The 104206-nt window shown below is 40.2% G+C and overlaps 2 protein-coding genes and 1 pseudogene across 9 annotated transcripts; 1 reads left to right on the top strand and 2 right to left on the bottom strand.

Annotated features, from left to right (window-relative positions):
- Nucleotides 1-29296: 29296 nt before the first annotated feature.
- On the bottom strand, nt 29297-51589 carry kcnj5 (potassium inwardly rectifying channel subfamily J member 5). The gene is made up of 4 exons (XM_085379696.1): nt 51401-51589; nt 41467-41546; nt 38476-39349; nt 29297-29682 (listed from the first exon to the last, which is right to left on the bottom strand). The coding sequence occupies exons 2-4, from the start codon at nt 41527-41529 to the stop codon at nt 29297-29299; spliced, it is 1323 nt and encodes a 440-aa protein (XP_085235822.1). The 5' UTR covers nt 41530-41546; nt 51401-51589.
- A 7775-nt stretch (nt 51590-59364) lies between these two features.
- On the top strand, nt 59365-62506 carry LOC146653886 (ATP-sensitive inward rectifier potassium channel 1 pseudogene; annotated as a pseudogene). The gene is made up of 2 exons (XR_014907164.1): nt 59365-59487; nt 61107-62506. The product of XR_014907164.1 is annotated as an ATP-sensitive inward rectifier potassium channel 1 pseudogene (transcript).
- A 2770-nt stretch (nt 62507-65276) lies between these two features.
- Nucleotides 65277-95730, bottom strand: fli1 (Fli-1 proto-oncogene, ETS transcription factor). Of its 7 annotated transcripts, none has more exons than XM_085429270.1 (10): nt 95506-95728; nt 93721-93807; nt 84468-84679; nt 83589-83740; nt 82523-82726; nt 75874-75942; nt 70075-70134; nt 69617-69676; nt 68728-68775; nt 65277-68573 (listed from the first exon to the last, which is right to left on the bottom strand). In XM_085429270.1, the coding sequence occupies exons 2-10, from the start codon at nt 93757-93759 to the stop codon at nt 68044-68046; spliced, it is 1374 nt and encodes a 457-aa protein (XP_085285396.1). In that variant the 5' UTR covers nt 93760-93807; nt 95506-95728; the 3' UTR covers nt 65277-68043. The 7 variants fall into 7 exon arrangements, with proteins under 7 accessions (XP_085285396.1, XP_085285394.1, XP_085285395.1 ...); XM_085429268.1 differs by having other exon boundaries at nt 83589-83743; nt 95506-95727; XM_085429269.1 differs by lacking the exon at nt 95506-95728 and adding an exon at nt 95156-95307 and having other exon boundaries at nt 83589-83743.
- Nucleotides 95731-104206: the final 8476 nt, after the last annotated feature.

Raw genomic sequence — 104206 nt, 5'->3', positions numbered from 1 at the left:
TGTGCACTGTTGCCATAATTAAGAACATCCTGTCTCAGGATGATGCAGAAAAACTAGTCTGTGCATTTATGTATTTTATGCTAGACTGCTCTCATTCCTTACAATTGGGTTTTCCTAAAAGCTCACTGAAAAGCTTGATCCAAAATGCTAATGCATGAGTACAAACAGGAACAAGAAAGGGAGGTTATATTTGTCTAACATTAGCTTCTCTTCGACTTCAGTAAATTTAGAATTCAGTTTAAAATTCTCTATTCTCACATATAAAACCTTGAATGATCAGGCCCCATTATATCTTAAAAAAACTCATAGAGCACTTCTCTGTCAGACAGCGTGCTTGCGGTTCTTAGTTACCAAAAGAAGAATGGGAGACAGACTCCTGTCCTGTGGAGCATGCTCACAGTTTGGGTTTTGGAGACAGACATCTTCTTTACTTTCAAAATTAAAGTTAAAACTTTCCTCTTCTTATAAAACTTTTATCAGCAATTTATCAGCTGACCCTGAATCATCCCTTAGCTTCCATGGTTCCATGATCACGATGCTTTTACATTCCAGTATGTCAACAACCATTCTCCTCTCTCTTCTGTAGTTTTCCTTGTGAATGGTGCTACTTTCCGTTTTTTTATCTCCCTTTGCTCCACTTTTTTTTTTAAAATCTCCTCTTTCCTCCCTCTGTCCAACTACTTGTGACAGATGGCTACCCTTTCCTGAGCTCAGGACTTTGAGTGTTTAAAGGAAGCCCTTCTTTCCCATCACTGACAAGTGTTTTTCCTCATAGGTTATCATCAGAAGTTACAGAGTGAATAGAGCACATCATCCTTCATCCTTCACCCTTAGATTTGCTCAAACCAACTCACATTCATGATTGTTTACATAATTACACACCATATGTTTAATCTCAAATGCAGAAGAACTTTTTCACATGTAACTGCTTCACATGGATCTGTTTATTTTGAGAATAAACAGATATCTGTTTGAATTAATGCTTTTCACAGAATTTCAGAGTTCATTAAAGAATGAGCCCCATCACACTCGATGGGGTATGCATGCTTACACAACAGGGGGTTACATAACTGAACAAGGTTTGTGTGACTCCTTGTGTGCGGGCTGTTTATATGACAGCTGCAAATCAGGTCAGACTTTTCATGAGACTGTATACGATGAACACTTTTAAACATCCGGTGCCACAGTGTATTACACATACAGTGAGTTAGTAAACTTTTTTGCATGACGTAAACTCCTAACCCTGTTACTAATGACACTGCGCCGCACCAACTGAGCCCTGCAAGCTCACCTGTGCATGTAATGTTGACCTAATGAACCCAAAAGTTGTACTAAACTAACAAAATGCATGTACAATGCACAGCTTTGAACTTTCATGCAGACTCCCAGGACATCTTGATCACAAATGCATTAACTTGTAGTTCACAATGCATCTGTTTCGGAATAAAGACGCGGTGGGGGATGATTGCTATGCCACTGTCTAAGCACGGTCTCATACAGGCCAACGCGCTGACAGTGTGGTTATTACCATATATCTCATTACACCATCTGCTCAAGTCACTGTGCTTTCAGCCTGCACAAGCAACATCTTACTTTAGCGCAGTTGTTTTCTAATTAGATGTCCTTAAACAAAAAATTTTGCACATGCTGCACACTAGCAGTATAACACAAATTGTTTTTTTTTTTTTTTACATTTTAGAAGTAAGCAATGTGATTAAAAAAAAAAAAACAAGAGAGAGAGAGAAAAGCAGATTTTAGTGTTTTATGCTTGTGAGTTTTAAGGGTTGGAAATTTGTACCAAACTATAAAAAACACACTAGACTTAATGTGAGGTACATAGTAGCCTACTGAAGACTCCTATGGCCTACATTTTTCTCAGCATTGTTGCAAAATGAACGCACACACAAAAAAGAAGAAAAAAAAAACACTGCAGAACTCTAATTCTTACTTGTGTATTGCATATTTAGTGTGGGATGGTATAACCTGCGATATGTCGTCTATATTCTATTTATTATATGGACTGTTAAGGGGAAAGGAAAATGAAGTATTTGTCAAAAAGTCACTTGAAAATGACGTTAACCATTTAAAGCTCTCTGCACAGCTGACCATGAAAAAAGATGAAATGAAGCTTGTGTGTAATTTCAGTAAGGAAGATTTACCATCGCTCATCTGCATCCTGGGTATTTGGCTGCTTTTCTGTTCTTTACATGACTTTACATGACTACTGCTTTTCCACTCTGTCAATACTGACACCAGTGTTTTACTGTCTGTTGAACAGCAGGTATCACTACCAAGAAAAAAAATGGAGTTCAGCAGTATGTGATATTTTCCTTTTTTTCCTATTTCACAAACAGTAAGGCACAGCATCGATGCACAATGTGTCTGTGTGAGGAGGCCAGTGGACCGTTAAAGTGGGAAGAGGTGGAAGATGTACAGTATGTAGCTGGCTACCTAGTGAGAGGGCATCTGGCTTGGCTTGGTGATCCTGTAACACCCCCACAGCCCGGAGAGCTGCCGTGAGTCAGGTGCTCAAACATTACACTACCATGGGAACTGCGAGAATGAGCAGGAAATAAGACGAGTGAGGTAGAAAAAAAAAAAAGATAAGCAGCTTTTCTACAGCGTCAGTTTTGCTATTTGTTCATCTTTTTTCAAAAAGCTCCATTTCCTGTTTTCAAATGACCCCAAACCAACTGATTTCCCTTCCTACAGAAAGGCAATGCACAGTTTTCTTAGGTAACTGACAACAACAGATCTCAAAAATTGCAAACAGACTGAGAAAGCGATAAAAAAAAAATAGAAATAGACTCATTCACAACACTTTATGCTAAGTGTTTCCTTGTATCTGCTGCACAGCCCGAAAGGTCAGCCAGCTCAGCTGATTTAAAGGCTAACACGGTGTCATTGTTTCCTAACAGGCAGCCAGAAAGAGCATTTTATGTTCGTGCCTCTTTTGTTTTTATCTCATTATAAATTATGCAATATTATGAGTTCAGTGCAAAAGCTCTGCAGATAAGCAAGTTTGAAAGAAAATAAATTCATGGATGGTAAAATATCTGTGAAGGTCATCTTGTACTCCAAAGAGCTGATCATGCACTGATCAGCTGCGGGATATTAGGATTTTTTTTGTTGTTGCACAAAACACATTTAGGTCTTTTTTTTAAAAAACTATTTTAATACTTTGTATATTCAATGTGTATTACATATAAACATAACTGAGGAGGTTTCATGATAATATCCTGTTGTGAAATGTTTTCACTATAAAATTGGGTGACCATATTTTGATTTCCAAAAAGGAGGACACTTTGCCCAGTCATGAAGAACTTTAATAATACTGTTTGCTTAAAGAAAATCTTAACATATTTAAACGATGCCTCTCTGTGCGGTTAATGAAAAAAAAATGTGATATAGGCTTTTACAAGTCAACAAGGGGAAAAAAAATAACTTCAAAACCTCTGGAATTAAATAATGGTACAGAAATAAGGCCTCAACTGTATAAGAAAAATTACCAGTACCGGTATGGTACGGGGGAATTTTTTTTTCGCAGTTTGTCTGAAAAGCTGCAGTTGTGCTTTGGCATCTTTTAAACATCACTAGGCGCTGCTGCACGCTATCTGTCCCGTCTGTGAGCGCAGAACAACCACTCACAAAGCAGCTGCTCGGGGATGAAGTCACACATATGGGTCCACTGTACGAAAATCCAGACATTTTCATTAATCTCGAAAATCCCCCCGGACGCCCCGGACAGAACGTGAAAAGTGGACATGTCCGGGGAAAAGAGGATGGTTGGTCACCCTACTATAAAAGGTCATTGGGGCAACGCTAATAGAATTTTTCATCGATTTAAAAAAGAAAAATGTTGTTCTTCAATGTGACATCTCTAATGGAAGGATGTCAAGCTCATATACAACCCACTTTGATTTTAAGGGGGGTGAGCTATTGCTATTAAAAAAAGCTGTTAAACATATAAAAATAAAGTTAAAAGTCCAGTTTATGCCCCCTTTACCATTTTTCTAAAGCAATCCAGTGAGCCAGATCACAGTCTTTGCCCCCCCCCCCCTCCATAAGGGGGTCGTATGTTTGACACCCCCTTAATGTATATTAATGGACTTTTACTTTTTAAATTTGCACCTGAGATACAAAAAATAATCACGTATCTACAGCTTTTCCTAGGAAAATGAATCAGCTCCAGTACCTTCTTCTAAAAAGGCCAACAGCTGAAAGCTGGAAGATATTACATGTGCACTGCTTAAGAACACACAATGGTTTATATAATATATCTAGAAAAAAAAAACAGTGTTTGTTCTTTTCACAAGATCTTGCTTCTCAGATTTGTGTATTGGCGTGACGAGGCAAAATAAACCCGTAGGCTCAGCCATCTCTGCTTCAGCAGGGAAATAGTCGGAATGTGGCTCGGATATACACAGTTGTAAGATGGTTATCTTATATGATGGCTTTGTCTTAGATCATTTTACAAGTAATGGAACATTAACCATAAATAACAAGAAACTATTTAGGCAACAGATAAAATAAATAAACATCGCCTGTCTCGTTCTAAAACTTGGCTGAATAGGCAGAATAGGGCAAGTAAGGCAGCCCCTATGTGTCTTTAAACAACTGCCAGAATAGGCTTTTTTCTGAATGACCTTCACATCCAAACTGTGTGTTTGGATGCACCAGTGTGCTCTGGCTCCATTTCCATGTTTTCTATGTTATCCCAATCTGCACATTGAGTGTGGCTTCAGCAATCCTGTTCTCCTGTTATTGTGCCAAAGAAGGTGGAGTTTTTATCCTGGCACCACTCTGTCTGACAGTCTGCTGGTACATCTGTCTGCTGGTCCCGGAGCACTGAAGGCATCAGGGTGTGCTTCTCGTCCATAACGTAGGACCTATTTTGTTTCATCAGACAGAGCCTCACATGTGCTGCATGACCTGAAAGCTGCAGCGGGCAACCTTGCACTGCAGTGGCAGAGTAGAGTGGGAATATTTTTGGGGTGAGTGCTCTGAGTACTCACCCCCTCCAATACTGAAAATCTAAAAAGTGCATGAACAGAATGCGAAACAGAATGCAGCCTGTACTGTTAATCTATCCTTTAACTCTATTTCAAATCTTTTGCATATTTCAATGATGGTTAGTATTCAGCTATTCCTGTGGCTATTTATGGCATGCCCCACATTTGCTGAGCAAATATTAGCAGTTCAGAGTTTAAAATATGCACCAACGACAAAAGCGAAGGCAGATGGAAGCTCTGCTCTCCTAAGGCAGCTGAAGAACTTGGGTAATGCTATCAGTTACAGTAACAACCAAACTTGCAGCAAACATCAGAGAAATGAGAAAAAAGAAGAGTCCAGAGCTAACCCGTGGAGAGTAAAAACAACAGACGCTCTTGTGATGGTACAGGATTTTTCTCACCACTTCACAGAAGCTGATTCAGTGCAGGGTGAGGCCTGTGGAGATCAGTGAGCTTACTGTTCACCACCTCTGGGCTTGAGTCTACTGAAACCCTCAAAGACCACCTAACCATTTGGTGATAGTGTTCCAGTGCACTGTGATCTTATCCAGAAGATGGTGTAAGAAACTGTGCATGTAAAATTCTTAATGCCAAGAAATATCACTCAAAAGACCTTTGAACAAGTTGTTTCATAATATCCATCCATCCATCCATCCAGCTTCCGTCTCTTCCAGGATTCACACTTATGCATCTATAGTTTCTATAGTTCACTAAAGAGTTTACGTTTTTGGTTTTGTTTGCGTGCATCTGTGCGTGCCTTTCTGTCTGTAAATCTGCTAAGTCTTAATGTAGTGAATAAATTTCTTGTAAAACTTTATTGGTCAAAAATGGACAAAAAGCCAAATAACTCTGGCTTTTTTTTTCAATTGGTGTTTAAAAAGTGCCATATAAAGATTTAAAACATCAAGTCACATTTGACCTCCGACCTCTCCTTCATGGTCAATAGAATGATCTGAAGGTCCAAGTGATAATAATGCTATATAGAGCTATTAAAAATGATAGTTCTTACTGGTTCTCACCACCACCCAGTGGTGGCAGAAGGCTGCCCTTACCTGAGCCTAGTTCTGGTGGAGGTTTTCCAGTTAAAGGGGAGTTTTTCTTCCTATTGTTGCCAAGTATTGGCTCATATAGGGTTCATCTGAATGTTGTAGGTTTCTCTGTATTATTGTTTTTATTTGGCGCAATATAAATAAAACTAAATTGAACTGAATTCTTACTCCCATTGTTTGTATTGGCAACATACAGGTATACAGGGTTTCATATATGGGGATTCACATTACTTTGGACCTTTGACCTTGAAAGCCCTTTAAATACATACACATTTATATACATATATAATGTTGATGAAGTATAATTTTTGTTTGGAAAGCAAATAAACTTTTTTCACTTGATACTTATTACTAAACAGTTAAACAGATATTAATACACAGTGAAATGCATGTTTAACATGTACTATATGAACATAAATAAAAATAATAAAAACAATAATACTCCAAAGTATGTCAAATATAAAATAAGTTTCAAATAGCAAAAGTCTGAACTTGTTTTTACTGCACTACAAACTTCCTAAAGTAATTTGAAAAAAACAAAGAAAACAAAGTGTATATGCTAAAACAAACTTAATACAAAGAGTGAACTGCTTTGGTGGAGGTTTACACTCTCGGAGTGTTTCATGATTATAGTGAAAGATTCCTCCTGCATTAGTAAAAACTATGGCTTTTATGGATGACTTGCTACATCTCATATTATTACTTGTTGGCAAATTTCTAATGCAAAAGCCTCACAGACAGAGCCTCACATGTGCTGCACGGCCATATTTAATCTTAAGAAAAGTGGTTCTGGTGAATCTCTAATTTGTACCAGCTATTAATCATCAAGTGCCATGTGCCCACACCGTGTAGTATTAGCATTCTTTCATGAACCCCAGTCAACTGTTGAGTCAAAAGAAATGGGTGACCTTTTCTTCTGGAACTAGCCTCTTCAAATGAGTGAGATAAGCACAGAGAAAATAGAAACACAAAAATCTCTCACATGAAGCAACCAAACAAAGGATGAGTGTGTCTGAATGGGTTACACTGTTGTCCATTCAGATGAAAAAAACTAAAGAGGATCAATGAATGAAAAAATGAATGGCTGTTCAGAAGTGCAGAAAACTTTTAAACTTTCGTCTGCAGCGATAAACTGGCAATAAAACCAGACATTTAAAGATCTAAGACATACCCAGATAATTCAGAGCTTTCAGCGTATAGACCCAACACCTCCATGGTAAAAAAAATTCTCATTAGATCTGCTGCAGAACACCTGGCACGTTGTGGGACAGATGTTACCTCACTTGGTAAAAAAGAAAAATGGAGAAAGACAGTGATGGGAACACACGGTTTGATTTGCACTCGTAATTTATCATATCTAGTTTAATACAGGACCTCATTATAGCTCATCAGATTTGACAGCAGAGTAGCTATTTTAAAAGATCAGACATTTTTAGGGATTATCCACCTTTCTTCCCTCCCCACTCCCTAATATATATATATGCATATATATATATATTTTGTTTTACCACTGAATACTTCTGCAATATAACTGTACACATAATGACTATGTTTTGGATGTGACATTACCAGCACTACATGGCAGAGATAGTTATTTATGTTTCTTGTTCTTTTATGGCACACTAAGAGTATATGTTATTGAATAAAAATATTTGCAGACACATGGGAGCATTTCAGTCATCAGTCCTTGTTGACTGTAAATCAAGACGAATGGTTTGAGGATACTGCTCATGGGATGTGTCACGTGGTGCCTGATCTTACTGTTATTATAATATACAGATAAATAAAAGTCTGCATCTGTGCAAATGTTGTTAGCTTTTCAGTTTTTTTTCCAACTTTTCTCTCTCTGTGTTTCTCTCTAAACCACTCTCAGACTTGCTATCTATAATTGCACTGCCCGTTATGCTTATGGGGATTTGTCTCGTAATATGCACTTACATAAGAATGTGATGTCTCTTTTTCGACATTCAATAGACTTTTTTGGAGTGAACTGAAGCCTTTGTTACCTGTCAACCACCTCTCAACGCGGTAATGCCCTCCCACGATATCAAGAGGTCAATTCTCTCTTTCTCCTCTCCCTGTCTGTTTGACTAATGACCGTACGAAACAATGTAAAAATACAACCAGAAGTGGAGTGTTTCATAATGCCTTAAATCCGCCCTCCTGTCTAAATGATATTCACAAGCCAATCTGCTGACTTCTGTAAAAGAGGTACTTTGGAGAAGCCACTCTGTTACGTTAAAGGGTGTGTGTCTATTTTGCAAACGGGTTTTTCAGCTGTTTTAAAGTGTGAAAGTGAAAAAGTCAAATGTCACAACACTTTTTTGTTCCAGTTTTAACTGATGCCACGTTAAAAAAGCGAGTATTCGCAAGACTGCTCAAAAAGCACATAATGAAAATTTAGTAATGCTGAAATGTGGTAAGCTTTCCACTTTTGAGCAACTGAGATTTCAGCAGACTATTTTCCATATTCCTGTATTTTTTTTGCCCTATATGCACACGAGAGCAAAACTCTGTCAGAACTGTAAGCCCAGCTTCTGCCATCTGGGGCTAACTTGAGAAGGGTTCAAGCTTTTTTCCTCCCCGAGCTTTCGAATGACAGTGATGGATGATTCTGTCATTAGAAGCTGTGGAGCTCATCTACTGACCCTATTTGCTGACTTCTGTTAACCGCTTGTTTTCAGCCTACCCACAAAAGGTGCTATCATTTGTGAAGAAGAGGTCAAGGTCAATCTATCTTTTGTTTTATTCCAGTGCTGCGTCACAATTGGAATACATATTTTTTGTTGAACGTCTTAGCCAGACCATAAAATAAAACCAAGGGTGCAGCGGGTGAAATTCAAGCTGGAAACCACTGCAATGAAATAATGAAGCCCATGTTAAAATGTCTGACTTTCCAGCATGGTATGAGTGATGGTGGATAAACATAATTCCTCTTGCAATGCATCACATTTTAGTTGCTCCTTTGACTTAAAAAAAAAAAATACAAACGAACAAAAGATGTTTGTTTAAAATGCAAATCCAGAGAATGGTAATGCCATGATGACCATGCCCATCCTTTATTTACACTACAGTGTCTGGTTGGCCTAAACATATGCGAAAGAGCGATGGCCACGTATGTTAAGCTTGGACAAGCAGTTCTTTGTCTTTTCAGTAGCTCATTCTACCATTGCACATGGTATTCAGAGAGAGAGATCATATCTGACACACCTTATTTTATTTAGTCCTGATCACTGCAGAGAGGAAGTGCTGTACTAAGCAGAGGAGATGACCTTGATTAGCTGGCCCTATGCCAAAACCTGCTTGCCCTTTTGAAAAGGACCTCTGTGAGTGATCACCCCTCCCCTTTTTATAAAGGGAAACTACCTGTAGATGAGAGAGAGTTGGGGCGGGGGTTGCGGTGGTGGTGGTGGTGGTGGTACTGGGGGTTCCTAAAAGAAACTTTGCGAACCCTCAGTATGTTAATACAATCTGAAAGCTCTCTAATGCTATGTACTGTGTCAAGGAAACAACAATAATGCATGCCATGTTTATCGACAAAATAGCTTTTGCTTACAGTGTGATTCTGGGTCATGTCATGATGCACATGAAGGATAACTTTCTCTTGTCAGTGCACATGTATTTTGACCTAACACTACACTGTATTGTCCTCCATAAATACATATTTTACATTTGACAAATGTCTGTTTGATAAAAGCCTGTCTCCAAAACATACTTTTCTCTGTAATATTTTCCCTCACTGTTTTGTATAATATGTATGCCATGTATCAGAGAGTATAAAAACAGTGGGTATCCTGCTCTTGCCATGTATTTCCTTCCCTGAATGAAAAAGAAAATGAGCAACTGAGATTGTGCAGACTAGCATGTTTAACCACTCTAAAGGCAGAAACAAACTCGCCTGGACTCAATTTCTTCCATATCCAGTTGTCAAAAAATGCCTTCAGGTGTCATCTGTTAGTCCCGCCATTATCACAGTAATATCAGTTTCAAAAGACATTTTTAAAGTCACTAGAACAGTGGGGCTGAATTACAACCTCCAAAGAGGCTCCATGCAGGAAGCAGGCTTATGCAAATTACAGTGTGTGGCAGCTGTAGGTATTTTATCTATTTTATAACGAAGACTTCAATATATAAATATATACAAATATAAGAAAAACTTTCTGATGAGCACCTTGCAACAGGAGATGAGGAACTGGGGGGATTTAGGGTAGAGAAAAAGAAATGCTTAGAGTCTTGTGGAAAAGAAAGTACACAATTTTTAAATTGTATGACTTTACCAGGTCATAATAACAAGTCATCTGGTCCCTACCAGGTCTTAAAATTAGGTAAGTGCCTGAGTTGGACATTACACCATTTCATTATTTATGTAACAAATATCAAGCCAAAATGCTGAAACAGTGTAGGGAGCACAACGGAAACTCTAGCTTACACAGGATTTTGGAAGGATAAGTAATAAGGATTGACGTGGCTAATTACATCCATTTGAGTAACTGATCATCATTAAGGGTGAGCACATGTATAAAAGGATAAGTTTTGACTATTTACTGGTCCAAAGCATTCAGGAGTTAGAACAATTCTGTTGTGGTAAAGTTGTGCTAAAACGATGTTATGCTAACACTTAATATGCTAACAAAGGTACAAATGGAAAAAGAATAAAGAGTTATGCATTGTTTGGAAGGATTGCCAAGAGAACCACAAGACATCTGGAACATGTCCTTTGGACCGAGTTGACCTGTTTGGCCATAAAACAAAGCATATGAGCACAGACGCCTCATACCAACTGTTAAGCACGGTGGTGGAAGGGTGATGAGCTTTCCACCCACAGGTCCTGGAAACCTTGCAGTGATTGAGTTGACCATGAACTCTGTATGCCAGAGTTTCCAGAGTCAGTGTGAGATCATCAGTCCGATGATGTGAAGTTTCACCGAAACTGGGTCACGCAACATGACAAGAAGGTTTGCTAATAAAACCACACAAGATCAGAAACTATTTAATAATCAGTCTGGCAGAATATCTCTAATTCTGATCTCTTTTACTAATAGAAAATTACAGTTTCACAAAACGATCAGCAACATAAACAAGAAAGAACAACTTTTTTTTATTAAATAAAAACAAATAAACAAAAAACAAACAAATAACTGTAACCCTCAATGATTTAACAAGAGTGAAAACATGTCTAGTGTGATGCTATGTCTTATGTTACCATGACTGGGTGCAAGGAAACGATAAATCATGCCGTGTTTGTCGACAAAATAGCTTTTGCTTACAGTGCGATTCTGTGTTACGTCCTGATGGACATGAAGGGTGACTTTCTCTTGTCAGTGGACATGTCTTTGCGTTTTGACCTGCCACTAGAATAACAACATTGTCCTACAGGGGTCTAAATACATATTTTACAGTTCGGGAAATGAGTAAAACATCAAAAGCCCATCTCTGCGAAAAATCTTTGTGCTTAATTTGTTTTACTGTTAAATGTACAACGTTATACATTAAAAATATGAAATGCAAATCCAGAACACCATATGGTCCCCTCACTTGCATGTCTTTGGTCCTCATATTGAGAGTTCTAGTGAACAGCACCTGCGATCAGCTGCAGATCTTTTATATGTTTAATGTCTTATGTAATTATAAGGAAACAGGCCCCACCAGGTCTCACCATGAAGCTTCTTCTATCTATCTATCTATCTATCTATCTATCTATCTATCTATCTATCTATCTATCTATCTATCTATCTATCTATCTATCTATCTATCTATCTATCTATCTGTCTATCTGTCTATCTGTCTGTCTGTCTGTCTGTCTGTCTGTCTATCTAAAAGCAAGTATTCACGTCAATGAAACTGCCAGTGTCATCAAAATGAGAAGTGTTGACACCATCTTGATGAACAAGATAGTCAAGTGGCTTTGTCACGTTTCCATTATGACAGTGTACAGTATTCTTTCAGTGTTTTCCAATGCAAAAAAAGGTCAGAACTCAGTGACACTACCTGAAAATGCTCAAGACAGCACTATACACTTTTTGTACAGTCGTGTACAGTAAAATTACAGTAATGTACACTAAACATGAGATATTATGAGATGTTGGATTACTGTCCAATACTATACATACCTGTTCTCCCTACGAAATGTTTGACTGATTGATTTCACAGTGTTCTTCCAACATTTGTTTGCAGCATCATCCATTGTGAGGCCGTAATTGACAACATGGTCGACAAGTGTTGCCCTAATTTCATTAGGGATCTGCCTATGTTTTTGCTGTCTTTTCCCTCTGCTGTTTTGCCCCCCCCCGCATCCTCACCCCTCTTCCACAATGCTGACCTTGTAGAAATGGTACACACTATGTCCTGCTCGGTTCATATATGCTTGCCAATTGAGGGTTCATGGGATTAATCCATGAGTGACTGTGAACAAGTGGCTTGTCATTGGTTACAACTAATACTTCACACACCTCCTTGTCAGTGAAAGCTGAAGTTCACCTGAGAGAAATTGTTCAATTTGGGGGACATTTCCAGGAAAAAATAATAAAAAAGGTATAACATTTGCTGGACAGCATTTGAAAACTAATTCACCAGTTTTGTATGTGATGACTCGAGCAATGAAATGAAGGCTATTAGTTTTATTGGGAACGACTATTCAGCATCCAAAAGTATAGTTCATTTTGACTGACATGACATAAGCAAATGATAATGTTGTAGACGGTAGAGAATTGTATGAAAGCAACTGATACATGTCCAAGAGCATTTGCATTTGACGTCTAAAGTGGAGAAAATTGCAAAAACCCAAAGTTTCCTCTAGACCTCTAAATAATTATTCCAAAATAACAGTGAATGCTGTACATGTATTGTCTTCAAACAACATTACAAAACTTTTTTTCCATACTGCTCCACAAATGAGGACAGGCTGTTATTAGTAATAGTAACCCAGCACCAGTTCTACAGCCTGACTCGTTGTGTGAGCAGTGTTGGAAATGATGAGCACATCGGCTCATGCTATCTGCGTCATTTCTTCTTCTGTGCCATTTGTTTTGTTCTATATGTTTCTTTCCCTTTTATCTATCAAACAACTCAGATGCCTGCCAGTGTGTATTACAGCAGTGTCCTAGTTTACTTTCCCCCAGCATTCTAGCCTTGGCACAGTCAGTGCTGTAAAAATCAGCCAGTGTATACAAAGCAGAAAGGATAAGTAAGGTATTTTCCTAGACTGTCCTCTAGCAGGTAGGCCTGAAATGATTACTGCAGAAGGCAAACATGAATTTCAATTTTATGCTTGGGTCCAACTAAATATTGCCAACACGTTCATTTGAAGTCTTCAGATGAGAAAGATGTTTAAAATGTATTATCTTAAGGCAGCGTGTTTGATCATCTTATACTTTGCAGTAAATAACAGAGGATTAGTGCATAATATTCAGGATTAATATTGGTGTTGCATACATTTGCAACTGTGTTAGACTGACAGAAAAAAAGAGTTGTGTTCTTCTTACTTCAAATGCATTTTCTTTTTCTCCGTCTCAGTTACTTTCCAGGTTTATATAGCTATAGGATGCATTTAGAGGAAACCAAGTGTAACTGATGGGAAGAATTGGCAGTGATGCACAATTTCACTCCCATATTTCTGGCTCAATATAAACTGCCATCTGTCTGCATTTGACTGACAGCTGTCGCAGAAAGAACACACTACTGGGAGAGACAGAGAGAAGGGCTCAGGGTGTAATAAGACATACTACGGTAAAACCAGGCAGTAGATGAAAATAGGGAAAGTATATATTGACTATCAACTGGTGAGGTGTGTGAGATTTGGGTGGAGTGAAGGGTGGAATCAGAGCTATTAGACAGGCTATCCACGTTCAGCTTGCTAAATGAAAACGCTGGCTAATAAAAACTCAGCCACAGGGCCGTATTTTATTCTGCTAGCCTCACATCAAAAGGTGGCTGTCTAACTTTGTTAGAGGGTGATTGGTGTAGAAAAAGTGAATGAGTTAAAGCTCCAGTCCAGATAATGATGGTGTCACAGAGAGTTAGACTGTTCAGCACTACAGCTCAACTTTGGTAGCATGTTTGTTGGAAGGTATCCAAGTTGTAAATTATCTTTACACACACACACACACACACACACACACACACACACACACACACACACACACACACACACACACACACACACACACACACACACGAAACAGGTACTTTCAGCTATCAAATTCATTGTTCAAACATTTGGACACATCTCAAACACAGCTGTCAGAGTAAAGGCAAGAGACTGACAGTTACTCTGAAATAGGAGCGTGCCACACTGTGCACAGGGAGCCACACAAGACTCACTGTGATTGCCAGTAGACACTTTACACAATAGTTCCTTCTGAAACATCTCTCCCCCCAACTTTTACCTAATATTTTAGTTAATTTGCATTTTTCACATTTTCTCAAGCACACACAAGCGGATAAAATGTACCTTCCATTAGGGGAAACTGTATTCAGGCTTTTATGTTTTAAGAAGAGAAAAAAGAGAAGAAAGAAAATTGCCTTACTGCAAGTAATCATCCTCATCTCAAGCACCACAGGTTCCCCAGAAAAGAAGGGAAAACGGGCTTAAGGCCAGTATATGAAATTTTTAATACTCACCCAGCATAATCTCTTTGCCACCTCTTACTCAAGTTGAGGCCTCAGCATGTGTCATAATAGGATGCAGGAACACTTGAGGCTGAAACCGCAAGGTGGGCAGTGCAGGCCAGTCCTCACAGATTATGGGCTTGGAGATGTTTTCTAAATTAGGCCTCTCATCTGCATCATTTCCACAACCACCCTTTCCCTTCCTTTACTCTCATACCATACCCTAAAAGGAGAATAAAACATTGGTACCACAAGGCAGTAAATCTTACATCAAATCCTGGGTGAGCAAATACATTTACTCTCCATCCATCAAATTCAGTCTTGACAGTTGCATTAATCAGAGTTTGGGCCAGCATTAATTAAAGGCTGTGTTACCTGTAGCTCCTCATCTTTGGCGTATTACTTTGCCTGTCATACCTGCTGCTTCACATATTTTCATTTGCTAATTTCCTCCCTGCTACCTTCATTTTCTTTGATGCAATTATGTTACTACAGTGTTATTCATCCACATCATTTTCACAGCGACATCCAGACGTAGGCCACAAGATGACAAGTTGAAATCTGTTTTCAATATATATGTAAATATGCATGTATGCATTGTATCGTCACCGATATCAGTCAGTGAGGCCAATAAGTTGTTGCACTCAATTTAAGGGTCAATTGGAAATCTTTGGTGTTTTAATGAGAATCAGTGATAATAACTGGTGTTGCCTCTCTGGTAGGTTATTAATCATTTGGTGCATGTAGATGTCATGTTTAAAAAACCTGGTACAATTTTTGTAGTCAGTGAAAGAAACATCTGAAAAAACTGGCTGGGAATTTGTATTTCTTGCACAGCTGATCTTAGCCAAAGCAGCTCACATAACTGCTGTAAGTGGGCAGGAATTTCAGCCATTTAGATCTGGCACGCTGAGCAAAACAGACTGCTCTGATGAAGAATATTACCTTTTCAGCTGGAAGGAGACGAGACAGTTATTTGGTGATTCTGTCTGTGCCAGCAGGGAAGTGTCTAGTCGAGTCTCTGATCAGCTAAGAAACAGTTTACAAACACAAACCCACGGGAAGAGATTTATGTCATAATACTGAGTACTTGTTTAAACTATTTATGAATGGGTTTCATGTTGATTGCTGTTGAAAGCGCCACGATTATACACTGTGGTTGGCAGTAATTTTAGTACCATACTTTAAAAACAACACTTGCTGAGAGAAAAAGAAAAGCACTAACAGACAAATAAGTACAAGCATAAAAAACAACTGTGATCTAAATAAAGAAAACACAGGCGGAAACATTTCATTTAAACATTTCATTTCTCTGTTCCTTATAGAAGCTGCTTTTCACAGTACAGCACTGCACAGTACGTGTCACCAGGGTCTCATAGGAACTCATCAAGTCATATGACATTGTCCTGATTACGCTGTCACACTGCAGATGGCTGACATCTCCTTCACCCGTAACATCTACCCAGTGGGAATATGCGTGGATTTAGAATGACATTAACAGAAGCCATCAAAAGACATCTGTCAGATGGCACATTAGTGTTTTTCAAACTACCAAATCATGTGAAGCGATTGTTGCTTTGTCATCATTCTGAATGCCACCGCCATGGAGGACACAAGCTAAAGCAATTAAAGGCATTTGTGAGAGAGATTAGTTTTTAAATCTAGTTAAACAGCAAAAACACAACTTAACACCTAACATAAGTCCACACTATACAGCATAACAACAGAGATAAATATGAGACCTATTGTCTTTGATGAATAAATATAATGATGGCAGAAATATTAAAGAAAAAACAAAAACAAATAACTACCCCCCACCCAGTTGTCCATGTCTAATTTAGGGAACCTTTTCCCACTGGAGATCTGCCACTGTGATAACTAACAATAATGCATGAAGCCATCCAATCCTAATTAAAACCTTTTACAGCTGAGTCCTCACAAAAAACAGACATGCACAAACAAACACCAGTACACACATGCAAACACCAGCAAGAACAGTGCTGGCAGCCATGGGTGCCACACATCTGCAATGGCTAGAAATGGAAACACACAAAGACGAACACACGCAAAGACAAACCATAGTGAATTTTGTGTTTAGAGTTTAATATCTAAATTAATACTTTGACACATTTCTTGTCAAGAGTTAAGAGACAGCTTTAACAAAAACGGAAGATGCAGAGAAGACATGGCTAGCTCTGTCAAAAGGTAACAAACCCTGATTAATCAGCACCTCCAAAGGTCATCCAATAATAATTAGTATTATCTTTATTTTATTTTTTTAAACAAGCAGAAACCAAATTCTGATGGGATGGGATGGCAGTGCTGGAAATGATGAGCATGTCACTGCTGTGGTAGCCATGGTGGTTCAGTGTGCCTTCAGTTTTGAATAAATCCCTAACAGTGTCACCAGCAAAGCGCCCCCACACCATCACACCTCCTCCGTGCTCCATGGTGGGAACCATGCATTTAGAGACCATCCATTCACCTTTTCCACATTGCACAAAGAGACAGCGGGTGGAACCAAAAACCTCAAATTTAGACTGCTCAGACCAAAGTACAGATTTTCATTGGTCCAGTGTCCATTCCTAGACATTTGACCATAAAAGCCTCATTTGCGCAGTCTCCTCTGATCAGTTGATACAGAGATGTGTTGGAACTGTGGCATTCATCTGGGCTATAATCTGAGGTGCTGTTAACATGTGATTTCTGAGGCTGGTGATGCGATCGAATTCATCCTCAGCAGCAGAGGAGATTCTTGGTCTTCCTTTCCAGGTGCAGTCCTCATATGAGTTTTGTCGTAGCGCTTCATGGTTTCTGCAACTACACTTCGGGACACATTCAAAGTTTTAAAACTTCAGCTTTTAAATTAATGATGAACTGTCATTTCTCTTTACTTAGCTGACTGATTTTTGCCATTATATAAATTCTAACAGCTGTCAAATAGGGTTGTCAGATGTGCACCAACCTAACTTCTGCACAGGTTTCTGTTGGTGTGTGGGACTGTAGTATAGGTTTATATTTTAGATGGTAATTATGAGACAGTGCGTGCCAGGTAATGCAACGAGTAGTGTAATCAATTACTTTTTCCTGGGAGATAGTACTGCATTAATTGTAAGAAAGGTTTTCCCTGTATTATATATAATACATTGCTTTTTTTGAGTAATGACCCCAACATCACAACAAAGAGAGGAAATACTTCCATCATGCACAAGCATTTCACCTCACGACATGCAATTAATTTGCACAAATGTGATGTCTTTGATATGCTGCCTAGTGATGGTGGCGACCCTCATTCATTTCAAAGCGGAGCCAGTGAGATCCCAATGAGAATCAGTGAGCAGATCGAAAAGGAATCACACTGATAAGTGATATCAATAATGGAATCGGAATTGCTAAATTTGTATCAATTCTGAAAACTGCACATTTACGTGGATACTAAAAGACGACACAACTTTCAACATTTTGCTTTAGGTCAGACACTTTGACCCTCATATTGATATCAACGATAGAGGCTTTTGATGGCAAGAATAGAAATTAAGATTGAAATGATGGAAAAGGCAATGTAGTACTGTCATGCCAGTGTTTTGAGTTTTGGGCATGTTTGGAAGTTTTCTTGTTTGTTATCCGTTCACTGTATTTAGTCAGTCTGAGTGTGCCTGTGTTTTCAATGTGACCGTGATTTCTGTCTGTTTCCTGTTTTATTCTAATAGTCATTTGTCCTGTTTGCGTCATGTTGAGTTTTGCTTTGTGTCTTGTCAGTCAGAATATGTCCAGCCTTGTTCCCCAGGTGTTACCTCTCTGCCCTGATTCCCTGTGTGTATAAATTGGCTGCATTTCCCTCTGTTCCTTGTTGTGCTCTCCTTCGTCCTCTGGCTGTGTTCTGTCTGTTAAGTATATCTCAGTCTAGGTTCCTTGTGACTTCCTTGGTAAATGTATTCGATAATTCAGCAACAAAGGTGCATTTAAGTTTAGTTTTACCTGTAAGTCCTGCACCTATGGGTTCCTTCCTGCCTTACACAGAAAAGACAAATACTTGGTAAGGCAAGGTGATATTTCATGGAATGAATGGCCACACCCACCTTTTATGTCAATCATGGTTCTTTGCATGTAGCATTCAAATGTCAGAGAAACTGCCCTTTCTCTGAATGTATTTTGACCATCTTTCAGCCTCAGTTAATGGTATAGAGGCATAACGGCATGCCCGATCAGGAATAAAAACATGCCCATTCTTAAAATGTGACAGACATGAGAATGTTATGTGGACAGTTATGTTCATTTATGTATGTAAAAATGGCATGCGTTCCAAATTGGCATCATTCAGGCATACAAACATATGATCATTGCAGTAGGACAATAACAAATAAGAGGTTTAATGCATATTTGCCGTTTCTCACAGTTTTCTTTAATGTTTTCAAATCTGAATTTGATTGTGCAGATAAATATGCTGTGAATGGATGCAATGATGAAAATCAGGTTAACATGAATTCAAAATGACCAGCCACCAGCTTTATAGTTAAAATAGCGATTCTACAAGAAAACTTTAAATCATATTGCACCTTGACTCATCAGCAGTAGAGAGGTTAATCAAAACAGCAGCCCATTATAGTATCACAAGAAGCTGATTTCACAGCCCATCACAGTTTAGTAGCACGTTAATAAGAGGCACATCAGTGGACTGAAGGATTTACTAAACATTATTCATCATCTCCTGAGAGCCATCGAAAGTCTGCTATCATGGGATATCTGCTTGATTAGGTGATGTGGAGTGCGTGCACATGAGATACGAGGGATGAGGTTTTATTATGCAAATGATGAAAACTTCGAGCACCATGTCTTGATGAGCCAACATCCGCCTTAATCTGCTGAGCCACGGGGAAATGACCAGTGAGGATTTTTAAGAGCTTTAAAACATAAATTTGATCCATCCCGGTTAAGGTTCAGGAATATAAATTGCACTGCACCGCCATGGAGATTTTTAAAGTTGTCAGACTGCGTCCATCAAGAATCAATACCCAGATATCACTGCCTGCAGCGAAGAGCAATCTGTAAAACCACAGAAATCCCAAAGCGTCTCGTGGTGAAGGTTTATTTGTTAAACGAGTTGGTAAATTGCGTTAAGCTTTAAAATGTAACATATCTGGATGTATTCTGTGGTGTAAAACAAACAAACAAACAAACAAAAACTAGTAACTTGGTATTTCATTATTTGTAAGGGAGAGTGTGATGAATCCAATTTACTAATATTTTCCCAGACAAGTCAATCAATTATAGCTTCAAAATTACAAACCTACGGATAAAAGACAGTTTTCAGAATTTGCACATGCTATAGATTTACTTGTCCACATAACTGTTTCAACATATACAGCATGGTTTTGGTAAATGGTTAATTAATCATTGTAACATAGAAAAGGTGTTTGCTGCTCGTTTTTGTAGTTTTTCCTAGACTTTTAATAGTTTACATTTCCCAAAATGTGTCTTCTAATATCAGTGCAGATGGCTACAAAAATCAATACATGTGGTTTAAAAGCTTCCTGAAAATAACTTCCATTGATTTCAAGAAAACTGAGTGCTGCTTAATTAGAAACAGTAAGCAGTGCTTTATTTCTTCCCTCAAACAACACTTCACATCAATATAAGATTTAAATCAATGATGTTTGTCGGGTTGATGATTGTCCTTGCTTTTTTGAGTGTATCTGTTAGTCTAGATAGCAAAATTAGCCTGATCATTTATTTTTTAAAATGAAACTGAAAAATAATTTGGGTTTGGTGAAGGCTGCAGTGTTACTTTTGTCTACTGGTGGATAACATGACCTGACAAGCTAATTTAGATCGCAAAATTAATATAAAAAGGTACACGTGTGTGTGTGTGTGATTCACCAGGCTACTCAGCTCTGGCTGGACAGGGGTCACAGTTCTAACTGCTATCTGAGAAAGCACAGTTACGCAACAGTTTTCTTTCCTCCTGTCCTGTCCAACAGTGTAGCAATCAGAATTGTTGTCTTAAGGCCAAAACATGCCAAACAGATTTACTTTCACAAGTGCAGCATTAAGGCACCTGCTATAATGATCCACTCGATAGTCGTATTTTATCAGAACTTTATGAGGATTTTTTTTAATTTTGGGTTATTACAGCCACAACAGAAAAGATTGAAGGGCAGAAAAGAAAAAATAAGTAAGAATGTGAAGCTGGTGAGAAAGTTAACAGAAACAAACACTGCGAATCTGCTTCAACACTTGCTGAGAAAATAAAAGAAAACAGCAAAGAAACATCAGCAACAACCAACATATGCATAAACAACAGTGAAGACCCAGGCCCCACCACCCCACCGACATCCAGGCCCTGCTGGGAGCTGGCTATGTCAGAGCAGACCGAGCTCCGGCCACGGAGACCTGAGACCCAAGGACACCCGACAGAGCCTGTGGGCCTGGGTCCCGCTATGGAGCCGCTGGGAGTAAGCCAGTACACACCCGAGCACCCAGCCCCTGACACTGGCAGATGGGGATACCAGCCACTGGCCACTGGTTTTCTTTCACAGGGGAGGTCTGCTGTCTGTCAAATTAAGATGAATTTCACCAACCAATAAACATCCTGCCACCCTGTGCACCCATGTCAACCTTATCTCATGCAAATGCTTAAGCATTTTAACAACAAGACGAGTGAAGAACAAAAAAAAGAAAAGAAAAGAAAAAAGAACAGTGATAAAGATTCTGGATTTGGCAGAGTGTGGTGGAAGCTGTCAGATATGCCTTCCAGAAACTAGGTGCTCATTAGCATACTTCATTGGGCTAAATATAGTCCTAATCCAATGCTGAAGGGCAAACAAACAAATCGCATACAGCATGCGAGTGTGTGTTTGGTGGGTGAGGCATTTAACAAATTCTTCACCTCTAAAGTATTTTGGCATGACAGCACAGTTTGTGTAAAAAAAGAAAAGAAAAGAAAATCACCTCTGATGGTTGACATACAGTTTATGACCCTTTTGGAAACGTTTACTATGCTGCCTATGACAGTGCACACTGCAAATGACTGCAGGCCTCAGTGATGCCAAGGGAATCTGTTAAAAGGTCACAGGCAAAACAAGTAGCTTGGCTGGAGGGAGGACATGCAGTGACAAGGAAGCACGTGTCGAAGATGCATAAAGCTTCTGGGACTTCAAGAGTCTTTGAGACTCATTGGCTTAGTTTGCACAAAAGGACTAAGATGTACGCAGCGTTTCCCTCAGCGGTGCGCTCTGAGTGGCATTCTGTCAGCGCATGTGAAACAGGAGCAAAGGATGTGTGGTGAGGTATATGCTTGATGTGATTATAGTGTGACTCACAGAGGGTGGCTGGCTTATGCGTGAAGAGATATATGACAGAGCAGTTCACAGATGCATGTTAATGCCAGGACCCAAAGGAGACAATAGGCCCGGTTGAAAATGCTTCAGTTTAGTACAATTTGCTGCAGCTTGGTTTTGTCACATCTATAAATATTTGATGTTTCTCTCCTAAACCGAAACCAACCCACAGCTGAAGTGACTTTGCACTACACAAGTGATGTTATTTGGTGGTGTGAGTAATAAATGAGCATGTTTTATAAGAGGCAAGGATTTGCCCAGCACACTCTCACACTGTCAGCTGGTTGAGTTGCATATTTGTGATACAGTCCTTAAGGAAAAGCATTAAGCAGAACTTTCTAGTGCTAATCTGGTAATTGAAAATTTTGTTGCAATCTTCTGCATCAGCCAAAACATATAAGCAATCATCTACAGGCAGGCAAAAACTGGACAGCTCTCTTTCCTGTTCTAGTACTGTTTTGCTGCGTAGGAGGGAGAGGAATCATGAAGGTTACCAACTCAATGAGCAGGAGCAATGGATAAAGAGAGCGAGAGAAAGAACGAGGGAGAGAGAAATAGAAAGATAAATTTAGAATACAAGCTCATCTCTGCATGAGGTAATTCGGTTTCCCACAGTTGCCTCTTTCAGATGCTGGTGAACTGTGCATTATACAGTCAAGCATTATTTTACGATTTGCAGTGCTTGTTTTTCCAGCACTGCAAGTCTTTGACACACAGTGCCATCTTTATTGAGAGCACACAAAACTTTTTGCACTCTTGCGCTCTTGCAATGTTACTATTTTCTCAGGTAAAATCACACTTTGTTTTGTTGCTGCATAATGTACGGAGTATTGGACACATGAATAAGCTTGCTGTAATTTAATCTGTATGATTCACAGGAGGAGGCTTCTTCATTGGTTTAGGAATTTAATCAAACACTGTTTGTCACTAATTTGCTATCTGTTTTTATTGTCTTCTCTTATTTGCTTTCACAACACACATAAAGAGGTTTCACATGAATGGCAGTCAGCCTACTACTTTAAACATGACTGCTTGAAGTCAAAAAAAGGGCTTTTTTTAAGGCTTGATATCCTTTTAAAACAAAGTGCTTCTTGGTAGCCGAGTTCTCAGAGAAAGACAACCCATGCATTCATTTGAAGCCATTGTGTGGAAGTATTGATGTTATCTCTATCACTGACGTGGGATATCTCACACACTTTCTCTCGCCTTTCTCCTACTCATTCAAAGCTTCTCAAGTGGGCTTAAATCCACCAAGAGTTCAAAAGCAAGCATCAGTTCCACACCATTTTTCCTATACTTACCACTGTGATATTGAGATAAGAGAGAAAAACAGGTTCTATGTCATAACTGAATAAAAATATAGTTCACAAAGTTAGAAGTTGTAAAAAAAATACTCTGAAGAGACTAGACAGTACTCCAGGAAAGTCTTGAGACACTCGAGTTCCTTTATATTTTTCTTCCAAGGAGCCACTCTTTCTTGTGACTTTTTAAAATTGGTCTCAAGGAACAGTTCCCTGGATTTCTGATGGCTTGTATCTTGCCACTTTCCAATTTTTTAATTTTATTTTCATAAGTGACCTAACAATGACCCGTGATTCATTCAGTGCAGTGCGCCGTTAAATATTTTGAGTAAATGAATGACAAAAGAAAAGGTGACAGGCCTAACTAAAAAAGATCTATTGCAGATGAACAGTATCTAAAGTCATGAACTTCAGAAATAAGGACAAATAATCAGCAAACACCTGACATAGATGCATCTGGCCCCTCAGTTGATCCATCTACTGCTCACTGAAGCCTCATAGAAAATGGTGGCTGTGAACAAGCCATTCGTAAGGAAGGAAAACGTATGCCAGATTACACAAGACGTTGGTTAAAATCAGTGGCAACAGATCTTATACAGTGATTTGAACCTAAAAACCTTGGTTCAAATATTAGTATGTACAGTGGAGGTCAAGGAGTGTTTACACCCATCTGTAAAACATTGTGGAGGCTCTGTCATGGTTTGGGCTTGCATTACAACAGTGCTGTTGGGGATCTTGTTAAAAATTGTGAATCCAGAAAAGTACATTTTTTTCCACCATGCAGTACCACCTGGAAAGCATCTGATTGGGAACGCCTTCATCAAAGTAAAGAAACCTCTCAGATAATCTGCCTGTTTTGTTAAAAATCTTAAGCATCTCAAGGTTTGTGGCATTGCTCTTATTTCCACTATCAGGATAAGCTTGCAAAGTGGTTACACTTTTCTAAGGCTTCTCTCCCACACATACAGTAAGTCTAAGTTCTGTTCGTGTATCACTGCAGTATTAATGTAGAAGCAATGTCTGACAATGACGCTAAAAGGTTACTGTTAATTAATCCAACAGTGTATGCTCCATTGGTTTGTACAATGGTGTTTAAAACAAGGCCTTGAGTGATAGAATTGGCTCACAGGGCATTAGGAACAAAAATGCTCCAGAAGTTTCCAACATGAAGCAATCCTTTGAATTTTCTTTTATGGTTTCTCTTCTATGGTTTGGAAAAACTAGTGCAGTGCTCACTATCACAGGCATTTTGGCATCATTAGATGTACGGTCACAGTCACAGTCTGGTAATTTATGAACTATGTGATCAGAACTGGTGACATCTTTATCAGGTCCCAGTCCCTCTAATGATGTTGCTTAGCAACAGGGAGATGACCCCAAAAATGAGACAACCACTCAAGCGTGAAACAGACAGAAATGGAGATCCCTTGGTTTATTATAGCGACATATGAACAGTACTGCTGTCGCAGGTCGATTCCCCCTGACCCCTCCCCTTTTGAGCCTTAACGTTGAGTTCTCCAACAGGAAGTAGCTAGACATAGTTTGTTCATCTTAGCTTTACTGTTTAGAATTATACAGAATTAGAATGTCATCGACATAATGTGAGCTATGAGCAAAAACAGTAGCCCACCATAAAAAAAAAAACTTCACCCAATTATTCTGAAAGATTTTCTGCATTAGAAAACTTTGTCAGCCAGGTGCTGGCTATCGCTTCATATTTACCTTACCACACAATCTTATCAGCATGAATTTTTTGGATTCTTAGTGTTGTACTAATGCTTTATTAACTTTAACACTGACTAGTTCCTTCAGTATGTTTGGTTCTTCCTGGTTGTCTGTTTTTCTTAGCAGGTAAATTTGAGGGAGCTCAATCTGCAGCCACACTCTACAGCCATAGAAATCCTCATCAAAGGCTGCCATCGACATCAAAGGGTAGACCTCTGTCTACTGGCTGGAAAAGGCAAAGGTTTCTCTGTCTCACTCTGTGCCTCCATCTGTCTGTATCATTCAAAACTCGGGGAAAAAGATCATTCCTCAACTCGCAGTGCTATCGATTTTCTCTTTTTATACATCTTTAAAAGTTTTTGTGTTGACTTAACGGTGGAGTGTGTGGTGATGATGCTGTCCTTAACACAAGGGTTGCAGCATATTTGTGCTCTAAGAACAACATAGCTGCTTTATGAAGTTCAGAAAACTTTTTTATGTGGATTTGCAACTACTTGAACCACAGACTGTATAACTGACTTGCAGCAGACAAATTTTCATCATGAACAAACAGCAGACTGAATTACGTCACCGCGTAAAGTGCAATTGGTTCCTTTCCTCCATCTGAAGCTGCATTACATAACGTTTTCTAACACGTTCACTGCTGGATTCAAGAGGATTTCAGCTTCTGTTCTGACTAACACTGCAGGGAAAGATTCCCAGGAAACCCAGCAGACCACGTGCACAGCTGTGTGTGCAAAAGTGCCTTCTGCTGATGTGTGTAGCACACGCAAGCGAAGGAGTTAAATTGCAGCCTTTCATGAAAGACAGAGACAAAGAGGGAGAGAAAAGATATAAGTGACACGAACCCGTCTTTTACCAGTGGGAGCTTCAAGGGAATGAAACGAGGGGAGTCATTACAGTATCATGTAAGACGAGATTTGAATGCTTAATAAGATATAATTGCAGCAGGGAGACATAGTTGCTAAAAATGGGACAATGGGGTTTAGGAGCTTGTCCTTTAGTCTCTGGATGGGTTCTGAAAGAAAGAAACGTCTGAAATCAGCACAGGCATAAAGTATTTGCTCGCTTTACTCGGCTCTGTCAGTTTGTCCGTGTTTGTTCTCGGTGGGAGATGTTTGACAGGGTCAGCTTGTTTGCAAAACAAAACATGATGGACAGAAAAAGAATATGGAAAAAACTCAAACAACTGCAGAAGTCATCCCCGCCTGCTGTCTCTCAGGGACTGTGATTCTTTCCCTCATGCAGGATGCTTTATTCTGACTACTGAGATGTTAATGGCCAACGTGCTTTCTTCTTCATTCAATACATGCATAATTTAACAGAAGGGGGAGCATTTTAGCTAGGCGTCTTAAGCAGACGAACAATAGCTAGTGTCTTGAAGTGGTGCCATTCATCTTTATCTTTAGAAATGTACCTGTCTTTGATTTCCTTTTGGCAGAAATAGCATGTGCAACTTGGCAAAATAATAAAAGAACATTTTGTGTGTTGTTTTGTTTGCATGTGTCATTGTAGGCACGAGGTTGTCATGACTGTGCAGTCTTGTCTGTCTCCTCTTTCTCTCTCTCTTTCTCGCAAACACACACACACACACACACACACACACACACACACACACACACACACACACACACACACACACACACACACACGCTCATCCCCATGCACCTGCCTTGGGTATCTATTTCAATGCACCACTTAATGGATGCATTATATTCATCATCGTACATTATTCAGATTTGAATCAGGGTCTGTCAGCTTGCTGGCAATTCAACTTCCACATTTAATAGCTTGGACAAGAATAGCCTTGACAGCACATTGCTGTGATTCACTGAATTTCTATGGCACGCTGGCCACTGAATGTAACACCATGTTTCATTTTCCTAACTGGTTGTACTCTTTGAAATGTCATTACCCCTGTGACTTCTGCAGTGTTTTCTCTGTTGGTAGTTAATAGCTGCGGTGCCTTTCTTAATCAGTCTGCTGGCTGTTGTGCATGCAAATTCAATCGTAGTCACAGAAAACACAAAGCTGACTCAGGGAAACTGTTTAAGTCCTGAAGGTTCTAGCAGCCACAGTAATGTTAATCCATTTTTTGAAATTCAGGCGTGCGGTAGGGGCAGGGGGTGTGTGGTGGAAACAAAGTTGCTCTAATCTTCCCACATTTGTTTTCCTTGCCTCAAGCTTAAATGCAAGACGAGATTGTTCTGCACTCATAATTGCTGGTTGCTAAAGTTCCCTTCTCATGATTTGATGCACAGCTAATCCAGTTTTCAGGTAGCATGTGTACGAGGCGCAGTCGTTTCACCCAGAGCCACTTGAGTTAAATGTGTCATTTTATCACACATCAGCTGATAGAGTTCAGAGTCACTCCACATCAAGGTACTTTTAAATCCTCAGTCGCAACGTCATGTGCGAAATGCCTACACATTCATAGACTCCCATACACTTGTTTGTGCATGTGCAGATTATCTAAAAGGAACATGTTGTTCTTTCGGCCATATTATGTTTATTCCCACAAGAACACACAGAAAACAGATGACATTCAAGGAATGAAAAAAATGACCTCACTTGAATGATAAATATACTAAGGTGCCAAAATGTCATAGTGAAAATCATTTTTAAAAAAAGGCATCAAATTAAATAAAAGAAATTACCCAAAAAATGGGGGGTTTTCTTTTGGTGATTTTAAAATTGCACATCATGTGACAGTATACTGTAGAATGAATGTAGAATTAATTAATGTATAATTTGGCTGACTAGAAAATACCCTGTTTTTCCTGTTACCTCATCCATGCAAGCTCAAGTGACCTTCAAGGACAAGTCTAAAGTTTAAAGGACCATAAAGTATATAATGTGAAACATCTAGGGCTTGTGTGATGGTGGTGAATTTGCAGACTGAATGTGTGTGCTCACTAAAAAAGTGCCAGATTATAGGGCAAAAGCTGAGGGTGACCTTCAAAGGGGGGAAAAAAGAACAGCAATAAGTTAGCCAGATGCTAAAGTCACGAAATAAGACATCCTGTTTATATCTTTAGTATATTTAGCTTTAATGCAGCTGAAAATATCAAGGTTGATTATCTGTAAGCTTTTAAAACAAACAAAAAAAAACCATAAAACGGATACATGGGATATTACATTTTGCTTGAGGAGCATTTGAAATTGTCATATATAAAAATCAAGAGCATTTCAAATAGGATTTGAGCTTGAACATTACATATAAGTGTTGAAAGCTATATCTGGATGTTAGTTTTAACTAGAACTGACATGCATTAGCCAGTGGCGGTGGCTAGGTGGGAGGGTAGGGTAGGTCAGTGTGGAGTCCCCTTTATAAAGAAATTGTGCTTTATGTACCAGGGGCTTGAAATGAAAGCTTCATTTGCTGCAGTGGGCAGGTGAATTAAATCTTTAACCAACCATACCGTAGCACATTTATGCAGTTTTGCCAGCATTTGCCTTGTTGTTATTCTTAGTTTAAAAACCTGAAAATGGGTAGAAAATGAGGTACTAGCTGGTTTGTTTTGGGTCAAGGCTCCCAGTGTGTCGAGGACAGAATTAGACATCTATAACGAGAGACAGCACAGACGTGAGAAAAAGTGCGATCAAAGAAAATAACACTGGATTGTGGTTGCCGGCACACATTGCCTTCATAATGTTCTTATTTGTTTGTGCATACTTGAAGACTCTTTCCTTCTAGGTGAGTGAGATTTCTGACGCAGAAGAACAACAGTGACAGAGAAAGGATAATAATCTCCTATATTAAATCAAAAAAAATTGCAGATAACAAGGTTCCATTACCACACAGAAGCTGCAGTCAGACACACGAGCTGAGTTATGAGATTATGCTTTAACGAAGCTGAATTAACACACTCTAAAATGAGAATACTGGATTCATAATAAGCCCATGGTAAGCTGTCATGGCTACCAGTTTCCGCTCAAGTTTACATTATACAACTTGAACTGTCAGAGTTATAGCAGTAAGTGGTCATTATTGTATATAAAAACACAATCTGAACCCCCCCACCTGTAAGTGTAGATATAGATACTGTACATGTGTTTCTCTGTATGTGGACTATTTGTCTACAAAACCAATCTATACTATAGATTGACACTCTAGTAGAGGAATATTGCATGAGTTGGTGGCTGGAGATATGTCTTTTATCTCTGAGTGCTGCAAAGGACCAAGCCGGCCATTGACCAAATGAAACCATATAATGTCATATGTCTTTATCCAAAGTTTTCTGGGCTTTTAGCTGTCAAACCCATCAGTCAGACAGTCTGTCAGCAAGTGGGAGCTCCTCTAAAGCAGCGGCTGAGCCATTGGTCTCCCCTCTGTCACCCCCTGAAACCCTCTCTTCAATCTCCTCATCTTGGCTCAGTGGATCCTGCTGTGACAGTCGGTTTAGGGGGTCAAACGTATGCATTTTGGGTTCAGGGCTGAGGAGGGAAAGCTGTGGCAATAACGGCTCCTCGCGAAGTTTAGCCGCCATCTCCTTGGCGCTGCAGGTGGGTGTGTTGGTCTCATAGACATCGTGGAAATTATTGTAATCTACCTCGTAGAAGCCCTTCTCTAAGGATAGCACTGGAGTGAAGCGGTAACCCCACAGGACCTCAGTGTCCAGGTACGAACTTCTTGCCTGACACGTCATCCCTGCCAAAAGGTAAAGACAGGTGTATGTACACACACAAACATTCACACAAAATCAAAGAGCACACACGACAGTCCGAGGGGTCCATACATGAGAAACCAGAGAGCCAAACACACACAACCAGAGTGGATAGGTAAGCACACAATGACATAGAAAGAGGCATAGGGAGAAAGAGCATCAGTTAATTATTCATGGTTACAAAAGAACAGCAAAGACGTGCATACTGTTTTCTCTACACTCCTATCATCAGTCTCCAATCATATAACTAGAGTATTTTTTTAAACACTGAAGTATTTGGCTAGTTTGTTGAGTTTACACATAAAAAAGACTGTATGCCATTAGTTGTGTTTTAATAGTAAGCAAATCTGAATAAAAATAGTACACGTCACATGCCAATATTGTGTGTGCACATGCTTTGATAGTCAAAAGGCAAAACAACTACGCATTGATTCATTTAAATGCTAAAGGCACATGTTAATTGCATGTTTGTAACTTTTGCTCAGTAAAGTATTAAAGTATGGTTTAACACTGTGGCTTAACACAGGTGTGTTACTCAAATAGCAACAATAAAAGCTTGGTGTAAGTATAAGACTTGGGAGGCAGCATTCACAATATATTTTATAACAGCATTTCTGCTTGCAAAAGTGTAACTGGTAACACTAACAATATATAAATAACGTCCTCATTTTATGTTTGACAGCGTTTTAGTAGGTAAAGGTGAATGGCTTGGACATGAATTGAGCTGTGGTTTGGGGAAGGCCTCGAAGGGGACTGAAGAGGAAGAATTGAAAAGGGGAGGGACGGTAGGGCACGTAAACAAGATTGAACAGCTTGTAGGACTGGGGGAACCTATATAGATGAGAACCAGAAGGAGCAGTATGGAGGCGTGGTCCGACTCGTGAAATTCCGATACTTAATCTCCAACTAAATAGCATTCCTTTTTGATGAGCTACATCCATGGTCTTGTTATTATACATGGTGGATGTGTGGCACAGCTACTGAAGCAGTGCAACTGTAAAAGTCCCTTTGCATGTTTTCTTTTATGACAAGTGCAAATGTCTGCTCATGTTTACATATCATTTGTAGGGCTGAGAAAACTGGCTAACCTAAGTCGAACTCTTGCTATCGTTGTCATTAGTTATAACTGTGTTTTTCTTCCAGTGTAGGTAGCTGGTGTGAAATAGCCTTAAAAATGTGAGCTGCAGAAAGTTAGTGGTGCAGTTAATACGTTCTTGTTAATAAATTAAATATGACCTAAAGCTAAATAGCAGCTAGCATCAGAAACCACTGCATTTTTTTTATTGAGGAAAAAATAATAAAACAGTATTTCACCATACCTCCTCATTGATAACTTTAAAGCAATTTTAAAATGAAGCATTTCAATATTTAATCATATAAAGTTGGGCTCAGAGGCTTACATTATTCATCATGGGCATAAATGTCTTGCTAATCTTGGGCTTTTATTGATATCTTTGAACTGTTCTTTTTCCTGGGTGGAATTTGAACAGCATACATCTTTAATGACTTTACAATACAAACATTAAGTGCACAAGTGTGAATTTTCTCTAATCCACACAGGGACAAAATTCTTCCTACAGGGAACCAAACTAATATTTGGCTAAATGTCCAAATATTGTTGCACTGGACATGAGCTTTTTGCATATTTCTGGCTGGATCTTTTAAGCCAAATTCTTTGCAGAATTATTAGAGATTACTTAATTCTTTAGTTTTCCTGGTACGTACCTGGCTTTTAAGCAAAGTCTACATATGTTCATGTGGTTGAGGTCAGGGCTTTAGAAAAATTAATTGAGTGTGGACAGTGACACTGATGTTCTAGTAGTTTCCAGTTCATGGCAAGCTTGAGACTTAATGGTTCCTGGGTTTATTATGAACATCCTAACCATTTCTCTGTGACAGTTTGGCTCTTCTTTTACGTCTTGGCAAAGGGGTGCCATACCCAAATAACTTATATTTACATAGATTTGTTTGAAATACTGCTCTTGGAATCTGCAGTTGTTTACTCAATATGCCTAAGGCTTATCAAGTTAAAAGGCATTATATAACCTTCAAGTGTTTGTATAGATTTGGGTCTGTATAGATGTGCTTTTGTCCTTGCATGGAACAAAGAATTCCAAATTGTATGGAAACCTGTCCACGCAATTTGTTTTTCAATAAAGATGTGTGCTGTACAATCATTCCACCCAGGAACAAAGAACAGTTCAAAGAAATCATTAAAACCCCAAATTACCATGGCATTCGTGCCCACAGTGAATGCATATAAACTTCTGACAGCAAAGTAAGTTTTCCCACTTCTCAGTATTCTGTCTGTTTTTATATCAGCAGCTTTGAAAAGTCTGCGTCAATTAGCTAATAAGACTTACAGCTTTTAAAATAGCCACAAAATAATCACTGCCACAACTTTCCAAGCTGGAGCAATCATTCACACGCGCGATATGTAGCTGTATATCACTTTAAACTGCAAACATCTGACTTTCCATCGATAACCTTTGAAATAAATAATCTGTATGTATGTAACATCCCCAAAAACATCAAGCATGGGATGAAACTGATATGGTATCTAGTGTGAGAGGAGAGGCTTTTGCACATTTTCTTCAGCTTTCCCTCTGGATATGAGTGGCCTACTTTCCACATTTAACTTGTGAAATATAGCATCTTTCAGTTCCTAATGACAAGAGATTCTATAGTGTATTTTAAGGTTGTTGAAATAGTATTTGATGTGTTTGTTTTAAAGCCCTAGTTTAGTAGTCTAAATCCATTAAGCTGTTCAATGAAGATCCTTAGTACCTTCTCCTGTTGGCATGTAGTGGTGCACAGGCTTTGTCATGACTGTCACAAAACAATATTTGACTTTATATTGGCCTCGTGGAAGATAGAGACTTCACAGATATAATTACAGTATTTTGCTAATGAATTAATTTAGTCCCTATTGTTGTGATCAGATAGTACTCCCCCCCCCCCCCCCTTGTTTATTAGCCATTTTAATAAACAAAGACCCTCCTGATAGCCATGTGTAGATTGTTATTGTAAATTTCATTGTGATACATTATAAATATACAGTAAAAAAAACAACTGATGTTTCTTTTAGGATAATTTGGTCACTTCTGCAGAAGCAGTATCTGGAGATTTCTACAGCTTGTAAAGAGGACTCAGATTTGTTTCATCCATACAGTGAGTGCAACGAGTACATTTCCTCCAAAACAATGCCGCACAAATGTAGTAATCAGGGTGAATTTAAAAAAAAGGATTTTCCAAATGGAAACCATATATTTCATTGGTTTCCATTTGGAGGTGCAACTTTAAGTCTCATGGTATCATGCCTGCTGGAAAATGGAACAGATTCTTTTCCAAAGGAAAAAGGCTACCATGGAAAACTGCCGTCATGGAAAAAGATCATGACCTGTGAGCATACCATGACTTGAAATCCAGGTGGAAACGATTTGTTGAACTTGACATATCCTTACAGTAAGTGACAGTGATAGAGCCTAGAACATCATTGACACATAATGTATTAGTCTCTTCTAGGTGATTTTGTTTACTACCAATGTGTCCATCATGCAAATAGTTGTAGTAATCTTGCTAACGGATAAACCATATAAACAGTATCATCAAAAAAGTTAAATTGTAAAGGTCAAGTTGAAGGTTGTAACTTGACCATGTGTCTTGACTCTTTTGTTTTTGCCCTCAAGGGTTCCTGTCAGTACACACGTGTCCTCTGATGAACAAAGATGCTGAGGGCTTATCTTGTGACTTTCTTTCTACTTTTTGTTTGTGGGCCGAGGCAAAAACCTCGAGACAATTGACCATCCTTCTTCAATCTGAAAATCTGCTATTAAACATGCTCTAATGAACTTAACTGCTGATACATAGGCTGCAGGCTTTGTATTGTAAATCAAGAATCAGCCTCTATCAAAGAATCACAAATGATGACCAAACAAACAAACAAATAAACATAAACAATGAAAACCAACCAACTAAGTAAATAAAAAAATAAATAAGTAATGACTCCTGAAATGTCATTCTAAGCTTAGTTATTGTTTGTATTAAACTTTAATGGCCCCATCTCAGTGTTTGAAAAGATTGTTTGCTTTATATTAATTCTGGCAGCCTACAGTCATATTCACTTTTTTTCTTTTCATTTGTCTCTCTTTTCACCATTTGAAATCATATTTGTGGGTCCTGCTGCAGATATCGGTTTTATGAATTTTCTTGCAAAGTATAAAACAAAAAACAGCAGTGCAGACACCGTTGTTTTCACAAGCAACAATGATGATGATGCAATATTCTTTCTGTATTCTGAGAACTGGCATAAAAGAGGGTTTATTTTATATATAAATATTGTGAAGGACACAGGGGACAAACACACTATGTTCAGTTCAGTTTAGAAACACTTCTCATAATGACAGCAAAGTTTGTTGTTAGCAACATAGTGTATATGACTGGGCCTCCATCACAGCAAGTACTAAATAGAATGAAGCATGGTCACGTACAGTTTTAGTTTCCTAATATAAAACATCAAAACTGCATCTGCTGTATGTTGCTGACAACAAACCTCTAGTGGCTTTATTGTTTTAAAGTACCGCAGTGAGTGTTTTGTGAGTGAAGATGCTGTATGACTTTATCTCTTACATAGCTGTGGAGGAGTTTTGACCCACTCTTCTTTATAAAGGTGTATCAGTTCATCAAGGTTTGTGGGCCTGCATTTATGCTCAGCTTTCTTAAATTCCTGCCACAGGATTTCAGTCAGGTTTAGGTCTTTTCTTTTTCAGCCATTCTGTTTGATTCTTTCTACTTGGGTTCATTGTCCTGTTGCATCACTCAGTTTGGGGCAAGCTTTCACTGTAGGACAGACTGACTCACATTTACCTCTAAAATACTTCGGTATGCAGTACAGTTCATGGTCTACTCAATGACTGCAAGGTGCTCAGGGACTATGAATGCAAAAAAAGCCCATATCATTAGCCCTACACCACCATGCATTACAGTTGGTATAAGGTGTACGTGTGGATATGTTGTGTTTGGTTTTTACCAACATGGTGCTATGCATTATATCCAAACAACTTGCTCTTCTTTTTTCAGTTTCTTTGAGCCTTGCACAATCTGACCTTGGAATTAATTTATTGGGATATCTACTCTTGGGAAGATTGGCAGCTGTCTTGAATGCTTTCCACTTGTGAATGATCTTTCTCACAGGAGATGATCAACTTTATGCCAAATTGACTAGATTTAGGATCATTGCTGTATTGTCGCAGGGCCATTACCTTACAATCTGAATCGCCTTGAGGCCACTGTTGTTTTAATTTGGTGCTATATAAGGAAAATCTAACTCAATTGAATGTGTTTCCTCCAAACATTGTTTTAAACTGAGTGTTTCAGACCTGACAAATACCTAAAGCTCTACCTTTTAGGTACACACTTGCTGATGATCACTTTATCAAGTGCATTTAATTAGGAGCATCTAGCTGCTACTTATTCTCTGAGTTTATATGGAAACATCAAGGGTGTACCTTTTATATTAAAGTGTTTCAGAATTTTGGCCATTGTTTTGTTTGAATAAACTGTGTAATATATATTTCCTGCTTTGCAGTTCATCTAAGGCACTGTTATTATTTCTTATCATATCCCAATATGTAAAACTTTAGAATTTAAAGAGGGTGTACTTTCTTTTTACCGTGACCGTACATCTTAAATCTAGAGTCTGACTCAAAGTCACAGCCAGAGTGCAGCCAATGAGGAAATTACAAGCAAGGCACACTTTACTAAATTGAGTGCATAAAACGTAGTGCATGCACATGTAATACAATTTGCTCCCATGTTTTTAATAAATGTTGCCCCACATTTCCATAATTCTTGGCCACAGGATTCATTCCAGTGTTTTGATTCTCATTAAAGAAGCCACCCTCCAAAATGGATTATTGAATTGCACTGGACTGTGATGTAATTGAGAAGAGACTTTCCTCAAAAGTGCAACTTTGTAAAGGGATATTTTCCCAAAATCAGTCAAGACACCAACAGCGTCCTGTTTGTTACACCACAACATTTTGTAAAAGAAAAAGGAAAAAAAAGAAAAAAAGAAAGACGAATTTTACATCATTATTATTGTTATTAAGATAACTAAAACCTCCACTGCAAAGGAGGGTCAGCAAATTGCTGTTTGCAATCATTGAATGACTTCTCTCTCATGCTGTGTTGCAGCATAAAAGCTCAAACCAAGGCACCAGTATTCTCATGTCGGGTATGGCTATTTTGAGAAAGATAGATGGATATTTGTTAATTGAGTTAATACAATATGGATTGCATGTTTGAGTCTGCATGCCAATTAATGAAAGAAGACTGAATCATTTATTTGCACTTTGCACACAGTCTCTGTGTGCTCTTCTCATAGCTGACTGCACGGCAATGTTATTTGCCTACATATGGCGTACTTTCATAAAAACTTGATTGTACCTCATTGTCCCCCCTTTACAACAGGGCAGAGGTGTTTGTGCTGTTGACCAGGGAAGTTTGGATCTCTGCTCTTTGCAGCAAAATAGCTGGTGCGATGACCTCATTTTATGTGGGAGAAAGACTATCCTGTTGTGCTGGACTTCTCCATAAGCACTTATCACTTATATAGCATTTAACAGGCTCGTTAGTATCTACATCTATGGATATGTAGGAAAGTTTTTCAATCAAATCACAACATTACCACTTTGGAATTTTCAAATAGGTGTCATAAAACTTTTTAAAAAAGGTTTTATTATTTTTATTAAATAGTATTATTAAAAAAGTATTAATAAGTACTAATAAGTACTACTACTACTACTACTACTACTACTACTACTAATAATAATAATAAGTATTAATAAGTAATTCCCATTAAGACTTTATAGAAAAGGGAGTGAGGGAAGCAGGGGTGGCCTATTTTTTTGTTTGTTTTTATTAAAGTAAAACCATTCCTTGCTTTCAATTAAATATGAAATTGATAGCTTTTGTTGCATCAGCTAAAGTGATCCAAAGTCTTGTGTAAGAATCTCATTCAGTTTAAACTTTATTTTAAACTCCAATTTAAATTTGGAATAAAAAGTGTGAACATGATTGCATAATTTTACTCATCTTATACTCATTAGACTCGGTTATTGTATCGTGACATTTTCCCACGATTTTAAGTTGACTAACTGTGAAGTGTATCATAAGCTGCTTTTATTTCAGAGAGCCGCTTTGTTATTGCAATTACACTTGAAAAGCAAAATTTGGTTTAATATGTCATGTTTGTGTTTTGCTTTTTTTTAAAAAACAAAAAACAACAACAAACAAATAATGTGGAAGCACCTCTTGTAAGTGATTTCCAGAGCCTTACTCACCATTATGCTGCACACCACAGGCTACACAGCTAACAAGTAATGGCTGCGAGAGCATGAAGCCAGTTTCACCACCCACGTATGTATCGCTTCCAAAATATACGTGACGACATCCACGTGAGGTCGTACGCAGGATATTTTGTTTATTAATGACTTTTTATTAACGACACGTAAAGCCTGGGCCTGAGGTAGCTTTCTGTGTGTCACTGTGTTCTTTCTCACGCACAGAATGAAAGTCTCACATACAAAAAAGGAAGTGGGGGAGGGCTGGTGGATGGTCAGATTAGTTTGTTGCCTAGCGGTCAAGGACAGTGACGACATAACCCCTGCATGATGCCATGGTCTCTGCCGGTGAAGCGAAAGGTGATTTAATGCCTGAGTCAAGTATCAAGCAGTGTGAGCAGGAAGTGGGATGACTGCTGGTGCTTTGCAGGAAAAAGGAAATAAATAAATAAATAAGATGAAATAGAGCAGAAATGTTCACACGAATGCAAAGCTGTGTCTGGTCATATTAGGTCATTTGATGGTTTGTTAGAATTTTCAAAAAGCCAACTGTGGCATCATCAGACCGCTAATCACTGTGTGTCTCCTTTACTCATGTGAAGTATGATGCAATCCAGTAAAGTAAATTAGTAGCATGTATAATTCAATTAATTTAAAATGAGTATATTGTAATAAGTCCTTCAACAAAGGCCATTAAAAAATGCAGGTTAGGCATATAAACAATACTTGATTTAGCCACAGGAACAAGTTAGATTGACAAATGACTTGTGTTGAACTTGTGGTCTTGACTGCAGTTTTAAGCTGGGAAATACTTTCTGGAACTTTACAGATACACCTGGTCATCTCTGCGCCATTAATGTAACCAGCCTGCAGCACTTTTCAGGACTGCTTGGTTTTTACCAAAAACACACGCCAACATTGCAGGTAGGTACGCTTCATTGAATTGAAAATAAACAGTATCAAAGGCAAAACTTTGAAGTAGCAACAGTAGAGATGCCGGTACAGATAAACATTTGTAAAGAGGTTTTAGAGTTTATTTGTCTGCCTCGGTTGAAGGAAGAAATATTTAGTTTTGCAGTTAAAGATTAAATAAAAGAACAGTCAACAACTGTTGTGGAATTAAGAAAATATACATTTCAAACAATTTATTGACTCTAAACTGACCCATATAGAATAGGAAAGATATAAAAAAATGTCTTCTATTTTTTAATGCATTATTATTAGGTTTTAATTAGTATCTCTGTCTTTCCATCATTTCCAGTAAGCAGCGCTTACTGGCAGGCTCACCTTTCCTCTTTCGCCTCTCCATCCATTAATCCATCCTAGCTCACTGCTTGCAACATTTCCTCATCTCTTTTTTTATTGACTTATCCTCATTTGTATGCCCTCCCATACTTCCTTTACCCCTTCCTGATAATCTTACCCCCTTCATACCTGTGGCCTCCACCATTCCCTCAAGAATAACCACAATCTCGAACTCCTCCTTTTCCATTTGCGCCAGGGACATTTCCCAGAAGGGGCTCTTCTCATTTATTTCATGAGAGATGATGAGTGGTGAGACCAAGAACAGCCGGTCATCCCCTGTGTCAAAGCCAATGTTGATGTCAGTCTGGTTGAGCGGGATGAACTCCCCCTCTTTGGTCTGCTGTGAGCGGATCAGCTTTGCTCGAATCGATGCCTCCACAATGTGAGAGTTCCTCAGGTCGCCCACCCGAAACATCAGGCACATCTTGTTATCTCGCACCGATATGACAGCGTTGTGTGAGAACATGAGGGTCTCAGCACGGTTCTTTGGCTGTGAAATCTTAACAAACATGCAGCCCACCATCATGGCATTGACAATGGAACCCAAGATGGCCTGCACCAAAAGTAGTATAATACCTTCAGGGCATTTTTCGGTAATTACACGATAACCATACCCAATGGTGGTCTCCGTTTCAATGGAGAAGAGGAAGGCTGAGACAAAACTATTAAGGTTCTCCACACAGGGGGTCCAGCCCTCCTCGTCACCATGCACTAGATCCCCACGGATGAGTGCGATCAGCCACCAAAGAAACCCAAAGAAGAGCCAGTTGACTACATAGACCAGTGTGAAAATAAAGAAACTAAGACGCCAGCGTAGGTCCACCAGCGTAGTGAACAAGTCACTGAGGTAACGGTAGGTCTCTTGCACGTTTCCATGATGAACGTTGCATTTACCATCCTTTTGCACGTAGCGCTGACGTGGCTTCTTCACTGGGTCGGCTATCAGGTGGGTTCGCTCTGTAGAGATCTGAGGCTCCCTCAAATGTTTGGGAAGCTTCTTCACCTATGTGAAAGAAAAAAGACAGAGTGCTAAAGTAAGGAAAAGAAAAACGGTCAAAGAAATTAGGCATGAAAAGACAGAATTAGAGAGATATTTTACCCGCATTGATTTGCTCTGAAGAATTTGTTAGGCATAGTGTGCTGGAAGATGTATGTGTTAACTATCACTGCAGTATGGGATTTTCTATCAGGTTTTGCTAAGCCACACTAGAGGTGAGGGAGAGAAGATAAGCGAGGCAAATCAAATTAAGAGCTGTTACAAAGTCACTTTGTAGATGTCTATGTATACACAGAGGGCAAAAAAGAAACAGAGAGTAAGGACACAACAAGAACACAAGGACACTCAAGCCTTTGTCTATGTTGGCCCAGCTCCAGCGAGGCAATCTGGCTCCACAACTGTGCCCTGCCTTCCTCCCTGTCCCTTGTGTTCTTTTGCACTCTATGGAACATTTGCAACCTCGGATAAGAACAGATCTACCACCATCCTTTAAAAGACCCTTTAAAAGACCCTAAAAAAACTGATGTATAACTAAAGAATCACCTTACACTTGTAGGCATTATTATAATATCATATTATAATATCATATTTTGTTGAGTTTATTTATGGTTAGAAAAGGCAATGCTTCACAATGTAGCTATAAATTCAAACATGATTTGGAAAAAAAAATGTTTTTTTGGCCTCCCTCTTACACAAATAAATACATAAAAGACCAACATACACCAAAGACAATGTTTTAAGGGACCTTTCAGAAAAGCACAGGGACTCTTTATTGAGACATTGACGCTGTCAGATCTCAGTTGGTAAATGAAATGATTGTGTCAAGACGAGACAACGATTGTGTCTCTTTCTGCTAATCTTACACCTGCAAACCATTTCTCCCCACAGCCACACGTTCATCAACAGGGAAGTTGCATCCATCATAGGGATGATCATTATCGTAGTTTAGTTGGAGAACAGCACAGTGTGAGCCACAAACAGTGTCCTTTTTGGTGCCTTTGATTGTAATGCCTGAAAAATAAAACCTGCCGGATTTTTATTTTAATTTTCAAATCTGTGTCAGCTGCTTTTTAACTGCAGCTGTGCTAGGTCACATCTATATACTATTGATTTTCTAGATATAGATTTAATGTAATCAGTTTTTAAGGACCATTTTGAAAAAGAAGAATTGAAAGACTATTCTTATTGATCTGCATTGCAATTAGTGGCTTGATGACCGTGCGTTCACTAAATGTCAATGCGGTTCCTTATTACAGACCATAGTCAGGGAAAATGCATCAAACAGTCATGCAGAATGCAGTCGGCACACCGCTTTTTAAGGTAATGCTTTAAGCGTTTCTTCTCTACTGACAAGATGACTTGACGTATGGCCGTGTTTTCTCGAGTTGTTAAACGCTACTACAGAGGTTTTCAATGAAAGACAGCCAAAACAGGCCTTTTCATTTCCACTCTTTGAGCTGGGTTAATTGAGTGATAGATGAAGACATCACAGCTAGTGCTGCCCAAACTCCAGCCTTTGTAGTCAATACTGTCCCTGGGGGTGATGGCCCTTAAAACAAATTCATTAGCTGTCTCTGTTTGGCACTAGTAAGTACTGGGAGTTTTCTCTCACTGAGCCTCGCCAGACAAGGTTGAGTAAGCTGCATAAGTTTCAATCAGCTTGGGAATTCAGGATGGATAACAACTCCACTAGTTATTTGGGATGGCTGTTTTTTTGGTCATTATCTTCACTGCCAGGTAAACTGAATTAAACACTTATTTAAACTACTAAAAAAATTACACTTTGGTAGCCTTAATTCATGTTCATAGTACTTATTTTATCTATTCAATAATTCTACAGCATATCTACTTTATAGGGTAGATAAATTCTTAAGTTCTTAAGCATTTCCATAATGCTTTCCACAATGCTTTGTTTTCAATGTCAGAGCTTTCCATATTATTCATTCTTATCGTCTCTCTATATATCTCTCATCTATTTTTCTACCCCTGCTTTCCCAAAAACGAGGTCTCACCTCCACTCTCTCATATAGTTTCTCTAGTATTTCACAGTTAATCTCTCCCAGTTGTTTAAATATAAAGTAATACAGATTGGGCAAAATACAGTGTGTGTACTGTGCGAATACCTGTGCAGGGGTGACGCCTATCTCCATGTTGTGGTCCATTAGGACTCGGGAATCTCCTGCCATCCTCAGCTGGAGCTAACCTGTCGAAAATGAAAAAGTGCTTCATGGGATTTGTTATACTAAACATATTTCCAGAATGGTCATTTGTTTTTTTTTTAAATAAACCAATGCGACAAACAATAAAAGGTCATAGCTATGTTACTGAAAGAGTACATACTGCATTGTAGGTACAATCTCAGGCTTTTTACATTTCAACCCCTAGGTATTGCATAACAGATACAGGTATTGCGTGAACACATTGCATTTAGTTGCATCCATTACTGAAGCTGATTTGGTCCGTGTGCAACTGTAGCAAGATTTGGGTGCTTTGGAAAATATGTTGGTCATAACTTTTGCAGACAGGATTTGTAGGCGCAGCCAGTGGTTTAAGGCTGTCTGGTTTATGTTCACAGGATCTCGACTCTGCTTTTTGTGGATTGTTGACCTCCAGCTTACACTGCGGCAGTTTTCCTTAGCACCTCCAGATCTGAGGCAGTGGTTTTAAGCTAAAAAAAAATGGTAGGTTCCAGACTGGGAAGGAGTTGTTGCACCAATAAAGTATCTCAGGCCTGGTTCAAAGGAGGGATGAGGGTCCAGCTTGAAATTAAGAGGTGGACTGGTGAGAATGAGAGGTGAGTTGAGTGAGTGTTGATTTGTTGTTTCTTCTTCACTCTTTTTTTTCTTCCCCCCACTAACTGTGTTTTTACACCATTCTGAATTTAATCATTAGTTATTATTAATCTCTGGCAGGGTCTTTACCTTGCAACATAAAGTACCTTGAGACAACTGTTGTTGTGGTTTGGCACTATATAAATAAAATCTAATTAAAACTGAATTAAACCACGCCTACAACATATAGGTAGAAAATGAAAGAATAACATCACCCATGAAAGTGCACTGTTTTACAAAATAGACTCAATAAAACAAACTTCAAATGGTTTCTAGGTTCACTCTTGGATCTCAGTAATTCAGGAAGTACTCAGAATAGAGATGGCACATTGAAAGAAGACAATTTGGGCAACAGCACGCTTCCTGGACACTTCTTAAGGCGAGGTGTTTTGAGCACCCAAAACACTTGGCCTGAAGAGGATACACTTAGGAGCTCATGTCTCATCTGGCCTGTGGCTGCATAGAAAGAAGGTGTGTCTCTGCTCAGACTGCTTCTCCAAGACCAGAACTCAGATAAGCAGAAAATGGATGAATGGCTTTGAAATCGCATGAATTTGTCATTATGTCAGGGTTTGCCAGATGGTATATTAAGAGATCACAGAAAGCTATAAGGTTAAAAAAGGTCAAGCCATTGCAGTTGTAATTGTTGCAATATATTTTTTCAAAAGTCTATATAAAGATTTCTTTCATGTAGGCATTTCCAGGGATGTACTTGTGGGGGGAAATTACTGTTATGGCAGCTTGACTTTGCTGCGTAGAAGCAAAAGTAAGCTTATTTTTGAAGAAAACAAAAGATATTCAAAATATAAAGGCACAAAATGTCTTTATTTTTTACTCCTGTTTAACTGCTTGTTAACCCAAATATCTAACCAACAAATCACAAGACAGCAGCTCAACGTATTTAGGAATGCAGACATGGCCCAGACATTCAGCTAAAGTTCTAACTGTGTCAGAAATGAGGAAGAAAGGTGATTTATGTGAATCTGAACGTGAGACAGCTGCTGACCTGCTAGGATTTTTCCCATTTTTCCTGACCTTTTTGTTTTTATATTGGTCAGTAAAACACATAAAATATCCAGTTAGTGGCAGTTCACTGGCATAAAATGTCTTGCTGATAGTAGAGGTCAGTGGAGAATGACCAAATGCTGACAGGGAGACAACAACAACTGAAAAACAAAGCAAAAAAACAAACAAACCAAACACTCATTACAATTAAGTTATGGAGAAGAGCGTCTCTGAATGCACAACATGAAGCAGATTGGCTACAACAGCAGAAGACCACACAGGTCCCAATTATGTCATCAAAATTAGAAAATGCGTCTAGTTGTACCAGTTAAGTAATGCAGCCCATCTGAGTATTGTTGCTGATCCTGTTATCCCTTTATGACCACAGTGCACCCATCTTCTGGTGCCACAAAACTCCAGTCACCTCAAACTGGTTTCTTGAATGACATTGAGTTGAGCTTTAATCAGTGAGAACACAGCCATATGTATTTATTAGTATTTAGCTCAAAAAACTGCTGTAGGTGATCACCGCCAAGAAGAGCTAGCATCATGGCCGCACGCTGCTAGTTAATGAACACAGCACACTGCCAAACTAGAGCACTGAACGTGCCAAAATGTTTGCTGACAGTGTAGTTTGCATGTTTTACCAATAACTGTACTGGCAATGCACTATCTGCATGTAGCAAGTCAAGCATGAATATTTTTTCACGGTTATGTTTTGGTATACACAGCGCAGGGAACATTTGAGGTCAAGACTGAATCACAAGACAGGATGTGAGCATTTGTTACATAAACCTAACCACACTGAGGATATCAGCTGTGAGGCTGAGCATTTCCATGAATTCAGTTTCTTGTAAACTAGGTTTGACAAAGCAAATCATTTGTGCATCATTTCATGCACAAAATAATGCACACAAATGGAGGACGTGAGGGCAAAAGTCAGCACCTGAACAACCCTGATGTGCTCGCTTAATTTTATTTCCAGTTCAGACTCATGAAGTAAATATTAAATATTTGACTATAACCACCAAACAAGACCTAAGTAAGGGATTAGCTGACCTCATCACGCTGGAGGTGACCCAGTGCCCAATGCTGACCAATTTGCCTGGATGATGAGGCTCAGCTGCACATTTTTATTTTAATGATGTCATTTTCCCAAAGAGCAGGCTCCTCATCGCCATCGTTGCCAGTTCTTGTGACTGTGTGTACCCACTCGCACACACCGCTCTCTCGATAAAAAACGAAACAACAACAACAAAAAACCCCGAACACTGCTTTCACTCTATTCATCATCCTGCCCATTAAATTTAATGATTATTCTCTTAATCAGTTAGTGGCAGAGAAATAAGCACCTTCAGCTGTTTCCTTCCCTTTACATTCATTCCAATATAAAATGAGCATACATATTTTCTTTGTGGTTGTTTTTAGCACAACTGAAGCCAGTAGGTGATGTGCTGTGACAGCCTCCGGTGCAGTGTGATGCGGTTTTAAAGAGCTTTTCCTCTGCTGTTGAGTTGTATTACAAAACAGGTATTTTTAAACATCTGTTGTGTGAGGTCCAAAGTGACAGGGAAAGTAGAAAGGGAACACTTTGAACGTCTCCTGAATGATGTGGGATTTAATTACTGCCACTACTATAATTTTAGAGGGAAGTGGTGTGTATGTGGGGTTTCAGATGAAGCCCTAGTTTTGGAAGCAATCTTACTACACCTTTGGAGCCCCAAAAGAGGCAATTAATTTATAGAGCCCCTGGGTGTTATTTGAAAATCAGATACTTTTAATTTGCTCAAAGAACAAGGGATACACGGGGCCTTGAAAGTAACCAAGCAAAGGAACAGTAAATTACCTTTGTGGCTCGTTCTTGACCTTAACAACACCTGACATTTCTTTGCCATCTGTCTTTGATGTTACTTTATTTGATCACTGACAAACGAGGGGAGGGAATACAAAAGCGAGCACAGGGGAAGTGAGAGGACCACGTCACAAACCAGATCCACACAGGAATGTAGTGTTGACAATGTTCGTCCAAAGCAAAGGGCAGAGTGACGTGACAGGCATCTGAGCAGAGAAAACACAGACAGACAGACAGACAGACAGCAGAGGTGCGCACAAAGCTTTCAGCATAACTTGCTGAATACATTGCAGGGGTTGCAAGGTCTCACTTTCTGACTCGTTTTTTTTTAGGTTCTCCCATGAATTAAATATGATTCCCCAGAGATTTGTGAACTCCAGACCCGTGTGCGCTTTCAGAAAGGCTGTAATTGCAGTGTCTGCTCGCAGTTGCAGATTCAACAAGCCCGAATGAGAAGTGTTCGAAATGGATACCAGCTGGGGTGTTTTATCTCAGCGCTTTAAGAGGGTAACAAGCATTTATCTTGTTACCCGAAGAGTGACAGGATGCTTTGGTTGAATTGTGTTTGTGTCCTGATAACAAGAGCACTCATCTATTGTGTTTAAAGCCAAGAGGTACTAGTAAACCAGGCAACTTGCCTCCTAAGGGATATCTACACTACATATATTTCCCTTATTTGCTGACACCGCATGCTATAAACAATTATCCATACAGAGCGCAGCAAAATGTGCTTTGTTCTCCGTCTAACCTGTAGCAAGCACTATAATTTCCCCTCAGGGGCTGACTGGTACTGAATAGAATTTGCTTTGTGATTTAATTTCCTATATTTTCCTGAACTTCAGAAACTTGTATTGTCAGCTTTGTGAAGTAAGAGCGAGCTTGTAACTGAGCTAAGAGAGGTTCACATCAATACTAATCACCAACATGCAAATAAAGCCCTTGAATCAGATCCAATCCTGAATTATAATTCTTACTTGATCAACTGTTTGGTTCAGTAATCCCCCAATTTCTTCTTTATTTCACATTATGTGGAGATTATCGATTGTGCTTTCCTTATTTCCTGTCTGAAAGCTTTGCAATTGTGCTTATTTTGGAAATGCTGACGCTCGCCCCAGTCAGGAATAACTTTCAGGATCCAAAATAAAAGATAAAATCTGCAGTATTTTTAATACAAATAAAACAGCATGCATTTTTAGTGACTTCACACTAGACTTTTACCTGACAGTGGTGCTTCATTTCACCATTCCTCATTGACCTTTCTGCTGAGCATGACAGGGTTACAAATGGCAGCAAGATATGCAGCAAACACAGCAGTATCCCTTAGTTCAACGGTAAAAACAGGACTATTGGAGGATCTCATCCATAGATTTTGAGCTCATGGATGAGTGTTTTCTGTTGTTTCATCAAAAAAAGAAAGACAAATGGTGCTGATAGTGAGAAAAATAAATAAAAACACAGGCTGAGGATGAAGAATAAGAAAAAATAGAATAAAAAGAGAAGAAAGGCAGATGTTGCTAATTTTGTGAAGATGTTTTTAGGATTATCTTAAGACATTAAGACGTCAGCTAGATTTAGGTTTACCAGTCCCTGCATGGTAAAGATATCTGCACTGGTAGAGTCTTTCTACAGGAGCACAAGAGCTTTGTATTTGCTTGACTGTCCACGCTTCTCCACTCCTCCCTTCAGTCATGGTTACTGGACCTGTCATGATTATCCAAGGCTAAGACTGGCCCATAAAATAACATGGCTTCATCCCTATCTCTGCTCACTTATGACACTTTGAGGTCGGGCAGGTCAAATGACTAAAAATGTCCCCAGCTAGTTTGTCTCCAGGCTCTGCAAACACACACACGCACACACACGAACTTACCAACTTACCATGTACCATTTTCCCATTATGCCCGATAGTGAGCTGAGTGTATCCAGTTGTGCCCTTCCTTCGAATGACCTTCTCCGGAGTGACACTGCTGCACCAAGACATTCCATTCACACTGGAGAAATAATTTTCCTAATGATTCATCCCACTCTCTCACACACACATCCTTTGCATCACACCTTCCTTGATTGAGTCTTTTCACTACTGTACAGTTTTTACAAAAAATTCACCAAAGCCAAAAATGTCAGTCTTCCACTAAGATGAGCACCTTTACAAAAGAAAAAGTGATGGCCATTTCACATTGCTGCTGAAGTGGCAGTCGATGGGATTAAAACCCAACACCTACTGGAGCCAAATCGCACCCTCTTCAACCATGCTGGCCTGAAGTGTGAGAGACGTGATGGAAACAGAAGTGAGATGTGTGAGGCAGAGAGGTGGATATGCTCCCTAACACCCCCTAACTTCTTCTGTGCAGTCTATAAATTGGACCCACTGATACAAATTCTCTGCATCCAAAATCAGTCTTAGTGTACTCGCTTATTAATCCTCTGCCTCATCTAACTGTAGAGGACAGAACAGGAGGGGAAGATGAGGTGAAGTGAGGCCACAAGCATGGTAGGGGTGGGGCTGCAGAGCCGGGCAGCACATGGAGAATGGTGGAAGAGCCAAAGGTCATGATCTGGATCAGAATTCATAACATGCTTCACTGTGTCCCCGTGCTTGTCCCTTTGAGGATGCTCCTTCTCCATAGTCAGCACATACTAAGTCAGAATGAAATGAGATTAGGGTCTGTCAGTTGCATGTTAAAAAACAAAAAACAAAACAAACCCAAACCTTATTCCGGTATGTTGGGTATAGCAGCAGAGTAACAAGGTCTCTGCTCAGTTTTTTGCTGACGTGTCCTTCAGCGGAAAGCTCAAACCTCTGTTTCTGACAGCAGATGACATGCTGTGAGTGAGTCCAATCTGCATAAATGTGAAGCAAGTTGGTGTCGAAGCAAAAAAGCAGAGCAATCTTGAAAACATTCTTTCAAAAGATGTCAAATTAAAAAAGAACATGGTGTCACTCCATAGGCCTTAACCGTGCAGCACGTTGCTCTTGCATCTCTGCTAATGAATGGTAAATGTACGGAGACTTTGCAGATCCATCATCTTCCTCTTGGTGATGGATGCTCACATCCCGTGCATAAAACCTGATAAAAATCACTCTGATCCGATAGAACAGATCCGAGGTGTATTTACATTTTCATCCTTTTTGACGTTATTATTGTAATTTTTTTTCGAGTGCTCAAAATTAAGTATGTGCATCAGCAGTATGTGCTCTTCTGTATAAAAAGCTGTATTTATCACAATGCTGATTAATGCGCATTGTTCTTACGAAAAGAGAAAGGAAAAAAACATGGTTACACAATATGGATCGAATTTAGTCAAGCTGTCATTGTGTCTGCAAATGATATTGATGGGCATTTGTTATACTGGCCAAACAAAATAGCAGACTGGTGCATTTCAAACTAAACAACATCCAATTCTGCCAGCATGTCTGAAGACAGATATTTACAAGTACATGCACCATGTAAATGTCCCACAATGCAATTGCCCTTGTGTGATTTAGCTAACTGGCCTGGCTTGAAATGTTATCCACTGGATATGAGACATCAATGCACATCTCCTACAGACTGCAATGCCTGACAAAGGCAGCCATGTGCATAGTGCAAGCATTCTCCCTTAACATAGTAAATAAAGGATAGTGCAAGCAATAACCTGCTGCTAACAGAAAGGAGCGCGGCCCATCATGAACATGTCCACTTAACCTGCAAATGTGACAATTTTTCACATTTTTTAAAATGTAGCCAGTGACAGAGTACATTTTACAGTCCTGTTGTTAAAGAGGTAGCTTTGCAGCATTAGTTTTTAATCCTCTCACACCACCTGGACAGCATATGTTACTAGAAAGCTCACTGAGGGATGTTCAGAGCAAAGTGTCCTGAAACATCCAACAATTTTTAAAAGATTTCTTGGCAATTACCCACGTACAGAACAACACTGCATCAAGCTACAAGATCCCTAAAGCTGTTTTTTTCCCATTCATGATGGGTAACCCTAGGTATATGTAGAAGTGTAGACACGCTTTAATGTTTTTTATGTTAGTATAGGTGTGCTGGACAAAAAGACAACCATGACACAAAGCAGTGATCCCTGAAGCAGTCATCTCATTACCAAACACAGGGTGAAGGTTTATTTGTGTTGTGTGTAGGCTGGAGCAGCAGCAGCAGCAGTCTCATGCACTCTATCAACTTTATGTGTGATGAGACTATAGAGAAAACGCACGCTCTGTGAAGTTGTGGCAGAAGCAGAGAGTGTGCCATGTTATAAATCTGCTACATAAGCATTGTAGGTGCCACTTTAACATACAGTGGACAAGCACCGATTTCCATTGGTTGCAGATTTATGAGCACATAAACAGAGTGATTGATCTTCCTGAGGGAAAGACTAGATTATTTAAGAAATTGTATTCAGCACATCTGTCTCTTGCAAGTAACACAAGCATCAGATTGCTTGCATGTACAGCTCACAGAGTGGCGGGGCTTTGAATTATAGACAGTAGTTTATCAAGAGCACAAGCTAAAACTGAAGGAGAATTTATAGATGGCAACTAGTTCAGTAGGGCTGCATAAACAAGGCATCTTTATGTAGATCTATAAAAAAATAAGATACTGTAATTCTGAGCTGCACTCGGAGATGGATGCACATTTTCCAGGGTGTGTGATACTAAAAAAAAAAGAAAAGAAAAGATGCAAAAAGCAAAAGAAAGACAGACAAAATCTTCACGGCTGGCTAATCTCTTGACACAAATGTGCCACTGTGGTATTAGAGAATCGCGGATGTGGTTTTCTCCCCATCCCCTTGAGACACACAGTCTTAACAAAATAAACACATCCAATTAATTATTCACACTGTCTTGTCTTTTGAGAGTCTCTTTAGATCCTGCTGAGCATTATTCCTGCCCTTTGCCCTGTTTTGTCCACTTGTTAGGGAGATCTGAACACGGGCTTAGTAGGAGGGGGAAATGAGGTGCACAGCCATGAATTACAGTTGCAATGATAGCCCTATGAGGTCAAAGGCCTATCTATCAAAAAGCATTACATCACAGCAGTTCACACTTTCCATCTGCAGCCTTGAAATAGCAAATCACTGTTCAAGCAGATGCGAGAAGGGTCACGGTGAATTGCAGTGATTAAAAGTAACATCGAGTGTGGCAAATAAGCAGGTTTTTGTTGCAAATTTCGGCATTAGGATATCACCCCGGGCTTTCCCTTTTTCTGGGTTTGAGTTTGAGTGATGTGTAAAAATGTGGTTAATGATCAGAGCATCGGCTTTAGTATTCCTCCACATTAAAAAATCATGATCGAGTCTGCACATTGCCTTGACACCGTCTTCCCGATGTGCCTTGATGAGACGATACCAGGACAGACAGGAGCTTTAGAGATCAATTAATGTGACCATTAAGCCCGCTGCAATGTCATCAAAGTTTTACAGCAGCAACTCTTGAGATGTGTCTCCCAGAGAGTCCGCCATACAGTAAGGGAGGTTGGGGAAAAAAAGTGGGGTGCATGAGACATTAAAGCGAGCAGCTGTATAATCTCCAGGCCAGAAAAGAGGAATTATTTTCTCTTAACACTTTTGATGCAGTCTGCAATATTCATACCAGCAGCTATCACGACCCAATGTCCTTTGCTTCATCTCCAACTTTTATAGAATGTAAAAAAAGAAACATGCAAAGCCCAAACATGCTGCGCTGCATGTTGGACGTGCGAGACCCCCTCCTCTACACACACGCGCGCACAGTCACACTTACAGTAACACACAGATGCACGTTCACTTTAGGTTCGCTGCTGCGCTTGTAAAACTCCTGCATTGTACTGAGAGAACTACAGCACGGAGCCCAAATAGGCACAAACAGTAGAAGCGTTGACAGGCTTTTCTCTGCTTGCGTCAGAGATATTCAATGCCTTTTTGATTACCCTGCCCCCTGCAATGAGGGGATGCATAGTGATGATCTATATATCACTGCAGTGACATAGGATTGGGGTGGGGGTAAAGGGGGGGGAGTGCAAGATGTGGTGATAAAGGTTATTGCTGAAGTACCATAAACATTTTTCTTTTCCCGGTCTCTTCCTCTTGAATTAGCTTACATGTTCTCTTTCAATCGGCCATTGCATTCGCTGTTTCTAAATAGTGGATATTGGATTCTCACAGTTTTGGATTTCTCCTTGTAGTAATGCACACTTTTTTTATTTGTCAATTCTCAAACAAATAATGCTGTCATGCTATGCCATTCGCAGTCAAACTGAGAGAAGACAGCTTGGACGAGGTGCCACGGTCGTATCATGCATCAATGGCTTTAAAAACCTCCCCTCTCCTCTTTTGCCTTCCTCTCCCTGTCTCTTCCTCTGCTTTTTTTTCCCTCCTCCATCGGCGGTGAACGACGCTTACCTTCAGGTCTCTGCAGGAGTAGCTGGCGGGCTCCCTTCGAGGCATTTCACAGCGGCTCTTCTTCCCAGGACTGCACGCTCCTTTCCTGGCTTTGTTCAATAAACAACAGCCCTCCTGCCTCCCTCCTGCCACCCAGCTCCTTCTGCTCTTCACCACTCTCTATCTACTCCTGTGTGAGAGGGGGGTCTGTCTGTGCTTGTGTGTGAGGGAAAGAGGGAGTGAGAGAGAGAGAGCTAGAGGTAGAGTGGATGCGAGAGGAGATGGGAAGGATGTTAATATGCATGTGTTTTTTTTTCCTGTCTATTTTTCCTGTTCCTGTCTTCTCACTTCGACTGAGATTGTACTCTCCGTCTCTCGGGATTTGTCCTTTATTGGAGTGTATGTGTTTATGCCTGTTTGCACTGAGCATCAGTTTCAGTGTGTGTGTATGTGTATACATCTACCACATGGTTCCTTTTTTATCTGCTGCATAGGCAGAGAGAAATAGACTCAGAAAAGTCAAGTACAGTGAGAGGGAGGCAAAGTCAGATGAGGGTGGTGTATGTGTGTGTGTGTGTTTGGCTGCAGACAGGGAAAGAGCAGTCATGTACAGTAGTGTGGTATAATCAATTGCTCTAGAACTGCAGTTGAAAAAACACCCTGAGGGGTTGAGAGAGTCATAAAAAAGTAGAAACAGTGAAAAGAGATCTCATACAAAAAATAGCTGGAGCAAGACAAATAAGAGCTGAAAAGGGAAAAAAGAACCAAAACATACGAGACAGAGGTGAAGGAGGTGCTAAAAAGAGTGAAAAGGACCCTTTGGACCTAGAAGTTCAGTTTTCAAGTCACACACTAGCACCTAACGTAGAATAAAGGATGCCTGTATAAACAAACTGAAACTATAGTCTCATGCAGTCACATCAGCCATGCTGATGGTCACTGAGCTCATGGGGCAATGATCAGTGTGGAGTTTATTCAAATACATCCATGTAGATATTCATTGATCATATTTCAAATTTTGTTACCAGGGTAATATGTACACAAAATATGATACCCATCAGGCTGCGGGCAGAGAGGTGGATGCTTGACACTGAGATGTTATTAGCATGACATACAGAAAACTGAATGTGCGCTCTCCACTTAACAGACGGCGAAAGATGAAAATGAGAGCAGAGAGAAAGAAAGATAAGGAGATGATGATAAGTAGGGGAGGAGCAACAGAAGCAGCTATTACCAGAAAGGCTCTTCTCGTACATCCTACACTGAGTTTGGGAGGATATTTATGACTCTGCAGCCCCCCCCCCTTTTTTTTCTGCACATCACCCCCCACCCACCACTTCCTGTCACCAGGATAGACTCTTGTTTCTGTTTCCCAGGATTCACCGACTGGGGAAGCGATGACAGCGGATTATGGGACATCAATGAGCGAAGCTGTAATAATGAGGAACTTGGGATTTGGCCGAGGGTTATGAGTTCTGGACCGTACTCAGGGTTAGCGGCGCTAAGCTCGACGGTAATAATGAAATGTTGGTGATTTTAATTGTAATAATTCAGGTCCTTCAGCAACAGCTGTGCCGATCCCGGCTGTGGATGAGCCCCGCGTGGCTTTGAGTTGTTCAGATCTGGGGCATGTTTAATTATTTCCCCTCCTGAGGTTACACGACTGATCAAAGCTTGAACCCCCTTCCACCTTATTACTTCTCCACGTCATGCTGTGGAGAAATCCCTGCAGTTGACTCTACACATATCACATTAACCACACATCATACATTAATAAAGCTTCCTAGCACATTTTGCTATTACAAGTGCTTGAAGGAAACCTGTGTATATTGTACACCCATTTGTATGATGCTTAAGGGGTGTGCAGTATAATAGGCTCTTTGTTGTTCCTGTAATAAATAATCCATTAGAAGCATGAAATGGTTATCCTGCTAAGGTGAACTGCAGGATAAAGAAGCATAATACAAATGTTGTTAAGTGTCATGTATGCTTCCAGTCTGATTTAATATCCATCAGTGCAGAAATTTCCATATGAAAAAAACGCGTGGTATCTCCTCTTTTCAATGCAGTTATTCTTGATTTCCTTCCTACAAAATGAAAAATATATGAGGATAGCAAGCACTGGGTAAGCTGCGGTTTAAATCTTTACAAATAGTAGAGATTGCAAAAGGGAAATGTACGATGTAGAAATGTTGGCAATGCCCATTTCTCTGCAATGTAATGATAGTATCATAGGTCAGCAGATTGTGGTCCACAGATAACGGTGTGTGTTATTCCACAGGAAGTGAGGAAATGGAAAAGAACTGGTGGAAGTGCCATTTTTCTTAATCCCCCTCACTGCATCCTTGGCACCGCCACACCCGCCTCCATCCTCACATTCCCACCAAGTCCCCCTTCGGCGCCGTCCCTCTTACACTTCTCTCACCTCCTCCTAGGCTTCATTAGCTCTGATTGATCCTCTTGTCAGAGCTTATGGCACAACGATGAAGTGCATTGTTACCATCAACCCAGAACACAGTGGGAATGAAAAATCAGAGGCCAGCCGGGAAAAAAATATAGTAGGAGGGCATAATACAGAGCACTGAATAGTTTCCCACGTGTGGGACTAATAAAGGTTATCTTATCTTAGCAGGATTTCTGAAGTTTGAAGCTGCTATGATTTTTACTGCTATAGTCTCATACACTGTATGGCCAAATGGAAATTACACCTCCAGGAGCTGCTCGGCCATGGAAACCCATGATATGAAGCTCCCATAGTACAGGTTTCATGCTAATGTTAATGCCAGAGGAGGTTTCAGCTGTTTCAGCAACTTTCAGCGATGTGTCTAACCACTCTGCAACCCCACATGACTGAGTTTCTGCGGTTCGTAAACAGTTCCATTCTGCAATAATACTGCTTACAGTTGATGCTGGTATTCTATTATAGTACCCGGCTTGAATTCAGTGAGCTCTTTAGAACAATCCACACAATGTCACAAATGTCTGAAAAGACAAAGTGAACGGCAGGGCAATGGGACTGGGAACACCTGAATTCAAAGACTAACATGACCTTATACTTCCATCTATGTTATATATCTATACTTGAAACAAGTGTTTTTTGTTTGTTTGTTTTTTTAATTTTGCACTACAAAACCTAGGGGCAAAGCTGTAGGTTGGAATTTCATATTATGACAAACCAGTCACTGCATGGAGAAGAAAGATATGCTTGGTATCAGTAATGTGTAAATTATCAAACAATTTGTCCTACTTACTCAACATTGTCTAGTTCTCTAGCTCACATCATTTTATAAAGAAATATTTAGGTGCAGTAACTGTCAGTGAATTGTTTTTAGTTATATACAATTTTTAAAGGCAAGCAAACTTTTGGTATTAAATCATTTAGTATTAAATTGTAAATAATATAAATGTGAAGCTTAAGTCAGCCCACTGCTCTTGTTTTATGTGTGAACAAAGCTTGGACTGCTTCCTAAAGGCGCATTGATCCTATTATTTTTATTGGCAACATAATAGCAGTCAGTGACTTTTTAGAATTACAACCACAATTCCAAAAAGAGTTGGGGTGCAGTGGAAAATGAAAATAAAAACAAAGTGTAATGATCTGAAAACCTTACATATTTTATCCTTAACGGAACATAGACAACATATCAAATGCTTGAACTAAGAAAATTAACCATTTTAAGGAAAAAAATGGGTCATGTTGTATTGAATTGTAGTGTTGCTCTCATTTCAAGGCCATCTTGATGGGCATATGCTATGCTATAACATATATGTGCCTTTCTGCACTGTTGCAGCCTTTCCTGATGTTCAAGCTGCCAATTCCATGCAAGCTAATTCTCCTTTCTACCACCAGAGATGCAGGCTTTTGAAGTGAGTGCTGGTCCCACTCCTCTTTATTCTGGAGGACACAATGTCCATGTTTTCCAGAAAAGAATTTCAAATTTCAACCTGTTCAACCACAGAGCAGTTTTCCACTAATTCCATTTTAAATTAGTTTTGGCCCAGAGAGGGTGATGGCATTCATATGTTCACATATGGCTTCTTCTTTACATGACAGAACTGTACCCTGAATTTTGTGGATGGTACCCTGAACTATGTTCACAGACACTGATTTCTGGAACTGTTCCTGAGCCCATGCAGTGATTTCCATGCCTGAATTTAATGCTGTGTCGTCCGAGGACCCGAAGATCACGGGCATCCACTGTTGATTTTCAGCCTTGTTGCTTGCCCACAGTTTTCTCCAGATTCTGTGTACTATGAGATTTTCACTGTATTTGCAGTTTTAAATTAAAGAACATGACTCTAATTTTTTTTTGTGGCTTTGTACATCTTTGCCCATCTTTCCTTTTGACAAACTCTGGCTCTCTAAGATTTTTTATACCCAGTTAACCTAATTATTTGTCAAATGTTGCCCCACTTGTTTCTTTTTACAGCCTTTTTGTCTCCCCCGTTCCATTTTTTTTTAGATGTGCTGTTGCCATTAAACTCAAATTAAGCTAGTATTTTCCATAAAAGTCACAGTTTTAACATGTCATGTGCTTCTATGTTCTGCTGAAAAAACAAGATATATGGGTTTATGGGATTTGTAAATCCCTGCAGTCTGTTATTTATATTTTACATTTTACATTTTAAAATTGGAGTTGTGCTGTAATATTTCACTATAGAAGCAAACTGCTGTAATTGTATCACAATGTATCAACACCGTTAGAACATCTTTAAATGTAGTCTTTTGCATCCATGACTGTTCAAATCATAAATCCTGTTTTGTTGTTTTACACTTTTAACTGGGTGAAGAGAAAGTGAATGATCCTTTTATAGACACCACTGCACTGCCCTGACACAGTGACACTATGTGGTGATAATGGGTATAGCAGGCAATAATTCCTATATTGCTCTTCTGTAAGAAGTTTAGCATTTGCAAACAGAAAGATCCTTAAAACCAGACTACTATGGCCTCTGAACTGGAATATTAGAATCTAAGTTTTGGGGAAATATTTGTTGTCATAAAAGCTTTTCACATTTAGTCTCCGATTGAAGAGGCTAAATAGATTGCATTTTAGTATCTGTTTCTGTCTGCGCTACATGCATGGACTGACATAACAAAACTATTTAAAGAGTTTTTGTTGGCTTGCTTCCTTCCACAATCTTCCATTATCTTATGCAACACTTGTTTGTTAGTGTATTCTCACGCTAAAGAGAAATCTTATACATTTCTTGGGATCTCTCTTGATTTCTTGATATGTCACATTGACAGACTGAAACACCACAAACAGCATTTTTCATTATGATGAAAATAAAACCAAATGGGGTTTTTTTTAGGAGTGTTTATAGTTTATATTTAGAGTTTTCAGTTGAATTCAGAGCAAGTATGGTTATTACCGGAAGAGTCCTAGCTCAAGACCTGAAGAACAGGACACCGAGTACTGCAGTGGTGTAAACTTTTGCTGTTTTGAACATTTAGAATTTGTAGTATAGAGCAAGGAAATCATTCAGGCAAGTGGACAACTAGTAAGGATGAACTGAACATTGTCTCTTCAAAAACAATATTCGGTTCTTGTTCTCAGTAGGCCTCACTAATCCTATTGCTAAGAAATGTGTACGAAATCGAAGCTCGTGTCTTAGGTATGGCATTATTTGATCTGTTCACAGGGATCGGATAGCATACGCAGTTTTTCCCTCGACTTCCTTTTCTCATATGTTCTTGCCTTACTGTTTCCCTCCCACAATTCAAAGGACTTCAGCTTGCATTAGTAGATGAAAACAATTAACTCAGTGAAGAGGAAATAAAATACAAAACCCCTTTTTTTATAAGCTTAAATCACTTCTCTCATTCAAAGTTGTTTTTTTTCTCACCTCACCACTCTGCAATTGCACAAAGGCTTGCGAGGAATAAAAACAAATAAAATACTGTATAATGTGAAATGACACCAAAATGCTAAAATATCACCCCACTGAAAAATAAAACTGTACAACTGTTCATTGGCCTTGATTTCTTTTTGTATTCCAAAGGGTGATATGAGACCAATAAAAAGAAAGACTCCTGTGTTATGAAGGCCACTTTCTGCTGTGCAGTGGTGGTACAGCATTGCTAGAGGAGAAGGTGTCTCTAAACCTGCATAATAAATGTTTCACTTATATATTTCATATCATGCCACCAAAAGGCACCAGAGATTTGAAATTCTCTAAATCCTTGTACCACCAGAGATGTAAGAACAAAAAGTGACAGTTTTTTCCCTATAGGCTTTTTTTTTTTTTTTTTTTTAGCACAGCACCCATTAGAGGAGCAGGAGGTCAACACTTTTTGACAATGATGGCCTTGGACTGACACATAACATAACTTTAGGGGGAAACCAGCTGAAATAGTTAGATGGACTTTAACTTTTTTATAGGAAGCTTTGTAACTTCATCTTTATCATCTAAATAATAAAGAAATAAAGTCAGATCTCCATCCACACTACTGCGCAAAACTCTTTTCTTTATATGTTTAAATACAGTATAAATGTTTTGCCGTACTGAGCAGCATGGTGTTTCTGTGGTACCACTGTTGCCTCTCAGTACAAACATCCTGGATTCAAATCCAGTCTGCAAAGCTTGTCTCCAGATACTCCAGATTCCTACCTACAGTCTAAAGACATGCGTGGGGTTCATTATCATAAATTTATAGCCAATCCTAACTCCACACTGTCGGTGTGAAAGTGAATGGTTGTCTGGCTCTATGTGCTGACTCTGCAACAAACAGATCAAATCAAAGACACAAACTGAATGACTTCAAACCTTTTGTTCCAAAAGTGATCCAGAAACAAGCACTGGTCAGCTAAATGTTTTAGTTAAGCTGGACAGGAACTGGCATTGTTTTCTTTTACTGTGCGACAAATAGCCACAAAGCTGACCAGTAACTAGAGCACTGTGATAATTTTGTGCCATTCAAAAGAAAGAAGAAGAAAATAACAAAATCAGCCGACATGGCAAAGTTTGAGTTTGTCACTTGAGACTGCAGCAGAGACTAAATTTGTGTATGAACTTTTGGCTCAAATGTAAAGCATAATATCTTTAAGCATTTTAATGCATGCTGGTACAGTGATGTAGCATGTACCCCATAATTAGTTGTAAAAGTAGAAAAAAGACCCTGCAGTACTTGCAGAATGAGGGCAAATCATCCCTTTGCATTTAGAATGATGAAATCATTTGATTCCTGACTGACCGCTGACCTTGCAGCATTTGCACCACACCTAATGGTGCAGTGCAATGCACGTGTTGCACTTATTGCTGTATTTCACCACAATGGAACGGTTTACCACAACAGTAAAGAGGGGAAAGTGTTTTTTGCTTAGAGAATGATAACTCAGAATTGTGAACAGTGTGAGTGCAGATGTTTTATTGACAGTGCTAGCACTACGCATGCAGTGTGCATTTCATATTTTTGTAGCGGTCATTTTTGGTAAAGTGCATGAGTTAATTGTGAAATATACACGCTACTTGTTAAATGGACAACATACCTGTTAAAAAACTTCAGACACAGAAAATGGTCTCACTGTCCAAAAAAAAAAAAGAAAAGAAAAGTTTTCCTCCCAAACTGTCAATAATATTATGTGTGTATAGAGTTTACAGTAAATAATGCAACACAGTCTGTTTCGTCATCAGCATCCAGAACACGAAACGTGTGGTGTCAACACCACACAATATCGAAATGTGAGGGCAACTGCACGAAAGCCGCAAAAAAGAACCAACAAACTGTGAATTCAGAGGAACTCTGACACCACAATAGGCACAAAGTGTGATGCACAGAGGTCAGGGTGGCTCTAGGTGCCAAGCATGTATGAAATAAACCGTATTTCTTCTAACTTGGGAAGCATGTGCATGGGTGTGTGTCTTAGGATGCTTGGTCATGTGTATGTTTTGAGTCAGAAGTGGGGATGGGGGTGGGGACACTTGATGTGTCTGTGGGCGTAAACATCACCTGGGTGTTCCAGCACATTGAGACAGGACGATATAAAGCCACTCAGGTACAGATCAGCAAGCACAAGAGAGGGACACGCCTAAACTGTCCCAATCAGCTGGAAGCAAGAAAGACAGAGACGAAACTGACTTTTCAACGTGAACTTTTCACTTCGGTGAGTTTGGCTTCAGGCCTTTTATTTTAAAGTATGAATTTTCACATGTACATTTTTACTTCAAGGAAGTTTAACAAGGTTACTTCACTCGTGACCTGTTTTTGGTTTGTTTCTAACACAGCAATGTACATATTAGACAAAAAACATACATAACATACCAGTCGTGATTTTTTTATGTGTAGCTTTAAGAAAGTGTTTTTGCTACAGCATTTCAGTCACAGCAACAATTGCTCAATCAAAAAAAAAATCCATGAACTAAATTTTTACTACAGAAAAAATAAAATACAGAAATGTACATGTACTGCTTTACAAACATGAATTACATTTAAACTTTGAATATACTAAACTTCTAATATACTATGCTTTAAATGTTAAACTTCAAGCAGTTTTAATGTACATTTAAAGCTATGAGGACGCATATCAAGAGTTCTCTTCTATGTCACGTTTTCAATTGTGATTCTACCTGTTTTTTTGTACTTATCATATCTGCAATTAAAAAGCCTATATAATTTGAAATTACTTCAGCACATATCTTGTTACAGCATGACAACATGGTGATCTAATGATTAGGTGTAAAATGACTACGTTTGCTTCTAAAAGCATTAAAGCTTGCCAACAAGCAACAGCGTGTAATTATCAGATTTCTTTTGGCAAAATGTCACGATTTGAGCTTTGAGGACTGCAAACAAAAAAATAAACTCGCTGTACTGACTTTTTTGTCCTACTTCACACTTGCTAACAAGCACAGCATGATCCAAATGGCTGTTTGCATGGCTTGGCAAGAACAGAGGCCATACTTATTTGGAAACCTCTGTACAGCCAACACTGCCAGCTACCATCCATCAAGCACCAGACTTATGAGAGAACTAAAAGCTTGAATAAAGTCAAAGATTGTTATGCCTGTGAGCTGTTCCCCTTCTGGCTGGGTTTGCTCAAATTATTTTAATGCCACGTTAAGTTATGCTACATTGAAACTCAGCAAACAAAGATGATCCTTGTGTTTAGACACTTGCGTAGGACCAAAGTTCCCGAATTATTTGGTTTATTTGGAACACTTACATGTTATGCTTCAGTGGAAACTTTTGTTTCTCATTAATGTCAGGACTCCACTGCAGCGCTGCATTTAGGATTACAGGCATTCAGTGATGATTAAATTTACTGTGGGACAGGGAAGCTTGGAGCATTTGAGGCTGTGCATAGGGAGTTTACAGTGAGACTCAGCTAATCATGGGGCAAGGAGTAAAATCTTTCAACAGGGTATCAAAAAGTAGAAAATGCCCTGAAATAAAATATAAAATCTGCCTCTTAAAGTTCAAGAATGATTGTTTTATTCATTTACAATTATGTTATTTCATTATTTTTTATGTTTCAAATTGAATATAGAACTCAAATTGTGTGGTAAAAATATCTTTTTGTCAATATTAAGGAAACTAAGCGATTATTAGTCAGTTTTATATTCTTCTTCATTATAACGAGTGCAGAGCATATTTCTTTTTCTCAATATTTTTTTGTCATTATCGTAGCATCTTTGGTCTAGAGACTGTTTAATGATTTGCTATTACGTATTTACATGTTGTGCATATCCACGTTACATCATTTCCTATTTTATTGTATTTTAGGCTGCTGGCTCGTGAAACAAAACAAAACAAAAAACAAAATGTGTGGATCCATAGGCACAAGAATCAGGAAGTATCTGGATGAAAGAAGAAATCACAGGACCAGGCTAGTGACCAAAGATGGCCGCTGCAACATTGAATATGGAAACGTCAAGTACAGCAAACACTTTGCCTTCCTGGCAGATTTCTGGACCACCTTGGTGGAGGCCCGGTGGCGGTTCGTTTTCTTCAATTTCACTGCAACTCACACCCTCACCTGGTTCATTTTCGGTCTGCTGTGGTACTGGATTGTGCGTAATAATGGAGATCTGACCTGGCAAAACCCCTCACCAGATCACACTCCGTGTGTTTGGGGTGTTGCAGGACTCACCACAGCATATCTCTACTCCCTTGAAACACAGACCACTATTGGGTACGGTGTACGAGCACTCACACCTCACTGCCCGGGTGCTGTTGCTCTTGTCACTATCCAGTCAGTCCTCGGAGCAATTATTAATTGCTTCATGTGTGGTCTTATAATGGCCAAGATCTCTTTACCTAAAAAGAGAGCTAAAACCATCTCATTTAGTCCAATGGCTGTGATTAGCCCCAGAAATGACTATCTTTGCCTTTCAATCAGAGTGGCCAACCTACGTAAGAGTCTGATGATCGGCAGCCAGATCTACGGTAAGCTCCTGAGAACGACAACCACACAAGATGGAGAGACGATAATCATGGATCAGGTGAACATTGATTTTATGGTGGATGCTGGGAAGGACAACCTCTTCTTTATTTGTCCTCTCACTCTCCATCACATAATCGACAAAAGCAGCCCCTTCTTCGAGGTTGCAGTTGACACACTCCACAATCAAGACTTTGAGCTGGTCGTCTTCCTGGACGGCACAGCGGAGTCCACAAGTGCTTCTTGTCAAGTGCGGACCTCCTATATTCCTCGGGAAATTATGTGGGGCTACAGCTTCTTGCCCATCATCTCAAGGAGCAGGGATAACAAATACAGAGTCGATTTCTCCAACTTCTCCAAAGTGGTGCCAGTAGCCACTGCACACTGCGCCTATTGTTTCCACAATATCAAGGGTCATCATCACCACTCCAGAGAAGGACAAGACAATCCTGGCTTTGAGGTGATAGAAATCACTGAGTCCCAAGATGCCACCAAAATGTAAGAGGTGGAAAGCAACACAAATAGAAATGGCAGCACATTGTGTAGCATTTAGATATGAAGTAAAAAATCTGCTTACTTGCACTTCTTTTGTGTGTGTGTGTGTGTGTGTGTGTGTGTGTGTGTGTGTGTGTGTGTGTGTGTGTGTGTGTGTGTGTGTGTGTGTGTGTTTAAGCCACCATCAATTCCATAGCATTATTGTGAACTATTTAGATATAAAACCACACCTGCCACTGTCTGCTGACCATAAGCCTGTTTTCAAAAAGGGAGGCCTGGTTATACAACACGCTTCAATGCAGGAACAAAGTATGCTCCTGCTTTAAATGAAGAAAAGCTCTTCTGTTTTACCACTTGCCTCACCTCAGGTTCATAGAGCATGGACATGAAGAAAAACAAACCAATGTGTAAAACTGTATTTAACCCTCACAATGCAGTTGAAGAAGCAACGTTGTTGCCTTTGGTGAGAAAACACCAAAGTTTAAGTTTTCTTTAAGTACTGCCATAACGTGTAGAAGAATTGACACATGAACTTGAAACACTGGAATACTATTCAGATTCTGAGGTACAGGCAAATGGTTGGGTACTGGCGCAAGTCTTTTCAACACTAGTTTATATAGTTTCGTGTCTGTTCTGTTTGTTTGTTTGTTTGTTTGTTTGTAGTTTTTTAAATGAAGTGAACAAAGTTCACAGAAAACAAGCGTGCAGCACTGAGTACAGTATGCATTTGTGTTTGTAAAGTCTTTTTGTATTCTCTCTCAGGGAGAAAATGTTGATATCAATAAAAAAGATTTTCAACCAATACAGTGTTTGTGCCATATTACTGTTTCTACTGTCCATCTGAAGGAATCAAAGCTCCTTACAAGGACTTGTGATCACAAAAGGTCAAAGCACATACTGTGACTGGTGCCAACCTCTACTGTGGCTGTTTTAGCTGTACACAGTGTAAAGTTGTGACATCAAACAGGAAGGAAAAGACAAACTAGCGTAAGAATTCACGAGATGACAGCTGGGAGCTTACAAAACCATTATTTAGATTTCAGGGTCAGAACATGAAACCAAAATTCACTATTTGGAGAAACAGCACCACATAGAGTTCATTATTAAGGTAGACCCCAGAGCAGCTCTCTGTTCCCAGGCATATGCTCTCATGTAAAAGTCTGAACATGATGTTGCAAATCAATAAGTGAAATTACTAGAAAAAAATAAAGATGGTACATGCTCCAGAATGATATTTCAATTAAAAAAAAATGTCTGTGATGGGCAGTAACACATAACGAGTAAAGTAAGGGATTACTATTGCAAAAACAGTATTTAGATTACTGTTACTTTCCCGTAAGCACACTGCGTTACTGCGTTACTAAAACTGTGATTTTTTTTGCGAGAGTGTCTCATGACAATGACGTAAGCGAGTGCAACGTTTGTGGCAACAGCTGTGTGCAGATCAACAATGGATAATATATCGAGTGCAGGAGAGAGTATGAGCGTGCAGCGTTTAAAGCGTGGAAGTACTGACCTTACTTAGAGTTTGATTCCGTAAAAAGTGACAAAAACATTAACGTCCGCTGTTCACTGCGTGGGAAGAAAACTTCTTTTTACTTCCGAGCAAGCACCGAGTACGCTAATGGGAAATTCACAGACAAACTCGCAGATTCTTCCACTGACCGCTGCAGCACACCTGCACCAGAGCAAACATCTGCCTGCCATACAGGTGAAAATAGAGCAACAGGACCGCTGAGTGTTTGATTTTATTTATTTTCTGCTGTGTTTCACTTGTATTTATTTGAAAAATATTTTTATTTTATGTGCTGGAATGTGCAGAAAATAGGTTTAAATGTCAAACAAATTTCTTCCAGTCAGAGAATGTTGCATATAATTTAATGTTTGCTTGATGAATAAAGTTAAAAGATTAAAAAAAATAAAACAAGTTTTAAAAAGAGACTTTTTCATTTGATTACATTTTATATGATGGATTATGCAGAAAAAGTAGAATTGGGCTGAAAGATCTATCGCTTTATTACCTATTCAGGTTGTAAATTGTGTTTTTAAAAAGTAACTAAGTAATTAATTACTTTTGAAAATAAGTAATCAGTAAAGTAACAGGATTACTTTTGGGGGGAAGTAATCAGTAATTAGTTACGGATTACTTTTTTCAAGTAACTTGACCAACACCGATGGTGATTCTCTTTCCCTGTTATAATAATAATAATAATGGATTGTATTTATATAGCGCTTTTCTATGCACTCAAAGCACTTTACAATTCCACTATTCATTCACTCTCATATTCACACACTGATGGAGGTAAGCTATAGTTGTAGCCACAGCTGCCCTGGGGCAGACTGACAGAAGCAAGGCTGCCATATCGTGCCATCGGTCCCTCTGGCCATCACCAGTAGGCTGTGGGTGAAGTGTCTTGCCCAAGTACACAACGACCAGGACAAGGGGGATCGAACCAGCAACCTTCCAGTTACAGATGAGCTTCCCAATACCCTGAGCCACGGTCGCCTCCATTATATACATTTTAGCCAGTATGCTCCCACATGCTCCCACATAGCTGCTGTTTGACACAGACAGCATGCACAGATGCTAACTGCCAAAAACATTATTTTAGGCTGCCTTCAGAAAACCCATGAAGACACATAGAAGTCTCACACTGCTCTGACCTAATTAAAACTAAGGAGTTTTGCATCTGCACGCATAAATGATTAGATTTCACCACGACAAACAAATATAAACACATTAACTTTGACCTATAGGAAGAAATGTGTGTAAATAGTTGCAATTCTAGGTGCATCTTTCAAGAGGATGAAGAAGGCACATGAAACTCAGATGCATCTCTGCAAAATATATTTAAAAAAAATTCAAACTCAAAACGGAGATGTATTGTGTAATTATGCAAGCTACTGTCAAGATTACACTACTGTGCTTTTAGAGATACGGTTTCTTTGAGTCTTTGTTTTTATTAGCACTCACTTTTTGGTGAAACCACAGAAAGGCAACAGGGCATTAATTGAGAGGTAAAAATATTTATTTTGTCACATTTTCCTATACAAAAGCCCTTTTTCAAAAGGTATTACTTCATACATTGCAGGAATGACAATAATAACAATAATACATTGGTTAATTGTAAAACATACACTATATATATATATATTTATATATATAAATATATATATATATATACATATTTGATATCCAAAATACATTGCATATATGAAGTAGCAGAGATCCCTTTTCATTGATAATGCTTGTGAAACATGAATAGTCAGGGTGCATTAGAAAAATTTCTTTATACTACAAATCATATTCTCCTTTCAATTTGCTCACTGAATGTTATAAATCGTCAAAAGAAATTAATCGTGGATATTAATACTGTTAGTATTATTTTGCATAAAATACCTGAAACTCTGTCATTTGGCAAGAAAAGTGATTGGCCATGGAAACAAGGCATCATGATCACACGTTGCATATATAGTAAAGGAATCCCCGGCCATCGGGTTATCATTCAAGCGGCATTCATGGTTTTGGGAATACACAAAAATATAGTTTACACCTAATGGCACTTAGGATTTTATAACTAACTTGAGAAATAATAACAATAAAGAGAAACCAAAAAAAACAAAAAGGTAAAATGTATTGCCCAAATGTACAGATATAAAAACGCTTAAAAAGCTTAACAAACCACCTAGCAGAAATGGACTTAAAAGTTTTGCATTTTTGACCGAGGTCAACTCGTGTATTAATTTTCTTGACTTTTTTAATACTGTGTCACATATGAAAATAACTCTGCATAATTTATACAGTAAGTTGCTTTAATGCCTAGTTGACTGATGCTTATAAAATAATAAAAAATAGGTCTGACAAACGCACAGCGCTTGCGAATCTGAGGATTTCTTTGCTTCGTCTCGTCATACTTTATCGGATTTGTTCTTTGATAAAGTTCCCAGGTAATTTATATTCAAGTGTCCATTCTCAGTTACGCTAAAGGAATACTTCCGATATTAACAGCTTTGAACACATGAAGATGGATATGTCTTCTTACATTGTGGTAATGAAATCCTGACTTGAGATTCATGTGCATTTAGCTGGGCTTTACGATCAGTGAGAAACTAACATTCAGACACACATGTTACTCTCAAATTAGGATCCAGCCCTGGTGAAAAAAAAAAAATGCAACTTAACTGTCTATTAACATGACTTGATGCATAGCCACATCTACTGTGCTGACCTATATGGTCGTGACTGGCCTAGAAAGAGTAAAGAGACACCACGGCAGCTTTTACTGTCAGAGTCCATTTCAAAGTCCAAAATTGTCAGATTTGTGGTGTGATAATTCATTGCGTGCACTTTAAGATGAAGTGCTGTCTCATCTTTAATGAATAGACAAAATATGGTAAAAAAAAAAAAAAATACAAAATCAGCAGTTAAAGCATGGCAGGATTTTCAGGACAGCACATATTCAAAATAGAAGAACATTTAAGACAATTTTGGATAGAAAATAAATAGCCACCAAATGGCAGTTGATAACATCAACACGTCAACATGACCACATCTGCAAAAAGGCACGTTCGTGTTCTATATCCATGATCTCAAGTGTGAAGGAATTACTTTTTTTTCATCAAACGTTTAAAAATAAAAATGAATACTTCTGACAAATTTAGATTTTTGCCAAAGGGTATCCCTTTTTTAAAAAAATTCACAAACCAGAAGACATTCACATTAATACTGACACGGTCGAGCGACAACACATCTGGAAATGGCACGGTTGAAAAATGCGAAGACTCTGCAAACATTTAATAGCCTAATGTGTGGCCCCGAGTGAAAACATCTGACCTACGTTGAATTATTGTAACAAATTACTGCAATTATATCTTGACTCAGCTTTCCTGGCACAATCGAGTCAACACTTAGCCTAGCTCAAACGCCGCAAACAACTCACAAGAAAACATTTTAAGCAACTGAATTGACCCAAATCAGCAAAAACATACAGCGCTTCCCTCTTAACTGCATTCAACTCTTCTCTAGCCTTCCAGTTTGGAGGATAAGTTAAATGGCATAGTGAATGGCATATTCCAGTTGCCAAATTTTATTCAGTGCTGAGAAAAGTCCACCTCAATGAGAGCTCCTTCTTGTCCAGAGAATTCCAGAAGACTCTCCACATGCACACACACACACACATGAAAACATGCAGATTAACAGAACAAAAAAACATAGACAGTCAAAACAGAAGGTTAGATGTAGTGGGAATAAGAAATCCTGTCAAGGCTTTAGATGAATGAAAAGGCAGATGCTTTACAGGACAAGGTACATACTGAGAAGGATGCTTTTTGAGACCCATAAGTAATAGGCCCATGTCTGGTACTGTAAAGGGAAGATGAGGCAGAAAGACTTGCGGGTTATCTTCTGTCTTCAGGCTTTGGTTTAGGAAGCTTCTTGAACACCCACTTGCAGCTACTGTAGGTGCAGCTTTCAGGAGGAAGGAAAAGGCACATGAAACTCAGATAAATGTCCATAAATCATAAAAAAAAACAAACAAACTTGGTAGTCATTTAAAGGTAAGTAGTATTCCATTTTTTGGACCTTAATATCCAGTTGTTTATATAATCATACAAAAAAATTTCCTTTAATTTGATCATCCTTCATTTTGGATCAAATTTCTTCAGAGGACAAAATACCTCTGTCAGTTCAGTCTTCATTGGTTTGGCGTCATTGAGAGTGCATGTCAGCAAATGGCGTGGGCCAGGGGAGGTTCAAGGGGTGGTGGATGATCAGAAAGGGTGGTTTTAATAATAACTACCCAGGTGGGATGGCACATGCGTGTTAGGATGGCGAGGAACATTTGGGTTGGGGTAGAGGCCTGCAGTGGGCGAGCTCCAGTACTGAGCAGTGGGTCCAAAGAAATTGGAGGAGGTGACTGGCATGGATGGAGGGTGCGGGGATACAAAGTTGACCTTCTGCTGGTGGGTGTGGTAGGAAGGCACATAGGCTAGGTCCGAGGGGTATTTGTACATAGAAGACTCGGTCGGGTGCGGTTGCAGCGCCTGAGCGATGCCATGGAAGTCGAACTTGTAGGCATAGCGTTTGCCGTGCACTTTGGTCATGATGTTTTTGTCATAGTAGTAGCGCAGTGCACGGCTCAGCTTATCGTAGTTCATGTTGGGCTTGCTCTTGCGCTCACCCCAGCGTCGCGCCACCTCATCTGGATCTGTCATCTTGAACTCGCCATTGGTGCCCTCCCAAGTGATGCAGCCCGCATTGGCACTGTCAGACAAGAGCTCCAGGAGGAACTGCCACAGCTGGATCTGACCTGAGCCTATTGGAAAACACAAGAGCAAACGTTCAGGCATGGTTGCTTTCTCATCCATCTGGAAGCTCAGTTGGATACTAACAATGCTGTTCAAAGGTTTTGGAGAAAGTGTGTTTTTACAGCTGCTGAATTGAAAACCTGGTTATGGTGAGAGACTTACCTGGGTTGGCTAAACGACTACTGGTGGGACCCAGAACCTGGTAAGGGTCTGTGGGCAAAAGGAGAGCTTTGTGAGTCATCACAACTAGTATTATGGCAATTAGTGCTGTGCGATACTGCAGATTCTTTGGGTTATCTCCAAAATTTACTTGGTATCAAGTAAAACCAAGTAAGTACAGGGCCAGTACTGCTGATACCATTACCCATACCATAAATTGTGTTTCATGATTTATGAAATGATTCATCATTAATTTGCAAATTCTAAACACATTTCAATGACAAATAAATCGTTATGATATTTACTTTCCACAATTATTAGTTGATACAATAAAATACACCTTTCAACTTCAAATAATTGTCATAGTGCATGACACGCTGAACTTAGTCTGTAGATACTCTAAAGTATCTATCCTATATCCATAACAAATGAATCGACCATTCAAATAGGTGGATATAGATGAATCGATACAATTTCACTTTTTATAGCTCTTTTCATGTCATTACATTTGAAATGAAGTAAACACAACTAACAGTAACACTGACAAAACAAATTAGTATTACACGCTGAAGTCTGTCAAATAATAAAGCAAGTAGAAGAGGCAACTACACTTGTTGGTAAGTGTCAGTAAACACTTTGCTTAAGGCTGGAGGATTTAAAGAGAAGCTTTAGCAGAATCAGTCGAGTAAACAAACACAAAATACCAGGATCTTAGAATAGATAATGCTATGATAAACACAAAGTGATTATGCTTCACTGTCTCGACTGTTAACAGAAAGACTAAAAGAAAGATCTGTCAGAACAAGCGGCACAACAGACAAGCTGGTATGACTCGGATTTGAGTGTGTGCTTATACTAAGTAGGTCAAGAAAGACACCACGTAAGCCAGTACCTGGCTGAGCTCTGGGTTGCTCAGTGGACTTGGTCACATTTTGAGTAACCACTGGCGAGCCTGCAGAGAGAAATGGAATAAGTGAGGGACAAGAGAGACACAGAAAACATCAGTAGGGGTGCTCTGCAGATAACCAATATACACATCTTAAAGGAATGCCAGCAGTGGTCCAAAGTAAATAAGGCAGTAGCTGGTGGTATGAGTGGCTTCTTTTGGCCGAGTGTAATCTTTAGGAGGCTGTCCCACATGTCTAGACTCTCTGTGGATTCTGGAAGGGCTGCTCGCATGCTGCAGAGTTGCATTAAAGGGTATCTGAAAACTATTTAACCTCCACCCCATAACAAATGATTGGGTTTGTCACGAATCATGCCCCTGCTCAGTAAGTTGCTCCACTCATACTTACCATTACTGTTCAGTGAAAAAACTAAAGACATTATTGGTGATTTGTGTGCCCTCACCTTTGCCACTGTGCATGTTGTTGGACCAGCCTGTCCGCCGTACAGCATCATATGAAGGGTCTAACAACAACAAAGACAAAAGGACAGACAAAGTTTCAATAGGAAAACAGTTACTGTTTTTTTAAACATGCTAAGTACAATTCATAAAATGCCACGGTGCACAAGCCAATCCTAACAATTACAGCTGGCCAACAGTTAGGGCATTAATAAATCCATCAAAACATCGTTAAAATGTTCTTCACAGGATATCTGGACATGGAAATGTGGTTTTGTTTGGCTTGCTGTGGTGGTTAAAATGTAGATGGCACAATCTTTTACAGAGAATACAGTTGGTTAAAGAGCTTGCAACACCCCGACCACAAATGAAAGGGACTGATGCAAATTAACGTACAACAGAGACACACACAAAGACAATACATGTGCATGATATCCACTATCATCCTCTCTTCCCACACATGCGGCTTTCACGAAACCTTGACAAACAGCCAAACTGGCCCGGTTTCCATGGGCTCTACCTGCTGTGTGTGTGTGTCTGTGGTTCCAACTAACCGAGTGTGAAGCTGGACAGCTTCCAGTAACAATCAATCACTCTGACACAAACAGATAAAACAGAGGCTGTGTCGTTCCTCTGGCAGTGAACACCCTTGTATACTCAGAGTGCACCTGGCCAGCACCCTTGATGGTTTGTATTATTATGGAGTAAAACAGTTCAAACAATTGTCAGAACACGAGGGGAAAATATGATGAGGCCAGACGTGCTTTATGCTGAGTAGCGCTCAACGGTGTTATCGTGATCGGCCAACTTTTTCTTTTTTTTGTCGGCAGCGTTGCTCCCAGAGGGCAGCAGATAGAGATGGTGCAATGGCGATGACAAGGGATTTGAAGTAGCAAGCTGCTAGAAGGTCAAGAGGCAATTCTATTTCCCATCAGTGAGGGACGAGTCTTTAGTTGTCTTGTTTGATAAATCAGATGCTGAATTGATACTTTTTAAGACCAGATATGTTTGAAAGGTTATCGTGTGCTGGTTTTTGTAAAGATCTGAGACGATTCCTATGCTGATTAAAGTGAAAACAACTGAACACAATTTCATCTCTCTTCATGCTTGTATAGAGCTGATGACATTAAACTGTGACTTTGTTAACTTTTACTTAGATTTGTCTGACAAGTAATGGGAAATTTACTTCCATTTCCATTTCATCAGATCCTTGCAAGATATCAGTCATTAAAAACATAAAACTATTAAATTCATTTTAGTGTAATTTCCTGTGTTTTTCTAAGTCTGTAGATTTCAGTTATGGGGAAAAAAAATCACACATTATCAATTATTGTAAGTGTGCCTGGCTTTTTTAAAAATGTGTTTTGGGTATAGCATCTTGACCCATATTACCTCATATAGTCCAAGTGGGAAAAAACCAAACGAAACCAAGAAAGAAAACATCCAGTGACATCAAATTGTGCATCATTCGCTTCACTACACGGACAGACATTTCTACACACTGTGCGGCACTGCCCTCCAGTGGACAAGAATATATTAGCATCGGTGTTTTCCTTATAATAAATAATGATGACACATTCCACATCAAATGATTATTTCATCTGAGCACAACTTAATCTCACTAGAACGAAAAAAACAACGTTTCCCAAGTTTGGCTGGTTCTAGTTATTTTTCTTTTTAAACACATTTTATATTCATGTTGAACCTCTTGTTCTCTTCGCTAAGTTCTATCATATCAACTTTTAACCTTAAGCGCTTCAGCAAAGGACTCGTTACAATCTGCAAACAAGAGAGGTTGTCCCTGTCTCTGTGTCCCCTGCAGAGTTAACAACGGCAGATGCATGAAGCGAAACATATATGAGCTTGCAACGAGAAAAGAATTTGGAACACGATCAAATGAATAAAAGAAAAGACAGTATATGAGGAGAGAAAGACAAAAAGAAGGAGAGGAGGGATAAATAACAAGCGGGCTGCTGTGGCTCAACGGGGCTGTCAGGTTCAATCTGGTGTGGGCTGGCAGGATAGCCAAGGAGCAGTGACTGGGGGAGAGTCCTGAGAGACTTGCGTTTCCTGCCTGCTTCGCCTGCAGACAACCTCTCTTTGTTTTACTGGCCCTTTTTTCCCCTCTACTCACCGCCAGTCCCTCCACCACCACCACCACCCCGAAAAAACACGACGGGGTTACCTCCATCTACGTGCAGAAGGGGTTTAGGAGATGGTGGGGGAGAGGCACAGATGAACGAGAGAGATGAGAGTGGAAGTGAGGAAATCGCAGAAAGACGTACTGAGAAGTAGACAAATTACGGTCAGGGTATAAAAGCACAAAAAAGGTACAGAAGAGAAAGAAGTGAAGAAGAAAATCAGGACAGAAAAATGATGAAAAAAAGAGTCAGACAAAACACAACTTTGGAATCTGGAAAGAAAACAATGGCTGCAAACTCAGCTACTGTTAGCTGTGGAAGAAGAAGAGGGGAAGCTGTGTTATTTGGGTGTGTTTTCTGCCTTAAGACACCTTGGCTGGTTGGTAGCATCTGCCACCAAAACAATTTTCTCTGGCCAAAGAAAAATCTCAGCAAATACAATTTTCACCACTACTGTGCATTAAGGTTTAGCTTCATTGATTGAGTGAAAGTGAACATGCAGGAGGAAGAATCACAATGCACGGCGGTTTGGGGGGGGCAACCACACAAACGTAGACTCGACTGTGCACACACAGAACCGCCTCACCCCTCACCACCCACCCCCTTCTCCCGCCTTCATTTTTCCAGGCCTCGCTCTGACTGCGACTTGAGCCAGTTTCCACTCTGGTCTCGGGTGTGGTGCACGCTCCTGGGAGACTTCAACTGCAGGACCAGTTAGTCAAAACAAGGCCCAAGTGCTAGACAGAGAGAGAGAGAAAGAGAGAGAGACACAGAGGGAAGAAGAAAGACAGCAAGTAGGCTAGGAGAGAAAGAGCAACTGAGCAACGGGAGCGGGATAGAGAATGAGTGGAGAAAAAGAGAGAGTGGAGCTGTGGACTGTTTTTAACCCAGGGTCCGAGCCAAGGAGAGAAACCCAGACAGGGTAAACTTTTTTAATACCCATAATACAGGTGCTTTAAAAGCCATCTGTGTGAGCAAGGAGCCATAAGAGGAGGAGAATGATGGCAAAGTACAGGAGTTAGACACAGCGAGGAGACAGTGGGTGCACTGGAACAGAAAACCATCAAAGAAAAAAAAAAGGGGGGAACATCTTCGCAACACTCTTAACATTAAACGTTTTCACTTCCAAGTCCGCAGTTTATCTTACATTATATTTAGCACAGAGCAAGGTGAGCATTTGAAAAAACACAAATCTGAGATGGTTTGTGTACGTAATGAAGCATTTCAAGCTGTTTTTGCCTTTGACTTGGCACCAGAGGAAATGCTTTTCAAAAGGTGAATCATCTTTCCTCAACATGGCAGGGGAGGATATGAATGCTTTTAGGACATTTTGACATTTTATTGCTGTGCTAATAGATCAGAAACCACAAAAGAGAAAAAAAAAACAAAAACAAAAAAATCAATCTGGGGGAAAAAAAGTAGTTTACAAGTAGAAGTGTAGGTGTTTACTTGTAACAACGACATGATGTCTAATTCCCAGCAACGCCCTATAACTCTTACACTCATGAATAATGCAGTCCACGTCCAAAAGATATGCAAAGGCATAGGCATAGTATAATATTTGTATATATATATATATATATATATATATATATATATATATATATATATATATATATATATATATATATATATATCACACTAGTAAGGTATGCAGGAAACCCATACTTACAAGCCGATCAGCAGGCACATAGCAGACGCAGACTTTGAGAAAGCCACACACACACATCGGCGCGCACGAGTCCTTTCATAGATGCTGCATTCCGTGTTTTATATGCTCTCTTTTATTCATAACATTGCATTTTACACCGCAGAGTCTGGGGCAGATTAAGGGTTGTCTCCTGCTGTATGCTCGTGCTTACTCTACCCCAAAGAGCCTGTATGGTATTTGACTGCTCTCAAAAGGCAATATGAAGTGGAACATCTGGCAGTGCTGATCTGAGCAAACGCTGATAAAGGCTTCTCCTGAAGCAACGCATCTTTTATTGCCGAAGCAGAAACTCTGCACGAAAGTAACACTTGTGCGAGCAAAAATACTGTCGTATTTCCTTTATTTGGAAAAGTTAGCATGTTTTAAATGCTACAAGTGTTCTATTTAAGGCCAGAGTTTTAGGCCACAGTTAGAGGAAGGCAGTGTTACAGGAGCACTTAATAGAAATCACCTCTTGAGAAAGGGAAATGCTGCTGATGGGAGTGACCCTCTATTCCTGCCAGTCCAAATACCTGGAGCTGAGAATCAGGAAGACCAAGGTCGGGGGGTGACCGAGCAGAATCTTATCTGGCCTGCCCAATGGCCTATTAGTATGAAGCTGGGCGAGAACCACTACGTGGCCTGGAATTCCCACCAATGGGGCAGATAGAGCGAGAGGCAGAGAGCATTCTCTGACACTTATCAGACCTAGCATTTCCTCTGCTGCTGCCTTGATAGGGCCTCTCATCCTGTTAGCAAGGCTATCATTGTTATTGCAGTCTTTGCTCTCGACTCTGGTGGTGACACCATATAGCCTATGTGAAGGATGTGTAGTTTTTTCTTTTTTTTCTAAACAGATACGAAGCTATCGCCTGTCTGAACCGTGTCAGCACACCAGTGTTTGTAGGGTGAAAAAGGTATCGGGAGGAAAAGGACCGTCATCCTGAGCTGCTTGGGGCATTGTTCTCGGCTTAGCACACTAGAGCTGGTCCCTCTGACCGCTCCTCTTCTGCTTTATTAAAAATGTATCGCTAATTCAATTAGTTCATTGTGTCCTTTAAATTTTGGCCAGATTAAGATGTGGAGAACACCAAGCTGCTTGTATGGTAACATTTTTCTTTAAAAAGCCATTTTCACTATTGTTTTTAATCAGACATTGGTTCCTTAACCATTAAATCTCTTAATAAAACCAGCTAACAGTTTATGTTAAAGCCTACGTTTTACATAAAATAGCTGAAAATGGCTACTATCATTTGATTTTCATTAAAAGCTATATATATATTTATATATATCTACATATATTAGTCAAAGGGTCTCAGTGCTGCTGGACACTGTCTTACAATAGCATATTTTATGTGTAGTGTCCCCTTAACCTCTTATCATGATTTCTGCCACTATTTCACTCATCAGAGACTCACACATGTAACCCCTATTTCCCCTCTAGTCTAGTCTAAAGCAGCCAATCAGCCCCTTTCTGTCATGTTTACCAAGCACATTGTTGCTCGGGCACCTGTCTGTGCTGCCCGTCCTTCCAGTAAACAGCTTCAGTCACATAGATTCTTTCCATAATTACTACATTTACAGTCTGTTCATGCTCCCACTGCTATGGAAAGAACTCATCAGCACTCTGCTTTTGTTTTATTGTTAACATGCCTTTATTCTTTGGGTTCAGGTAGTAGTCCCGAATAGCAATAGCAGCCTGACTCAAAACAAAAGGTGTACTTGCCCAGAGCTTCATCAGAAACAATCGGTGGCTGCATTGTGCTTCCTTTTTGTTAAGTAGCGTTTGTTCTCACATGTGTGTGGTTTTCTTCATGCGAAGCCTGAAGGTTTGGGTATTTTATATTTTTGCCATACATGATCACCTTTAGCTTTGGTTGCACCATTCCCACCTTGTTCAGTCTGTATACAGCATTTAAAACAACTCTAAATATGTGGAGAGAAATGCAGAGAAAATTTCTAAACTTCCCTACCCTCTTTGGCAGCCAGCCGTGGTGATGGATCTGTGTGAGATGTTGTATTGTAGGATAATGATGAGCTACCTGCAATGAGACAGAAGAGAGCATGGTGAGATTAATTTTGTTGGATTTTTTAAACAATTAAAGAGTCTTCATTGCTTTATAAAGTGTTTACTTTAGAATAAAGTATCTTGAGGAATACATGCAGAATATATTTCATTTGAACTGAAATTTGCTGCATTTGCTATGAGAGGTTTTTTGTATGAGTGACAAAAAGCTCAAATTTCTAATACTCCCAGCAGGTGGCAGTAGAAGGTCCAGCTCGATACCTATGGCATGCCACTGAAGCCATTTTCATTGGATCACTTCTGTACCTTTTGCTCTTAAATTATTATTTTTTTTAAGAGGAAAGCTAATTAATGACAAAGAACTCTATTCTCGAATAAAGCAAACCCAGCACACAGTCTGTCCTTTGAATAGTGGTGAGGAAGCCCTGTAGTATGTCAACATTTTAACTGGAACCACTGCCCCTGAATAAAGCAAGACAGTGAGTTAAGAGTCCTTGTATGGCTGCCTGTTCATTTCACCTTATGGAGCAGAACTCTGCACTGCATTCCTCCACTTACACAGGCACCCTGGGCGGCACCAAAATGCTCTCTTAATTTTAGCTGCCCCCAGGCATAAATCAGTGAGTGGAAAAACAGACCCAAAAATGCACAGAGAAAACACGAGAGCAGTTACTACATGGAGAGTGTAGACAAGATATAGCACTGAGCCAGCAACAGCAAGTTGCTGAGTAGGGACCGTACCTTTTCTGGTGGGGTGGTGCAGAGAAATCTGAGAAATGAGCTAAAGTACAAATGGAAAAAGAAAAATCCAGAAAGTCTGTGAAAGTTTCGATGCAAGGTCCTCGACTAACGTGCTGTGCTGCTGGTGGTGGGTTGGGGCCTCATAGTGGCAGACTAGGGGTCTGTTTTTTTAAGGGGGGAGAGTGGTGGCTGTGGGGTAATGTGGGGTGCTCCACAAATGTATTCTAACCCTCCAAATGTCCCCACCCCTCCCAGTTCCACCTATACTCCACGGCACCCCCAAGGCTCTGGGTCTAGTTTAGAAGGATGGGGGACTCAGAACAGGGGAGCCATTGTATGAGGAAGGGTCCCTGCATGGCAATCAAACGCAGCTCCCCCATACAAAAATAATTCCACACGCAGAGCGTAAGCTCACAGGGGCAAACGAGCCTCCGAAGCACCGACTTCTGGAATGAGGGAGAGGGTGTAAGAGAACGAGGAACAGAGAGGGGATGGAGGAAGGAGGAAGGGGTTGTTAACCCCTTTCCTACTGTGTGCCACATATGTGGTCTGACCCAGACAGGCAAACAGGCAGCATTGCTAAGAAAACCTCAAACCATCCCACAGAGAAATTTGGGACTGCTGTATGGGAGAGAGTGAGAGCGAGTGGAGGGTTGAGTGAGCGAGTGAGAGCGAGCTAGAGAAACACCACAGCTGACAGTTTTGGTGAAGGGAGCCTTGGCTGGGCTGCCTATTTATTTGGATGGCCTCTTCCTCTCTTCGAAAACAAACACATCCCGGTAATCTGACAGCGCAGTGGGAGGACTGGCCAGTGTTCAAGCTTTGAGACCCTCATTCTCTTGCTCTCCCTTTCCAATCACATCTGCTTCAGACTCTGTAAGATTACATAACACCCGCAAACAGTTTTCTTTTCTCTCCTTCGTATGACTGTTTGGTTTCACGAAAGCGCCGCCTGACGTGCACGTAACATTGATCAATATTTCTAAAGCCTTGTACAGCGCCGTGTAGGACCTCTGGCAAGCCCCCTGTACTGTTTATTCTGTATAGCTATACGATACCATTGCCTCAACATGTGGTCTAAGCTTTGTCAACAAACTCAGGGTCCCCAGTCACCCTGTTTTAGGCACCTTGCCACATAAAGGGGGGCACATAAGTTTAGGCAAACCCATTTAGTTGTACTGGATAACGCTGCTGCTTGGCTTCATATTTCATATGAGGCATTTCTGCGTCTTCCGCTACAAAGTATTGGAATTGTTTTTTTAACTTATGACCCTCCTTTCATGATGGCACTGTTCGCAAGTAACTGAAAGAAAAAGAAAACACTCTTCTCATTAAATTACATTTGTGTTGGGCACAGATTGAAGTTCCTGCCCACACTTCGAGACCGCCTCAAGCTACCAAACCAGTCTGCCAACTGAAGAGTTATACAGGTTCTTTATTAAACCCCTGGTAAAACAGGTAGTATCAAATGCACAAGTATTGTTGTACAGACAAAGGTTTTTTTTTATGTGGAGGCTGTTATGAATTGATAGACTAACAAGTGCCTCTTTTCCATCAACATAGTTCCAGTTCTGGGACCAGTGCTCATGTGGAGCCAGTTCTGCAGTGATGCCCTTTCAGAGCCAAATAGCAAAATGTTAAATGTTTTCCATTAGAAGATCATGGTGGATGCAATCTTTGGGTTGTAGCCACTGAAATCAAGGTGTTCAGCTTTGGGCCGAGCAGCATCAGTCCTTTTTGAGTGAAAATAATTGGGACTAGTACTAGATTAGACTTGTTGGTGGAAAAAAGGTCAAACTATGTGAAGTTGACACCAAGATTACATCCCATCCTGCCAATGATCCAGAGAATGGTTATAAATGTTCCATTATGTATTAACGTGAAAGTGTTTATTGGTTAATGGTCAACACTTTTAGACAGACTCCGCTTGAAGGTATTTATAGTCATAAAAAAGGGCCAAAAATAGCTATAACATATCAATCCAACCCTGTCTCCCTCCACACACCTTCACATATCTGATAGTTTGTTGCGTGAAATGGGCGCAAACATCAAATTATCCATTTAGAAATGTTAGAGAGATCTGGACCCAGTGCTCTCCTATCTGATTGGACAAGTGAGAGGTGAAATGTTCAGAAATGTTTAATCACTATTCTTAGCTTTAACAATATCCTGACCACAGTTTATATGCTGTTCCTAACTGCAATCATGCAGTTACCAGTCCAAGATATGATGGGAAAAATATAAATCACTTAAAACAATTAGCATTAATGTTAAAAACAGGACTATAAAACGAGATATGCAGAACTGGCTGACATCAGTATTCTTAACTGGAAACTTACAATTATTATCTACATCTCGCTTCAATTACAGCTAGGCTCATCTCAGTGTTTACACGAATAGCAACTGCTTATTATCCACTTCCACTTATGCTAATGTGATATAGACATAAATTCCTGCGAAGCTCATAAGTGGCCGAACCCCAGCAGTTGAGTGAGCAGCCGCAGACTGCACTGTAATGGTGGCTAACAGCAGACAGCAAACGGCAAAAGGCGCAGAGCCAGCCTGCTGAGCCCCTCTGCACCAGTGATAATCTGCCAATAGAAAGAACTAATGCAAGGGGAGCTCAATAAAAATGTTTTGAGGGGAGAAAGAGGAGTGAAAGACAGAGAGAGAGAGAGAGAGAGAGAGAGAGTGTGTGTGTGAGAGAGAGAGAGTTCTCCAGAGCTCCTTTTTCCCTACTCAGCCTGCGAGCCCAGATGTTTATGGTCTGTATAAACTATTGAGGGCTCGAGAATGTCCCCCACTCTCGAGCGAGCAGCAGCAGTGCAGAAGCCCAGACTTATCACTCTCTCTCTCTCCTCTCTTTCGCTCTCTCTCTCTCTCCTTCTGGACTCCCTCGCTGTAAATCCATCCAGACACACAAGCAACGGCGACAGCTGGGAAACAGAACTGTTGCTATTCTCCAATGGCACTCAATCATGACCATCTCGGACCATTTCCACACTCTTCGCAAAAAAACAAAAAGGAATAGTTCAGCCACCAAATTTTTTTCTTTCTTCTTTTTTTAAATTTCGCACTCCCTTTCTATAACTGCCTTTCTTGCTTACACACACTCCTGTTTTTGTCCTGAAGCAACAACCCAATCTGTCAGTGACATATTTCTTAACTCCTACTATTATGTTCCTTCACATGCTTCTTTGGATTGTTCTGTCTCCCCAGTCCCTCTGCTCGTTTTTGAATTCTCCCCCCTCTTCCTCCCTTCTCTCTCCGCCTCGCATCTCTATGTGTCAGAAGATACAGTCTCTCCTTGTCTGAGGTTTGCTGCTCTGCTCCGTTTCCAGCACATGTGGTATCAAACCGACCTACATGGGTGCGATAAAGCAAACAGTCAGCAGTCCCCTCCCTGACAGACTAATTTGAACAAATTCTCAAATTGCGCCCCAAATTGAAAGCACATTGGGGTGTGGGCGGCCATCACTTATGAAAATCTGGATAAGTGACCAACAACGAGGCCAAAATAATGCACGGGCAACTACCCTTGTTACTGTAAGCAGCTGGGAAGCCAGACAGATGTTCAGGTTGTGCCAGCAGTTGTGCCAGTATGGATGTCTGAGCGGTATTTCTGTGTGTGTGACGTGGCAGGAATGTTTTGTTATGGTATGGCTGTAGGGTGTGGAAGTGCGTCTCCCGCCCTTCACCAAGTGTACATACAGGGTCTAATGACTCTGAGGAATGTTAATCAGAGGTTCAATAAACAGAACCAATCACACATATGGTGCACACAGATGTGTACGAAATGATTGCAGTATCCCTCTGGACCATCTATTTTTTATTTTTTATTTTTTTTTGGGTGTAGGATGGGGGGTGATAATGAAAAGATTCAGTGAATCAGATCACATGACCTGTAATCACTAATACTTCCAGGGCTTGCTTGAGCCTTTCCCCTTTTCTCTTTGTTTCTCTGCCTCCTGGAAACTAGTCCCAGCTCCAGCTCTTGTGAGTGAAAACAGAGGTCTATTTTCTGGACAGGGTTACTCCTAGTCTCTGATTGTGTTTGTTTGTGCTGTGGGGGGAGACGAGAGAAAGCCTTTCATTTCTAAATTATCACCCCGTGAGGGTCGTCATAAAGCCTTGACCCCTTTCCTTTGCTCACAAACTGTTTTCACACTTGAGCTCCGGACAGTATCAAGAGAATCAGGATGCCATCTGATGTTTTCATACGTGGCACGTGGCAGGAGATGGTCTCACAACTGGAAATACTCTTTTTGATTTAGGCAGCACTAGCTGTAAAATCTGTGCAAGTCCCACATAAGATGAAAAACTGTGCAATAGGACATGGTAGGCGCTTTGCAACAGAAAGCTGGTAGGCTAAAGTGTGTTCAGTGCCTGATCTGCTTTGGATATTTGTATCACATTTGTAATAGACAGAAAATTTTGTATGTGTAATGCAGGTACAGTATCAGCACTTCACCCCGCTTGCATCGTCCGCGAGGTGCCCTAAAACGGGTTACTCAGCTCAGGAAAGGGAGCGTCCATTTCGCTGATTGTTAGGAATTAATACAAAGCAATTTCAGCTGGCAAGTGGAGAGGATTCCCAAGACATCTTTTCTGTCTCCAAAGCACACAAAAGAAAGAAAGAAAGAAAGAAAAATGGGGCAAAATCGTGATGCAGCACGCCTAAGCCGTGGCTAAGTCCCACAGCCATTGGCCATAATGAAAACTGCTCTGCGAAGTGTGCCCAGTGGCGGTCAGACAGATCCACCCGCTGCACCGCTGCACAATGAGGCTGTTATACTCATGACAAGCATCTCTCTCTGCCCAGACGCAGTGCATAGAGAAAACTGTTGACACCCACAAAATACAGTTCCCATTACATCACATTGAGGCCCATCGCAATTTTTTGAGAGTAATGTTAAATTTAGTCAAGCCATCAGTCACTCCACCCAGTGTGCTGCCGTGATATTCTGCAGCCACGGCGCAAGCAGCTCTAACTATTCTACAGTATCCAAACTTTTTAAAGATGGGGACAGACCGTTCCCTACACGTGCATCAATCGCGCCACTCGTTTGCTAATTTTTATAGCACATGGCTGATATTTAGCATTCGAACTCGACACCACGCTGCATGTATTCAAACCAGAGCCTCACCAGATGTTACACTTTATATTAAAATGTCATTTGCATACCGCATCAGAAAATTGGCTTCGCTTCCTCACAGAAACATATGAAGCAGGGATTACGGCGAGATATTCTTCAAAGGTAAGGGGCTCAAATTTAGCTGCCACCATTGCAAATTGCAGATCAACTTTCTTTTCTTTGCTCTGGACATACAAGCCTAGCGTGATTCCTGAGGCAATGCACCTGGGCTTCATCTTTCTGTGGGCCATGCGGTATAAAAGTGTAGTGGGGGAGGTTGATGATGGTTATCTGGAGAGGGGAAAAGAAACCCTTTGGGTTTCTATGCTGTGCTTTAGACGTGTTAGCTATCGTAGAGAAATTAGTAATTTCATTGTTTATTTAGTAATGCAAGCATAGTGCGAATGAAAAAAGGTGACATTCCTTTTTTTCTTTCATGCTGAGCAAACGAGGTCATTTTCATTCACACTTTGAATCAAAAAGAAGAAGAAAAAAAACTAAATGACTTTCACCCTTTGGCAAACGTGGATGGTGATGCAGGTTTAGGCACAAACAAGGAAAGTAATGAAAACGAAGTGCAGCATGGCATTGCTGACTTTTCACTGTGTTTAATACTTTCCGATTTATTTTTTATCTTCTGTTTTCAACTGTTAAACACTTTTTGTTGCACTCCTATATTTGTTCCAGAGACCCGTCAAGTAATTACCAAAGTTTACTTACTTTCCCTGAGATAATTGAGATGAGAGAGAAGCACTTCTGCATTGTACATGGTGGTGAGCCGTAGAAAGTCATCTTTGCTCATCTTGCAGAGCTCTTTGCCGTCCGTGTTTTGAAACATTGCCGTATCAATCTCTAACAAGCCATACTCCTTGATGGCCCACTCTAGCCACTGGCGCACATGGTCCTGGGACCACAGTGATGGGTCTGCAGGACGACAGAAGGGAAGGAGACTGGTTTTACTGACTGTTACGGGCAGACTTCAGGAAAGACATATCTCTAAGTTAAAGGGAGGAGGAGTAATAAACAAACTGAAGGCAGTTTCTATTTTCTTTGTATTATTGCAGGCTCTTTACCTCACAATATAAAGTGCCTTCAGGCAACTGTTGCTGTGATTTAGCTTCATATAATAATGCTGAGGTGAACAGACTTCAGTTTGTGTGGTTTAGACAGAATACTAAATATTGCTTTTACTTTATTAAGTAAAATGAAAACAGAGCAGATTCCTAGTTCAGTCACCTATCATAGAATAGTATTCGTTTTTGAATCTCATCATTAAATTTACTGAACTTTGTGATACCAAAGAAAACTCAGTATTTGCAAATGTTACTTGACCCATGCCTGATACACAGCACAGCCAATTTGGAAACCAAACCCCAAACTTGCCACTTTGTGGTTAAGGAGTGGCATCCAAGTGAGCTCCTATTAGGTTAATAGATGAGTGGCCTTTGGCATCAGCTAAACACTAAAAAATGAATAATTTACCAAGTCTGCATTCAGTTTTAATTAAATAATCTGGATTTCTCGTTTTTTGGCACACTGTTTGCCATTCTGAAATGTACTGAAACGCCTTTTGTTTGGACTTTGAGTGAAAGACAAATTTCTTAAACTAAGTGTTCAAACAAAGGGTATAGTAAAAAAAATAAATATCTACTTAGGTTCATTAGATTGTGCCTCAGCATTAGTGACATCATACCAGAACAGGCAAGTGACTGCCATCTAACAATAGTAATCAATTTTGTTCTTATGTCCTGATTAATTTTTCCTAACTATACACATCTGTTCTTACCTGCAGGTACAATGACTCTCCGTTCATTGGTGGTCATGTTGGGGGGAGGGGCGTTCTTCTCATCCATGTAGTTTCCATAGTTCATCTGAGATGTATCATTACCCCCCACCAGCTTATTACATTTACCCACACTGCAGTCCACTGGAGACTCCCTGCTGCACAAACATGCATGCACACACACACACATGCACACCAAGTAAGTTGTAAAAATATTATCAGCAGATAAACTGGGTGTTGTTGAATTTCCTTTCCAGCCATTGACTTTGGCACGAGATATTCTGAGCCAAGCATATCAAAGATTAGATGTGAAACGTGAAGGTTAGCTGTGGTAAAGAAACGACCCGCTGAATGACAAATGACAACAGCAGCAGAAGTGTCATACAAATGGGTGACAAATTAGAAGCAAAACCTGAAAATCTGCAATGAGTGTGGATCTGTTTGATCCACATAGCAGCATAATGTGCCATGGTTTGGGTCCACATGTACCATTAGAGGGAAGGGGCACTGAAAATAAATACAGCGTTTATCTGAGAGATCATGTTTATCCTACGCCGAAACATTTCTATTATGAAGGGAGGGGTCTCTTCTACGATGACAATAGCCCTGGCCATCTGGAGCAAGGAGTTACTGGATGGTTTGAGGAAATGCACTCACCACATCTCAACACAGTTAAAAAACACCTAACAGTGAATGGTACTGCATCTTACCAGGAGAGCTTGAGAGACTTGGAGAATGAAAGCCAAAGCCACGCCTAACTGAAACTCATTGTGTCAATTTTGCTTTTTAATTCATCACCCACTTGCATGTCTGATAAAAGTGCATAAAAACTCATCTCTACTAAACAATGCATGCCACAGGGTGTGGCTGTCATGTCATTACCTGGATCCGTTCATGTGCTCATATTCTCTTTTGACGTTGACCCTCACTGGCTGGTTGATCCACTCCTGTTGTGGGGGTAAGGGGTTGATTTTGTGGGTCTGGCCGTAGTCCTGTGTGCCAGATGCAGTCATATCTGTTTTGGGTAGAGGGGCAGCAGCAGCGTAGGGAGGCTCAAATAAGGACTGGTCTTCACTCACCACTGATAGCGCCTCCTGGAGGTGAAAATAACAAATCCTTGGTATTTCTTTCAAAATTCTTTAATGCTTGTGAGCTGTAGAGGTGTTATAGTAGGGTTTATTCTTTATAGCATCCCAATTTTGCACTATACTAAATATCTTTCTCTTCTGGCTTCACATGCATCAAAGCGAATGCTTGACACGAACAAATACAACTCAAATTTCTTAGTTGACACTATCCAGAAACTTGTGATGTCAAATTTCGAATCTCTAGTGTATTTTTTGTTTACAGTAATTATGTGCAGTTATGGGTCATATCGCTGTCTGGCATCCTCGGCGGTTTGTGTTTACAGGAGTAGTGGCTGTAGCTTCCTGTTGATGTTACGAGGACTTCAATCATGCCCACAGTGGAGTAGGGGAGATGCAGATAGGATGCCACAGGGCCTTCTGGTGTAGTAACATCAATAATGACAATAATATTAATCAAAACACACGGCCAGCAGCGGTCACCTAGTGGCTCCCATATAAAACGACAAAAATAAAAAATAAAAAGGTCTTCTAACTAACAGTTAACAGCATCCTAATCTAATAATCCTTATTCCTGGGCTGTAATTATTTTTTTCTTATCGCCATCTTTGTAATTTCACTGCACCCTGAAATTCCCCCTGTCAGGCCCTGGTGTGGCTACCCTGTCTGGTGCTGGGCTTCTCCCCACAGCAGAAGACTCAACAGAAGCATTTGGGTCATGGCTCCAGTGACCCCCCCTCTACTTTGACTCAGCTGGAGCAATGTAAGTTTATTAAAGAAAACAAACTCTGAAACGCTATGCGGCTTCAACATGCTCCTCATGTAATGTCTTGGAAGTAAAGACTGGATTATGGAGTTTGCTGGTCACATTTTAACATGAAGATGTCACCGGTTTGTGTCTGACAGGGAGCAGAGAAAGACAACGTCACCAAGTCAGATCTGTGCTCAGAATGTGTATACATGTTAACAGGAATGGAATGAGTTTTATATTAGTTTTTCCATTTATCTTTGTGGACAAGAATAAAACAAACAAATACAATGAAAGAAAAACAAAACAATAAAACTAAAGTTTAAAGTGAAATCATTACAGCCATATGCCTCTGAGGATCGGGCCTAGATCTGATGCGCATCTGGATCTGATAGGATGTGATGGCACAGCTTAGACTGAGACGTGTCTAATCCCCAAGGACTGAATTATTTCATTCCAACATGCCAGATATCTGCCTCGGGGGGAAAAAATGCTACTTGATATTCATTGATCAATATTTCCAACATGCAGCCGTTGCATTCTCAAAAATGTTGCTTTTATGAAAGTGAAATCCTCAAGATCTCACATAACTTCACTTCTATTCACTTCTAAGGCATTTCATGTGAGTGGAAAGTTTTCACTTGCCCTCATTTCAGTGCACTTTCTTTTTGTAGGACACATTTCTCTTGGTGCAATGGCATAACTAACTAATATATAAAATGCATGTATGCACATGCATTAACCTCCTAAGACCCGAACTCTTTCATGGCATGCATTTTTAATTTCTCTTTGCTATTTGGACGATTGGGACCTGATAAAGAATCCCCAGATTTTTTTTGTATACCTGATTTTTGTTTCTAAGAAAATTGAGAGCCACATATGAAGACATTCGTTTTGAATTTTGATAAAACAGAGGCAGTAAAATGTCCTCTTGAGTGGATATCAGAATGTAGGATTTTGGTCTAGACAACCCAAAATGTGATGTCCACATATGTGGACGCCAGGTTCTAGGAGGTTAAATACAACAATGAAAAAAAGAGAAAAAAGGTGAGAAGACTCTCTCATCAGCTACAGTTTGAGAGCTTAATAAGGGACCTAATGTCCCAACCTTCTGTAGAACTTCAGTAATAACAATCGGGGTGTCTGTTGTATTGGTGCTTTTCTTATTACTGCAGTGAAAAATGATATGTTACATAAAACTTATCCAATGATCAGAAGAGATGTTTGATAGTGTCTGATACTCACTGCAGTGGAAAAAAATGTTAACATTTGTATGTGCCATTTAGCACCATCTGTTGCCTCTGTGTTGGTTGTGTTTACAGAACTGGATGCAAAACATAGATAAAAAACGATTTACGGTGCATGGTTGTGGCAAATAAACCGGAGCTTTACGGGCTTTTCGCAAACTGGAATATATAGTTTTGTGTTTAACGCTGTGATGATTTGGATTAGCAAGCCTCAATGATGGTGTTCCTTTAAACGTTGAGGAAACGTCAGGTCTACGGGCTATGGCAACTGTAGACCAAACTAGGGATTTTGTAATATACGACTCTTCAGGTTAATGGGTGGATTAAAAAAAAAAAAGAAGAAGAAGAAGAAAAAAAGGAAAAGCTGACCCTCTTAACCGTCTGCCAGAATTAGACTTTCCAGCGATTTTCATCAGTGGATCTGTCATAGTCTGAACACTGGCAGCAAGACACATTATCTGAGCAGAGCACAGCAGCTAGTTTGTGGATGATAAAGTGTAAGAGAGTGAGGGAATGTCTCATTGCAGCCTGATAAAGGGTTTGTTAACTACTATGACTGTTGCACGTTATATTTACAATGACATATCAGGCTGCACAATTGGAGCAATGATTGGCAAGTGGTGTGTGCCCATCAGGATTGGAGTACTCTTTATTTTTATTCGTTTTGTTTTGTTTTAGATAGGGGTACAGCACTCTCGCAGAAGAAGCTGAAAGGATGAGAGAACAGAGCCAATTAGGAACACACACATACTACCAGTGAGAGCTACAGGCAGCCGATTACACACTCGTTGTCTGCCTAAAATCGTCCTAAGATAAGTTGAAAATGTGTTAAGCACCAAAGAGGAACTTCTCCTGAAAAATTATAATCACACACACACAAATCTCCAGAAACTTCCTGAAATTTAAAGATTTTTTTTAAATTAATCCTTTAAAGTCAATTCCCCAAAGCATGCTTTCTGCTTTTTTCACTATAGCTCTCCGCAGTAACCAGACAAAGGGGAAAAACATCAAATAAATCATAGCTCAGTTGTGGATCAGCCCGCACCATTATGACCATTGTGTGAGTGTGACACCTGCTGGGAGCAACCTCTGTTCTGTTTACATCAGCCAAGTCTATCTCCGCAAATGCGTCACTACGTGTCTGGGAGCTGGCTGGATACTGCGTGGAATAACTCCACATCCAGACTACACGTGTATCTGTTTGGCGTTCACACACAGCCATCTACCAGGAGCCACCCACGGAGAGGGAGGGGGGGCATTCCTGTCTTTTGTTTAAGGAGGAAGAGGAAACCTGTCAGGAAAAGATTGTGTAGAACAGGAAGCTCTCATGGCTAGAGAGTCCTTCCTTTCTTTAGCGAGCATGAATGCAAGTAGCAGCCAGTCGTTTACACCAAAAGGATTCAATTATGATTGCATTAATTGTAATGCAGCTTCTTACTTTGTTAGACAACCCAGGCTGATATAGTCATGTCCTCTTGCAGCCGTGGGGGGTAATTTACTTCAAGTGCGCTACAAAACAATCACAGCGCTGTGGGCGATGAGCGATTTAAGGCTATATGTAGACTGACATTTTTTTTGTCTGGCCAACGTTTACACTCTTCCAAAACTCACACCACACCCAGCCGCCACAAACTAGCTACTTTAAATTTCCGAAAGAAAAATAAATCGCATTAGGTTTTCTTGCAACAATAAGAGTGAATACAGATGCTTCATTCTTCCCAGCTCACACTTGTTAACTAAACGCGTTGCAGGGTGAACTTAATAGGGACTTTGCCATTCAACATCTGGTGGCTTCAGCCATAATGCATCTGGAATTTGACTGATGGGGGGGCCGGTAGCCAGTGTTAATGTAGACCAGCGCTCAACCAGCAGCAGCACCATTTCAAAATAGTTGTGTAACTGCACGAGGAGCAAGCCAAGGTATCGTTGTGAAGGTTTGCGGTTTAAAGTGTCGCAAACCGTGCAGTTACTGTGTGAAGTAACCGTATGACAGGCTTCCTTACACTTTCACAAATCTCCCTGTCCGGCAGCGGAGGGGATAACAGAAACAACAACCAACAGAAATACAGGGAGGAATGTGATTCTTCTTCTTTTGTGGTAAATTCTAAGCCGTCAGAGTTTTTAACCTAGACGAGATCTTCGTACCGAGCTGGGCGATGTGCCACACCACTGTTGCGCAGCTCGACACATCTATCCAGCGGTACATCCAGTCATGGCTATTGCTCAGCCCCCGCTGTCCAGACAAAACCAAATCGCTGAACACAAGTATTACTTATGACTACAGGAAAGTACAGTCTACATGGGTTTGTATGAAACAATTCATCGCTCCTTTGTGCCTTTCCAGACGCGCGTAATTATGCGCTCGGTCCCCCAAATCCAAAGGGTGATCTCTGATTTAGCCTCGAATCCACACCACAGCAGTGCCCTCGCAACCAGTCAGATAATATATATTTAAATATATGTATATACAAAAAGCGAGAAGGATACTTTCAAAGAAAGAAGAAGGAAATCGGGTTACCCGCTTTCAGACCGACAGAAAAAAGCCGCTCATCTTTGCCTGACTGGAGATCCCAGCTCACAGACGACACAGAGGAGTATTTCAAACCATTGCTTAAAAAAAAGGAGGCGCAACTTCGAAAAAAAGCAGTCTCCCACAAACTCATACACCCCGTTCTCCACCCTTACCTTAATAGTTCCGTCCATTTTGCGCAATTTTCAGCGGACCCGGACGATACCCCAAACATGACACGCTCCTGAATTAATTCCAGTCCCCGGTATGTGGCGGAGAGAAAGAGACACTTTTACCGGATTGCGTTTTTTCTTTCCTCTAAATTTGGGAAGTGAAGTCACCACTGTTGAGAAGGTTGAGAAGGAAGCTGTGTGTCACCGAAAGCCCTGCCTTCAAAAAAGCAGGATACTGTCCCAGAGAGATAAGCAGGGAAAACAATTGAGTGTTCGCTCCGCTGTTATGTTTTTCTGGTCGGAAATATTTACAGGATGGCTGCTTGCGTTGTGCACAGCCATTGCTGTGTAGCCTGCAGTAAAATTGTGTTGTGTGTTTTGCTTTCCCAGTAATGCCACAGATGGTGTGGAATGGTTTACTATTTCTCCGGCTTATGAATTATTCCTGCTCATATTTGACTGAGATTTTGTGGAAAGAGGTTTTACTGTCGCCGGACAATCTAAGTTATGCGATTGCATGTTTTAGAGCGCTTTTGGTTAACGCCTACACTTCAGACTTACATCTGGCCACTACCTCCGATTCTCTATAAATCAGCCTATTCTCTCTTTAAAAAAAATAAAAAATAAAATAATGTTTATTATATACATAGTTAAAGTGATACATTAAATAAACATTGTCTTTGAACCTAGACAGATGTTGGACACATCTGACTAGGTTCGATGTAGCTCTAAATCAAATAAGGAGAGCAACCTGAACACCTCTGAGAGGAATTGTTGTAAACTCTTTTTTTTTTCTATGAAGCCTTTTGTGGATTTCTTTTTTCCCTGAGACACCATTAATAAAATCCAAGCATTTAGCTCCAACCGCACTATAATCTAAGGGTCTGGGCTACACGTGTGCGTCTGCTGTTCAGCACAGGGCTAAAAGGATGAAGCTCAGAATGCATCAACATAAGCCCACTAAAAAGGATTATTATTATTATTCGATATATTTACGTTTTTGTCAATTTAATCATAGCTTTTTAAACTTCAAACTTTCTGTTTTACTCCATGTTTGCTTAAGTCTAAAAAAGAAACCCCAGATCCCCACCCCCACATATATTTCCTCTTCTTTTACCCCACGAAATTCCTCCTCATCAATTTAGACCCAATTTCAGGCACATGCTAGACGAGTAACCAGGTCTGAATATGACCAGACTAATAACACTACATTTGGTAATTCTGAAAGACGGGACACATTTACATCCAACAAAACGGGTAACTAACTTTAGAAGCCTTTAAAATGTTCACCTTAACCAAGGTTCCGCAATTGCAGGAGTCTGAGTACAAAATAAAATAAAATGAGAGACTTTCTTTGCTAAACTGAATGGACCTGGTTACAGTGTAATTAAGATAATAATGATTATGAATATTCTTGTGATTTTGAGGGGTGGTTTCGCTTTGAGGATCGGCCTCAGTGTGCACAAAAAAGAAGCTGGGAGCTGCTGCCAGCGAAGACTGGCAGCAGGGCCGGCCTGTCTGCTCTCGGCTTGGGGGTCTGGTGAAGCTGTGGGCCCCCACCCTTGGGACCACCACATCTGGATCCTGCTAAGGGTCAAGGCTTCTCCTGCCTGAGGCCAGTTCAGACTCGTGTAATTAAGGGAGACACCTTGTTTAACTCTTCAGTGACTGGCTTGGGTTGTTTTTTGTTATTCTTATACATTCCAAAGTCTAAGGTTTTCAATTTTTTGTTGTTGGGAGACTGGTGATAAAGGGGGGAAATTAAAGAAGTACTTAAGCTGCGACCTTGAGCAAGTGACTTACTATAAGGTTTTATGATCAGCAATAAAGAAACAGATCTCTTCAAACACTCCATCCCACCAGTGTGTGATGTGCATCTTTGGATTTATGTCACTTTCCATTAATAAAAATACACTCATCCCGCTGTGGTGCCAAAATCAGTTTAGGTAACATAAATAAACGAAATATCTTTGGAAACAGAGCTGAAAATATGTGATTTTGGAAGTTAACATGTCCTTCTGATTCAAGGCCATAACCTACCTGCCACTCTGATTTATCAAGAAGACTGGGGGGTTGGTGGTGGCAGAATCTACATAGATCATAATGAATACTGTGGTAACAAACATTTTGGAAGGCCAATAAACAAATGCAAGTTGGTTTACACAGCGAACCACAGAACATCTGGCTTGACGCTGGAACTAGACAGCCAGACATTTCTTCTTACACCACGAGCCAGTAGCTCCTCTGTCTCTCCGCTGGGGCAACGAGCCAGAGGTGGGCGGACACTATGGTGAGTTTATGTTCTGCAGCTTTTCAATTGTTAGGCCCATCCTTTTTCTTTAGCTTATAGAAGGATCTGCTGAGATTTGTCTTATGTAAATCTGATTTACAGTTAGTTAATGAGTTCAATTGAGTAATATGGTTATGGGGCGAAGACAAACAGTCTGTGAAAGGAGTGATAAATATATATCACTCCATTATATATATATATATATATATATATATATATATATATATATATATATATATATATATATATATATATATATATATATATATATATATATATATGTATTGCACCTTTGGCTATTCTTGAAGTGGGAAATACGTAAAGCGGGCCACTGAGTGTTGTGAGAAACACAACTGTTCTCAGAGTGTTATTTCAGCGAAGAAATAGTCCCGGTCCATGCGAGTCTGTTGGGGTTGCTGCTTATTAGAATGCAGACTTGTATTCAGATCATTCCTTCTCTGGGGCTAAAAGACAGCTCGAGTCAAAATACTGAGGGCAAAAAGTGGAGTCTGCAGCACATATAAGCACGAACTGTCTGGCCCCTCGCTCTAGGCCATAATTAATTTGAGATTTATTTTTATTGGAGAGTTCCAGTCTCGCCTGGCCTTAACCAAACAAAACCAAATGCTTGGCCGTGGATCCGCTTGAATGGGGAATATTTCTTTTTAAATTTTCTATTGAGGCGTGCCACATTCAGACCAACATCTCTTTGAGTGCGAGTGAGCCAGTGAGTGCTGGACTTGCACGCAAAAAAAAGAAAAAAAGAAAAAAAAGGCACAGGCTAACCCTCAACCCAAACAGGAGAATAGTAACTGTCATTCAACAAAGACTGGGATTAAAGCAAACGTAAGCAACCCGGGCTGCAAACTATAAGAGGCGAGCAAAATTGAAAGTTAACTCCCGATATCAACTTTTCTCCCTCACTGATCTCCTCTGTCTCACTCCCTCTTCTATATATATATATATAAAAAAATTTAATTTTAATTTTTTTTCTGAGGGAGCAGAAAGACTCTTTTAAATGCGTATTTTCTCCTTAAACGTTCCCTGCTATTTAACTCTTTCACAACAAATCCGGAATTGTTCTGAGCCCCGAAACGCAGGATCTCTCAGCAGTGGCACAAACGCCGTGCCTGGATGAAAGGAGCCCTTATTCAAAAGGGAACGGGTCTTCAAAACATTAACAAGAAGCCCGTGGGAAAAAAATACCTTGATTATGAAGATATTACAGCAATTTTGCTCCTGCACAATGACTTATTTTAATGAGGCGCAATCCAGGCAATCAGACCCGTGCAGATTATTTTGATGGATTTGGGAGTGAACGTCACGCAGCCACCCAAGTTTACTTACACTTGTTGACATCTTCTAGTCTTACACACACACACACACACACACACACACACACACACACACACACACACACACACACACACACACACACACACACACACACGTTGCAATAAAGAGAAACACTTAATGGTTTCAGCCACAGACATGCGGCTGTAGCAGTTGCAGGTAGTCACGCCGAGCCATGTGTGACGTGATGCAGGTTTATGTGAAAACCAGATGTGCGCTGTTTGCTTTATTTACATTTTTAGGACCAAGAGAAAGAGAGACTCAGAGAGAGAGGGAGAGAGAAGTTCGTGACGTCAGACATGTTTATGACCCGTAATAGCAGCATTTTTGGAGTAAAGAGGGAAAAAAAGTTGAGTCGAGTTTGGTAAATCACACAGACCACAGATCCACACTTCAGCACTGACTTGACAGTGTAAACATGTAGGCTTTTTCCACGCGAAGAAAAATAAAATGCCCCCCGGTAGGTACTCAGGCTACAGGTGTCAGACTTAGAAAATAATACAAAAAATAAGTAGCATTTAAAAATTTCAACAGGCGCATAAAATCAGCATAAAAAAAGCCCATTTTGGCAACAGGCGGGGGTAGAAACACTGGTTTTAAATACAAATAAAGACAGTGGTTTGCTAAAGGTTTTAACATTCAGTATCATTTCACTGTGCGCAGTCTTCAATGAAAGGACCCCAAATTGTCCCTCAAACATTACCTGATCCAAGAGACGGTGGTGTCTTACCTTGACGTAAGACGACGTGTCAGGGACAGTTTGAAACATGTCTACTTGACAGAGACAGGCCCAAGGGTGCTCAGTGTCCAATGGGCCCTGAGAAAAAGGAAAAGAAGACAAACAATTATCGAGATTTCTTTCACCATTATTTATTGATTTTATTATTTCATTTAAACGTTATTTACACTTGCTGAACTGCAAACATCCACAGAGTACCGCGTGTTTTCACGTGTTTTGAGAAGTCCGGCGTAGTGCACACATGGGTTACCACTTCCACCAAAATAAAGAGAAAGTCAAATTTGCTTAATGGCCCCCGTGCACGTCAGACTCCACGCATAATGGCTGGATTCATTCATAAAGCTCTCATTTTTTTTTCACCAGTGGTCAGCGGTATTAGATACGGGTACCTTTTAATTACCGCTGTCCATAGCTGACATTCAGAAACACCATTAGACGGAAATTACACCACTGACCTACTGCTAACATGGATGAATTACTTCATGTCGCCCAATAGGAGTTGGGCAGAAAAAAGAAAAAGAAAAAGGAGGGCCCCATCCCAACCCCCATCACGTTTTCCCCCTAAAGCTTACCACATATTGAAACACTTTTCGCTTTAATAAGTGCAGCTTACAAAGTCTAGGGTGAAAGGGCACTTAGAGGACGGTGTTTTTTAGTCCATTCCCTCCCTCTGCAATTATTAGGAAGGCAACGGCACACGACACCAGAAATGGCTCTTGTGCTACGTGATAAAGCAAATAAATGTATATGGACTTGCAGGACGCACCATTAAAGCTTAACATATTTTAACAAGGCGTACGGGACATCGTCGTCCTGTTCAGCAGCTATGCTGCGATGTGTCATGATTAGAAGCATGCAGTCGTGGCCATATTTTGATAATCGATTTTTTTCCCCCTGCTGTACACATTTTTATTTTTGATGCTGACTCCAGACCACGAGCCTTTGGCATCTTGTAGAAAACACCTGTCAAAAAATCCAAGAAAAAAAAAAACATGTTTATACCAGAGAGTCACAGCAACACAAGCTCTCTCTATGTGCAGCGCAATTTCGAGTCTCTTTTTCGTGCCTCGTGATAAATTGACCAAGGAAGAGTGCATTATACATGAACGTGGCACGGTTTTAAATCCCTTTATTTTGAAGTTTGTTTTTTTTCTTTCGATTCCTTCGGGCAAAAGCAGAGCTCGCCTCATAAAGTTCCCCAAATGCATCCAATTTCTACGCGGTAAAAAGACCATAGGATACCGCATCTGCAGCCAATTAGGCAGAGGAGGACTGGTGAATAACGGCGTGAACCTTCCTCCGAGACAGCCCCGTGGGCCGGGACCCCTCTAGTGTTACATTTTAAGCATCTTACCTTGCTGTTATCCATCACAAACGAGAGCCAACTGATTTTCGGCTAATACGCATTCCATTTTGTTTGTCTTACCTTCCCCAAAGTTAGACTGTGAAGAAGTGGCTTGACAAAAGATTATCAGGTTATTGCTTTTCGATATAATTCGACCCTTAAGTGGGAAAAATAAAAGTCTGATGCAACGATACACGAAGATTAGCGCAACTATTAAGATGTAGCTGCTGCAGTTTCATTTCACTTTTGGAGTCATTCCGAAACGTCCACTCTCGCTCGAGGTGCAAACTCTACATCCGTTTACGACGTGACTGGGCATCAATAAAAGCAATAAAACAAGCAGAAGTGATTTATTATCCTCCCGCATTCTCACCCACGCTGTGCACAGTTTACACGACTCCGTATTTTGAGGATTATTTTTCCTCACTCACCTGTCGTTGTTGTGCCAGACGCTTGATCTCTCTTTCTTGCTTTCCTTTTTCCGATTGCAGCTAATCACTCCCCCAATTTTAAATAATTAGTCCCGTCCAGGCAAAACCGTTTTCCGAATGATGATGACAGTGAGTTATTTTGAAAGGGGCAAAAAGGAGCGCCGGCTGTATGAATGGAAATGTTAGAGAGATTGAAAAGCCGCGACCAATGAGCAGAGAGAGAAAAACCTCCCCTTGCCCGGCGGTGTGAGGCCACTGAACCATGAAATAAGGGAGAAGCAGAGAGAGGGAAAGAGCGTCATAAAGGTGATTTATAAAGCCTGTTGTTGAAAGAAAGTGTCGATATATTTTTTAAGTGCAAAAAAAAAAGATATTTTGAGCAGCTTTATTATTTATTACAACGAGCAGGCAAATATCAGACAGATGGCACATTGGGCAAACTTCAAAAAGAAACCAGAGCCACCTTTTGTGTTCAACAAACTTGTTGTTACCTATCCAGAATAAAGTTGTAAACAAAGTTCGTTCGTGGGTGTAATTAAAACATAAAGCAATTTATATGACAGATACTGAGAAAGCCTAAAAGTGTTATCCACAAGAAACTGACTTAGTGAGGAAATCTCCCTCTGCCACGCAAACAAGCACCCCCTCCAGTTATTAATACTGATGCTAATATTAATAATCAATTATCTCTCAGGAGTAGCTTTTCCGTTCATGTTCCTCTCTGTCCTCACGGTGACAGTCCCCGCAGGAATAAAACAGCAAAACGAGTTCCTTTTCCTGCATCTGACCCCACTCGCTTCACTAAATTCATTTCCTTCACGTCTCTGCCCTCATCTTCGACTCGTAGTCCTCCAAAGGGTGTGGGGGCAATTCACGGTGAGGAAAGTCGCCCAACCATAGCATTTTATAGCCTCATCAAGGTTGCTATTTCACGCAGGGCAACCAAAGTGAAACAGAGAAGTTGGTTGTAACTTGTTGCGTGCGAGAGCCTATAAGATATGCTTAAAATGAGTGTGAAATGTTGGATCTGATGCGGCTTTTTTAAGACCTCTCATACTTTGTAACATACTTACATACTTGTCAGAGCAGAGCTGTAATGTCCGCCTCCATAGCCTACTTTTGTGATGGGATTGCTTCAGGCTATAAAACGAGGTCAAGAAAATAAATACATTTATGTTTTTTTCTGACACATGTCTTTAATGACAGGCGTCCGAAAACAGTCTTAAAACGCTAAGATATGGCCTACCGAGCGCCTTCACTCATTCTTTTACAGTGATGGGGTCATCTGGTAAAAAGGTCGTCTTTCATCACCGGCTAGACCTTCTGTTTGTTGCACCGTTTCCTAATGCAGTGATTAAGAACAACAACGCTGATAATAGTGTTCCCAGCATGAAACAATTGGCGGAAATCCCAACATCCTTTTTACTGAAAAATGGCATTCATGCGCCTGCTTTGTTGCCTTCCTCAGGGTACAGCAGAAGACTTTTCTAACACATTTGAACAGCAGCTACTACAGTTTTACAAAAGAAATAGACAAAAAACAACAACAACAACAACGAAGACAGAGTATATGTTCATCTATATGCTGCACAGTGCAGGGTTTTATTAACATCCAGCTGTCTCAGTCCAAAGAAAGCCCAGGCTTTTATTTATTTTTGTTCACTCTCAAATCAACACTGAATGCCTCCCATATTTACTGAAATCTAATTTTTGTGAACAACAGGAAACAGAAGTTGTCATATATTAACACTGGGGGACAGTTTTACACCTATAGTGTTGCGCTATCTTGCACTTTTCACTGTTGTTGTTTTTTGGGGGGGGTTTCCCTGAGACTGATAGTAAATGTGTAATGTGGCTCATTATGCCTCCTGCTAATGGTCCAGGCAAACATGCTGGCAGCTTTATGTGTCTTGTTTTAATATTGTTTAGCATCTAAGCCCTAATGTTGCAAACAGAATCTCATTGTGTGCTTAAGCAAGCAGACGTAACCCCTCTCTGCCGCCGGTGCCGAGCAATCTGCCATCAGCAGTTTTGCCACAAGCAGTCGACTGCTAGTCCTCGCTCTGCACTGCTATGTTAACATTTGAGAGCGCCTCTTCTCTTGGGATTCACAACAGAAACACTTTTATTTGAGATGATGCGGGCAAACCTGCAGACATCTGTGATTGCATCGCTCAGAGTAAATGAAGCTCCTCGCTCTGAACTGTAATGAGTTATTTATTTAGCTGAAGAGGCTACTGAGAGATGATCTGAAGATGGAGATTATTGGTCCAATCCAAACCTTTCTTTTGTAGCTCCTGGGGGAGAGAGAAAATGGCAGTGTGGCACCAGGGAAGGCAGGGCAGAACCTCAAATGTTTTCACGCAAGCTCCCAGGCACTTATGATCCAGACGTGGAACGGTGCTTTTGCACTGGGCTCATGTTCAAAAGAGTGAAAGCCACTATATGTATCTTGTGTATGTGTGTGTATGCCTGTGTGTGTGTGAGTACGCTGAACAACAGCAAGGAGATGGCAAAATGTAAAAAGTGACAGATGAGGTTCTTTTGGGAAGACTTCAACCATCTACCCTCTCTGAATTCTCGAATAAAACAAGCTGAAGGAAGGAGAAAGTAAAAGTTTCTTTTCAGCTGCTTGCAAGGGCAAAGACACTAAACCAGCACCAGAGTGTGGAGTGAAAACAACAAAGAAACAATCACAAAGCTGCATTCTGTAGGTCCATAGCAGACAGCAGCCCACTTCTGTGCACGTGTGTGTAGTGATAATTAGAGAGGGGAAGTATTAAATTAAAGCAAAGCAGTCATTTTATGAGCCAAGCATTTATGAAGGTAATAGCGTCCCTATAAATCAACGACCTCCCGATGTCTCTTAATGTGTTTCCCCTTCGTCAGGTCCGGAGAAAAGCACTGATACTTCAACTATTTGACCCCCACCTGTTCAGTCTTGGTATTTTCGCTCCCGGGAATAATGCTGAGACCAGAGCTTGGGAGTGGTGTTGAGACAAAACGCACGCTGCCACTTCACACAGTGTGTTCTGGTATGTCTTTAATCAAAAGAAGAGTGGTCGGTGTCTTTTTGTGAGACACCTTGTCCACATAATTGCTTTCCCCAACACCACAAATTGGTCTGAATTCACAACCTCATACACACTGGTCTTCCAGGCCACCTATCCCATGCCAGTTCAGCCGTAAGTGTTGGCACACCCTGCCTCTATAGTCCAGACAGGACATGGGAAACCAAGGTGCTCGCTTTACATTTTAAATCAGTCTCACTTGCCAAGGGGGGAGTCATCCCTACACGAACAACACGAGGCTGAAATAAAGCCCCAGAAAATGACTGCTCCTGTGGAAAAAAAAAACAGTTGGGAGAGTGAGAGCAGGAGGAAAGCAGTGCCATTTAGAAAGCCTAAATCATCCCCTGAACTATAAATCCTGTGACCACTCATCATTCAGCAGCATTTTAAAAACCCCTTAAAGAAAAACACTGAGTGAAATGAATATGCTGTCACCTCTCATTTGGGTCTGGCCCACTAGCTCAATAAGAAAAGTGTTGTTCCCTGGAAGGCTGCTAGTCTGAGCTGAGCTCTCAGGTTTAGGGTTTACCCCTGTCCCTCATTCTCAATGCTTTGAGGCCCAAGTCTCTCTCGTTCCTCCCCCACGTCCCCCCAGACATGTCTGACAGGCTGAACTCGATGTGGGCTGCTCACCAGACTACAAAAATCATTCATCTGTGGCTTCAGACGGTCAAATCTGGATCTAATAAAGGGAGCCTGCCTATTGATCCTATTTACAAGGGACGGCAGTGCAAACTCTTACCACTTGGGGGCTCTGTAGCTCAAGTTTGTGACGGCTTCTTGATCACTCTGGTACAGTTGCTCATCATAGGAGATAGGAAGGGTGAAATCTTCTAAGTAAACTGATGTGATTTGTTATTGAAACAGCATCTATTCCTGTCTTAATAACTTTTTTCACATTGATTTTCTTTTAAATGTCTTTTATCTAAAGGCAGTATTTTATATAAATGTGTTAGCACAGATAAAAAAGAGATATTGACATCTGCAAGATAAGACATTCCTGTTCTGGACTATTTGAAGCTTTAAAAACAGAACTTGTGGGGTTATTGAATCCAAAGATAACAACAGTCTCCTCCTTTTCCAGCCATGACACAAACAACCACGTAGAATCAAAAATAAATAAAATAACCCATGAGTGTATTATGTATCGATAATGTCGTTTCCAGGTCGTTTCATTCTAAATATTAGGAGAGAAGCAGAGTGAAGGCACGGGGAAAATCCTCACACTGACAGAAAAGCCAGAAGAAGCATCTAAGAATGAAATGGGACGCATGGAGAATGAGTCAGAGCTACTTTCAGGGTTGTGTTTACGTGTCGGTGAGGGCACTACCCCAAACGCCTAGGCAAAACCACAGCATTCCATGTAAGTCTTAAAGAGACAGAGCGACGCTGTCATCGTGGGTATCTGGGGCGTAAAGCGTTAACATATGGAGAGGGCTATTTGAGACAGCTGGTGAGAGGCGCAGAATCAGTAGGTGGCTATGCCAGCACTACGATGGCATTCAAGTTGGGTGTCAGGTAATCTCTGAGAAAGTGCAGATTTATGCATTTTTTAAAATTTCACATTAGTTTCACTAAAATTGGACTCTTTTTTTCTTTTTGATTGAAATCCAAACAGACTTGTGGCTTGTGTCTTGCTACAGCTAAAAAAGAAAAAGGGGACAAAAACACAGGTTACTGTGGCTACATTTCGGAGACACTACAGAGGGCAGAGTTGAGCCGTGAAACAAGTGCGAGGAGAGGAGAGCTCCACACACGAGCAGAGGCAGGCTTGTGTTTGAAACTTTTTCTGTATCAATCACAAAGATTTGATTTAAGATTTGCCAAAAATAATAATAAAATAAATAAAATAAATACCAGAAGGTCAACTACACAACCAGTATTTCTGCCTTGCTAGCACTGCCATGCTAGTCCCTGATGTTACACAGGTTTCCAGAGGTTTCTAGGTAGGTGAACTGAGGTGTATTCTTGTATCTAGTTTGTAGTTTTAGCTAAAATCCTTCACAACGTGGCAAAACTGGCGCATACAAGAAGCTAGTATTAATTCTGAAAGTGTCTTCACTCAACATACAGACAGCAGAGTGGCTTGAGAAGTCTGAAGATGACAGGCCCAGTTTACATGCAGAGGAAAAAAAAAGCTCACTGCTAGGAAGAGCACAAACCAAGACGAGAAAACGAGAGAACGGTGTAGGTGTGAGGAGAGAGGTGAGAGAGGGGTAATGGTGTTAATGTTGACAATCGGTTACAGAGAGGGCGAGAGAAAAAGAAAGTGTGTTGGTTCAAGGGCGTTTTGCAGAGAGGGGTAACTGGGAGGGAACGAGAGGATGCAGAGAAGGAAATGAATGGAAGTGAGGGGGGGCAAAAAGAGAAACAGTCTGTTTCCTCACTTAAAATCCAGGGCACAATATGGAAATCCTTAAACCGTCAACGGTGCTCTAAAAATAGCCCCCTTTTTCTGCACAGTAAGAGTTGGAAGTGGGAGTAGGAGTAGGAATGAGTGAGGTGAGGGTGAGCGGTGGCGTCTGGCAGTTGGAAATGGTAGAAACAAAGAAACACCAACCTGCAAGACAGCTGTGAAAAGCAGTGGGTCAGAGAATAAGAGGCCTCAGATAGAGAGAGAGACTAAGTGTGCAGGACTGAAAGAGTGAAAGTGGATGAGAGACGACCCCGATTGAGATGAAAGACTTCCCTGTAAAACTCTCTTTGGTTCTGGAAATAGTCAAGTGAAATTGGCTGGGATCAAACCATTGCTTACCTGTGGCATACAAGGAACTTGGTGCAATTAGCAAGTTTTGTTTTAACTGAGAGAATTAATGACACCTGTGTTTCTGATTTACATCACACATTGAGGGAAGGACTGAAAACAGCACAGAACCCCTTGAAAACGAGCCACTGAAAAGCAGCTCTTTCTTTGCTCTCATCACCCTGATAACCCCTCCTCTGCAGGTTACTCCACAGCCCATCACTGGCTAAATATATGCTGAACAGAAATGCTACTAGTGGCTGCATTATTATCAGTATTAAGACTCTAATGAGGATTTTGTGGTCAAAAAGTGGCCACAAAATACAAAGGTAGATTTGCAGACTCAGTTACCTAACAGATGGAAGCAGATTAACAAAGTGGTTATCTACAACATGACATTTCCTTTGGTGACTAAGCCCATGCTGTTTTACATGTGCTTAGTCACACACGTAAAATAGCATTTCAGAGACAACATTTCAGAGACACTTTGACAGCCATCATGACCCTTAACATGGCTTCACAGCCTTGCCCATTGTAACGCAGCACTATGATACAGCATAATATGAGGCTTTTAATGTCACAGCTTTCCTCTTAAATCAGATGGAAGCTGGTTAATGGTCCCATATCCCTGATTGGGTTGCTTTGCCTTGATATACACTAATATACAATGCATAGTGTTGCACTCATAAACAGCTCAGGACGAATGTGCAAATCTCAAGTTATCGGATGAAAATCGTGTAATCTCTCTGTGTTTATTTCTGGTAGCACTGAGCACCAAATTCCAACCCACGTTCTCATATTAAGATAATCATTAATAACATTAGTAATAAATATTATCATTAAATTTTTTACAGACAGGCAATTTTCCTGGTTCTTGTAACTGTGATGTGATCATACACTTTGATCCAGTGGTAATTAATAATTACAGATATATTTCTAATCGTTATTTCCTCTGCCAAATTTTAAAAAAAGAAAAAGTTTTTAAAATATAGAAGAAATATTTTTGAACTGACAGTATGTATAAATACCAGTATGGTTTCGTAACAAATCATAGAACTGGAACAGCTCTTACCAAAGTCATCAGTGACCTGAAGAGCAACAGTGATTCACAGAGTTTCATTCTGACTTCTGCTTGATCTCACTGTTGCCTTCGACTCTGCTGATCTTGACATTTTAATTCAAAGGCTTCATGATTCAGTCAGGTTCTCGACCACTTTCATACCTAAAGGGCAGCGGTTTTTATGTTTCAATAAGTAGTTTTAGAACTGCGCAAATAAAACAGGTGTTCCTCAAGGGTCTTCTCTTCGTTCATTGCTCTTTAACTTTTACAAGCTATTGCTTGGTACTGTAATATATAAAAACATCTCCTTTCACTCTTATGCAGATGATATACAGTTGTACCTATTATTTTGCTCTCAAGATCTATAAACTCCGCTGATGACACTAACTGCTGGATGACTAGAAACGTTTTAGACCTTTAGCCAAGACAGAAATATTTTTTCATATATATCACAATTATTTCTAAAACAGTAAGGAAGCATGGGCGGTGATTTTTGTTTTGATGATCATGTTAATAAAGTCACCAGAACAGCTTTTTGTCACTTAGAAAAATATGTGTCAAAAGTTAGAGCATTCTTTTCTCAGCCTGGCTCTTGGTCCATGGATTGCCGGCATATTTAGAATGAAGCAGAGTCAGTCATACATGGAAATTTGAACATATTACCCCAGTACTGAGGACATTTCATTGGCTCCCAGTTCAATAAAGAATTACCTTTAAAATCCTTTGATTAGTTCATAAAGGTCTCAGTGATTTGGCCCTTCAGTACATCTCTGAATGGTTCAGTGTATAAGCCTCTCTGGCCAGGTACATGTACAATTTTGCTTCATACCTGATATGGCTTCAACAAGAATCATAACATTTTATACTTTAGAGACTTTCTCCAGACTTCTGCTAAATTAGGTGCTGGGAAATATACAGCAGTATTCATCTGTTTCTTTTGACTAATAAGTGGGCTGGAGCCTATCTTAGCTATCATAGAGACCGAGGACAGGTCACCAGAGCCAATAGTCATTCAAACATAAGCACAATTACATGTTTTTCAACAGCTATGGTAACTTTCCCTTTACACTTATACTCATTATTCATACTTGACTTATCTGTTTCGTTTTACATCACATTTAAATACGATGACCCTGAGAGAAAACCGAGGAGGGCTTGGCTTAAACGACCTCTAGAAGACTTTTTGAATATTAATGAGAATAGCAGTTGACTGAGGTAAGTCGTTATAATTTAGTCCAGACCCCAGTAATTGTCAGTTGTGTCCCTAGCTGGCACGCGGAAAGTCAGAAACCTTGCCCCTCGACATGTAAGTCACTGTTTTTCTTGCTGCTCTAAGCACGTTATTTCCCCCCCCCCCCCCCCCCCCCTCCCATGTACTCCCTGTCCTTCTGTCCGTCTCTCTCCCCATCTGTCTCCCCGATTGCTCTCCCTCTACGTGCCTCCCAGGCCTGCCTCCCCACCTCTCCTCTCTCGCTCCAGCCTTTTTTTTTCCCGCTTTCCTAATGAGAGCGTGCGTTACGCAGGCATTCAGAAAACCTCTGTTAATTACATGACAAGCATCTCGTTCTGGGACACTAATGAAGAGGGATAGCGAGCTGGAGACGCCACTGGAGTGGTGGTGGTTGTGAGGGTGGTGAGGGTCAGTGCTCACCACTGGGTGGGGTGTTTGAACATGCGTGTGTGAGTATGTGTGTGTTTGAGGGGTGTGGGGATGGGGATTTTGGCGCCAGGCCAGCAGCTTATCAACCAGTGAAAGTTGGACTGTGCATCTAGTCCTCTCCCTACATCTTCAGACTGCTTGCCTTTCATCTTACTCTACTCCCATCT

The sequence above is a fragment of the Rhamphochromis longiceps genome, linkage group LG14 (assembly GCF_057381845.1).
Source record: "Rhamphochromis longiceps isolate RC_006_pf linkage group LG14, R_longiceps_female_GT1.1, whole genome shotgun sequence".
Classification (NCBI taxonomy): Eukaryota; Metazoa; Chordata; class Actinopteri; order Cichliformes; family Cichlidae; genus Rhamphochromis; species Rhamphochromis longiceps.
The sequence above is the reverse complement of the archived record's forward strand: the minus strand, read 5'-3'. Positions and strand labels throughout refer to the sequence as shown.

Bases quoted from the DNA above. Each gene is read 5' to 3' on its own strand.
- kcnj5 (XM_085379696.1), bottom strand. From the start codon at position 41,529: ATGGCAGGAGATTCCCGAGTCCTAATGGACCACAACATGGAGATAGGC. The intron at 39,350-41,466 runs GTATTCGCACAG...TCTTTCACATAG, and splicing joins TAGGCGTCACCCCTGCACAG to GTGAAGAAGCTTCCCAAACA. The intron at 29,683-38,475 runs GTATGAAGGGGG...ACCTTTTGGCAG, and splicing joins GGGAATGGTGGAGGCCACAG to GGATGACGTGTCAGGCAAGA.
- fli1 (XM_085429268.1), bottom strand. From the start codon at position 93,759: ATGTTTCAAACTGTCCCTGACACGTCGTCTTACGTCAAG. The intron at 83,744-84,467 runs GTAATGACATGA...ATGTTTGTGCAG, and splicing joins GAGCACATGAACGGATCCAG to CAGGGAGTCTCCAGTGGACT. The intron at 75,943-82,522 runs GTAAGTAAACTT...GTCTCATTGCAG, and splicing joins TCTCAATTATCTCAGGGAAA to GTAGCTCATCATTATCCTAC.